The sequence below is a fragment of the Mustela putorius genome, unplaced genomic scaffold, assembly GCF_011764305.1.
Source record: "Mustela putorius furo isolate JIRA1106 unplaced genomic scaffold, ASM1176430v1.1 tig00003972_pilon_pilon_pilon, whole genome shotgun sequence".
In the NCBI taxonomy this organism is placed as follows: domain Eukaryota; kingdom Metazoa; phylum Chordata; class Mammalia; order Carnivora; family Mustelidae; genus Mustela; species Mustela putorius.
In genome coordinates, this window is record NW_025422115.1 from 19,474,776 (window position 1) to 19,596,671 (window position 121,896).

General features: G+C 42.3%; 2 protein-coding genes and 1 pseudogene across 6 annotated transcripts; 2 read left to right on the forward strand and 1 right to left on the reverse strand.

Annotated features, from left to right (window-relative positions):
- Positions 1 to 12,778: 12,778 nt before the first annotated feature.
- On the forward strand, positions 12,779 to 55,697 carry ADPGK (ADP dependent glucokinase). Of its 4 annotated transcripts, none has more exons than XM_045070746.1 (7): positions 12,779 to 13,086; positions 19,635 to 19,860; positions 23,249 to 23,311; positions 46,275 to 46,395; positions 50,715 to 50,911; positions 51,457 to 51,555; positions 54,129 to 55,697. In XM_045070746.1, exons 1-7 carry the CDS (start codon positions 12,860 to 12,862, stop codon positions 54,681 to 54,683), a joined length of 1,488 nt encoding a protein of 495 aa, XP_044926681.1. In that variant the 5' UTR covers positions 12,779 to 12,859; the 3' UTR covers positions 54,684 to 55,697. The 4 variants fall into 4 exon arrangements, with proteins under 4 accessions (XP_044926681.1, XP_044926682.1, XP_044926683.1 ...); XM_045070747.1 differs by having other exon boundaries at positions 54,132 to 55,697; XM_045070748.1 differs by lacking the exons at positions 46,275 to 46,395; positions 50,715 to 50,911.
- A 9,477-nt stretch (positions 55,698 to 65,174) lies between these two features.
- Positions 65,175 to 121,612, reverse strand: BBS4 (Bardet-Biedl syndrome 4). Of its 2 annotated transcripts, none has more exons than XM_045070745.1 (16): positions 121,418 to 121,612; positions 114,300 to 114,351; positions 86,255 to 86,334; positions 83,005 to 83,068; positions 81,002 to 81,113; positions 79,595 to 79,667; positions 76,359 to 76,412; positions 74,898 to 75,025; positions 72,125 to 72,179; positions 71,090 to 71,158; positions 69,966 to 70,118; positions 69,695 to 69,866; positions 67,926 to 67,995; positions 67,188 to 67,329; positions 66,456 to 66,657; positions 65,175 to 65,950 (listed from the first exon to the last, which is right to left on the reverse strand). In XM_045070745.1, the coding sequence occupies exons 1-16, from the start codon at positions 121,439 to 121,441 to the stop codon at positions 65,841 to 65,843; spliced, it is 1,560 nt and encodes a 519-aa protein (XP_044926680.1). In that variant the 5' UTR covers positions 121,442 to 121,612; the 3' UTR covers positions 65,175 to 65,840. The 2 variants fall into 2 exon arrangements, with proteins under 2 accessions (XP_044926680.1, XP_044926679.1); XM_045070744.1 differs by lacking the exon at positions 121,418 to 121,612 and adding an exon at positions 120,995 to 121,386.
- Positions 97,100 to 98,877, forward strand: LOC106006455 (annotated as a pseudogene).
- Positions 121,613 to 121,896: the final 284 nt, after the last annotated feature.

Genomic DNA, 121,896 nt, shown 5'->3' on the forward strand with positions numbered 1-121,896 from the left:
TAGGAAATCAGTCTAGCTCAAGGGTTTTTCAAATTATGTCAAATTACACCAGATGAGTTATTCTGCAGAAATGATGAAGTAATTTCTCACCAAGGGGAAGATTATTTGTAAAGATTTATTTATTTTATTTTCCTTGAGACAGAGAGAGAGAGAGAGAGAGAGAGAGAGAGCACTCAAGCACAAGGGGAAAAAGGGCAGGACTGAAGGAAAGGGAGAATCCTTGACCAGACTCCCTGCCTGCCTGTTGACAGAGCAGGACGTCAGGGCTGGATCTCACGACTCCCACCCCGCCCAAGATCAGGACTTGAGCAGAAATCAAGAGTCAAAAGCCTAACCTACTATGCCAACCAAGCGCCCCTCACCAAAGAGAAGATTTTCAACTGCTAGAGATAATTGTAAAAAAGTACACTACTAATCTAGAAGATGCCATCTCCCTCTATGAGAGTCAAAATTTTTCAAATCTACAAGTTTGATGATACCCACTGTTGGTGGGGATGTGAAGATATGCCATTTGGCAGGTGAAAAAAATAAATGACAAAATAAATGACAACTTCTGGGGAAGGTAACTTGGCAATAGATGTCAAAATGTTCAACTGCACCTGCCATAACCTCAGCAATTCCACTCCTAAAATTTTATTGATAGATAAATACAGATACATCACCACTCAAAAATACTGGTTAAGGGAATTCATTGCAGCTTTTGTTTATAATACCATAAAACTAGAAACTAAAAAATATCCATTAATAGAGAACTAGCCAAGTAAGTTGAGAGGATCCATATCATGGAATACTATTTACCATTTAAAATGATAAGGTAGAACTCTATACTTTTTTTTTTTTTTTAAGATTTTATTTATTTGGGGCACCTGGGTGGCTCAGTGAGTTGAGCTTCTGCCTTCGGCTCAGGTCATGATCTCATCGGGCTCTCTGCTGGGCGGGGAGCCTGCTCCTGCCCTCCCTTTGCCTGCCTCTCTGTCTACTTGTGATCTCTCTCCCTCTGTCAAATAAATAAAATCTTTAAAAAAATTTTTTTTAATTTTTTTTAATCTTTCTTTTTTTAAGATTTTATTTATTTATTTGACAGAGGGAGAGAGATCACAAGTAGGCAGAGCAACAGGCAGAGAGAGGAGGGGAAGCAGGCTCCCTGCCCAGCAGAGAGCCCAATGCGGGGCTCGATCCCAGGACCCTGAGATCATGACCTGGGACAAAGGCAGAGGCTCAACCCACTGAGCCAACCAGGCGCCCCTCTATACTTTTAATTGAAAAAAAAAAAAAAAAGAAGTACAGAAGAACAAATTGTTTTTATCCTGTTTGCATTTTAAAACCTGTATGTTTGTACATGCGTAGAGGGTATCTCCTGGAGTATACAAAAATCTATTACAGTAGGTACCTCTGGAACCAAAAGGGGAGAGGGAGAAGGAAGAAGAGAAGGAAGACTAAATTTTTTTTTTTTTTTTTTTTTTTTTTTTTTTTTTTTAAGAGAGAAGGGGAAGCGTCAGAGGGAGAGGGAGAGAGAGAATCCCAAGCAAGCAGTCTCCACGCACAGCCTGGAGCCAGAGGCAGAGCTCAATCTCACCACCCTGAGATCATGACCCGAGCTAAAATCAAGAATAGCAGCCTCTGGCGCCTGGGTGGCTCAGTGGGTTAAGCTGCTGCCTTCAGCTCAGGTCATGATCTCAGGGTCCTGAGATCGATTCCCGCTTCGGGCTCTCTGCTTAGCAGGGAGCTTGCTTCCTCCTCTCTCTCTCTCTGCCTACCTCTCTGCCTACTTGTGATGTCTCTCTGTCAAATAAGTAAAAAACAAAAAGTCTTTAAAAAAAAAAATTCTTAAAGAATTGTAGCCTCACCTGACAGAGCCAACCAGGTGCCCCTAATTTTTTATTTAGTAACCTGTACTACTTGACATTTGTACAATGAGCATGTATTAATTGTATAATAAATTATTTTAACAGAAATTTAAAATATATGTGTACACATGTATATTTATATATTAGGATTTCCTGCAAGATTTCACTTAGAAAAAGAGTTCCACTACTAAAACCTTTCAAAAAGCTTTATGTAACCCAACCCTATTGTACAAATTGCCAGGAAAAAGTGTGAGAGGCTTTTGAAATAGGGAGAAAAGTGCCGTTGGACATTGGGCTAGTGTATTCTGGGGTATCAATTCATGGTAGTCTCCACCTCTCATTGTCTTTGATTCTGTGAGTTGTAGAAAACTGAAAATAGACAAATGATTTGGGTTCATAGCAATGCAAATAAGTTTTGTCTGGTGGAGGTGCAACTGATGCCCCTCCCCACTATGGAAGAAGCCAATTTTGCATCAATTAACAGATTCATTTCATTATTCCTGATTGATGGGTATGTGTATCTGGCCTTTATATTGTCCTTTGAACTGATTTTTCGCTTATTACTCCTTCATTAAGGAGTTAAAAATCTGACACATATTCATTTTATATTTTTATGAGATATTTTCCCCTTAAACAATTATCTTCTAACAAAGCGGCAGTGGGGACCAGTTGAGGAAGTGATTTGCCCAAGGTTAGGTGGCTGTGGTTGCCCATGTAGTACTAATCCACCGTCCTGAGATTTCTGGGCTATTTTACCTACATCACCAAGCAACAAGGACTAGAATCCTTTCCATTTCGACTTGAACACTTACTCCATATAGATATCTAGTTAATTTAGACAATGCTTTCTCACAAATACATGTACAGCTGCACAGGCACAAACACCCCGCCGACAGGCTGCACAAACTCCCACACAAATGCAGAAACATTCCCCCCACCACACATCCACCCACCCACCCACCCACCCCCCGGCCCCGACACACACACACACACACACACACCGAAAGGGACACAGGCTAAAGGGTTGGGGATGCAGCATGACCCCTTCCTGTGGACCCTTGACTGCGCCCTGCGGGGAGAAGCGGTGCCCCCCCAACTTCTGACCACCCGCGGGAGGGAGGGGTGTTCGGGGGCAGCGATACTGGGCTCGAGTCCCGGTAAGGAGGCCAAGCCCCCACCCTCCGAGACAGCCCAAAGCAGGAAGTGGGCCGCACACTCTCGGAACCAGAAGCCACCCTGAGCCCTGGGGGAGTCCGGTAAGTCTTCCCGGAGGCGGCGGCCTCCCCGCGGAGGTTTGAAAACCCTGGAGCAAACACTTTGGAGCCCAGGAACTGCCCGGCGGCCGCTGGACTGAGCAGGGAGGGAAAGAGCCACGCCTGCTAACGCGGATCTGTAAAGCTGCTAGCGTTTTGACTGCGCGGGAAAACAAACCTAGAAATCTCCCGAGATGAAGACCCTGTCGGGGCCAGCGAGCCCCCGGCAGCGGGGCTCCAGCCCCTCCCCTTTGTCCTCCTCCCGTCTTTGGCTCGGCGGCCCCGCCCCCCGCTGTGCGGCTAGGCCGGTGGGCTCGCGGCGCCCCCTGCGGGCCCGCGAGGGCCAGGCTCTCCGGTCCTCCGTCCCCAGCAGGCACCGCCGTGCTCCCGCAGGCGGGGCTCTGTTTTGTGCACCCCGGAAGGCCCCGCATCCACATATCTCCATCACCAAGGGAATCCATCACCATTCCGCAGATAAGGAATCCAAGGTTCAACGACAGATGCAGTGCCGCGCAGGGAAAGAGGTGGTGACTCTCTCCACGGGCCCACCCTCACCCGTGCTCCTCTCTCTTCGCCAGGGTACCCCTTTCTTTGCCCTAGAGGGCCTAGGTGGGGCCACAGAGTCAATTGCTTGCTGTGCACCCTAGGCGCCCTCTCTCCCGGATTCCTCCGAGCCAGAGCAGTCATCTGGAGCATCCTCCCTAAGCAGGCTGGCTGGGGGGTGCCGACCGGAGTGCGAGTGGCCTGGGGTTACTGGCGGGACACCTGACATCCGGCGTGCCCTTGGCTGTAGCCTCTCCACTTGTGTGACTCTCTCCTAAGGAGACGGTAAAGAAAGGTCAAAGATTTTTCGGTGAGAATGGTGTTCATCCCTAATTGTTTGTAATAGTCAAAATTTGTCTGGGGCGCCTGGGTGGCTCAGTGGTTGGGCCGCTGCCTTCGGCCCAGGTCATGATCTCAGGGACCTGGGATGGAGCCCCACATCAGGCTCTCTGCTCAGCAGGGAGCCTGCTTCCTCCTCTCTCTCTGCCTGCCTCTCTGCCTGCTTGTGATCTCTCTCTGTCAAATAAATAAATAAAATCTTAAAAAAAAAAAATTTGTCAGCAGTTTCTCTACCTGCAGGTTAGCTAAGTAGTAATCTAAGCGGCCATGAAAAATCATGTTGGACAAAAATTTTTGGTGATATATCCAAATGTTCATTATATTGTTTTTTGGAAGTTAGCATACAACATATACAATAATAAAATGACGTTTCTGTGAAGAACTGCCTATGTGTGCACATTTTTTTAAAAAGTCTGCAGGGGCACCTGGGTGGCTCAGTCCGTTAAGCCTCTGCATTCTGCTCAGGTTATGATCTCAGGGTCTTGGGATCGAGCCCCCTCCTTCCCACTCTCAGGCTCCCTGCTCAGTGGGGAGCCTGCCTCTCCCCCTCTCTCTTCTGGGATCAAGGGTGCTTTTTAAAGTACTGGTATCTTTGTGTATTTTCTAAAAGATACATACACACTGAACATGTCTTGTTTTTATGTGTGTTTTTTAAGCAGAAAAGGCCCAGGGTTTACTTATCCACCCCAGGAAGAAGAAAGCAGCCTAAAAAGTTGGATCCAGAAAGTAAGAAAGGGGATTTATTGGGACATTTCTTTTCCCTGACCCCACAGGAAATATGGTCACTAAGAGCTGCTTCTGAAGAATATGACAGTGATGATACATTTTTCAAAGTGTTGATTATAACACAGTTTGCAACATGACCCAACTGATAGATCATACATTTGGCCACAGATCAGAAGTCCTAGAAGAAAAATTGCTACTGGGTACTGACTCAAATTGTAGTGGATAAAGTAACTGAAGGATGTGCCAGATCTTTGTTCCAGAAAGTTCTCAGACTTAAGTAAATGATGTGGTTCCTTTCTTGTACTAGCTCCAAGCATATTGACTGGAGCACATGGAGCAATGTCTGAAATCCACAGCCCCGTCAAAGAGGTGGGGGGTTTATCTACTCCAACCAGGGTCTGAGCTCTGGGCTGTGCATGGCAAGCTTGACTCAGTTGTGACTGGGAGCAGTGATGACAAAGTAGGCTGTCAGAAAGCAACAAGTCCTCCAGATTCTCCCAGGCAAGGAGACAACACTGAAAACTACGTTAGGCTTTTTCCTTTCAAAACTTGGCAAATCAGAATTTGCTGAAAAGTAAGCAGTGCTATCTGGCTTTAATTTCATTTCTCAAGAAAATCCAGCTGACTCTCATCATGATTTTGTAAGCTTGTTATCTTTTTGGAAATTAACTTTTGAATGTAACCTTCACTAAAAATATGTAGATTGGGGGTATAAAAGTAAAATCTATCTCTTCTTATCTTTTTCCAGTGAAGTACTATCCACTTTTTATTTTAAAACTTGCTCTCTATTGTTCTAAACAGTATATAGTGCCAAAAACTTTAAAAAAATGCATTATAGTGTCAACATTGGGACTGACTCGTTTCAAGAAATCTGTTTGCAATAAATGGTAATGAACTGTAATGCCTCTTTTTAAAAAAGATTTGGAAATAAATGCCAGATTAATTCATTTAAAGAAAAAACCCATAAGCATGAATGGGGTTGGAGGAAATTAATTGTCTGCTCTTTCTGGGATGTAGGGGAGCCCACAGTGGGCTTTGCAGTCCCTACCACTGCTGCTGAGGCCAGTGACCCCAAGGGCTGACCACTTGAGATATCGGTTGTTCCTGGCCTGGGCACTATGATCCGAGTCTATGGTATAAAGAAGGGTCTGAGTCTCCTGGTATAAAGAAGGGCTCCTGCCATAGAAGGACATAGATGCAACCAGCTTCATACTGCCTGCTTCCTGTCTCGGAATTTTTTAAAGAGGGAATAGCGTGTTCATAAATCAGAGATTCAAACCTCAGTGCCCAATATCCCCACCACCACTACCACAAACTGTGTGGTTTGGGGCAACTCACTTTATCTTTACCAACCCCATTTCTCATCTGTAAAATAGCGAGAACCATAACCATATTATGCACTAGCTGGAAGATATATTATTTTATTATTCAACAGCTATTTACTGATGCCGGGTACCATTCTAGTCACTAACTAGGACAGACAAGGTCTCTGTTTCCACGTCATTCATATTCTCATAAGATGAGATCACAATAAACAAATAAATTAATACACAAATGAGAAAATCCGCTGTTAATAAATTCTAGACAGAAAAATAAGATGAGATTATATTGTTTGGTCAGGGAAGCTCTCTGAGCAGACTGTATTTGAGCAGAGGTATTAGTGACGGGAAGCAGTCAGGCATGCAAAGATCATGAAGAAGAAACTGGGTAAAGGGTACAGGGAAACTCTGCACTATGTTTGCAACTTCCTGTGAATATATAACTATTTCAATTTTTTTTTAAAAAGTTTAAAGCAAGTATTCTTACACACTACAGCCATGAATATCGAAACAGCTATGCTGAGTGAATGAAACCAGATCAAAAAGAGGACATACTGTATGATTTCATTTATATAAAATTCTGGGAAGTGTAAACTGATCTATAGTGACAGAGATCCGATTACTGACTGCCTGGGTACAGAGTAGGGAAGGGGGATGTTTGGGAAGGAAGGATTACAAAGAGACACGAGGAGTCTTTTGGGGATGATGGGTATGTTTATTATCTTGATTGTAGTGATGGTTTCAAGATGTATACATAGGGTAAACTTATCTAATCACACTCTCTAAATATTGTGCAGTTACTATATGTCAATTTTTACCTCAGTAATGGGATTAAGAAATTTCTGGGGGCACCTGGGTGGCTCAGTGGGTTAAAGCCCCTGCCTTCGGGTCAGGTCATGATCCCAGGGTCCTGGGATCAAGCCCCGCATCAGGCTCTCTGCTCAGCAGGGAGCTTGCTTCCTCCTCTCCCTCTGCCTGCCTCTTTGCCTACTTGTGATCTCTGTCTGTCAAATAAATAAATAAAATCTTTAAAAAAAAAAAAAGAAATTTCTGTGCCTAAAATAAATAATGCTAAAGATATGCAAAGCCTCTACACTGACATTGAATATTTTATTGCAAGACATTTAGGTAGATCTAAATAAATGAAGAGATCTACCGTAGTCTTAGATTGGACAACTCACTATTGTAAAGATGGCAATCCTCTGCCAACTGAAACTGACCGGAATCCTAACTGGTTTGTTTTGGTATGTCAATTTAAAAATGTATATGGGAATGAAAAAGGGCCAAGGATAGCCAAGATGCTCTTGAAAAATAGGGTATAAGAATCTACATCATCAGAAATCAAGATAGTGAGTGTTACTATGAGGATACATAGACCAATGAAATAATAAAGAGCCCTAAAACATAGATCCACACATATATGGACACTAGATATAGGACAGTGGTAGAAATGCAGATCATTGAGATCTAGCCAGTGAAATACACCAGGTTAAGTAGGTACCTATAAGGATTCTTACCATAATACACAAAAATCAGTTCCAAGGTCTATTAAACCCCTAACCATGAAATGCAAAATAATACAGCTCTGAGAAGGGAATATAGAATATCTTCATGACCTTTGAAAAAAAGAAAAACAACAACCAAAAATATGGATGATAAAGGAAAAGGAAACAATAAAAAGGAACATACTATTAATAGCATTAAAATTATGAACATTAGGGGTCCCTGCATGGCCCAGTTGGTTCAGTGTCTGCCTTCAGCTCAGATCATGATCCCAGGGTCCTGAGATCTAGCCTCTCATCAGGCTCCCTGCTCAACAAAGAGCCCGCTTCTCCCTCTGCCCCTCTCTCTGCTCATGCTTGTTCTCTCTCTCTCTCTCTCCCTCTCAAATAGATAAGTAAAATCTTAAAAAAAAATAAAATTATGAACTTTATTCACTAAAGATATTATAGGAGAATTAAAAGACAATTGGAGGGGTAGAAGGTATTTGCAACTAAGAAAAACTTCATCATGATTATAATATAATAAGATATACGACACATCCTACAGAATGGCAAAGCTTTTTTTAAGGGGGGGGAGGGGCAGAGGGAGAGAGAGAATCTTAAGCAGGCTCCAAACCCTGACATCAGGACCTGAGTCAAAATCAAGAGTCAGAGCCACCCAGGTGCCCCAATAATGGCAAAGCTTTAAGAAACTTTTGGTGTGTATGATTTGGAATACCACTCTGGAAAGATGTCTGATATTATCTAGTAAAGTTGAGGACAGGGGTTTCATATGACCCAGGAATTTCACTCTTGGTTTACACCCTGAAAAGGCTTATATACATGTGCATTAGCATTATAAACAGCAATATTATACAGAACAGTAAAAACCTGGGAAAATTCAAATGTTCTACTTACTATACACTGAGCAAATAAATTCTAGTATTTTTTTCCCAATGGAATATTATAGAGATGCGAGCAGCTGAAAATAGAAAAGGTCGCTGCACAGTCATCTATGTAAAGATGCTTGCCCTCTTTATAGTGAGAAAATGCCAGACCAGCAGGGCCGAGATGAAAATTAAAGAGAGTTCTTAGAAATCAACAGTGGCCATGGCAGGGAGTATTTTTGTCATGTATCAACTTGCACTAGACACTGTGCTAGGCTCTTTTAGGACATGTCTACTTCTCACAACCATTTGGTATAGTAGGAATTGTTTTGCGGGTAAGGAAACTGAAGGACAGAAAGGTTAGATGACTTGCCTGAGATACGCAGATACCGGGGTGGCAGAAGTGGAGATTTAAAACCAGCCATCAACCCCCACATTCTTTCCATTGGAGTAGAAGGCATTGATTGCCTTCCAACAACTATCCACCAGCTCTCCTTTCTTCCAGAACCATGATTTTATCATGGCATTCCTGCTTCTCTATGCTGTCACCCTACAGATGAGAGGGCAAAAGATGGAACAAGCCTGGGCCCCTGGCCACTCTACAGCAGACCAGCCATGCCGCACCAGGTGAACATCTATTGCTTCCTTTTATTTTTAACTTTGTCTTTGGAAAACAACTCTGGGGCTAAGTGGTTCTAGAATTGTTAGGATTCTTGTTGCAAGAAGGAAATACACTTAGAAGGTCAACTTTTCATTGCCTTCCAAATGTACACTGGAACTATGACAGAACCCAAATCAGATGGCTGGAACTCGCTGCAAGACCCACAGCAGAGATGGCTGACACAGTGCAGAGGAGCACCAAGCTGGAGGGCCCCTGAGCAGGGAAGGCCTCCAGCAGCCAGTAGGAGAGCTTTGCTCCAAGAGCGGGAGACAACCAAGGCAGCACTGTGGGACAAGCCCATGCCTCACCCTTTCCCATGAAGTTCATAGGCAGGCCCCTGCCACACAGACGCCCAGACAGCTCTGCCCCTCCCACTTTCCCACGCTCAGCACTTCCTCCTCGCCCAAAACAGTTAATCCTAAAGTGGAAATCCACAGCTACCACACCGTCATATCCTCCAAAGTTCTCTGCCCCACTGTGTGCTCAGCAAGCCATCCTCCTAGCTCTTCTAGTGCACTCCCGATGGCAGGTGAGGGAGGAGGATGTCTGATTGCCCAGAGCCATGGCTGCAGACATAAAACTTTCTCTTTTTGGATGCTAGGATCCTTTATTCCTTTTCTTTTATCTCCTGGCGGGGGTGGTGGGGTTTCTGTCCCAGGATCCTCAGATCAAAATCCAGGAGTCAGAGAGTTGGAGCCTTAACTGAATGAGCCACCCAAGCGCCCCTCTTTAGAGTTTCCTATGACCTTCAAAACTGTGCACCGATTCTGGCCTTTGGGTGTGGCCTTGCTGTGCTGTGTCCCAGGCATCAGCAAAGGCCTTGACACAGTGTGGACTTTGGAGAGCAGCTTAGATGAAACCCCAGAAGCCTGAAACTGTGGAAAAAATGGGTTAGCCCAGCTTACCCTAAGGATTATTTGGTACCCCTTTAGTTTCTGTTCCAATGTGGGAACAAACTTGCTCCTTAAAACCCTTCAGATCACAGGAGTGGTGTTGACTTGTGCTTATGTCAAAGCCAAAGCCTCAGGCTAATTTGGGAACTGATAGGTCTCTGCTAATTCCTTACATAAACACAAGATCTGCATCTTGGCCTTCCAGGTCAGGGTCTTAGATAGACATCTGGAGCCTCCATTTGCCTCTGAATTTTCTGGAACCAAATTGCTTTTTTCTCTCATTTTAAGGTCCTAGGAAAGAGAACCAACAGCAAAGGCCACGTCTGGAAGCAATTTGAGTGGGAGAAGGTGTGTCTTAAGGCCTGCCCAGATCTTTTCACTTTGTTCAGCCTAGGGAATGGAGCCATGGCTGCCCACTCATGGCTCTTTATTAAGTGCCCCCAGAAACCTGACTTCTAGAAAAAGTTAGCTTGCAACACATTCCAGACTCCCTGAACAGATAATGATCAGAAATTACTATTTTTCAAAGGAAGTATTTCAAGAGTGTTTGTAGTATGCAAAGAGCTGACTGCTTGCTTGCCCCTGAGCCCCTGATGAGGAGTTAGAAGAAATTAAGACCCCTGGGATTGTGTATGTGACCAGAAGTCACATCAGATTCTGCCACAACTGGCAAGTGTGGCTGATACTCTTCCTACAGCCCCCCTGTTGTTCTTGGTTGGAATTGAGATCCAGACTCTGGGCCCTATGTCCACCCCTGCCACCACCCACAGCACAAAGCTACACTGAGCCACCAACCAGCGTGCCCCCCAGAGCAGCCTCGATAATGAGCAGATGGGTCCCTGCTTGCTGCTGAAGTGCCAGCACCCACTTCAGACTTTCACATGAGAAATAAACTTTCATTTTGTTCCAGCTGCTGTTGTCTTGTCTCTGTGGCTACATCAAAAGTTCTAATATCGTATATTTTAAAGGTGCTAAGAGAGTAGATCTTAAATATTCTCATCACAAGAAAATAATTCGTCATTCTGTGAGGTAGTGATGCTAACTAAACTTACTGTGGTAATCGTGGTTCAATGTATACATGTATCACATCACCATGTTGGACACTTTCAACTTTACAGTGTTATAACTAATGTGCTAATTGATAGTCAATGATGTCTTAATAAAACTGAGGGAGTGGCAGGGGGGAGTTCTGGCCAACTGCGAAAGAAGCAGAAAAATTAGGTTCAAAGAAACTGCTGCCAGTTCAGCAGTTATCTCTGGAGCCAGAAAAGAAGGGTCCAGGCAGCTTTCTCCCCATATCGCTCTGATGTGGAGCATTCCCCTTTTCTCTAGTTTTGTCTGCCCCCATGGACCTCCCAGAGTCCTGCTTCCTGAGCTCCTCCAAAACTTCACCTTGGAAATATATTTAACGAACTCTATCTGACCATCAAGCCTATGTGTCCTTGTGGGTCCAGGAAAAACAAAAAAAACAGCGAACGAACAAACAAAAACACAAAACAAAACAAAAAAACTAGCTACAGACTCCTGACTCATGGTCCAAATTCTCAGTAAAGAAAAGTGGTCTCTTGAGTTTTGTGCATTGGCAGTATGGTAGCCAATGAGGTTTATCCAAGGAACAATTATTGCTTATTAAGAAATGTTCTCTGGCAACAGTGGATTGATTCCCTGCTTTTGGGTTAGGTGCTGGTATAGTCCTCTCTGGGATGGTAAGGAAACATGTCCACTCAGGGCCATGAAAGAGAAATCAGTTTCTCTAGGAACTGATTTGACATGTCTACCTGAGGAGAGAGAAGGGGAAGGCAAGACAGTTTCAAGGCTCCACATAAATCTCATTGGCTCCTTGGCTTCCTTCCTTTACGTGGCAGCCCAGAGCTCTTCCTGCGTGAACATCTTTGAACAGCTATCATCAGGTAGGCGGGGTGGGTGAGCTAGGGGAAGGTAGAGGACCAGGATGGGGAAGTGTGTGACGTGGGGCGGGGTGGGGGTGGAGGGGCGAACCCAATTGCCCAAGATCAAAGCTAGGGAAATAAAGTTTCATTGCCAAGTCCAAAGGTCAGGGGCAGTGGAAAATCGGACACAAAGCCAAGGTCAGGAGCCAGCAGAACCAGGAAAAAAAAAAAAAATGAACAGGGCAGGAAAGAAGCCTAGGTGATACATGGTGGCTGCTGAGAAGGAGCTGACAACAAGCCCAGCTTCACTTCTCATAATGTACACTCATACACAGAAGTGTCACAATGAGGAAGACGGAGCCTGCCTGGGCTGAAGCCCTATCGCCGCGGAAAAGAGGAGAAACCAGTGTTTCTTAACCCAAGTCCATAATCTCCGTAACTAACACAAGATTGTGTGCATTTGTGCGTTTTTCTGATATTGCTAAAGGGAACAGCGCCCCCAAGAGGGTTATTTGAAGGCCTGATTCCGGTCGTCCCGCGAGAGGGATCACTGCGGGATCTCCCGTCTTGGCAGAGGCCTCGAAGGGCTGAAAGCCTCGGATGCCCTCGAAAGGGGCGGAATCCCTCCCTCCTCGCCTGCAGCGCGGGTGCCGTCTGAGCTAATTCCCCCAGGGAGAAAGAGGAAGAATTAAGCCAGCGATAGAGGATGGACACACTCGCGGAGGGACGAATTAAAAGAGGGGGGACACTGGTGCCCCTCCGAACAAACGCACCCTCGCCCCTCTGGTGGGGTCCGGCTGGAGTCCCGATCCGCGTTCCCGCCTCTGGGCGGTGCAACCGCGCCCCCCAGCGCCAGCCCGGGGCACCCGGGGAGCGGCGCGGAGCCCCGCCCCCAAGCCCGCCCCTCGGGGGCCGTGGCGCGCCTGCGTGACGTGGCGCGTGTCTACGGCGGCGCACGCCGAGACGGAAGAGGCGCGGGCCGGGAAAGGAGCGGGCCGGCGGCTGCGGCGCCTCTGTCCCCATGGCGCTGTGGCGCGGCTCTGCGTATGCCGGCTTCCTGGCGCTGGCGGTGGGCTGTGTCCTCCTGCTGGAGCCGCAGCTGCCCGGCTCGGCGCTTCGCTCGCTGTGGAGCTCGCTACAGCTGGCGCCCGCGCCTCCGGGACCCGGCTCCCCTGAGGGCCGCTTGGCGGCCGCCTGGGACGCGCTCATCGTACGGCCGGCCCGGCGCTGGCGCCGCGTGGCCGTGGGGTGAGTGCCTGCGGGGCCTGCGTCTTTGGGTCTTTCCAGGAAGTGCGGGTGCTTCGGGCCTCCGAGGGCCGCCTTGGAGGAGTTCGGGCGGCTGGGGAACTGGGAGGTAGAACCGCGCGGAAATAGGGTTTCCCAGACGTTGCCGGGAAGGCTTCTCGGCGCTGGTGTCCACGCTGCCTCCTTGGTGAAGCGTCGGATGTCTGGGACCAGCCCTGTTCGTCACTGCTGCAGGGACTCATCAGACTGCTTTTTTCCTCTTGCCTGGTCTCTGCGCCCCTCTGTCATCTCGGTAGGATCTAATAGCCTCTGCAAATCCCGCGCAGCCTGACACCCTCCTGTGCTAGTCTCCTTCAATCCTGTTACAGATCTTTTGGCGACTGCCTTTTTGCGGTCACACTTCGAAGACGCTCGCCCTCTTCTGAACGTCTTGAGTGGTGTGGTTCACTACCTTTAGCTATCGACTTTATCTCCCTTGTTTCTCCTTCTTAATACCGTAGTCTGGGAGACCGTCGCTATTGAAACTGCTCTCTCAAAGCTCACTGGTGATTTGTTGATTTTCCAATTCAGCTGCCCTTTTTTAGTCTTCGTTGTCAGCCCCGTGCAGTCTTCCACGCGCTGAACATGCCTTTCTCCTTGAAACTCCTTTTCTTCCCTTGACTTCAGTGACATTGCATATTTAATGTTCTCCCAACTCACAGGGCCTCCTTTCTTTGTATTCCTCATTGTTCCCTTCACACTAACTTTAAACCTTGTCTTAATTCGATTTAAATATCTTGCCATCACCTCAGAAGCATGATACAAAAGCAGACCTTCTATGAAGTACTCTGCTAGTTTTTGTGAGTGCTTGAGGCAAGGGTAGAGCAAAGTTATCCTGAAGATTAAACAAAATAATTGTGTAATCTTGCATGGTGTCTTCTGTAAAGAGCACACAAATGTTAGTATTTTTTTAATATTTATTTTGAGTCATCTCTGCACTCATTGTGGGGCTCATACTTAACCCTGCGATCAGGAGTTGCATGCTTCATGTACTGAGCTAACCCGGTACCCCATAGGACTCTTTTTTTTTTTTTTTTTTTTTTTAAACCAGCATATAGTTTCTTCAGGTAGTATTTCCTTTTATCTCTTCTCTCAAGTTCAGGCCCTTTCACCTACTTCCTTATGAGTTTCTTTTAGGTTTTGTTTGCTTGGTTTTTTGTTTTTAAAGATTTTATTTATTTTGTGAGAAAGTGCACAGGTGCAAGTCGGGGGGTGGGGTCAGGTAGAGGTAGAGAGAGAATCTCAAGCAGACTCCATGCTGAGTGCAGAGCCCAGCATGGGGCTCCATCTCATGACCCTGAGGTCATGACCTGAGCTGAAATCAAGAGTCAGATGCTTAATGAACTGAGCCATCCAGGTGTTCCTTCTTATCAGTTTCTTAAGTGTCCTCCCTGGCTTTATGGACATTCAGCAAGTATCAGCAATTATATGGTATGTGTCAAGTCTTTGCTAGGCTCTGAGGATGTAAAAATGGGTGAAGACAAAGTATCCACCTCATTTGTTGAAGACAGATATATTCATTATTAGTGTTTAGCCTGACATGACAGAATACCACAGACTGGGTGACTTAAGCAATAGGAATTTTCTTGTGGTTCTAGAGGCTGATAGTCTCAGAATGAGATCCTGACTAGCAGATGGCCTTCTTCCCACCACTTAAACTGTATGGACTTTCCTCTGTGCATGCATACTCCTGGTGTCTCTTCTTGTTATATGGAGATTAGTCTTCTTGGATTATGGCCTCATTGAACCTTAATTATCTCTTTAAATAGTCTTTATCTCCAAAAACATCCACATGTGTGGTTAGGGCTTGAACATATGAATTGATGGGGAACAGGGGTACACAGTGCTGTCGATGACAATTTGAAAAGTGCTTTCAGGATTCATGGTTTAAAAAAAAAAAGTCAGGAGTGCCTGGGTGGCTCAGGGGGTTAAGCCTCTCTGCCTTCGGCTCAGGTCATGATCTCAGAGTCCTGGGATCAAGCCCTGCATCGGGCTCTCTGCTCAGCGGGGAGCCTGCTTCCCCGCTCTCTCTGCCTGGCTCTCTGCCTACTTGTGATCTCTCTCTCTCTCTCTGTCAAATAAATAAATAAAATATTAAAAGTCAGCCTTTGTGTCCCAGAGGATTACTAATTCTCCATCTAGTTAGATCTACTAATGGATCTAATAGATCAACAGAGGAGTGGAGTAAGATGGGTTTCAAAAGTCAGAGTGAAGCCAGGTACGGGGAATGACACTAACTAGATCAACATTCTTACTGACACAGAGTTAATCCCTTCATCTGCATCTTTGCTTGTGTGTGCTTCCTGTGAGGGCTTCAGTATCAGAGAAATCTGGGTTTGAACCTAGGCTCTTCCATTTGTGGCCTTTGGAATGGTAGTCAACCCCCAGCTTCAATTCTTCTCAGCTAAAAGCAGTGTGACTACTTCCCTGTCTTACAGCGTTTTGCAATTGGTGTGGTCTCTTTGAAAATGCCTGTCTTACATTCAGTGCTTCCTAAATACCAGGCTGCTTTCTCTGTCCACAGTGCCATCCAGACTTCACCCCAGGGACCACTGCCCTTCTTTCCCTTTGGATTTTTCTTCTCTGCAGAAATGATTATGATTACCTCTCGCAGTATCTTAGGTATAGTGTTAAAAAGCTAGGAAGAACCTAAAGAAACATTTTGCAGATAATGAAGCAGCAGGGAGGTAATGAAAACAACCATTCTTGCCTCTAAAGAACTTGCAGTCTAGAGGGAGCACTGAGCTCCCCTTCTCCCACCCCCCAAGAGTCTCTGGCAGTAGGCCTAGAAGCCCAGGCTCCCCTAGCCTTCTAGTCCTTCCCCTTGTTTGGGCATTCAGCATCTGTTGTCTTGCTTTGTTTTCCAGTTATTTCATCTGTTTTTGTTTTCTCCAAACTCACACTATAATCTTAGACATTTCTTTCTCAACTCTGAAATTCTGCCTAAAGTCACATGAGCATAATTTTCTCTTCTGGTTCTTTTGTTCCCTTCCTCCTTTTAATATCCCTGAGAATAAAGCACCATAGGTGATGTGGTTGTTACATTCTTGGATGCTTTTGAATTGAGGGAAGAGCAGAGGGAGATTCTTGTTCTGATTAAAGTATAACTAGAAAGCACATTAGTTTGGTATCTGGTATGTAGATGTTCAGTGCTCTTTTTATTATGAAAAGCTACTGAATAAAAATTTTTCCTTTTTAAGTTTTTTTTTTCCCTTAGTATTCATGACATGATGAAGTCGGGGGGGGGCAGAAAATATTCCTATGGTAGGTACATATTTTTAACTCAAAATTGGTTCTGCTGGGTTTTGCCTTGGGTTGCAAAATATGTTGAACATTATTCCTTTCCGTTATGGGAGGGGAGTTGGTTTTGTTTTGTAACTTTTTTTTTTTTTTTAAGATTTTATTTATTTAAGAGAGACATAGCGAGAGAGGGAACACAAGCAGTGGGAGAGGGAGAGGGAGAGGGAGAAGCAGGTTTCCTGATGAGCAGGGAGCCCAATGCAGGGCTCGATCCCAGGACTCTGGGATCATGACCTGAGCTGAAGGCAGACGCTTAACTGACTGAACCACCCAGGCGCCCCTTGTCTTCTAACTTTTGTAAACTTCTCCATTCTCATCTTTAAAGAACCAGACCATGTTCAAGGTCTTAGCGTATCACTGGGGATGAAGGTGATGTGTTTGTGCAAACTGCTATTTTCAGATGTGGGCGTCCCTCAGTGTCTGAACTTTTGCTTTCCAGACTCCGGACCCAAATCCATTGGAAAACATTTTCTTTTGGGCTGTTGGGTGGAAATAGTGTCTCTCACTATCAGAGTTTGTACTATCTGAAACTCGGGAACCTGCTTGCATCTGAGAGCCAGGGAAAGCTCTCCGATTTAAGAGTCCACCCTTGGGGCTCCTGGGTGACTTAGTCTTTTAAGCATCCGCCTTCGGCTCAGGTCATGATCCCAGGAGTCCTGGGATCGAGCCCCACATCAGGCTCCTTACTCAGCAGGGAGCCTGCTTTTCCCTCTGCCTGCTGCCTTCCCTGCTTGTGCTGTGCGTGCTCTCTTTCTCTGCCAAATAAATAAATAAAATATTTTTTAAGTCTATCCTTTAAACATCTAATGTTACATCCAGTAGAAATAAAGAACTGAAGAACATCCTATATGGGTGTTCCTATATGGGGTGGAATTGAGACCAGTTTATAAGGTATGCTTGGTTTATAATCAGTAGGGCTGTGAAAGGAACGTTATTTTAAACTTATCATTAAGCACCTGCCATATGAATGTCAGTGTGTTTTATGCACAGAAAAGCATAGTAACTCTTTCCAATTGACCAGAGTATGTGCCTTTGTTTTAAAAGAATAAGAAAATTTGAGTATTTAAATTATGTTTGGTGGGGAGAAATCTTTTAAAGCGTGGGATCCATAGGGGAAAAATTAAAGAATGCTTATGATGTGGGTGCCGTGAGTTTGTCATTAGGAAAAATGTGTCTCTTTCTTGCCCTTGTAAACCTTGCTTGAGTGATGTCACTGATGTCTACCCTTCATATGAACCTTTTAAAAATTATATATTTTTTAATTAACATGTATTATTTGTTTCAGAGGTACAGGTCTGTGATTTATCAGTCTTAAACAATTCACAGCACTCACCATAGCACATACCCTCCCCAGTGTCCCTCACCCAGCCACCGCATCCCTCCCACCCCCAAACCTCCAGCAACCCTCAGTTTGTTTCCTGAGATTAAGGGTCTCTTATGGTTTGTCTCTCTCTCTCTGTTTTCATCTTGTTTGATTTTTCCCTCCCTTCCCCTATGATCCTCTGTCTTGTTTCTCAAATTTCTCCTATCAGTGAGATCATATGATAATTGTTTTTTTTTAAAGATTTTATTTATTTATTTGACAGAGATCACAAGTAGGCAGAGGCAGACAGAGAGAGAGAGGGGGAAGCAGGCTCCCTGCTGAGCAGAGAGCCCAATGTGGGGCTCGATTCCAGGACCCTGAGGTCATGACCTGAGCCAAAGGGAGAGGCTCAATCCACTGAGCCACCCAGGCGCCCCAATAATTGTTTTTTAATTATAAAAGTAATGCATGCTTCTAAGAATCAGAAATACATCTAGCGAAATATAAAATTCCTCGCCCTTGCCCATCTCATTCCTCTTAGAGTTTACCACCATTAATGAATTCATGTGTTAATTTCCAGATCAAGAGCTTTTTGTTGTTGTTGTTGTTGTTGTTGTTTTTAAGAGACTAGAAGGGAAACAGAGCTATAGTCTACACCAGAATCCAATCGTTTGGGCCTTTCTTATGAATGAATATACTTTCTGCTTTCGAAGAAGCTGCTCAGAATTACCCCTGGAAGCCCATCCATCCTTATCACCAGAAGCTTGTTGTTGGCCTACTGTGAGCTTTGGCCTTCTCAGAAGCTTCCAGCTGCCTGTGTGGTCATCTAGCCCCCCTGGCAAAAATGACATCCCCAGTAGGCAGAGGCAGGAATCAAGGTGATTGTGGGGTGGGGGACAGGAAGTCCTTCTCTAGGTACCCAAATTATTTGACCCTTCTCTAAGGGATGGCTTTTAGGAAAGTAACACTAAAAACATAAATCAGAACTTTTCTGGTTTATATTTTTATAGACAGGCCAAGCCAGACAACCATAGTGCCTTATAATTTGTTTCCATAGAGACAACTAGGTAGTGCAGCACTGGCTTCTCACAGGCCCTTTAAAGGTCTTGGTTTGGTCCACTGAACACCTGCCAAGTGATGAATTGTTACCAGGCTACAGATGTGCCTCAGTCTTTAAGGCGCCACTTAACTGTTGAAAAGTTTCAGCTAGGAGTATTTAGACATTAGGTATTTAGTGAGTGTTACCACCATCCTAATGTGTCTTTGAGGGGAAGGTATCTGATATTTGGCCTTTGATCAAAACTTATATTTTGCTTACTTTGCACCAAGCAGTGTTTCTAAGCATATATTAATCTTCAATACGGTTCTATGAGTCTAACACCCACATTACACCGTAAATGAGGAAGTTGAGAAATTAAAGTGACTTGCCCAAGTCAGAAAGCCAGTAGGAATCCAGACAGTATGTCTCTGCCAACATTTTTTCAGAAATGCTGTATTTATATTATGATAATTTTGTTCTCAAATGCTGAGCACCTGTTTTCTCTTTGTAGCTAGCGTAAAAGTTTGCCACACTGAGGATGCCTGGGTGTCTCAGTTAAGCATCTGCCTTTAGCTCAGGTAATCATCCCAGAGTCCTGTTATCGAGTCCCACGTCAGCCTCCTTGCTTAATGTCTCTCTCTTTCTCACAAATAAATAAAATCTTTAAGGAAAAAAAAAAAAGTTTACCATCCTGTAAGAAAGATTCCTGTGTTTCGATCCTAAGATGTTTGTCCAGATTTCGATCCACTTCCTTGGTTTTTCTGTTTGGATACAGTTCCTGGAAACATTTCTCTGTTATTAAATGCAGAGTAGCTTCCATGGTGCTGCTTCTCTTTTCTTTCACACTGCCTCTTTCCTCCTTCCTTCCAGAGTCAATGCCTGTGTGGATGTAGTGCTCTCAGGGGTGAAGCTCTTGCAGGCGCTTGGCCGGAGTCCTGGGAATGGAAAAGATCACACCATTCTGCATTCAAGGAATGATCTGGAAGAAGCTTTTGTTCACTTCATGGGGAAGGGAGCCGCAGCTGAGCGCTTCTTCAGCGATAAGGAAGCTTTCCATGACATTGCCCAGACTGCATCAGAGCTCCCAGGAGCCCAGGTCTGTTTGGTTCACCAGCAGTAAATTAAGATAAGGTGGGGAAAGATAGCTTTTTGTATAAGGTTCCTAGAAGCAACCAAGTAACTTTTCCTCAGTCTCTCTGGAGGGTGATTGTTAGGAATTCAGTTCTGTAGTATTTTCCCTTTCTGTCAAACTGTGTATCTGAACTTTTCATTAACTCCACTGTTTCTAGTCAGTTCAATTCAGCCAACATTTAGGAAGCCTAGTTACCAAAATTTTGGTCCTAGTTCATCTATCAAATTGCTCTTTTTTCATATTACCCAATTTGAAGGTAGTAAAGATGCCCACTCTTGTTTGTGGCTGATAAAGTGGAATAATAATATGGCTGAGTCCTTCCTGAGCAGGAGAATAAGGCTAAACACACAGAGCGCTATTTGTAGCTTGTGCATGGGCAAGGGAGTCCTGGATCCTCACCTCTGCTCTGGTGGCCCAGAGCCAGGTTCCTTACCTCAGCAATACTGATGCTTTGGGTTGGATAATTCTTTGTGGTAGGGGCTGTCCTGCACAGGTGAGATGTCAGCAGCATCTCTCGCATCTACCCACTGGATGACAGACAATAACACTCTCTTCCTTCCCTAGCTGTGACAGTTAAAAAGGTCATACTCAGTTGTTCCCAGGCTGGGGAGAAAAAAAATCACATTGGTTGAGAAGCACTGGTCTAGATCAGTCGTTCTCAGACCTAAAACACAGAATCACTGTGGGGGGAGGTTAATGAAACAGATTTCTGGGCCTTACTCCCAGAGTTTCTGATTCAGTAGATGTAGGGTGGGACTCAAGAACTTACTTCCCTACTGGGAAGTTTCCTGGTTGCATTAATGCTCTTGTTTTGAGGACCTTGTTTTGAGAACCCCTGGTCTACAGGATAGGACCTGTCAGACCTAGGGGTCCCCAAGCCCACACGGTGATCATAAATAAAGCCTTAGGGGGGCGCCTGGGTGGCTCAGTGGGTTAAGCCGCTGCCTTCGGCTCAGGTCATGATCTCAGGGTCCTGGGATCGAGTCCCGCATCGGGCTCTCTGCTCAGCAGGGAGCCTGCTTCCTTCTCTCTCTCTCTCTGCCTGCCTCTCAGTGTACTTGTGATTTCTCTCTGTCAAATAAATAAATAAATAAATAAAATCTTTAAAAAAAAAAAAAAAAGCCTTAGGGCCCACATGGTTCTGATACTTTTTTAAGGTACACATGGAGTAAGAGGCAGTGCTGGGCCTGGACATCCCAGGCCCTTAACCCCAGCATACCTTCAGCGACACGTGCCCTCACACCTCTTGAGACTGAATTTTGATTGTTTATTTCAGCGTCTGTCTACCCCCCACCTCCCACCCCCCACCCCCAGTTTTTCCTACTCACCTAAAATCTTGCCTTGGCTAGTCACATCAGTCTAGATGTGGTTCTTGCTAGGGGAGCTCCTTAATGCCATTTTTAATTGGTACTTTTCATGGGCCATTCTTTATGGCCACTTTTATTTTGAGAACTTTCAAGGTTTTAAAGTTCTTTTTGCTTTTGAATCTTCCCATTTGAACATTAAAGTGGGCATAGGCGTTACCCAGCCGAGTTTGTAAAGCAAACAGCAAGCTGTTAAAATGACGGCTGCAGTCCTTTTTATAGCTGAGTTCACTAGTGAGATTCTGATCTTTTATGAAAGTATCTCAGTAGTTCTAACATGGTGACAAGTCTGCTGCTAAAAGTCTTTATTATCATTGTATTTGAACCACTAATTCAATTTCTATTCTCTTCTGCTTTGATCCTGCCTTTTGTTTCATGATGCAAAAAAAGATTTTTTTTCTATAAAGATAGCTTTTTGATTGTCCAAGTTATTTCTTAAAAGTATGAGGTCTAAAATGCTCTCCTTACCTTCCGTGAAGGCAACACTTCATTTGATGTCTTTTCAAACTCCCTTAAACTATAAGCAGATTGATAAAACAGTAGTTAATAACTATTACATGAAAAATCTAAAATCCACTTCATAAAATCTTAATATTTTCCCTCAAGATTTTTAGTAAATTCATCTGGCCATAATAGTCAAATAAAAATTCATGCTAAAATGAAAAAGACCAAATTTTAGCCTGTATCTCACAGAAAGCTTTAAATTTACCTACAGGAAGCAGTTATTGTTTACCTGAATCTGGAGTTGGTCAACAGGAAGCTTAGGATGGAAGTGGTGTCTAGAATCTAGAATTGAATTGTTTAGTCTGTGCCTCTGCATGTGGTCGAGGGCTAGAAGGTAAGATAGTGGCGTTCCATCTGAGCAAGAGTATTGATTAGGCTTCTCAGTTTTCATAATGGAGCATCAGCCTTATCCTATTTGATAGGTGTCCAAAAGCATGTGGATCCATCCTTAGTCAGCAACATGGAATACCGGCCTTGAGTCATCTGCCTCTCCAGCACCAGGTCTGCAGCTGAAAGGAGTGGTGTTTAGGAGACATAGTTCTATGTTAGGACCCATTACCCTTAGACTTGCTCCTAGGAAAGCCTTTATATTTTCTAACACATCTTTTTTGAAACTTAGCAACAATCATTTACCGAGCGCTTACTGTAGTAAGAAGAGAGCCAGTCCTGCCTTGAGGGAGCTAGTCATGTACCCAGATGATAGTAGCCCAAATGGACAAGGGCTTTAGTGGAGTTCGAGTATAGGGATGGCAAGGGATCTCTAATCCTGTCTGGGAGGGCGGCTGTGGAGGCTGAGGTGGCAGTGGGGAAAGAGAGACAGCAGATATGACAGAAGAGGTGCGTGCAGGTGATTCTTGAGAAGGAAGTGGGTATTTCCCAGTGCATGAGAAGGGCTGGGCATCCAGGAGAGAGGAATAGCGTGTGCTAAAAGAACAAAGACCGAGGAAGACAGGCTCAGAGAGCTATAGGCATGGTGTGGGAGGGAAGCACAGGAGAGGAGGTAGAAAAGAGAGCACAGGGTTGGGGGGCAGATAAAGAAAGGCCGTGTGCCTCACTTACAAGTTGAGTTTAGTTCATTGAAGTATCTATTGAATGATTTTTAGGAGGAGAGTAACACAGTCCTATATTCATTTCAGTAGGACTGTGGCACAGAAGATAAGATCTGTCCACATTTTTCATGTTTCCTTTATCTCTTCTAGCTTCCTGAAAGCTCAAGGCCAGATCTGATCTACAATTAAGGCAGTTACACTAATTTTCATGGTTAACATATTTGGGTTTTTTTAGCCTTTGTTTATAATTCATTGTCTGTGAACCTAGGAGGTTAATAATTTTATTAAAACTTCATCTGTGTGTTACTGTTGTAAAGTAGCCTCAAAATTTTGGGGTGGGAAATGGACTATAAATTAACAAATTAAAAAAATTACTAAGCTTGGGTAACATGGGTTGTTAAAATACTGTCTAATAACTTTGAAACTGTCTTACAGCACTATGTAGGAGGAAATGCAGCTTTAATTGGACAGAAATTTGCAGCCAACTCAGATTTAAAGGTAAGTCAAATTCCCAGATTAAAATCTGTATCTTTCACTAGTATTTGAATAATTTTGGAAGCAAGAATAAATATTCATTTTATGGACCACCTAGGATGTGCCAGGCCCTAGGTCTCTTGTTAGGAGGCAGTACGGTACTAGTGGGACAGTAGTAATAGCTAGTGCTTCCTCAGTGCTTACTGTGTGAGGAGAGTGCTTTGCATAGACAAGCTCTGTTAGTCTGACCCACATCTGAGGCCAGTTGGTGCTGTGGTTGGTATTGTAATTGTCTTGCTTTCCACATGAAGCTTAAGGCATAAAGAAGGTCATAGCTAATCAGAAATGGAGCTTTTCTAACCTAGAACCCTAGCCCTTATATTCTTAAATATTATATCACATGACAGTTGAGAGGATTTGGGCTGTGGAATCAGTACCTAGGACTAGGGAACACACTGATGAGAGAAAAATATAGTTGTCTGTATTGATGATCCTGGATCCAGAGTGTTGGGAAATGAAGGCCTTTAGATGGAGGTCGATAGAGGAGAGTGTCTTCAGGTCTTAAAAACCATTTGGTTTAAACGGAATTAAACATTACTGCTATATTCAAAATAACATGTGGGTGGGAAAGTTCTCTGCTATGAGTTGAATAGGGGGAGGCCAGCTAGGAGGTTTTTGCTCTTGCAGTATTGTAAAATGATTAAGATTTTGAATTTGAGCAACCAGAAGGGGAGAAACAGATGTGTCTGAAGCCTACTAAAAATGGACTCACTTGAGGAGTGCCTGGGTGGCTCAGTCGTCTGAGTGTCTGACTCTAGACTTCTGCTCAGGTCATGATATCAGGGTCATGGGATGGAGCCCCATGTTGGGCTCCATGCTGGGTGTGGAGCCTGCTTGAGATACTTTCCCTCTCCCTCTGCCCTGCTCCCACCATGTACTTGTGTTTGTGTGCGTGCTCTCAAAAAAAAGAAAAAAATGAATTGAGATAGAATCACTTGATGCTAAAGCATACATGAGGACAAAGAAGATAGACTTGACAAAGATGAATCCAGAGTAAACAAACTTGAGAAATGCAGAATAGATGTGGCTACTGATGACAGTGGGGAATCATGAGTAGTCCTCAAGTTTGTGGGACCTGGCCTGAAAATAGAAATATAGGTCAGGGGCACAGAATCAAAACCCCAGAGATACCCAGAAATACAGATAATCAGCTATTTGAGGAGGAAAAATGCATATGGAGCCACATTGTACACCAAGAGATAGATGTGGAGAGCATGTTAAAGTGTGAGCAGTGGCATTTTAATAAGAATTAAAGTTCTTATAAAACATTGGGATTGGAAATACAAAATTTTTGTAGCCACTGTCTTTAAGGTACTAATTAACTCCCAAATAGAGATTGGAAGTTCTAGGACTGACTTGCAGAAATACTACCAGTTGATAGAAGACCAGTTATAAGCTCGTTAGAGCCAGGCTCTTCCCATCAGAATCCTGGTCCCCAAAAGGCATTCTCATGACCCTGAGAAGTAATTCTGGCCTCTGAGAGGACAACACCCCAAAAGTTCTGGGCAAATACAGGATTGACCTTTTAATATCGACCTCTTCAGAGGCCAGCATTTCCTCTTGGTTTCTGGAAAAGCCAGGCCTAGGACCAGTCCAATTGGAAGACATCCTGGTAAAGTAAGTCTGGCTTTGGTGGGAGATTGAGAAAAGAAAAGGGATTTTCGACACGGCCCTCATAACAGTCTGAAGAAGTAAGATACTAAGACCCTTTTGAGCATGAGAAAAGAGGTTAAGCAATGAGCTTCAGGACACCTAGCCTGGAATTAACTGAGCCAGGATTCAAGCTCTGGCTCTCCATGACCTTAACGACTCTGTACTAATCTCTCGGATTTAGTTTAACCTGCTGAAATGCTTCTCAACAAAGTGATCGTCTGAGATCAACCAGAGGTTAAGGGCTAGGTATTTTCCAAAGGTAATAATAAAAATAATAGTTAATGCTTACATAGTTCTTATTATATGTCAGGCACTGTTTTTAGTGCTTTGTATATATATGAATTCATTTAACTTTATGATGCCCTATAAGAGAAGTCTTATTATTATCCTCACTTTGTAGATAGGAAAAATGAGGCATGAAGAAGTTGTAACTGTTCAGGGTTGCACACCCAGTAAGGGGTGGAGCTGGGATTTGAACCCAGGTATTACAGCTCCAGAGTTCACACTCTTTTTTTTTTTTTTTAAGATTTTATTTATTTGCCAGAGAGAGAGAGAGAGTACACACAAGCAGGCAGAGAGACAGGCAGAGGCAGCAAAAGAAGCAGGCTCCCTGCTGAGCAAGGAGCCCGATGCAGGACTCTATTTCAGGACCCTGGGATCATGCCTATAGCCGAAGGCAGTGTTCAACCAACTGAGCCACCCAGGCATCCCCAGAGTTCACACTCTTAATGGCCATGCTGTATTGTGTCTCAGAAGCAGTAGAGCAAAGGCAAATTTAGTCGAATGATAGAATGGAAACTGTGCAGGGGTAGAGAGGGCCTTTAGAAAATGTATTTATGGGGGCACCTGGGTGGCTCAGTGGGTTAAAGCCTCTGTCTTCAGCGCAGGTCATGATCCCTGGGTCCTGGGATCAAGCCCCACATCAGGTGCTCTGCTCAGCAGGGAGCCTGCTTCCACCTCTCTCTCTCTCTGCCTGCCTCTCTGCCTCCTTTGATCTCTGTCTGTCATATAAATAAATAAAAATCTTAAAAAAAAAAAAAGAAAATGTATTTATGTTGTTTAGCCAAGAATTAGGAATAGATACTGTATTTCGTCAAATACTGTTTTTGCATCTTTTGAAATGATTGAATGGTTTTTGCTTTTCAGTTTGATATGTGGTAATTACATTGGTTTCCAGGTATTAAACCAACCTGCATCCTTAAGATAAACCTCACCTGGTTCGATGTATTTTCATTTTTCATATTGATGGATTCCGTTTACAAAATTTTGCTTTAAAAATTTATATCAGGCACCTGGGTAGCTCAGTTGGTTAGGCGACTGCCTTTGGCTCAGGTCATGATCCTGGAGTCCCGGGATCAAGGCCCACATTGGGCTCACAGCTCTACTTGTGGAGCTCTCCTTCTCTCAAAGAAATAAATAAAATCTAAAAAAAATTAAAATTGGCATCAATTTCTATGAGGTCTGTACTTTCCTTGTATGTCTGCCTGGTTTTGGTATCAGGGTAATACTGACCTTATAGAATGAGTTGGGAACTGAGCCTGGGTGGCTCAGTTGTTAAATGTCTGCCTTCAGCTCAGGTCACGATTCCAGCATCCTGGGATCGAGCCCAATATCAGGCTCCCTACTCAGTGGGGAGCCTGCTTCTTCCTCTCTAGCTCCCTCGTGCTTGTGTTCCCTCTCTAGCTTTCTCTCTCAGTCATAGATAAACAAAAATCTTTAACCAAAAAATAAAAAAGAAATATTTTCTTAATTGTTTGTAGAATTCACCAGTGAAACCCTTTAGGCCTGGAGTTTTTGATGTGGAAAGGTTTTTAACAACAAGTGTGATTTCTTTAATAGATATGGAGAAATTCAGATTTTGTTTCAAGGAATTTGTCCATATCCTCTAATTTGGTGAATTTATTGGCATAAAATTGTTGTATTCTCTTATCCTTTTAAGATCTATAGAATCTATAGTGATATCTCTTATTCTTGATATTGGTAACTTATATTGTCTTTTTTTTCTGGGAAATTCATCCTTTTCTTGAAGTACAGTTGACACAGAATATTACTTTTAGGGGTATAACATAGTAATTTGATATTTACATACGTTACAAAATAACATGATAAGTATAATTATCATCTGTCACCATACAAAGATATTATATTTTCTACTATATTTCCTATGCTCCCCATCCCTATGACTTATTTTTTTTAAAGATTTTATTTATTTATTTGACAGACAGAAATCACAAGTGGGCAGAGAGGCAGGCAGAGAGAGAAAGGAGAAAGCAGGCTCTCCGCTGAGCAGAAAGCCCGAGGCAGGGCTCGATCCCAGGACCCTGGGATCATGACCTGAGCTGAAGGCAGATGCTTAACCGACTGAGCCACCCAGGCGCCTCTCTATGACTTACTTTTAAGTGGAAGTTTGTACCCTATTCCCTTTACCTTTGTTTGCCATCCCTCTACCACCTTTCCCTCTGGCAGCCCTGAGTTCATTCTGTGTATTTAGGAATTTCGTTTTGTTTGTTCTTTTTTTTTTTTTTTTTTTATAAACCTATAATGTATTTTTATCCCCAGGGGTACAGGTCTGTGAATCGCCAGGTTTACACACTTCACAGCACTCACCATAGCACATACCCTCCCCAATGTCCATAACCCCACCCCCCTTCTCCCAACCCCCCTCCCCCCAGCAACCCTCAGTTTCTTTTGTGAGATTAAGAGTGGTTTATGGTTTGTCCCCCTCCCAGTCCCATCTTGTTTCATTCATTCTTCTCTTACCCCCTTAACCCCCCATGTTGCATTTCCACCTCCTCATATCAGGGAGATCATATGATAGTTGTCTTTCTCCGATTGACTTATTTCACTAAGCATGATACCCTCTAGTTCCATCCATGTTGTCGCAAATGGCAAGATTTCATTTCTTTTGATGGCTGCATAGTATTATGTTTTGTTTTTCAGATTCCACATTGAAGTAAAATCAAATTCACTTAGCAGATTATCCTGTAGGCCCATCCATGTTGTTTTAGATGGCAAGGTTTCATTCTTTTTTATGGTTGAGTAATAACGCATTGTATATATATAACATCTTCTTTAACCATTCATCTGTCAGGGATATTTAGACTGCTTCCATATCTTGACTAAAGTAAATAATGCTGCAGTGAACATAGGGGTAGGTTTGTTTGTTTGTTTCTTTAAGTAGGCTCCATTCCTAGCACAGAGCCCAACAGGGCTTTAACTCATGACCCTGAGATCAAGACATGAACTGAAATCAAGAGTTGGATACTTAACAAACCGAGCCACCCAGGCATCCCATTATTCTTTTAGAATTAGTGTTTTCATTTTCTTTTTTTTTTTTTTTTTAAGATTTTATTTATTTATTTGACAGACAGAAATCACAAGTAGGCAGAGAAGCAGGCAGAGAGAGAGAGGAGCAAGCAGGTTCCCCACTGAGCAGAGAGCCCATTGTGGGGCTTGATCCCAGGACTCTGGGATCATGACCTGAGCCGAAGGCAGAGGCTTTAACCCACTGAGCCACCCAGGCGCCCCAGTGTTTTCATTTTCTTTGGGTATATACCTAGGAGTAGATGTGCTAGATCATACAGTATTTCTATTTTTAATTTTTTGACGAATCTCTGTACTGTTTGCCAGAGTGGTTTCACCAGACTGTTACATTCCTGCCAGAGTGGTTTCACCAGACTGTTACATTCCTGTCAGTGGTGCATAGCGGTTCCTTTATCCTCAACATCTGTTGTTTCTTATCTTTTTGATACTGGCCATTCTGAAAGGCATGAGGTTATCTCTCACTGTGGTTTTGATTTGTGTTGCATTTCCCTGATGATGACTGATGCTGAGCATCTTTCAGTGTGTCTGTTGGGCATCTCTATGTCTTCTTTGGAAAAATGTCTCTTCCAGTCCTCTACCCATTTTTTTTAAAGTCAGATTTTTTTTTTTTTGGTGTAAGATAGATGAGTTTCTCACATATTTCATTATTAACCCTTGATTCAGATACTTCATTTGCAGGTACCTCCCATTCATTGGGTTGTCTTTTCATTCTGTTGATAATTTCTTTTGCTATGCAAAACTTTTTAAAGGTTTTTAAAAATTTATTTATTTGACAGAGATCACAAGTTGGGGGGGGGGGCAAGCTTCCCGCTGAGCAGAGAGCTCTATGCGAGGCTCCATTCCAGGACCCTGAGATCATGACCTGAGCCAAAGGCAGAGGTTTTAACCTAGTGAGCCACCCAGGTGCCCTGATGCAAAACTTTTTAGATTCATCTAGTCCCACTTGTTTATTTTTGCTTTTGTTGCCCTTGACTGAGGAGATAAATCAAAAAAATACTGCTTAGAATGATGCCCAAGAACTTATTGTCTGTTTTAGGAGTTTTATGGTTTCAGAACTTAGAAGAACTAAATGTAGTTCCTTTTGGATATGATGGAAGAAAGTGGCTGAGTTCCATTCTTTTGCAGGTAGATGTCCAGTTCCCTCAACTAATTTATTGAAGGAACTGTCTTTTCTCCATTGTATATTCTTGCCTCCTTTGTCATTGAATGGCCATATAAGCATGGGTTCATTTCTGGGCTTTCTATTTTGTTCCATTGATCTTTTATGCCAGTACCATACTGTTTCAATTACTATAGTATTGTGTAATGTAGCCTGAAAGCTGGGAGTGTGAGCCTCCAGCTTTGTTATTCTTTCTTGAAATTGCTTTAGCTATTCATGGTCTTTTCTGATACCATATAAATTTTAGTATTATTTGTTCTTAGTTCTGTGAAAACATGTTCTTGGTACTTCAGTAGGGATCGCACTGAATCTGTAGATTGCTTTGGGTAGTATGGACATTTTAACAATATTAATTTTTCCAGTCCAAGAGCATGGTATGTCTTTGCATTTATTTGTGTCATCTTTGATTTCTTTCTTCACTGTCTTACGGTTTTCAGAGTACAGGTTCTTCACCTCCTTGGTTAAATTGATTCCTAGACATTTTATTCTTTATAATGATTCACTTTCTTCTTTTTTAACTTTTTTTTTTAACATTTTTTAACATTTTATTTATCTACTTATTGTGAGAGAGAGGAAGAGCACAAGCAGAGGGAGAGGTAGGCTCCACCCTGAGCAGGAAGACTGATGTAGGACTCAGCTCAATCCTAGGACCTGAGCCAAAGCCAGAGGCTTAACCGGCTGAGCCACCCAGGTATCCTAACATTTTATTCTTTCTTTTTTTAATTTTTTAATTTTTTTTAATAAACATATAATGTATTTTTATCCCCAGGGGTACAGGTCTGTGAATCGCCAGGTTTACACGTTTCACAGCACTCACCATAGCACATACCCTACCCAATGTCCATAACCCCACCACCCTCTCCCTCCCCCCTCCCCCAGCAACCCTCAGTTTGTTTTGTGAGATTAACAGTCTCTTATGGTTTATCTCTTTCCTGATCCCATCTTGTTTTATTTATTCTTTTGCTACCCCCCAGACCCCCCACATTGCATCTCCACTTCCTCATATCAGGGAGATCATATGATAGTTGTCTTTTTCCGATTGACTTATTTCGCTAAGCACAATACCCTCTAGTTCCATCCACTTTGTGGCAAATGGCAAGATTTCATTTCCTTTGATGGCTGCATAGTATTCCATTGCATATATGTACCACATCTTCTTTATCCATTCATCTGTTGATGGACATCTAGGTTCTTTCCATGGTTTGGCTATTGTGGACATTGCTGCTATAAATATTCGGGTGCACATACCCCTTCGGATCACTACGTTTGTATCTTTAGGGTATATACCCAGTAGTGCAATTGCTGGGTCATAGGGTAGCTCTATTTTCAGCTTTTTGAGGAACTTCCACACTGTTTTCCAGAGTGGTTGCACCAGCTTGCATTCCCACCAACAGTGTAGGAGGGTTCCCCTTTCTCCACATCCTCGCCAGCATCTGTCATTTCCCCACTTGTTAATTTTAGCCATTCTTACTGATGTGAGGTGGTATCTCATTGTGGTTTTGATTTGTATTTCCCTGATGCCGAGTGATGTGGAGATTTTTTCATGTGTCTGTTGGCCATCTGGATGTCTTCTTTGCAGAAATGTCTGTTCATGTCCTCTGCCCATTTCTCAATTGGATTATTTGTTCTTTGGATGTTGAGTTTGCTGAGCCCTTTATAGATTTTGGATACTAGCCCTTTGTCCGATATGTCGTTTGCAAATATTTTCTCCCATTCTGTCAGTTGTCTTTTGGTTTTGTTGACTGTTTCCTTTGCTGTGCAGAAACTTTTGATCTTGATGAAATCCCAATAGTTCATTTTTGCCCTTGCTTCCATTGCCTTTGGCAATGTTCCTAGGAAGAAGTTGCTGTGGCTGAGGTCGAAGAGGTTGCTGCATGTGTTCTCCTCAAGGATTTTGATGGATTCCTTTCTCACATTGAGGTCGTTCATCCATTTTGAGTCTATTTTCGTGTGTGGTGTAAGGAAATGGCCCAATTTCATTTTTCTGCATGTGGCTGTCCAATTTTCCCAACACCATTTCTTGAAGAGGCTGTCTTTTTTCCTTTGGACATTCCTTCCTGCTTTGTCGAAGATGACCATAGAGTTGAGGGTCTTTTTCTGGGCTCTCTACTCTGTTCCATTGATCTGTGTGCCTGTTTTTGTGCCAGTACCATACTGTCTTGATGATGACAGCTTTGTAATAGATCTTGAAGTCTGGAATTATGATGCCACCAACTTTGGCTTTCTTTTTCAATATTCCTTTAGCTATTCGAGGTCTTTCCTGGTTCCATATTAATTTTAGGATTATTTGTTCCATTTCTTTGAAAAAAATGGGTAGGATTTTGATAGGGATTGCATTAAATGTGTAGATTGCTTTAGGTAGCATAGACATTTTCACAATATTTGTTCTTCCAGTCCATGAGCATGGAACATGTTTCCATTCTTTGTGTCTTCCTCAATTTCTTTCAAGAGTTCTTTGTAGTTTTCTGAGTATAGATTGTTTGCCTCTTTGGTTAGGTTTATTCCTAGGTATCTTATAGTTTTGGGTGTAATTGTAAATGGGATTGACTCCTTAATTTCTCTTTCTTCTGTACAGAAATGCAACTGATTTCTGTACATTGATTTTTTTATCCTGACACTTTACTGAATTCCTGTACAAGTTCTAGCAGATTTGGAGTGGAGCCTTTTGAGTTTCCACATGTAGTATCATATCATCTGCAAAGAGTTATAGTTTGACTTCTTCTCTGCTGATTTGGATGCCTTTAATTTCTTTTTGTTGTCTGATTGCTGAGGCAAAGACTTCTATTACTATGTTGAATAGCAGTAGTGATAACGGACATCCCTACCATGTTCCTGACCTTAGCAGAAAAGCTTTCAGTTTTTCTCCATTGAGAATGATATTTGCAGTGGGTTTTTCATAGATGGCTTTGATAATATTGAGGTGTGTGCCCTCTATCCCTACACTTTGAAGAGTTTTAATCAGGAAGGGATGTTGTACTTTGTCAGATGCTTTTTCAGCATCTATTGAGAGTATCATATGGTTTTTGTTCTTTCTTTTATTAATGTATCACATTGATTGATTTGCAGATGTTGAGCCAACCTTGCAGCCCTGGAATAAATCCCACTTGGTCGTGGTGAATAATCCTTTTAATGTACTGTTGGATCTTATTGGCTAGTGTTTTGGTGAGAATTTTTGCATCTGTGTTCATCAAGGATATTGGTCTGTAATTCTCTTTTTTGATGGGATCCTTGTCTGGTTTGGGGACCAAGGTGATGCTGGCCTCATAAAATGAGTTTGGAAGTTTTCCTTCCATTTCTATTTTTTGGAACAGTTTCAGGAGAATAGGAATTAATTCTTCTTTAAATGTTTGGTAGAATTCCCCTGGAAAGCCGTCTGGCCCTGGGCTTTTGTTTGTTTGGAGATTTTTGATGATTATTTCAATCTCCTTACTGGTTATGGGTCTGTTCAGGTTATCTATTTCTTCCTGGTTCAGTTGTGGTAGTTTATATATCTCTAGGAATGTATCCATTTCTTCCAGGTTGTCGAATTTATTGGTGTAGAGTTGTTCATAGTATGTTCTTACAATTGTTTGTATTTCTCTGGTGTTAGTTGTGATCTCTCCTCTTTCATTCATGATTTTATTTATTTGGGTCCTTTCTCTTTTCTTTTTGATAAATCTGGCCAGGGCTTTATCAATTTTATTAATTCTTTCAAAGAACCAGCTCCTAGTTTCGTTGATTTGTTCTGTTGTTTTTTTAGTTTCTATTTCATTGATTTCTGCTCTGATCTTTATTTTTTCTCTTCTCCTGCTGGGTTTAGGCGTTCTTTGTTGTTCTTTCTCCAGCTCCTTTAGCTATAGGGTTAGGTTGTGTATTTGAGACCTTTTTTGTTTATTGAGAAAGGCTTGTATCGCTATATATTTTCCTCTCAGGACTGCCTTTGCTGTGTCCCACAGATTTTGAACCATTGTGTTTTTATTATCATTTGTTTCCATGAATTTTTTCAATTCTTCTTTAATTTCCTGGTTGACCCATTCATTCTTTAGAAGGTTGCTGTTTAGTCTCCATGTATTTGGGTTCTTTCCAAATTTCCTCTTGTGATTGAGTTCTAGATTCAGAGCATTGTGGTCTGAAAATATGCAGGGAATGATCCCAGTCTTTTGATGCCGGTTGAGACCTAATTTATGACGCAGGATGTGATCTATTCTGGAGAATGTTCTGTGTGCACTAGAGAAGAGTATGTGTTCTGTTGCTTTGGGATGGAATATTCTGAATGTATCTGTGATGTCCGTCTGGTCCAGTGTGTCATTTAAGGCCTTTATTTCCTTGTTGATCTTTTGCTTGGATGATCTGTCCATTTCAGTGATGGGAGTGTTAAAGTCCCCAGCTATTACTGTATTATTGTTGATGTGTTTCTTTAATTTTGTTATTAATTGGTTTATATAGTTGGCTGCTCCCATGTTGGGGCATAGATATTTAAAATTGTTAGATCTTCTTGTTGGACAGACCCTTTGAGTATGATATAGTGTCCTTCCTCATCTCTTATTATACTCTTTGGTTTAAAATCTAATTTGTATGATATAAGGATTGCCACCCCAGCTTTCTTCTGATGTCCATTAGCATGGTAAATTGTTTTCCACCCCCTCACTTTAAATCTGGAGGTGTCTTTGGGTCTAAATGAGTTTCTTTTAGGCAGCATATTGATGGTTTTTTTTTTTTTTATCGATTCTGATACCCTGTGTCTTTTGATTGGGGCATTTAGTCCATTTACATTCAGGGTAACTATTGAGAGATATGAATTTAGTGCCATTGTATGGCATGTAAGGTGACTGTTATTGTATATTGTCTCTGTTCCTTTCTGATCTACTAGTTTTAGGGTCTCTCTTTGCCTAGAGGCCACCTTTCAATCTTTCTTGTAGAGCTAGTTTGGTGTTTGCAAATTCTTTCAGGTTTTGTTTGTCCTGGAAGCTTTTTCTCTCTTCTTCTATTTTCAGTGATAGCCTTGCTGGATATAGTATTCTTGGCTGCATGTTTTTCTCGTTTAGTGCTCTGAATATATCATACCAGTTCTTTCTGGCCTGCCAGGTCTCTGTGGATAAGTCTGCTGCCAATCTAATGTTTTTACCATTGTATGTTACAGACTTCTTTTCCCGGGCTGCTTTTAGGATTTTCTCTTTGTTGCTAAGACTTGTAAATGTTACTATTAGGTGATGGGGTGTGGACCTATTTTGAGGGGGGTTCTCTGCATTTCCTGGATTTTGATGTTTGTTCCCTTTGCCATATTAGGGAAATTCTCTACAATAATTCTCTCCAAAATATCTTCTGCTCCCCTCTGTCTTTCTTCTTCTGGAATCCTAATTATTCTAATGTTTCGTCTTATGGTGTCACTTATCTCTGGAATTCTCCCATCGTGGTCCAGTATTTGTTTGTCTCTTTTGCTCAGCTTCTTTATTCTCTGTCATTTGGTCTTCTATATCACTAATTCTTTCTTCTGTCTCATTTATCCTAGCAGTAAGAGCCTCCATTTTTTATTGCATCTCATTAATAGCTTTTTTTATTTCAACTTGGTTAGATTTTAGTTCTTTTATTTCTCCAGAAAGGGCTTTTATCTCTCTGGAGAGGGTTTCTCTGATATCTTCCATGCCTTTTTCGAGCCCAGCTCGAACCTTGAGAATCGTCATTCTGAACTCTAGATCTGACATATTACCAGTGTCCATATTGATTAGGTCCCTAGCCTTCAGTACTGCCTCTTGTTCTTTTTTTAATGTGGTGAGTTTTAAAGCCTCGTCATTTTGTCCAGATAAGATTATATGAAGGAGCAAATAAAATACTAAAAGGGTGACAAAGACCTCAGGAAAATGTGCTTTAACCAAATCAGTAGAGATCCCAAATCGTGGGAGGGAGAAAGGGGATAAAAAGTAGTTCAGGAAAAAAAAGTTGAAAATGAATACAGAAAAAATATTTAAAAAGAAAAAAAATTTATATATATATTAGACTGGTGACTAGAACAGGGTCGCACACTTAATTTGGGGAGTATTTTGGTCTCTTAGAAGAAACTACCTCCCAAAATTTTAAAGTATGGAAAACATATATAAGGGTAGACACAATGAAGGGATGGAATATGCCTATAAAGATAAAAAAAAATTTTAATTTCTAAAAAAGGAGTTGATAAAGTAAGTTGGTTGGGAGAATAAAGAAAAAGAAAGTGGAGAGAATTTATTCGGGCTGGAGACTAGAACAAGCCCGGAGCTAGATTTAGGATATATTTTGTTCTGTTAGGAGAAGTTGTACCCCAAAGTTTTTAGAAGATAAAACCCTATGTGTATACAAAAAATATAGTTAGATACCATGAAGGATAAAATATGACTATAATAATGAAGGTTCAAAAAAGATTATTATTTTTTTGAAAGATTATTTTTATTATTTTTAAGATAAACTAGTTAAAAAAACATTGAAAGAGGAAAGGGTAAAAGTTAAAAAAATTTAGCAGAAGAAAAAAAAATTAACTGCAAGACTAAAGAATCATGGGGGAAAAGCCATGAATTCCTTGCTTTGCTTTCTCCTCTGGAATTCCACTGTTCTCCTTGGTAAGTGAGCTTGGTCTTGGCTAGATTTCTTGTTGATCTTCTGAGGGAGGGGCCTGTTGTAGTGATTCTAAAGTGTCTTTGCCTGAGACGGAATTGCCCCGCCCTTACCCAGGGGCTGGGCTGAGTAGTTCGGCTTGGGTTCCGTTTGCTTTTGGGAGCTTTTGTTTCCTGAATGCTGTCCACAGAGTTCCAGAGGATGGGAATGATAATGGTGGCCTCCCAGTCTCCGGTTGGGAGGAGCCGAGAGCTCGGGACCCCACTCCTCAGTGCGCCCTCAGAGAAAAGCGCTCAATCACTCCCCTTCAGATAAAAGTGCTCAGTCACTCTCTTCTCCCTGGTCTCTGGCCGGGCCGGGAGCTCATCCAGCCTGTGACCTGTTCAAGGTAACCCTGAGTTGCAAGCTTACTTCTCGGCTTTGTCTCTGTACCCAGTTTCCCCGCTCTAATACCTGCAAGCTCTGCGACACTTAGATACCCCCGATCCTTCTGTCACTCCATGGGACCTGGGGCCACGCTGACCCCACGTGGGCTTCACCCCAGTTTAGCCTCTGGAGCAATGTCCCTCAGTGGAGCAGACTTTTGAAAGTCCTGATTTTGTGTTCCATTGCACTGCTGCTTGCCGGGAGGCGGCCCCTCCCCCCTGCAGTCTCTCTTCGCGTCGCTTTGGATTCACTTCACCGCGGGCTCTACCTTTCAGAAAGTGGTCCATTTTCTGTTTCTAGAATTGTTGCTCTTCTTCTCTTCAATCTCCTGTTGGATTTGTAGGTGTTTGCAATGGTTTGATAAGCTATCTAGCTGATCTCCTGCTACTTGATGTAGTCTCAGCCTGCTACTTCTCTTGCCATCTTGACTCCCCATTTTATTCCTTTTAATGCAATTGTAAATGGTATATTTTTTCTTAATTTTTTTCTGCTAGTTTGTTTCCATATAGAATGCAACAGATTTCTGTATATTTTGTGTACTGTGACTTTAGATCCCACAGTTTTTTTGGAGTCTTTTGTGTTTTCTAAATATAGCATTATGTCTAGATGCCTTCTATTTCTTTTTCTTCTCTGATTGCTGTAGCTAGAACTTCCAGTACTGTCTTGAATAAAAGTTGCGAGAGATGTATCCTTGTCTTGTTCCTGATCTTGTCTTATTCCGGATCTGTTGAGTATGATGTTAACTGTGGGTTTGTCATATATGATGGCCTTAATTATGATGAGTTGTTTCCTCTATACCCATTTTGTTAAAAGTTATTATATTTTGTTAAATGCTTTTTTTTTTTTTTTTGCATCTGTTGATAATCATATGATTTTTAGCCTTCATTTAGTTAATGTGGTATATTACATTGATTGGTTTGCGGAAATTAAACCGTTCTTGCATTCCTGGAATAAATCCCACTTGGTTGTGGTGGAAGGTTTTTTTTCCCCCCCTAATATCTAGATTCTTGCTTTATTTTCTTGAGTCAGGATTTCTAACTGTCTTGCCAGAACATGCACATTTGAACTTTTATTGTTGTTGTTTTCTTTTTTTCATTTTGTTTTATCCATCATTCTTCGTTGTTTTTCTTTTTAAGTTTTTATTTAAATTCCAGTTAGTTAACGTATAGGGTAATACTAGTTTCACTAGTAGAATTCTGTGAGTCATCACTTCCATACAACACCCAGTGCTCCTCACAAATGCCCTCCCAATACTTGTCATGCATTTAGCCAATCCCCCCGCCACCTTCCCCAAGCAAACCACAGTTTGACTTCTTCCTTTCCCATTTGGTTGCCTTTTGCTAAGGCTAGGTCTGAACGATCTTTTTAATGTACTTGAAATGCAGTTTGTTAATATTTTGTTGAGGACTTTTACATCTATGTTCATCAGTGATATGGCCTGTAATTTTCTGTTTTGTTTTCAGGGTAGTGTTGGCCTGATAGAATTAATTTGGACATGTTCCTTTCTCTCTGTCATTTTTTAATAGTTTGAGAAAGAGGTTGTAACTATTTTTTAAATGTTTGGTAGAATTCACCTGTGATTTCATCTGATCCTGGACTTTTGTTTGTTGAAAGTTTTTTGATTACTGATTTAATTTCATTACTAATAATTGGTCTGTTCAGGTTCTTTCTTCCTGTTGCACTCTTAGAAGATGGTTTCTAGGGCGCCTGGGTGGCTCAGTGGGTGAAGCCGCTGCCTTCGGCTCAGGTCATGATCTCAGGTCCTGGGATCGAGTCCCACATCAGGCTCTCTGCTCGGCAGGGAGCCTGCTTCCTCCTCTCTCTCTGCCTGCTTCTCTGCCTACTTGTGATCTCTCTCTGTCAAATAAATAAATAAAATCTTTAAAAAAAAAAAAAAGAAGAAGATGGTTTCTAGGAATTTGTCCATTTCTTCTAGTTTGTCAGCAGTCCCCTCTTTTTTTTTCTTGATGACTCTGGCTAAAAGTTTATCACTTTTGTATTTTCAGAGAACTAACCCTTAGTTTCATCAATCTTTTCTGTTCTTTCAGTCTCTATTTCATTTATTTCTACTCTACTCTTTGGTATCATTTCCTTCCTTCTGCTTTGGGTTTTTACTGTTACCCTTTTTCTAGTTTCTTTTGGTCAAGGTTAAATTGTTTATTTGAGGGTCGAGTGGGTGGCTCAGTCATTAAGCATCTGCCTTCACCTCAGGTCATGATCTCAGGGTACTTGGATCGAGCCCTGCATCAGACTCACAGCTCACTGGGGAGTCTGCTTCTCCCTCTGCCACTCCCCCTGCTTGTGTTCCCTCTCTCTCTGTCAAATAAATAAATAAAATAAAATCTTTAAGAAAAAATTGTTTGAGTTTTTCTTATTTTTTGATGTAGGCTGTATTGCTATAAACTTCCTTCCTAGAACTGCTTTTGCTGTGCCCCAAAGATTTTTAAAATACTGTGTTTCCATTTTCATTCATCTCAAGGTATTTTTTTTTTTAATTTCCACTGATTTCTTTGTTGACCCATTGGTTGTTTAGTAGTATGTTGTTTGGCTTCTACATAGTTTTTTTCCACTTTTTTTCTTGGAATGGATTTCCAGTTACCATACCATTATAGTCTAAAAAGATGCTTGATAGGATTTTGATCTTAAATATATTGAGACTTGCTTTGTGTCCTAACATTAATTAGCCTGAAGAATGTTCCATATGCACTTGAAAAGAATGTGTATTCTGCTATTTTTAGGTGGAATGTTCTGTGTATATCTGTTAAGTCCCCCTGGTCTAATTTGTCATTCAAACCCACTTTCCTTATTGACTTTTGGTCTAGATGGTCTATCTGTTGATGTAAATGGGGTGTTAAAATCCCCTACTGTTATTGTATTACTATCAATTTCTCCCTTTATGTCTGTTAATATTTGCTTTATATATCTACATATATAGGTTTCCTATGTTGGATGCATAGATACTTACAACTGTTCCATCCTCTTGTGAGATTGGCCCCTTTATCCATCATGTAATGCCCTTTGTCTTATAATAGTCTTTGTTTAAAAATCTGTTTTGTCTCATTTAGTATTGCTACTCCAGCTTTTTTGTTTCCCTTGCATGGAAATCTTTCTTCTTCCCTTCACTTTCAGTTTGTATTTATCTTTAGGTCTGAAGTGGGTCTCTTGTAGGCAGTGTGTTGATGGTTCTGGTGTTTTCATCCAGGCACCCTGTGTCTTTTGATTGGAGCATTTAGTGCATTTACATTTGAAGTAATTATTGATAGGTATGTACTTATTTCCATTTTGTTCTTGTTTTATGGTTCTTTTTGTAGTTACTCTCTATTCTTTTGCTCTCTTCCCTTGTGACTTGATGGCTCTCTTTAGTGTTGCACTTGGATTATTTTTGTGTGTGTGTATCTCTTGTAGGTTTTTGTTTTGTGGTTACCGTGAAGTTCGTATATAACATCCCATATATATAGCATTCTATTTTAAGTTGATGGTTGGGCACATTTTAAAAGCACTACATTTTACTCCCCCCCACCCCATGTTTTATGTATTTGGAATCATATTTTACATTTTTAAAAAATTCTGTGTGTCTCTTAACTACTTAATATAGATTTAGTTGATTTTACTCTCTCTATTTTTTTAAGATTTTATTTCTTTGACAGAGAGATCACAAGTAGGCAGAGAGACAGGTGGGGGTGGGGTGGGGAAGCAGGCTTCCTGCTGAGCAGAGAACCCAATGTGGGGCTCAATCCCAGGACCAAGGGATCATTACCTGAGCTGAAGGCAGAGGCTTTAACCCACTGAGCCACCCAGGAGCCCCTGATTTTACTCTTATTGTCTTCTAACCTTCACACTAACTTTGTAAGTGACTAATCTGCTACCCTCACTATATGTTTGCTTTTTTTAACTTTTTAAAAATATTTTCTTATTAACATATAATGTATTATTTGCCCCAGGGGTACAGGTCTGTGAACCATCAGGCTTACACAGTTCACAGCACTCACCATAGCACATACCCTCCCCAATGTCCATAACCCAACCACCTTCTCCCTACCCCTCTCAACCCCTGAGATTAAGAGTCTCTTATGGTTTGTCTCCCTCCTTTACCGGTGAGATTTTTTCCTTTCATAATTTTCTTCTAGTTTTGGCCTCTTCATTTCTGCTTTAAAAAATCAACATTTCTTATAAGATTAGTGGTAGTGAACACCTTTTAACTTACGTTTGTCTGGGAAATATCGCTCCTTCAATTCTGAATGACAGTTCTGCAGGGTATCCTAGTAATAGTTCTCCAGGGTACCATATCCTTAGTATCTTTGGTCGTAGGTGGTTTCCTTTCAGCTCTTTGAATATGTCATAGGACTCCTTTCTGGCCTGCATAGTTTCTGCTCAAAAATCAGCCAGTAGTCTTATAGGTCTTGCTGTAACCAACCAGTTACCTTTCTCCTGTTGCTTTTAAGGTTTTCTCTTTAATTTTTGACATTTTAATTATTATGTGTCTTGGAGGACTCCTTGGCTTCATCTTGCTTGGGGCTGTCTATGCTTTCTGGACCTGGCTGGCTGTTTCCTCCCCCAGGTTGGAGAAGAGAAGTTTTCAGCTTCTTCTGAGACCCCTATAATGCTGATGTTATGTCCCTTGATATTGTCCCAGAGGTCCCTTAATCTGTCCTCATTTTTTTTTCTTTATTTTTGCTGTTCAGTTTGGGTGGTTTCTACTATCTGCCTTCCAGAGCACTGATCCATTCTCTGCAGTCTCCAATCTGCTGTTGATTTCCTCTGGTGTATTTTTCATTGCAGTTACTGCTCAGCTCTGATTAGTTCTTTTTATATTTTCTGTCTCTTTGTTAAAGTTACACTGAGTTCATCCACTCCCAAGTTCAGCGAATGTCTCTATAACCATTAATTACATTGAACTCTATCAGTTCGATTCCTTTTTTGTTTAATTTAGTTCTTTTTTCTGAGGTCTTTCTTCTGAACATATTTCTCTGTCTCATTTTGTCTGTCTCTCTGTTTGTTCCTATGTATTTTGTAGTTCATTCACATCTTCTGGTCTTGAAGGTGGTAGCCTTGTGTAGAAGGTATCCTTTGGGGCCCAGAAGTGCAGTCACTGCTAGTCCAACAGAGTCACTCTAGAGTGTTGCCTGTGTGGGCTGCACATACCATCTCTTGTGCTGGGCTGCAAGTGCTGTAGGCACGCTGGTGGTTGGGGTTTGCCTGGCTAGCTCAGAGGCTGTGGCTGGTGCAGGGGCACTGGTGGTTGGGGCTGGCCTCCCCTTCCCGGGGCAGGAGTGGCTTTAGAGAGGTGTAGATCCCAGAAGAGGTTGCCCATCAGGTGTGGTGGGGCAAGAGCCACTTTGGAGGGGGTACCTGCCGGGGAGGGCAGGTCTGCAGGGGGATGGCAGGAACAGGGTGAGCAGTGGTAGTGAAGTAGATAGAAAGTGCTAGAACTTTTGTTCCTAATGTCAGGCCAGCTAGGCTGAAGGAGGACAAAAAATGGTACGTGCTAATGCTTCTATTCACAGAGAAATTTCCTCTAGATCCCTTCCCCTCCAGCACACATCCTAAAATTAGTCAGATCTCTTCCATGGCCCAGGTGCTTTTCAAACTGCTGCCCTGCCCTGGGTCTTGGCATGAGTGAGATTCTGTGTACACCCTTCAGTAGCAAAGTATCAGTCTACTGTAACCCTGTTGTTCCTGTAGAGTTAAGCCCCTCTGATTTTCAGAGCCCAGCATTATAAAGGCTCCTCCTTCTAGTGCAGATCCTAGAGCAGGGGGTGTCCAGTGTAGGGTTTGAACCCCTCACTCCTCAGGGAGAACCTCCACACCTGTGCTCTGCCTCCCACTTGTGGGTCAGGACACCAGGGGTTGGGATCCCAGCCAAAATGTGTCTGTGTCCCTTCTGCCCTTCTCAGTATGTCTTTTTCTTTATGTCTTTAATGTGGAAGAGTTGTTTTGCTAATCTTCAGTTGTTCTCAGAGAGAGTTGCTCTGTGTATTGTTGCAGGCTCATTGTGTCTGTGGGAGGAGACAAGTTCAGGATCTTTCTGCAGTTTCCCCTTGTGATCTTTTTTTTTTTCACTATCAGTTTGCTTAGAGTTTTATCAATTTTACTGATCTTTGCAATAAATAATTAATATTAGGTTTCATTGATTTTTCTCTATTGTTTCTCTCTTTTGTGTTTCATTAGTCTTGTTCATGTTTAACTTGCTCTTTTTCTAGTTTAAGGTAGAAGCTGAGGTCTGATTTGAGACTGTTTTCTGATATAGATGATTAGTGCTATAAATTTCCCCTTAACTACTTCTTTAGCTGCATCCCACAGATTTTGATAATTGTAGTTTTCATTGAATTCAAAGTAGTTTCTAATAACCCTCTGATTTCTTGAACTATTTATAAGTGTGTGATCTCCTTTCTAAGTACTTGGGGATAGCTAAATACTTCCAGATACCTTTCTACTAATGATTTCTTTCTTTTTATTTTAAAAAAGATTTGTATTTATTTATTTGAAAGAGATTGAGAGAATGAGTGGGAGGAGGGGCAGAGGAAAGCAGACTGCCTGCAGAGCAGAGAGCCGGATGAGGGACTCAATCCCAGAACCCCATGATCATTACCTGAGCCAAAGGCAGATGCTTAATTGTCTGAGCCTCCCAGAAATAGAAATCTAATGATTTCTATTTTAATTACATTGTGATCGGAGAGTATACTTCTCTTGATCTGTTAAATTTACTGAGACTTTTTCTATGACCTAGAATGTGGTATATCTTAGTAAAGTTCCTTTTTTTTTTTTTTAAAGATTTTGTTTATTTGATAGAGAACATGTGTGCCAGGGAGAATGGGGGTGGGGGATAGAGGAGGAAGAGAAGTATATAATATTGTTGAATGGATAGAAATGTCAGGCCAGGTTGGTTGGTAGTATTGTTAGGTCTATATTCTTACTGATTTTGTGTCTATTGAGAAGCAAGTATTAACATTCTCATCTATAGTTAACATTCTCATCTATTTCCCTTACAGTTCTATAACTCTGTGCTTCATGTATTTTTAAGCCCTGTCATTAAGTGTATATCTAACTATTTCTGATTGCTGTATCTTCTTTATGAATTGACCTCTCTGTCGTTGCCAGGGATAAGGAAAATCATTTCAAAGTATTTGCTCTGAAATCTGTTTTGATTAAAATTGCCTTTGTAGCTTTCTTTTGATTAGCGTTAGTGTGACTCAACTTTTTCCATTTTTGTGTTTTAACCTCTTGGTGTCTGTACATTTAAGTGTATTTCTTGGGCAGTGGGAGGATGAGCAAAATGGATGAAGGGTAGTGGGAGGTATAGGCCTCCAGTTATGGAATGAAAAAGCTATGGAGATGAAAGGTACAGCATAGGGAATTCTAGTCAATGGTATTGTTATAGTGTTGGTATTGTTATATAACAATTGATTGGTGTTGTTATGTAACAGTGGTATTGTTATAGTGTTGGTGACAGGTGGTAGCTACACCTGTGGTGAGCATAGCATAACATATAGATTGGTTGCATCACTATATTATACACTTGAAACTAATGTAACATTTTGTGTCAACTATACATCAATTAAAAACAAAATGAGAGGGCAGTAGTAATGTGTCCAAATAAAAACAACATACTAGTCTGTTGCAAAGTAAATAAAAAGGTGACTTAGATTTCATAATTAATAAATAAATATTTCTTGTAGGCATCATATATTTGGGGCTTGCTTTTTAATCCACTTTGACAATCTCCTTTAATTGGGCTGTTTAAGCCATTTACACTTAATGTGTTTGTTAATAAATTAGGTTGGGTTTAAGTCTGACATCTTGCTCCTTGTTTTCTGTTTGTCCCACCTCTTTATCTTCCCTTTTCCTTCTTTTTCTGCACTCTTTTGAATTATTTTCTACACTTTCATATTATCTTCTGGCTTATTAGCTATAATTCTTCGTTATTTTAATGGTTGCTTTAAGACTTATAGTGTACGTTTTTAGCCATCACAGTCTATGGTCAGTGATGTCATACTTCATGTATAATCTGAGGACTTTATAATAAACAGGTGCTTCCATTTCTTTTCTCTGGTCTTTATAGTGTTGTTGTCATATGGTTTACCTCTGTGTATGTTATAAACCTCATCTGGTGTTGTTAATACTGCTCTTTGAACAGTTGATTATCTTTTAAAGAGATTTCAGTAGTAAGAAAAAGATCTTAGGTACTTATCCAGAGTTACCATTTCTGGTGCTCCTCATTCCATTGTTTAGATGTTTATTTCTTCTTTTATCTGGTATCATTTGACTTCTGCCTGAAGGATTTCCTTTAACATTTCTTATAGTGCAAGTCCACTGATGATGAACTCTTTTTGTCTATCTGGAAACTCCTTTAAGGTAATTTCATGCGGCATTTGTAGGTCTTACTCAGTTCGTTTTTTTCCTGTTAGGAATCACTGTCCTTTGTTGTTGTATCCAAATGTTGTAAAAACCTGTGTTTCATATATTTTGTCTGTTTTTGTTTTGGGAAAGGAGGGAAAATTTGGCCTGTGTTCTCTCATCTTGAAGGCTAAAGTTCTGACCAGGAATTAGACAAAAGAAGTAAAGTGGCAACTGTACAAGCAAGCAGTTAATTGTCAAGTAAAATGCCTTTTGAAGCCTCTCTCTGGGTGGGGCACATTAAATCTGAAATCGTGTTGATCATCTCTGGGAACTTTCCTTTACATCCCTGTCCAAGCCTCATTGTTTGGTGGTTATGAGCAGGTTGGCCCGGCTGTGAGTGGGGTCCAGAGGTGTGGCGGGAATAGCAGCTTGTGAAGAACATCAGTAGATGTGAAATGACTTCTAGAAGGAATAGCCAGGGAGAGGCCCAGGTTGGAGTTGAAAAGGTTTAGGAAAAGTTTCAGAGCACCTCCCCCTCCCCCAACTTGCTGAATTGAGGTGCTCTTTAATTCCCATCTCTGGAAGGCTATCCTGTTCACATAACAGCCAAGTATACTAGGGGCCTGATCCCACAAATTAGGTCCTGTGATTGGGGGCCATATTGTCATCCCGAGGCTCTTTTCTAAACTCTGTAAGATTCAAACAGAATTGTCCTCATCAGGCAGCTCTGAGCAACTTGCCATCTCTGTTTGCTTACGTAGGATGAGTGAGTAAAGAAAAGAAAGGGGGAGTGGAGTGTGTCTTAGCCGTAATAACAAAATGCCATCGGCTTGGTGGCTTCAACAACAGAAATTTATTTTGTCACAATTCTGAGGCTGGAAAGTCCAAGATCAAGATTCCAGCAGGGTCCAGTTTCTGGTGAGGGCTTCTTTCCTGGCTTGCAGCCACCTTCTGGTGTGTCCTCACATGGCCTTTCTTCAGTGGGTAAGATGGAAAGAGAGAGACCTAGCTCTCTCTTTTCCTTTTCTTATGAGGCCACCAATCCTCTTGGATTAGGATCCCCTCTGTATGACCTCATTGGACCTTAGTTGCCTCCTGAAAGCCCTGTCTCCAAATACTGTCACATCTGCAGTTAGGCTTCAATATAGGACTTTGGGGAGGACAAAAATATTCAGTCCCTTGCAGAGTATATTAGATTCCACAGCTACGGAGGTATCTGTCTAACAGGTATGAGTCAGGTCTCTTCTCAGCCCCTCATTTCTGGTGGCCATTCCCTCCATAGGGATATATGTGATAGTAATAGGACTTACTACATACCTCCAAACCAAAGCATTTAAAATAACATTTGGATTCCAGTTTTTGGTTGAAATGAATAGGAGCGTCCTGAATGTACCTTTTTGGTCACTGTATAGATTCAGTGGGAACAGGGACAGATCTCCTGATAGATTTCCTGTGTCTTGTCTCCAGGTTCTTCTTTGCGGTCCAGTTGGTCCAAAGCTGCATGAACTTCTTGATGATAATGTATTTGTTCCACCAGAGTCATTGCAGGAAGTGGATGAGTTCCACCTTATTTTAGAATATCAAGCAGGTAAGAGAAATGAGTACGTAATGGTGTGAGACTGGACAGAGGATTGTGTGTTGTCAGATTGGGGTGTAACTGTGCTAGAAATTGATCTTTGTAAGTTGACAGGACCCTTTCTTGCCTTACAAGTTCCCTGACCTCTTGGTTCTCCTGAGCTGAAACTGGCCATTGTCTCAATAGAGAGTAGTGTAACATTGAAGAAAATTCCCAGATCTACAGACAAAACTGATCTGAACCCAAGAGAAGTTCGGCTCTAGGAAAACCAGCATCTTGAATAAAAGTGAGAATGTGTTAAACACACATATAGGAAGTTTTTCTTTATTACTAAGGAAAGAGAAGGGCAAGTAACATCTGTTCAGCGCTATGCTGGATTCTGCCCTAGGCTTTTCTGGCCAACTGTTCCAAGCCGTTTGGGATTGATTCCAGGCCTCTGGCAAACTTCCTTTGAAGGATTTTATTTTCCCTGGGGTGTGGTAGTGAAGTGTTTGTATTTAGCAACACTTACATTATTTTCCATTATATAATGTTTCGGTGCTCCTGAGTCCAGATCCAGCCCACCCAGCGTCAATCCCAGAAATTTTTTGTCACAGAGACCACAGTTCTGATTCTTAGAGAATCCTAAATACCTGAACACATTTTAACTCTTTAATTCTGTGTATTTGCTGTTGTCTCTTTCCTCTGCTTAGAACTCAGACTCTTGAATGTCTGACTCAACACATGATTAACTCAAAGACTCAAGCATCTAAATAGACTAATTGGTCCCTTAAAGCACTGCTTTAATAGGCTTCAGTGATTTGCTTCCAAGCTGATTTAAGAGAAGCTCACCTGTTAGAGTAATTCATGTGAGACAGGAAATAGAGTGCTCCTGGAAAATTATGTTTTCCATGTGCATAAAAAGAATTGTTTGTCACTGGTTCTCTTTGGGTTGTTTATTGGATCAGGGAGTTGGGAAGGGCTAGGTCTGAACATTATGGACAGACCGTTGCAGTAGGCAGTACACATTTCCTTGTGTGCAAGTTTGGAGTTTCTCAGAAACTCAGAATGATAGCTCTTACTGCTAAGACTGTGGCAAGGGTTCACTCCTTCAGTGAAAGGCATGAACCCGACTGTTGACAGGAAGGGTCTGGAAGAGCTAAAGATGTGCCTTGGAAGTGCTGCTGCTGCCAGTTCCAGATTCCTCTCCCTTGTTACCCGGCTGGTGCTCCCCTCCTGACCCGGGGACCTTCCTGGTTCCTGGTTTCTGTCATCTTCCCTGGTGACTGCAGGGTGGAGAGACTGCTCTCCTCAGCCAGATTTTGCTTTGGATTTGACAGCTGTGCCTCGTGTGGAGGTAAGCAGACAGCACAGCTAATCTTGAAAGGAGACCATCTCCATCCTTGGATTTATAAACCCCACACTTTAGTTTTTCTTTTCTGTGCCTTATTTTGTTAGTACAAAGCAGGGCCTCCCATTAAACTTTATTTGAAATTACATTTTCACTGACCCCTGGAGGGAACCTAGTCTGGTGGCAGAAGCCCTCAGATCATTTGTCTTCACAGAAATCCATCCCCAGCTTCTCTCAAATTTAGATGAATAAAAAGAGGATTTGTCACCAATCATTTCCTCCTTTTCCCCTGCCAGATTTGCCCAGAGAAGCTTGTTTTCAGGCTTTGGGCTGGGGATGTACTGAGTCACACGTAGTGGCCAAAGGGCAGGACGGTAAATTGAGAGAAGGGATCACTCAGAGAAACACATTTCAAGCTCTGTGAGAACAAGGGGGCTTTGAGGTTCCAGACTCGTCCTGTCTGCATTCTAGTTGGTTCGCCTCTCAGGCCACTCTGTCAGTCCTGTGTCCTGTGGGAACAGTCAAGGAGCAGCTCTCCACTTCCCTTCTCGTCTTTGCCTGCAGAGGCCTATTTATTTTGCTTCTCTCACTTTTTCCTGCCCTCGGGAGGACTCTGATGTGGATTTCTCCCCTTGTGCAGAATCTCGTCTTTGGGGGAGATGTTGAATTTGGAGTCATACCCATATTCTTTGTTGTCACAGGCCATCGAAGTCCTCAGTCTTTCCTCTCGTTGACTTGTTCCTTTGCCCATTCATTCGTTCACACGCTGCATGCAGGGACAGTGTGAGGCAGGATGAGCTGGTGACGGAAGGCGTGGGTCCAGTGCTCAGCTCACTGCGGGTCATGAGCTCTTGAGCAGAGGATGACAAAAGCATGTGTCCCGTCCTTAAGAGGCACCAGCAGTGGCCCAGGGGAGGAAGCAGCTGCGTCTGGTGGGGTTGGCAGAGTTAGGAAATGTGAAATTTCTAATTTCACGTTTAGGAATGTGAAATTAGGTCCTGTGACCTAATTTCATAGGGGTGAGGCCATGAAATTAGGAGAGGCTTAGCAGGGGAGGCCGCCCTTGCTTTGGGTGTTTGGAGATAAAATGGGTTCAGAGTGTTGCACTCAGCTGTGTGGACCATTATTGGATGATTTCTGTGGACAAATGATAAGGCGTGGACCAAGGAGTTAAAGGACTGTGGCATTTTAACCCGCATAACCATTGTGTTGGGGGTTGTAAGGAGGAAATGTCCTTTTCTGTTTTCAAAGATTTTTATATGAATGACCCACATATAAAATGTTTTTCAGAGGAATGAAATCAGTAAAGCTGAACTCACAGTAAAGGGAAGCTGGGCCCTGCCAGCCTTGACCCTTGCTCCAGAGTAAGGCCCGCACACTCATGCACACTCCCCTTGGAGAGGCAAGGCTTCTGTGCAGAGAGGCCCGTTGTAGGAAGGAGGAAGCGGTTTGCTGATAACAGCACATCAGCCTGCAGTGTGAGGAAACCCTTTGCTGCAGTTTGTCTGCCTTAAGGAAAAACCTTCTGAAGGAGTGTCCAGTAAATGTGATAGAAACCAGTGAAAAACGAGCTTTCAGTGTATGAACTCTAATTTTGTAAATGAGATGAATTCTTTACTTGGAGGGAAAGCTCTAGAAACCCAGCTCCTAAGTCTTGCCCCTCAGTCTCAGGAAAAGCCCCCATGCTGGCTGGGGGTCAGGGGGGTCATTTGGGAATTGCCTGAAGTAGGTGCAGAGTCTAGGTAGCCCTTGCACTGACTGAGTTTCAAGATTTGCTACCGAGTCTTGGCAGAAGAATGGGTGGTGAGGCTTCTCCAAGTGAACCCGGGGAAGGCCTCTGTCACTTGCCCTGCTTTAGGATACCCGCCATAGCGCACACCTCTCAAATGCTTGGCCACTGTGGGGTCTTCAGGGTAGTTCTCCACGTACGTGCACATCAGGATCTCTGGCGGTGGGCCTCGCCACCTGCACATTTAAAACTCAGCTCCCCAGGAGATTCTGACTCTGATGCGGGGCCTGTGGGGAGAGCCATTCCTGTGGTGGGCACAGATCCCAAACTGCTCCCCCCACCAGAAGACCCATCCACAAGTGGCTCTAGCTTCCCTTGGTTTGGATCCATTGAGCAGATGCTGAGTGGGCCTGGGACAAGGGCTTGGAGAACCCGAGACATACAGTGTTCCTTTCAAGGAGCTGGCATTCTGTGTGGGGAGATATGGGGCACAGATGTGAGGGAAGTTAAGTAATGGTCTAAGTTTGAGTACTCATTCAGAACTGTAAAAGAGGTACTTCAAAGAAAAATGATATTCCCCAAACCATATGAAGGGAAGCCTCTATGGATGTTCAAAGCAGTGAAAGTGCACCTCGGGTTGGAGCAGTAAGCAGTCACTTAGGGAGGAGGTAGCACTTGAACTTGGTCTTGAGCAGGCATTATTCCAAAGCAGCTTGATCAGAGGAGGCTAGCGCAGCCAGACGCTACCATCTGGATCAAGTGCCGGGAAACCATCAGCAGGCAGCGGGGAGGAGGGGCCGCGGTCAGCTTGACTTGTGGAATTCCAGGCTCCGTGGGGCCCAGCTGTGAGGTGGGAAGTGCTTTGAGAAAGGTCGTGTGTCCCATGTGCACCGTGTGCACTGGGTGCTGGTATCTGGAGGTTGTGCTGCCGCTCTATAGTGGGGAAGGGACCCAGGCATCCTGTGTGAGAGCTCAGTGGGCAATAGAACTTCCCTGGGACTAACTGGCAGCCCCCTAAAAAAGGCGTAGCGCACCCACGCTGTGTTTGTTGTTCTGTTGGGTTGGGGTCCAGTCCTGTTCATTGGTTTCTTAACTGAGCAGGTCCTCTTGGCTGCAGCGCCATCATGGCTAGGCCATCATAGCCAGGCTCCAGTCGGCTGGAAGCCAGCCTGCCTAGGCCCAGGGCTCCAGGGAGGCCCCCTCCAGCCCCCTCAGCTAGGAGACTTAAAGCCTCTTCCTTTTCTTCCCATTGTGTTGACTGGGCTTCTCTAGGGGAGGAGTGGGGCCGGTTAAAAGCTCCCCATGCCAACCGATTCATCTTCTCCCACGACCTCTCCAACGGGGCCATGAATATGCTGGAGGTGTTTGTGTCTAGCCTGGAGGAGTTTCAGCCAGACCTGGTGGTCCTCTCTGGATTGCACATGATGGAGGGACAAAGCAAGGAGCTCCAGAGGAAGAGGCTCTTGGAGGTAATAGCACTGTCACAGAATTTCCCAGATCTCGGCTAGCGTTTTTCCTCAGGTTCCCGCTGCTCTAGACCTCTGCAGCTCGAGCTGCCTGGGCGTCGGTCCTGGCCCCCAAGGATGATTCACGGCCGCCGCCACGGGGAGGTGCCTCCCAGTGCTCCTTTGGCCGCGGCGGCAGCTCGAGTAGGACAGGGCAGAACCTCCTCTTGCCTGAGCCTCTGTGCCCTGCACTACACTGAGTGTGGCTCCAGCCACGGTGTGTGTGGTCTGCGTCCTCTGTGTCCTGTGTGTCATCTCACATCAGCTGTGTTGCGGTTCCTCAGGGTAGGCCCCGGGAATAGGCTGCTCCCTTAGTGCACAGGGGCGGTTCTTGGTGCCCAGAGTTTGTCACCCTGACTCCTCCCTGTCAGCAAGAGCATCCCTCGTCTGGAGGCTGTGTGACCCCCGGGGGCTTAGGCTTTCATCGTGATGCAAAAAAGGCCGTGACCCCTTCTTCCCTCTTGATGAGTTCTGCTTCTGATGGCACCACTGTGCTCTTCTCTTGGCAGGTCGTTAGCTCCATTTCTGACATCCCTACTGGTATTCCCATCCACCTCGAGCTGGCCAGTATGACCAACAAGGAGCTCATGAGGAGCATCGTGCATCAGGTAAGCACAGGGGCAGCGTGTGCGGCCTTCTGTGGCCCTCACTCTCGAGGGGCCTCGCAGAGAAGTGCCCTTTTCCAGTGGGGCCAGCTCTTGGGGCTCAGAACATCCTGAGGTAGGGATGTTCTGTCACTCAGACCTGGCTCCACAGAGATCCAGAGGAGGAGCCAGAGCCGTTGTGGACCAGGATCCCCTACTAGGTTAGAAATGTGGCAGCAGGGCGCCTGGGTGGCTCAGTGGGTTAAGCCACTGCCTTCGGCTGGGGTCATGATCTCAGGTCCTGGGATCAAGTCCCGCATCGGGCTCTCTGCTCAGCAGGGGCCTGCTTCCCTTCCTCTCTCTCTTCCTGCCTCTCTGCCTACTTGTGATCTCTCTCTGTCAAATAAATAAATAAAATTCTTAAAAAAAAAAAAAAAAAGAAATGTGGCAGCACCACCAGTGGATCTGTGGGTCCTGTTTCTCCTGGAATGGAGAAGTTGGAGTGAACGGTTTTTGTAGTAGAACCCAAAGGAGAAAACAGAAAGACCAGCGCAGCTGCTTTCAGTTGAAGTTCCAGAAGCTCAGAGGAGAGCAACTTCAGGGGAGCTTCATTTCCTCACCACCAGGCACTAAGGCGTTCGCCTCCTGCCTCTGGAAGGTAGGCGCGATCAGACCCAGGAGTATGGTGCATCTGGACACAGGCTTCAGAAGCTGGGGTTAGAGCTCCAGCTTTGCCATTCTCTAGCTTTCTGAACTTCAACCAGTTATGTAACCGTTTATTTTTTTATTATTTAACCTTTATAAGGGGTTAAAAGGTTATTCATATGGTTCAAACCCCAATAATACTAAGATACACAATGAAGTCTCCCACCACCTGTACGCACTGTTAGGAATCTTCTTGGTTTCATCCTTATGCCTCCAGTGTCTCTGTATAGATAGAAGCAAACATGGGAATGTAGCCTTAATGTTTGGTTCCTTTTTACCCCAAAAGGTAGCACAGTGTTCAGAATATAGACTGTTCTGCACTTGGCTTTTTTTCACTGATTGGATTTGGAGGGCTTTTCTTCGTCATCACCGGGGAACATCCTGCCATTTCACAACCAGGTGATGAAAGGGAGTATGGGGTTCCCTGGGTTATTCACCCTGCACCGACTTGGTGGGCATCTTGGTTTCTCACCTTAGCTATCCCAGGCGGTGGTGCAGCAGAGAACTTCGTACGTGACTTTCATTTCCCCTGAGCAGGTACATGTGTCCGATGAATTCGCAGGAGTACAACTGCCAGGGGCAGCCGAGAAGGCCTTTGTAAGTTTAATGCTGCCAGAATGCCCTCCGCAAGAGCTGTCCCCATTCACCTCCACTGGAACCCTTTACAAGTGCTCATTTCCTCGTATCTTTGGCACCAGGATGTGATTAGAAACACGCATTCTTTGACCAGTCTGACAGGTGAAAAATATTTGAGAATAATCTTTGGTTGTTTTAATAGACTTTACCTTTTAGGGTAGTTTCAAGTTTGTAGCATGTGGTGAGTTCCCAAATAGCCACCACGCACAGCCACCACCTCCCCCGCCGCAGGCATTGTCACCCCCAGTGTCACTGCCGTGAGTGTCTGCCCCTCACTCACACACATGGTTATCGCCCACACTCCGCCATTTATGTCAGGGTTTGCACTTGGTCTCTCTCAGTAGAGGTTTTAATTTGCATTTCCTCTTTAAGGTTACCTTTCCACTTTTTAAAAAAGCCGTGTTTATTTCATTTTCTGTGTATCTATTTAACCTTTCTGAGCCTTGGTCCCCATAGCTGGTAAATGGAGGCAATTCCTCCTGCTCTGGGAGGGTTATGGTAAGAATTGAATGAGCAAAAGCCACCCGCTCAGGGCCTCGCACAGCACATGCCCTAAGTGGAAGAGCTCTTACGTTAGCAAAGCCACATGCACCCACACATACCCCTTCCCTTCCCCGTGTGTGCAGTGCTCTGGCTTCGAGGAGAGGAGCACCAGGTCAGAGAGCAGGAGGTCGTAGCAGCTCCCCTTAAGACTAAAACCGGCTCAGCGGCTCCTTTGCAGTACCCCATGCGCACCATCAGCACTAAATACAGCCTTACCTAACCCATCCCTGCTTAAAATCTTAGCTCTAACAGGAGACCTTTCTCCCTGCTTCTTGGCGTGTACACGGAACCACCTGAGCCTGTGTGCTGCCAGAGCCTTCTCTGCTCCACTGGCCCGGTGCCTGCTGGCGTTTGGGAATATGTCCCACCGGTAGGCAAGGGTCTGCTGTGCGTGCAAAGTCTCAAGCGAGGCACCATGGACAGAAATAGGAAGTAGGTGCCTCTCTGCCCTTTGAGTGAATGTAACAAAAGACCGAGTCCACAGCAGTATCACTGCCACTTTCTGGATTTATCCCAAGGGATAATGAAGGTACGGTTAGAGGTGTCATGGCCAAAGCAGTACCTGTGACCATCACTTTTGGGGCAGGGAGTCTCATGGGAAGGAAGAACATCGTTCTGCCTGCCTTCCCTGACTTATAGTCACTCACTGTGTCCTCGGGTCTCTTGGGAGTGAGGTGTCCATCAGAAAGAGACCTCCGTTATGTTTCTGTTAGCAGGTCTTTCCTGCGGTGACTTCTCTGGGCCTGAACGAACAGGAGCTGCTGTTCCTCAGCCAGGCGGCATCTGGCCCTCACTCCTCTCTCTCTTCATGGAATGGCATCCCCGACGTGGGCATGGTCAGTGACATCCTCTTTTGGATCTTGAAGGAACACGGGAGGAGTAAAAGCAGAGCCTCGGACCTCACCAGGATCCATTTCCACACACTAGTCTACCACATCCTGGCGACTGTTGATGGACACTGGGCCAATCAGCTGGCGGCTGTGGCCGCGGGCGCTCGCGTGGCTGGGACACAGGCCTGTGCGACAGACACCATCGATGCCAGTCGAGTGTCCCTGCGGGCACCCCGTGAGTTCATGACCTCCCATTCGGAGGCGGGCTCGAGGATCGTAATAAACCCCAACGAGCCAGTAGCCAAGTGGCACAGGGAGGGCGTATCCTTCCACTTCACACCGGTGCTGGTGTGTAAAGATCCCATTCGAACAGTGGGCCTTGGAGATGCCATTTCCGCCGAAGGCCTCTTCTACTCAGAAGTCCGCCCGCACTCCTAGGAAGGTGGCTGTGGGTAATTTTTCCGAAGGAGAGCTACCCAGTTTAAATTACAGGAAACATAGGATGGAGGGGTGTCCAAACAGTTTCTAGATCTAATTGAAGGATAGATAGCCAAAGAAACAACAGATTCAACTGTATCAGATACATTCCAGCCTGTTGACGATTACACAGAAACATTTCAGGTTTTAATCAGAATTTAGCTATCTACTAACAAGACTGGATTTGGGGAGTTTTTTTATGTTGTGTGTTACAGGGGTAAAACTTGATTGCCATGTCCCCATTTTGTGCAGCGTTGTCAATTATTTCAGGCCAGACTCCATTCTGGAGAGCGTGTCCGCTGAAGAAAGCACTTCTCCAGGGGCCCAGGCTCTCCTGGGCTCCCGGCCCCTGTGGAGCCCAGAACGAGGGTCTCGTGTTCTCTCCCCACTCTGTGCTCATGGGCAGGATCACGATTTCCATTCAGTGTTACAACGAAAATGTTTAATGAGCACACCTTCGTAGTCTTCTGCTCTCAAAAAGTGCAGACAGAGCCCCAAGTCAGGACAGAACAGTCGTCCCTGTGGCTTCATAGTTGCAGCTGAGGCTCTGTGCCGCCTTTGAGGAAGGCCTTCATTTTCTGCCTTTGCTCAGAAGCCTGGCTCGCCTGTGTGGTGGCCTTGGGGACTGCCAGCCTCTGCCTTCTGCCCTCCCCCGGGGTTGTAGGCTGGTCTAGAGCCCACTGTGCCTGGGCCCAGTCTCAGCCCCCAGCTCTGGATACACTTTCTACAGTGGAAGACTGATCTTTGTTCGTTCTGATCGTTGAAGGAATTTGCTTTTACAACTGGAATATGCTTCTGCGTGTGTAACAGATCATGTCTGTGTTACATTGACACACCACATCCATTAAAAAGTTTTACCTCATCCGAGCCCCAGAATCATGAATAAATCTGTCATGTTATGTATTTATTTTTTTATAAGTCAAGGAGACTTCCGTGTGCTTTTAAATATATTAAAAACAATTTACATTTCAGGAATCCTAAGTCTGCTTGTGATTGAGTCTCTCTCTCCCAGCCCCACTCTGGTGCCGGAAAAGTCTAATCATTTCTGATCTTGACTAGGACGTGAGCTGTATGTTACTCTGCTCCTGAGGTGTTTATTTTTTCCCCACCGCTGAGCCTGAGCTATAGATCTGTCGTCTGTTGGTTTAAGGTGACAGAAGACAGTAGTACCAAGACAGAGTAGCCAAGCCACTGTGGAACAGCCGTTTGGAAGAGTGCGGTGAGCCTTCTCAGTTCAAAGAGCGGTGTGAACGCGGCAGCTGCTGGCTGGCTGACTTGGGTCAGGGGTAATCAGTTCATACCTGGCTCTTAGCAGCTTCTGGAACCTCAAAACTACCTCGGGTTCTTTGTGTATGGCCTCCCCCGCCTGCTGTGGGTAAGAAGGAAAGGCTTGCTCACTCCTTCAAAGAGAATTTAAACCTAGAGCTTGAAATTCAAAGCAAGCAATTAAGGGAATTTCTGGCTGCTACCCCATCAGTCTCTGCCTCCAGGCTCCATTAAAAATAATTAAACACCAAGCTCCTAGCCTATTTGTATTAGAAAGGCTGAAGTGGGAAGAGCTTTCTGTTTTTCCAAGAAGAGCTGGAATAACTCCTCACTTCTGTTACGTAAACCGAAGACAGCTGTGAGAGTACTGAGGTGTTTCCCACGGGCCTTTTTCTTAGTCCGGCTCCGAGCTGTCTGCTCCCCTCTGCCTTCGTATATATGGTCCCCCAGTTTGCATGGGGACGTCAGGAACATGTAATCAGCACGTACCTTAGAGCAGTGTTTTTTTTGTTTTTGTTTTTGTTTTTGTTTTTTTTTAAAGATTTTATTTATTTATTTGACAGACAGAGATCACAAGCAGGAGAGATGCAGGCAGAGAGAGAGAGAGGAGGAAGCAGGCTCCCCGCTGAAGCAGAGAGCCCGATGTGGGGCTCGATCCCAGGACCGCGGGACCATGACCTGAGCCGAAAGCAGAGGCTTAACCCACTGAGCCACCCAGGCGCCCCTAGAGCAGTGTTTTTATAGTCATTTTGGTGGTTAACACAAAGTATCCCAATGCATTGTGCGTATAGGGCAAGTATTCCTTTCTGTCTTGAGAAGCTTTACTTGTGCCTGAATGAGCTGCACGGAGTCAGGAATGCGCACAGGGCCCCTCCAGACGTCCCACCTTTTCTAGAAGGCAGCTAAGCCTCAGCAGGAAGCTCGGACTCCAGCACTTGGGAGAGGCTTTGCGGAAGTGAGCTGCCAGGATAAGCGGCATGTGCGGCCTCGGGCCTCCACCCTGCGCCCGAAGCTGTATGGTACAGAGCTTTCCGTGTGGGACTTGGTCAGAGGTTGGAAAATCGACTGGACTAGAAAAGGGGGCCTGGTGAGAAATGAGCCTCCCTAAGATGCTATTAACACTCATACTTGCTTGAGAAGGTTTAATGCTCTAGGGAAAGCACCAGCCACACCAAACTGTTGAGAGGACAGTTTGGCCCCAGATCAGTCGTCACCATCATGCAGACTGAGTTTGCATTTTTATTCTGGCTAGTGGGAAGGAGAGCTCATCGGAGGAAACTCACATTCTGTGCAGGGTGTCGAGACGGCAGTATCGTATGACGGCGTATGATCCTCCTGAGCCTCACTTTGCTCATCAATGAAGTGGGTGCATGGTCGCCCCTCGGGGTTCTTAGTGTACATGTAAAGGAGAGTGCTGTGCAAGATAGTACAGTACACAGCACGTATTTCAAAGCTTAATAATTACCAGTTAAAATTCCCAAACTGAACTGGCAATTTTCTGGGTCTCTTTACTACTATTTTAAAACCTTGAAAAGCTAGCACAATGACTCTGGAGTCTTGTCGTAGGTAAAAATTTTCATACAGTGGAGCTACACAGATGTCAAGTGTATCATTTGGTGGTTTTGACAAACGTGTACACCTGTCTAACCCAAAAGCCTATCCAGGTACAGAATGTTCCCATCCCTCCAAAGTGACTGAACCGTTTTACTCCCACCAATGATGTGTGACAGTTCCGGAGGCTTCTCGTTGGCACCAGGATTCGGATGTGCCCAAGTTTGATTGTAAGCCATCTTGAAAGTAAATAATGGTATTTCACTGTAATCTAATTTTGCATCTTCCTGATGGCGAATAGTGTTTTTTACATGATTATTGGCCATTCATGTATCTTTGTGAAGTGTCCAAATCTGCCTACTCCTCCCCCCCCCCCCAGCTGGGTGGTTTTTTTGTTTTGGGTTTTTTTTTTTTTTTTTTTTAGATTTATTTATTTATTTGACAGACAGAGATCACAAGTAGGCAGAGAGGCAGGCAGAGAGAGAGGAGGAAGCAGGCTCCCTGCTGAGCAGAGAGCCCAAAGCGGGGCTTGATCCCAGGACCCTGGGATCATGACCCGAGCTGAAGGCAGAGGTTTTAACCCACTGAGCCACCCAGGTGCCCCTGGGTGGTTTTGTATACATTGTTGTTTGGATGGTTAGTTTTATTACTGAGTTGTAGGAGTTCTTTATATGTTCCCAGTCTGTAGACAAATACTCATTTTCTTTCTGGCTCACTGGTCTGAAGCATTGAACTCTTCCTGTCATGCTTATAGTCGCGTTCTTTTCTTCCTGGAGCTTTGCAGTTTTAGGTTTTACACCTCAGTCTATAATCCATTTTGAGTGACTTTTTGTGGATGGTGTTAGATTGGGATCAGATTCACTGTTTTCTACACAGCTATCTGGTTGGTCTGGCTCTGACTTTCCTTCCCCCACTGCATTGCTTTCAGGCCTTTATCAACAATGACTGGATAAGTGTGGGTCTATTTACGGATCTATTTGTCTGTCCTGATGCCAGTATCACATAATTGCTATTCTGGTCAAGCCCTGAAGTGAGGTAATGAGTGTTAAGTCCTTCAGCCTTGTTCAAGATCACCTTGGATGCACCAAGTCCTTTGTATCTTCCTGACACTTTTAAGATTTTTTTAAAAAATATTTTTATTTATTTGACAGAGATCACAACTAGGCAGAGAGGCAGGCAGAGAGAGAGGAGGAAGCAGGCTCCCCAATGAGCAGAGAGCCCGATGTGGGGCTCGATCCCAGGACCCCTGGATTATGACCCGAGCCGAAGGCAGAGGCCTAACCCACTGAGCCACCCAGGTGCTCCTTCTTTTAAGATTTTATTTATTTATTTGACAGAGACACAGCAAGAGAGGGAACACAAGCAGGGGAATGGGAGAGGGAGAAGCAGGCTCTCTGCTCAGCAGGGAGCCCAATGCGGGGCTAGATCCCAGGATCCCAGAACCATCATCTGAGCCAAAGGCAGACACTTAACGACTGAGCCACCCAGGCACCCCCCTTCCTCACATTTTAGAACCACCTTGGCACTTTCTACCCCAAATGTTGTTGAGCTTGTGATAGGAATCCGATCTATTTGGAAAGAATTTTTACCTCAACAAGAGTTAGTTTTCTAGCATGTCAACATGGCCTAGCTTTCCCTTTTGGTCTTTTTCACAGCAACCCTTTGTAGTTTTCAGGGTACAAGGGCTGCGTGTTTAAGTTCATTCCTAAGTATTTCATATCAGTAGTTCTTGAGTTTTATAAATGGATTTTTTTGAATTTCATTTTCAAACTCTCCCTTGGTGGTATGTAACAGTATCATGGATTTTTGTCAGATCTAGTTATCCCTTGTTATTTACTTATTTTTAGGATTCCTTGGGTTTTCCTACATAAGCGACCATGTCCTATGTGAAGTTTTCTGTCTATACCTTTTTATTTCTTGCCTTTGTAGCACTGACTAGAACTTCTAGTATAACGTTGAACAAAACTTACAAGTAGACAACCTTGCCTTGGTCCTGATCTTAGCGGCAGGGTGGTGAGTGTTTTACTACTAAATGTGATACTCACTGCACTCTTTTCCATAGACGCCTTTTGTTAAGTTGATGTTCCTTCCTATGCCTGATTAACCGTGTTCTTATGACGGCTTTTTAAAAATTGATCTTTCTGGGGCACCTGGGTGGCTCAGTGGGTTAAGCCTCTGCTTTTGGCTCAGGTCATGATCTCAGGGTCCTGGGATCGAGCCCCGCATCGGGCTCTCTGCTCAGCAAGGAGCCTGCTTCCTCCTCTCTCTCTGCCTGCCTCTCTGCCTACTTGTGATCTCTGTCTGTCAAATAAATAAAATCTTTAAAAAAAAAAAATGCTCTTTCTGTATCCCACCGAAATCATAGGACTTTCTCATTTATTTTGTTAACATATGAAAGTACTTTGATTTTCAAACAGTAAACCAAGAGTTAATTAAATTTAAAATTATTCTGGGATAACCCCAACTCAGTCATGATGTATGTAGTTAACCTTTTTGTATTCTGCTAGATTCTATGTGCTAATATTAATTTGCTAATATATTAAGAATTTTTGTATCCATGGTCATGCAGAATAATGGGTATTGTTTCCTTATTCGGTAATGTCTTTATCCGGTTTTGGTATCAGGATTATGCTGGCCTCATACAAACAAGTTGGGAAGCTTTTGTTCCTATTTTCTAAAAATTTTTGTGAAGTTGAATTTAATAAAATTTGCCAGCTTAAATCATCTGGGCCAAGAATTTGCTTCAGATTATAAATGGTTCATAATGTTCCTTGATCTTTCTTATTTCTGTAGGATCTATAATGCTGTTACCTTCATTCCTGTTATCTTTATATCCTGATTTGTCATCTCCTTTTTCCTTCATCAGTTTAGCTGGGGATTTTTTTTTCCATAGAACTTCTAGCTTTTTAGATCTTTAATAATTTTTGTCTGCTCTGTAGTTATTTAGGGTTTATTTTGCTCTTTTTCTAGTTTAAGGTAGGAATCTCTATCACTGGTTTTCTGCCTTTCTTATTTTCTAATAGAAGCATTTATAGCCGTAAGTTTCCTATAAGCACTGCTTTTAGCTAAGTCCTACAAATTGTGATTTGTTTTCATTATTCGAAATATTTTCTCTTTTGGTTTCTTTCTTAACTTATGAGTTACTGCAAGTATGTTTAGTGTCTAAATACTTAGGGGTTTTCTTCGTGTCTTGTTAATAATTTCTTTTTCTTACTATATTCGGTTAGCCAGCATACAGTACATCATTAGCTTTTGACGTTAAGTGTTCAACGATTCATTAGTTGTGTGTTAACACCCAGTGCTCGTCACCACACATGCCCACCGTAATACCCATCACCCGGTTACCCCCTCCCCCCCAACCCCTCCCTTCAGTAATCTTCAGTTTGGTTCCCAGAGTCGAGAGTCTCTCATGGTTTGTCTCCCCCTCTGATTTCTTTGCAATTTTCCCTCCCTTCCCTGTGGTCCTCCATGCTATTCCTTATGTTCTACATATGAGTGAAACCATATGGTAATTGTCTTTCTTGGCTTGACTTATTTCACTCAGCATAGTCACCTCCAGTTCCATCCATGTCGATACAAAAATTGGGTATTCATCCTCGAGTAATACTGCATTGTATATATGGACCATATCTTCTTTATCCATTCATCTGTTGAAGGGCATCTCGGCTCTTTCCACAGTTTGACTATTGTGGCTATTGCTGCTGTGAACATTGGGGTGCAGGTGCCTTTCTTTTCACTACGTCTGTATCTTTGCAGTGAATACCTACTAGTGCAATTGCTGGGTCATAGAGTAGCTCTAATTTCAACATCTTGAGGAATCTGCACACCGTTTTCCAGAGTACTAGCTTGCGTTCCCACTGACAGTGTAAGGGGGATCCCCTCTCTCCACATCCTCACTGAGATCTGTTGTTTCCTGTCTTGTTAATTTTGGCCACTCTCACTGGTGTGAGGTGGTATCTCATTGTGGTTTTGATTTGAATCTCCCTGATGCCGAGTGATGTAGAACATTTTTTCATGTGTCTGGCAGCCATTTGTATGTCTTCTCTGGAGAAGTGAGTGCTCATGTCTTTTGTCCATTTACTGACTGGATTATTTATTTAGGGAGAAGATACATGCAAATGACATAGATAAAGGGCTGATATCTAAGAACTTCTCAAACTCAATACCCAAAAAAGCAAATAAGCCAGTTAACAAATGGGCAGAAGACAATGGACACTTCTCCAAAGAAGACATACAATTGTTATCAATTTCTAATAGAATTTAATTGTGGTTAGGGAACAGATTGTGTAAATTTCAGTCTTTTCACTTTAAGACCTATGACGTGGCCCAGTCCGTAGTCTGTCCTGCTGCATGTACTAGGAGCACTTGGGAAGAATGTACAGTCTGCAGATGTTGGCTGTAGCGTTCTGTAAATGTCAATTCAGTCAAGGTGGCTTGTATGTCCTTTTTATACTTATTGTCTAATTCTAACAACTGCTGAAAGAGGGAGTGCTGACATAGCCAACCAAGATTGTAGATTTAACTATCAATTTTTTTTCTTACTCTTTTTTTGTTTTATTTGACAGAGAGATCACAAGTAGGCAGAGAGAGAGAGAGAGACGGAAGCAGGCTCCCTGCTGAGCAGAGAGCCTGATGCGGGACTCGATCCCAGGACCCTGAGATCACGACCTGAGCTGAAGGCAGCGGCTTAACCCACTGAGCCACCCAGGTGCCCTTAACTATTAATTTTTGCTTCATGTATTTTGAAGTAATGCTGTTAGGTGCATACATATTTGTTATGTTTCTTTTACTGAATTGAACTTTTTATTATTATAAAATGTCCCTCTTTATTTCTGGTAATGCTCCTTGTTTTGAAGTCTTCTTTAGTGGAATTAATACAGCTCTCCAGACTTAGACCTGTAGCTTGAATGGTATCGCTTTTTCCATCCTTCTGCTTTCAGTGACAGATTTGTTTATCCTTCCTCTTTTTAATTAGAATGTACAGTCCAGTTTTTTTTTTAAGATTTTATTTATTTGACAGAGATCATAAGCAGGCAGAGAGAGAGGGAGAAGCAGGCTCCCCGCTGAGCCGAGAGCCCAATGCGGGACTCGATCCCAGGACGCTGAGATCATGACCTGAGCCAAAGGCAGAGGCTTAACCCACTGAGCCACCCAGGCGCCCAATTACTATTTAGTCTAATAACATTTTAATGTAATTATGGACTTGATTGGATTCACATTAACATTTTATTTCTTATTTTGTCTTTCTCTCATCTTTTTTTGTTGTTGTTCCATGGTTCTTCCCTTCCTGCCCTTTAGGGGAGGTGGGTACTAATTGAATATTTTTTAGAATTTTAATTTTCAGAAGCACCTGACTGGCTCAATCAGAAGAGTGTGCAACTCTTCATCTCAGGGTCATGAGTTTGAGCCCCATGTTGGGTATAGAGATTGCTTTAAAAAATAAAATCTTAGTGATACCTGGGTGGCTCAGGCAGGTTAAGCATCCAATCTTGATTTTGACTCCGGCCATGATCTCAGCGTTGAGATCAAGCCTTGAGATCTAGCCTCATCTGGCTCCGTGCTAGGTGTGCTGCTGCTTAAGATTCTGTCTCTCCCTCTGCCCCTCCCCCGCTCTTGAAAACAAAATGATTATAATCACACATCCCGAAGCTTTACTGTCTTTGGGATGCAGTTTTGTACTAACATTACTCCATTAAAAGGGCACTCTTCCCATACGCTAGTTCATACTTGCACTTTCCTGCCTCAGTTCAAGCCATCTAAAACCACGTGTGCTGTGATGATGTAGTTTGCCTCATTTTCCTAATTCTGTGAAAAACTGTGATGACATGAGCAACGCCCATATTAGAAATTAGAATAGCTCCTTTCTCACCAGAGTTAAGTTGCGAATCCACATGCCCAAAAGACCAGGCAGTGCGACCTAGTATGGCTGAGCCCCAGACAATGTGGGCTTGAGCTGTGCAGGCCTGCTCATACGTGGACTTTCTTTAGTAAATGCATTGGGAGATTTTTTTGGAGATCTGTGACAATTTGAAAAAACTCAGCTGAACCATGTAGCTTAGAAATAATAAAAATTTTAAGAAAAAGGTTTATCATGAATGCATGGATAACAGGTAAGAGCAGGAGCTCTGCATCCAGACCTGGGTTCAAATCCTGATCCACCATTTTCCTTGGAAAACTCATTTTACCTCTCAACCTCCACCACCTCCTTTATGGATAGAGGATAATAGTGTCACTCTTTTGGGAGCCGTCAGGGAGACCAATCCCTTCCTGAGCCCATCCTTCCCTAGCCTCCCCGGACACCACTGTCCTGGGTTTCTCTTCAGTCACTGTCACTTGCTTCTGTCTCCTTTGTCAGCTCTTCTGTTTCTCCCTTTAAATACTGGTTTCCCATTTTTGGTCCCCACCCCCCCGCCCCACCCCATCTTCTTGTTCCTAGCTTTCTTCTGGGGACTCCTTTCAAATATATGGTTTCAGCGATCACCCAAATCAAGTTACTCCTGCATCTTTTCCTTCAAGCCAGATTTCACACCTGAAATCTAGCTGTCCCAGTATCTGATATCACCTTCTGGATGTCTTGAAGGCAAACATGTCTACAACTAGACTCCACAACCCTGCACATGCGTACCCACGATGCTCCTCTTCTCTGGTTTGTGTAACTCTTCCCCAGCAGCACGTGCCCCCGCGATGGTCTGTTCTCACCTGCTACATCCAGCCCCCCCAACTCTTGTTGACTTGACCTCCTGAATCTCTCCCAGAGTCCCCTCTCCTCTTAGTTTATACCCTTTTACTTCTCACCAAGACCTTCCGGTCACAGGGACACCAGACTCCGCATCGAGCCAGAGGTGAGCTTTCTCAGTGGCACAGACATAGACCACGGGTCTGCCACACACTTGCCGAGGGACCCTTGCCGCCGCTTTGCTGCCCTGGATCTCTGAGACCCAAGAACCACAGGGGTTTCTGCTCTTGTAGCTGCTGCCTCAATGTCGAAACAGACCCAGTCATGATACAAAAAACTCCTTAGTTCAGTTCGGCAGTAGGTCTATCCTCACCTTCAAATTTTGGTGATTTTAGGCCATCTTAAGTGCAAAATAGGGACTGGGCCTCATGCAAACTGCTGGCCCACCATCCCTCAGGGCAGCAGCAAAAGCTATGCTGGCCCTAAGCACGAACTTGGCCGCGAGGTACCTTCTCCAGTTTCAAACTACTTTTGGAAATAGGGAAGAGGAGACTAATCACAGGTTCTTTTAAAAAGGTTTTATTGTGATTTCTTCTTTTTACACCTAAGTAACAACTTTCCCCTAAAGGAATGATAATACATAATCTTTATTCTAAAAAGGATGTATAGATGATGTATTGATAGCATCTGGACAGGGGTAACATTGATTGTTTTTTTTTTTTTTTTTTAAAGATTTTATTTATTTATTTATTTTACAGAGAGAAATCACAAGTAGACAGAGAGGCAGGCAGAGAGAGAGAGGGAAGCAGGCTCCCAGCTGAGCAGAGAGCCCGACGTGGGCCTCGATCCCAGGACCCTGAGATCATGACCTGAGCTGAAGGCAGCGGCCCAACCCACTGAGCCACCCAGGCGCCCAACATTGATTGTTTTAAATCAAAATTAAGAAGCTCTTTTTTCCCTTTTCATCCTTGGTGCTGATACCAGCCCAGCCCTTCACTCCTGCTGCTTGTACCGACATGATCTGGCTCTCTGCACACTCTGACTTCTTTCAAGAACAAGACATGGCGACTTGTTCGGGATTCCCTTGGACAGGTGCAGCTCAGAGAGCCAACAGGCTGGGGCCTCAACTTACAGAGGTTTGTTCATCATTTTTTCCCCTCAGACTGTCAGAGCTGGATTACTAATCCAGGATTTGTGTTTGCCTTCAGGGCTGCCAAGCCCCACAGCCTGAGGATCATCTTGGCTAAGCCGAGGCTTCGCCATAACGGGGTTCCTGGGCATGGGTCTGCCTCAGACTTTCCCTCCACAGAGGATGGGGTCAGTCATCCAGGAGGCCCAAGTCATTTCAAAAGATAAAGCATCATGTGCCCTGTTGGCATTTGGAGCTACACACACACAGCCATGAGCCTTGCACTTAATTCCTAAAGGACCTGTCCGGGCTCCATTCTCTTTCCAGGCTGACAGGGCGAACAGGAGGCTGTACTGGCTAAAGGCCCCTTGCGATCATCGTCACACACACCTGGTGCCCAGGAACACGCTGGCCTCCTTGCTGCCTGCGTCAGGGGAGCTTTCCTAATCTGCTACATCCTCACCAAAGAAACCCCTACTCTGGGGTCATCCTGCTCCTATTTTTCTCTTATTTGTGCTGACGCTTCCGTTGGATGTGCTTCCGTAGTGGGCTCTGGTTCCAGAGGTAGAGATGGTGGCTTTGAGAGCTGGGAGACTCCTCCTGCACCTGGTAACAGAACAGGCAGCTTGAGTTCCCACTTCCACAATTTGGGAGGAAATAATGATTTTTATTGTCAAATTTCAAGAAGAAACCCCGTATCTTCTAGGACCAGTGGGACTGTGGCATATCTTTGCAGCTGGGAAGTTAGGCCATAGCCAAGAATTACAGCAACGGTCCAGTTTGCCTTCAGTGACTCAGTGAGATACACCTTCAGTTACCTGACCCATGCCGACTGATACTGCCATGCATTGCTAACCCTGAAGAGTGTAAAGCCCCAGCGTTTGAACCACTCACCTGAGCCTGCCAGTCACTGTTCCCCACTGCACAACTTGCCTTAAGAAAGCAAGTGCCAGTTTGGCCAGTATATATGGCTTTTTTCCCCTTCCAGGAAATGCAACTTAGATGTGTTCTCAGTCTGAAAAGTGTAAGCCTCCCTTAAAGCTGTCCTCTCTCTGCCGGCCCATGCAGCTTGTACCCCGAAGGACTCCATGAGCTGTGTGGCGCCTCCTACCTGAGGGGAGCTTCCTGTGTGCAGCTGCTGAAGACATCGCCTGGCCCAGAGCTTGATTAGAGCCCAGAGGCTGCTGGAAACCACCAGCTTTGCTGGCTGAAGTGGTTCGGTGCTTTGACTTGGTATCTTTAACTGGTTTCGTCCAGACTAGTGCCTCCCCGACTTGGAGAGCAGCTCCCAGTTTCTGGGCCATTTCTACCATCTTGTGCCCATGTGGGAAGAAAAAAGAGTCACAGATATCACTGGCAGAGTCAAGCCTACCTACTGCTTCCCTGAGGCCCTCCACCTGGGAGTATTCAGCTGAAATCGTGTCTGCCAATACTAGGGTTTGAGAGAGGCAGTATTTATTGCATGGAAATCATTCTCCAACAGCGGAGAATCCAGATCCCCTTTAGTGGGCGGCACGGGAAGGCATACAGGATCTCAGAACCCAACGATTCAAGGTCAGCACGTTATAGGGCCTAATTCATGCCTTTCCCAATGAGGGGAAGCTGCAAAGAGACACAGACCTCAAATCAGTTGTATTCTATCAATAACAGAACTCAGCCTGAATTTCCCCTTACTATTTTCTTCTAGGAAGGGTTCTCCTCAGGCTGTGACTAATTGAAGATTTCATGCTGCCAGGAACATCAAAGCCAAAACAGGTATGAACCTTTAGAATACCTTGTATCTGGATTATTTGGGCTTGACTCAAAAGTCCCCAGACAGCCTCAGAGCTAATAAAAGACACACCTCAGAGTCAAACTCCAGAGAGCTGCTGTCCTTGAGCAGGTTGACTTTCTTCTCCATCTCCTGGTACTGGGCCAGGGCCCCCTTCTTCTCGCCCTGGTTGTACAGCAGCACGGCATAGTTCAGGTTTACTAAGGGGTTACACCTGTGCCAAACAGGGATTCTGTGAGGCTTGGGATCTGCAACCTGTGCTCATTCAGAGATTCTCCTCATTGTACAAAAAAAAAAACCGACAAAAAGTGGTTAAGTAGAGACTTCCCTCTTCTACTGCAAGGTGAGAACACGTGTGTGTGGGCCTCTGGAGAAGCATCAAGGAAGTAAATGCCCAGCCAGCAAGCAGGAGGTAGTGGGAGCAGCAAGTCTGACGTCCCAGCCCTCAACAGGGCCACCAGGGCAGGCTTGAAAAGGGGATTCCTGAGCCCACTGCCAGTGGAATAAATCCCGGGAGTTGTTTATCTCAGACTAAGCTCAGAGCCTCATCTGCTATTCCAGCCAGCCCGTGGCTGTCAGCAGCCCAAGCCCACTGCCAGCGCCTTCTCTGGCTCCTGACTGGAGGCCGTGTCCGTTCCAGCAGAGCCGCCACAGCGTGCTGAGGGCCCACATCCTTCTGCAGCCAGGCAGCAAGAGCAACACCGGGGCTGTGGCGCCACCTGGTGGTTTCGGAGAGTCCAGCCCGCCCCCACCTGGTGGTTTCGGAGAGTCCAGCCCACCCCCACGACCACTCCCAACAGAGCAGCTTACTTGTCCAGGCGGACGGCTTCTGCGTAGGCTCTCTTGGCATTCTCCGGATCTTCCAGGTTCGTCAGAGCCACTGCAACAGAGAAAGTGGGCACCGTGACTGAAAAGCCCAGCAGAGAAAACACAAGGAATGTTTCAAGATCACTGTTCATTTATCACCCCCCTTTGCCCTATCAGCTCCTAGGGCCACCACTAGCAGTCACTTGTCACTTAGCCTGGATGCCCCTGTGTCATTGGCTTCAACGACCCCTCCCCACAGTCAGCAGTGGCTGAGGCCTCCAAATCCTGTTTGTTGCACTTTCTTTTCTGACACCGCCCTTGTTAAGGTGCAAGTTGTTTCAGGCTTGCCATTTTATCCCCACAGCAGTGTCTCCACCAGCCCCAAAGCTGCCCATGTCACCATCTGACAAGAATCCTCACTGGTTTGCCATCACCCATAACCATGATCTTTAACTTTCATTTGGCAACAGAACACAATCTCCTTTTTAATCAGTATTATCTGGAAGCCTGTTCAATAAAACAAAGGAAACAGCTGTCTGGAAGACAGGCCCACTCCACTCCCCCACCAGCCCTGCATTCACTTCCACTGAACACAAAAGAGGCCTGGGAATACAGCTGGAAAACCTCAGCCTCTAGAATAAAGGCCAAAGTCCTTTACCCAAAGGCATTCCACTCATGCCATCTGTGATGCGGCCCCAGACCATCTCTCCTGACCACCCCCTCACTGCGCTCCACACACACCTGCTGCGCCCACGCTGCCATTCCAGGCTGCAACGACTTGCTCCCGGCTCCTTGGCCACACTGTGCCAGTGAATTCTACTTTGTGAAGTCAGAAATGCTGCTCATGCCTTACAGTAGGGCTGTCTGTTCCCATTCCTGCATCCCCATCAGAATGGAGCTCGCTTAGTATTCAGGCAACCCACAGTGAACCATTCAATTTGCTTTGGCAACCTTCCTCTTATAAAAAAGAGGAAACCCCACAATAATGATTTTTAAAAACCCACCAGGGGGCACTTGGGTGGCTCAGAGGGTTAAAGCCTCTGCCCTCCGCTCAGGTCATTATCCCAGGTCCTGGGATCAAGCCCCTATGGGGCTCTGTGCTAGCAGGGAGCCTGCTCCCCCCACCCCCTGCCGGCCTCTCTGCCTACTTGTGATCTCTGTCAAATAAATAAATAAAAGTCTTTAAAAAAAAAAATCACCAGAAGACCACACTGTCAGTGAGAATATGGAAAATGCTTTTGGGCTTACATTTAGTAAGTCTTGTATGTGGAGAAATACCCCCAGAAAGAATATTAGTAATTAAATAACAACAGACCAATTATGTAATGATAATAAAACCAATACTTAATATTCATTGGTTATTTAATTACGTGATCCTCCCTCTCTACTGTGAGTTCTAACCAGTACGTAGTGGAAGGAGGACCCTTCCTAAAGCCCAAACTGTTAACACTCAGTGGTATCTGGAACTTAGTTGGACTCTGTTTCTCCCTCTCTCTATTTGTAAATAAACTGTCAAGTCAGGGAAAACAACTGGTAAAAGATGAACTAGGAATGATCTTGATTTAACCTGTTGGTCTCTGAGTGAAACATCTCCAAGCTAGAAGAAACCAGATATTCTGTCTTTTCAAGCTCCAGGGCACTCAACTAGGCTCCAATGGGATCTGTGAGGCAATAGCTTCTACGGGACATATAACCACTGGCCTCGTATAATTCTAGATCATTTTCCGTCATCACAGACTACAGGGGGGGCTCTCCCCACAAATGTCTCTTACCAGCCAAGAGCATGTAGAGCTCCCCCATCTTTGGCTGGAGATTGATGGCTGCGCTGAGGAAATGGAAAGCCGACGCATACTGCTGCATAGTCAGGTGGACAAGGCCCAAATTATACAGAATCTTCCAATCGAAGGGAGCCAAGTAGTTGGCTCGCTTCAGGCAGCTGATAGCCTGCAGGGAGAGGGGTACTCGATGAGCAGCGGGGACAAGCCTGGCAGCCCCAGGAACTGCCTCTATGAACACAAACAAGGAAGATGGGGAGACACTCACTGCCACATATTTCTTCTTGCCAAAGAAACACATTCCAATGTTATTCCAGAGTGGAGGACTTTCTGGAACAGCGCAAGCTACAACTCTGTATTTCGTGAGGGCAACATCAAAGTCCCCATGGGTCTGCATCATGCTGCCTGCCGCCAAGATGGCCTGAAAACAACATGAAAAGCTGGTAATTGAGCCATTCCCCAAAGCCTTTCGCAGTGAAGTGGTGGTTCTGGGTGTACTCAGCAGGCCCATCAGCAAGGACAGGACTCCACACTTCTTCCAGGACATAGAAAATATATTCAGGCTCTCGGGACAGATGCTTGGGAGGAATGTCCCTGTGCCCCTGGCTTTCTTTGGCACAGTAAAGAAAAAGAAAAGACAAAAAAATGTCAGTGACTTGCCCTGGCTCATTTGTTCCTATTTCTAGTCCAGGAAGTCAGTATTTCAGAGTCAAGGCACTTTCAGCGAAACAGCCTTTCATCTGCTCCGCAGGCCCCTACTTGGTACACCAAATGCTCCAGACAACCCAGAAACTGCTGTCTGGCCACTTAAGGTCCAGCTCCTCTGGCACCACCCAGGGGGGTCAGCCGGAGGCCTTCGCAGCCCCGCCCTCTCATTTCTCGGAGGAAAGGTCCGGCAGGCGCTGGCAGATGCAGCCTACCATGCGTCCCATGATGGAAAAGATAGGCCAGGTCAGCACCCTTCTTCAAAGCCTGTTTTGCTGCATCTCCCTCCGCAACGTTCATCCACTGCACAATCTCAGCCCCAAAGTCCTATCTGGGCAAGAGTTGTCCTCACAAATTCATTAAGAACCCAGAAGTCACTTCCCCAGAGTCTCCTCGGACAGCAGTGTGGAGACTCTGCTCATTTCCTGAGTAACACAAGGACTTCACCAGCGTGACAGTTTCACTGTCTGCACGACAGGCCTGCAACAGCAAATGTGCGCTCGTAGAAAATAAGCAGAGCACGAACTTTACCGTATGTTCCCATATGTTCATCAAGAAGGGCCATATCTGTTTGTAATTTGAAACAGGTATTTCTCAGGTATCCAAAATGCTTTCTAGGGCCAGATCACCTCTGGCAGCAGTGGGAGCAGCTGTGTGAAGGCTCGGGGGTTGGACAGCCTACAATACCTTGTAGTTGGTAGGGTCGTAAGTCAGTGCATTTCCAAGGTGTTCAAATGCCTTCTGGTAAATGCCGAGCTTGGAGAAAAAGTAAACCAGAGAATTACATTGGGGGGAGATAGCAGTCTGGCCAACCACACCCCAAACAGCGACACCCATGCTTTTTGGTTGTCATGGCAAAAAAAAAGAGCTACAGATACCAGCTTAAAAAAAAAACTAAAAACCCCCATATTTGTTGATTTGTCCCTGAAGGTCAAAGTATCTATGCGCCAGAGCCGCCTCTGGTGCACTCCAGTGTTCCACAACAACGCTTCCCTGGCAGGAAATGGGCCGGTGAGCCTCAATCCCTGGTGGGGTGGGGGGGCAGCCTCCAAGCCAAAGCTAGGAATGTCCAGGGTTAAGCTCCTGATTCCTTTTCAAGAAAAACAAAAGATGGAAAGGCCACCCCAGAGGCAGAGCGGTGGGGGGGGGGGGACAGCTGAGCAGAGAACTGGAGGAGCATGGAGTGGGTAAGACAGGGCAAGAGCCTCAGGGGTCCCCACCAGGCTGCAGGCTGATACAGAGAAGTGGAGGCACTATAAAAAAAATAATAAAAAAAAATAAAAAAGCCATTCACGTGGGGAAATGCGGAGGGTAGAGGAGATTTCTTATTCTAGACAATGCTTTGCTGCCTCTTTCCCAGAGGACCTGGTGGGCAGAGGCAGCAAGGTAAGTGGCCTCTAGCCCCAACCCTGCAGGTGTTCACCTGCCTCCCAGCTTCTCCTGCCGGAACACATGCCAGCTCCCCACCCTCCACCAGTTCTCTGCTCTACCCTTTCCTTACATGTGTAAGAATTACAATGGCAGTAGCCTCGAACAAACTTATTTGCCTGATTCGAATGCAGAAAAGTGATTCCTTTAGCAAACAGTATCAAATGCGGAGACGGAGGTTCATGCGCTTCCTACGACCTTCAGCAGAATGTGTTAAAGTAAAAACAAAGCACAGGGATGCCACAATCCATACAAATCCAAAAGCATTTCTAACATAAATAGAGTTCTCATTACCTGTAAATAGAGTAGTCCTAAAGTTGTGAGAAGTTCCGTATTTTCTGGCGAGAACCTGCAACACATGGACCCACACGGAGTGCTCAGAGGGAAACAAGATGCATATGACAGGGGCGCCTGGGTGGCTCAGTGTGTTAAAGCCTCTGCCTTTGGCTCAGGTCATGATCCCAGGGTCCTGGGATCGAGCCCCGCTTGGGGCTCTCTGCTCTGCGGGGAGCCTGCTAACTCCTCTCTCTCTCTCTGCCTGCCTCTCTGCCTACTTGTGTCTGTCAAATAAATAAATAAAATCTTGGAAAAAAAAAAGATGCGTATGACACACCAAGACCCCTGCCCGCTGACACCACACCTGGAGTCACCCTGGCACCTTCTGCTCCCCACGAAAATTCCTGAAGCTGATTTGGAAATTTCCTTCAAAAGTCGGTCCTCTCAACCCCAGCTACAAGACCGACTGCTCAGCAAGAAAGAAACAGGACTTAGAATCCAGACTCCTTTGTCAGGGCCAAAGTCCTAAGAACCACCTATGGAATATTCGCTGTGACTATCCTGATTATACTGACACAATTCAAGACTGACGCTCCAAGAATCAAGTCCGTCTGAAACACACAGTTGTAGCCAATTCCCTCTCATAGGTTTGGGGGTGGCGGTTGCGGTTTTGTTTTTCTGGCCTCACTGTACTGACAATGCCAGCAGTTTTCTGTGTGTTTAACATCCCAGTGGCCCTAATGCTCTGCTCTCCACATTAAACAAAAAGCCATACTAAACAACCAAACTAAAAAAAGAAGGAAGATACAAACCAGCTCAAGGAAAACATTAGCCTTTGGCTTTGGAGAGTAAACACTGACTTAAGTAAAAGATGATTTGCTTCCCCAGTCCCTCACTGATCCTTGCCTTTGTCATAAAACCTAAGCCACACTGAGCTGAGCTATTCTGTCTGTAGGACCATCAGCAGTTTCAACAGTGAAAATGCCAAAAGGCAAGGAGCAGCACCTCCTGCTTATAAGGAATGAGTGGGGCACTGGTTACCTAGGGGGATATCAGACCAGAGGGGCCAAAGCCCCAGCCAGCAGGCGCCTGAGCTGGCCAGGGCTTACTCAGTTCAATCGAGTATCTGCCCTTCACTTTCTGCCACAGCAAATATCCACTTTGATCACCTCCCTCCCACAAACCAATTATGTAACTTCTTTGATTTTGGTGGCAGCCCCCTTGGTCCCCACCAAAATGTGACTACCGTCTCTATAGCAATGGGTCATAAGCAATGGTCTCCATTCTCAGCGATGTTCCAGATGTTCAGCTGTCCCCCTTTTCCCTTGGGAATTTTATTGACTTAAGTCCTTGATGAGCCCCTGGAAGAATGACACCCTCCAGATTTCTGTGAGCTAATCTCGAAGAGACAACCTTAAAAGGCAGAAGTTGGGGATCAAGACTTCCATCCAGCACCATAGAAGCTTAAAATATGCTACAGGAGCTCCTTCCTACTTGTCCCTGTAAACTTAGCCTCTTGCTGACAAATCTTTTGTAGCATAACAAATCATTTGTTAAAGAAAAGGAGAGAGAGAGAGAGCACAGAGTGGAGAGGGACAGAGGAAGAGAGAGACTCTCAAGCAGGCTGCCTGCTGAGTAGGGAGCCCAACGAGAGGCTTCATCTCACAACCGTGAGATCATGACCTGAGCCGAAATTATGAGTTAACCAACTGATCCACACACATGCCCCAAACCAAGGGATTTTTATCTTTTTAGACACAAAATGTGGTTGAAAAAAATTCAGAAGAGTGTTGCAACTGGTATGATCAGAAAAGTGACTGCTATGGTAGAAAACAAAGGTAACTAACAGAATCCTAAGTTTAGTTCAGAGACTTATTATCAGGAATTACACACTGTGGCCACACATCCTGTTAAGTGACAAAACAAACGACCCTATACAAAAAAGAAAAGACAAAAAAAAAAGATTAAAAACAAAAAAAGAAAAAGACAAGACAAACAGTATGTGTCCCTAGAGAAGAAACATTGAACACCATCCTGGAAGGAAAAGGAGTCCATTCCATTATCAACAGGGATTTGGCCTACCCTCATGATGTTTACAAAAAAAACAAAAACAAAAACAAGATATTGGTCTCATGCTAATAAAGGCCACATGTTTATTAGTCAATCAAGAGATTTCTGACCCCAGTGATGTTTATTAGTGAATCAAGAGATTTCTGACCCCAGTGTCTCTGGAAACAAGATCTGCTATAAAGTTTAAAACCACAATGGCAGACTACCAGCTGACTGCAAAATCTATCCGCTCCTTCCTCCTACGCACATGTGTACCCACCTCCCTTGAAGCTAGCGGCCGCCTTACCTCATGAACCATGGGATATGAGCAGGAATGAGGTGTGCAATTTCTGAACCATTAAGATACTCTGAGCTGCTAACTCAGTGGTTTCCTCTACCACCGCCCCTCACCACAGCCTGGACCATGGATCTACCTTAAGTAGCTTCAACCATACAGGTGAAGGCAACAATTGGAGGAATGTTGGATCCCGGATTGATCTTGTGGAGCAAAGCTGTCCAGCTAGGCAGACTAGCCAGACTGACAGGTGAGAAACACACGCCTTCTTTATTACATAAAGGCTTACGCAAGCCTCTGGGAGCTTCGAACCTTAGCTCGAGTTTTACTCTAACTTACATAATTAGGAATCCATCACAGTAACCCGTACTCAGTCTTAAGCTTGGGGGTTCCTAGGTCTGCTCCCATTGATTTTCTCATCACCTTAAAGAAAACAGACACACTTACTCTACTGCCTTCTTGTAGATTTCGATGGCCTTGTCCAAGTCCCCCTCTAGCAAGTGGATCTTCCCCAGCATTATGTAAGTCAGATCGTGCCTGTTAAGATGGAGGGCATTGTGCAGCTGCTCTTGTGCCTGACAAGATTGATGGGAGTAAAGAGAACCAAATCACTACCACAAAAGGACAATGGCTTGGTGTGGCTATCAGAAAGAGCTCCCCCTGTACTCAGGCAGGAACATGACATCTCAGCAAACAGCTCCCACTACCCAAAACCCCTAACACATACCAAAACCGCTTGCTGACAGGACAGCTGGCAACATGAGGTGTCTGCCTTTGGAGCCATGAGGAAGAGTTTTTTATACAAGATGACTAACCTTTCTGAGTGTCTTCTGCTTCTTGATACCCACACCCGTGACTCATACTTTCTAATTCAAAGGAGTGTCAGAGTACAGAATAGAACACTGCCCCGAACTCCATCCCAGCTGCACCGCTGGCCAACTCCACAACCTTCCCCTGGGTGGACCTCATTTTCCTTACCAGTATTTTGATAAATGAATGAAAGGACTGTTCTCATTTATTCATTCAACATGTATCCATTCAGTACCTATTCTAGGTAGGGATACCAGAGCTAACAAAACAAACCCCTTGCTCTGGAAGAGTATCCTAATCTATGACTAAAAGAATTTAAGTCATTATTTGATTCAACAAGTATTTACATCAATGTCAAGTATTATATTTGCTCTGTCAGCCTTACAGTAAAAATCTAAATATAATTCTCCTAATCAGTACAGGTCTGACCAAAGACTAATCCCACCTCTCCCCTGGCTCAGAATAATCCTATGAATAGAAATGTACTTGCTTGGAATATTCTCTGAGGAGAAAACGCTCCTAAGCAAGCATGTAACACTGTGGATCTGCTCAGGAAACAAGGAGACCCACTAAAAATATAAGTTCTTAGATGGAAAGTAACATTAAAAATGGTAACTGTCAGAAATCAAATCCACTTAAAACTTAAATTCATTTCCAGTAATCTTAAAAACTGAAATCATTTGCTGTCAGACAGTAAGATAGCTCACACAATCATGATTACATTTTTAAGACCAAAGGGTTCACTTTTGATATCTAAGTTTTACTGAACATTTGTTTCTATACTGGAAAATCACACTAGGGATGGAAGAGAAGAGGGGAGAGAAGTGATTCGATTGCCATTCCCTCATAATATTTCTAGAGTTTGTCATTTTCTTGCTAAAATCAGAAATGAAAAAAAAAACCTGGAAAAACAGATGGATGAAAAATGAGAATAAGTATGGGGATAAACGTATGGCACTTTCAATTTTGGCTGCCAAAATCTCTACAAGCACTTCTCAGGAGTACTACACCGCGAGCGACGGCGCCCCTGCAACAGGCGACCCCTTGGTGGGCGCCCCAGCTCGGCGCTCAACCGCCACCACCATTCCCACACATTACCTTACTGAACTGTTTCAGATAAATGTAGCAGACTCCCAGATTGTGACAGATCTCCTACACACAAAAGAAAGTAAAACAGCATAGGTGTGAAACTCCACAGTTACTAACAGAGTGATACAATAGGCATCTAGGGACTATTACTGTCCAGCAAAGCTGACATTTTAAATGGCACTATAGTTAGTTCTTTTACTAGATTTCATACTTAAATACATTTAATTCTACAAAATGGGTTAATATTAAAAACTCAGTTTATGAGAGATAAAAGCAGAATAAACAGGTGATCTTCCTGGATCCTAGCGATACATACGCAGCCCTAAGCCTTTCTTCTCTAAGAGACTCTTCTCGGAAGAGACTGCCCACAGCTCCTGCTCCCACCCATAAAAGGTGTGTGTGTGTGTGTGTGTGTGTGTGTGTGTGAGCGCATGCGCACATGCACACATTGGTGTGCCGACCAGATTCCTTCTCCTAGGAATCTGGGACTTGACGAGGTGATGTGGGCTCGGGAACTGACACCACCTCTGGAGGCTGCTGAGGCAGAATACATGTCATTGGAGCCAGTCTGCTGAAGTCTGCAAACGCTGGCCCATGGGCCAAATCCATCCTCTGCTTTTCTTGTAAATGAAGATTTACTGGAGCACAGCCACAACCACTTGTTACACATTGCCTACAGAACTTTCACGCTAAGGCTTTAAAGTAGCTGCAACAGAGACTGTATGAAGCCACAACACTTAAAATATTCATTAGACCCTTTACAGAAAGTTTGCCAGATGCTGACCTACAGAAAGAAAAACAAGCAGAAATGCAGAGTAGCTGGTGAGTGACAGCTGTCCAGGTCCAGTTCCCTGAAAGATAAGCCTGCATGTCCTGACCTTGAGTTATACAGAGTCTCTTAAGTTCCCTTGTACTGAATCTCCCTTTATCTGCAGTAGCTTCAGAGAAAGGGGGAAGCAAGGTGAGGAAAGTAGGAAGCAGTGAAGACTTCTTAGTAGTAGTGGAGAGGTGTGGAAGTACATTTAGACCCAGAAGTGTCCCTGTCGGAAGAAACACAGACCCCAGGGCTCAGAGACAAATGGTTTACAATGTGTTCTAAGTCCCCTAAAATAACAACAAAATAGGGATCATTGATGGAGTACCTACTTCACATCAGGCTCTGTGCCAGATGGTTTTCACATATTATTACTTTAATTTCCCCAGCAAACCTGAAACACAGGTATAACGACTCTGATATGAGAGGTAAGAAAACTGAAGGTCAGAGAGGTTAAGTAGTTTGCCTAACTTAAGACAAAGTGTTAGTACTAGGATACTTTGTCCTTTTTTAGGTCTAAATCTTCAGGAGAATTTTAACTATACATAAAGGTAGACAGAATCACCATGGATTCATCACTCTGTTCCTTTAAAAAAAAAAAAGACCTTATCCCTTAGAAATACATACTGAAACGTTTGTGGATGTTCTGCTGGTATTTTGTGAAGTGGGGAAGATGGGAGTATGGATTGGATCATTGTATGGACAGAGCCCGATTCAGGGCTCAGTCCCATGACCCAGGGGTCATGACCTGAGCCAAAGGCAGAAGCGTAACAACTGAGCCTCCCAGGTGCCCCAGTCATCACCTTTATATTGTTGACTCCAAAATGTATATCTCTAGCCCGGAACACTTGAGTTTCAGATCCTGTATCCAGGCATACACTGGACACATCTCAATTTAGATATCCTACCAGACGCTAAACTCATGTCCATAATCTTACAGACAGGATTTAGCTCTGACTGGCTATCATCCTCCTCTCCCAAAACTGCCTTCTCTTCTTTCCTGTATTTCCTGTTCTAGGTGATTATCCCATAATCCACCAATCCATCTTTGCATCTCTAAGGCATAGCCCAGTGCCTATCATGTAGCAGACTCTCATTTGTTGGAAGAATGACTAAATGAATGAAAGAGTAAATGAATTTTCCCTTAACTGTGGCTTCACTTTGGCCTTTAGCCATAAAGTACTTGGTGGCTTCCCTGTCTTCAGACCTACAGAAGTGACCAACAAATTGAAACTTATCAAAAGTAATAGTGCCATAAGAACTGCAGGGAACTCCATGCTCACTCTTCGTACTAACCAATCAAATCCTTCACACACAGATCGGTCTTTCCAAGAGTCCTCAGCTACTTGGGGGGGGCGGGGGTTGAAACCAACAGCCTGAGAAAGAAGAACCGAAACAAAGAGAGGAAGGAAAAGATAACGCTGGAAGACAGAACAAAACTTCAAGAGTCAGAGACATGGAGAGACTATGTCCCTGAATGTACAGCAAAAAGACAATGAGGGAGAACACGTGCAATCCAAGAGCCACAGGGAACAAGTACAGAACACACTGAATACAGGGGGAAACAGTGTGGCACCTGCTGCTTAATATGCACTCTCCTTACTGTCCTTCCTATAAGACCTGAACTTTGTTTACAGTGTCAGTGTGTCCAATGTAAAAACTACACTTCCCAGCCCTCCTTAAAGGGGTCACTTGTGCCATCACACAAGTGGCAGTCTGTTGGGGAATTCTGGGAAAGCTATACTTTCCTAATACAGGACATGTCTTTGTCTCCTTGTTGCTTCCTTTTTCTCCCTGCCTGGAATGATGATGTGATCTTAGCACTGCAGCAGACACCTTGTGACCATGAAGAAAAAGCTGCAGCCCTGACATCCTTGGACCACCAAGCAACTACTCACTTGGATCTGTTTCATGAGAAAAAATAAACCCCTAATTGGTAAAGCCAATGATTAGTCAAAATTTTTATTGCTGATACAGACAGATAATGGAGGAGAAGGGAAAAAAAAAATCAAAGAACTACTCAAAATTTCCCTGACCCCAAAGGGGGCAAAGATCCTTAGAGAAAAGCCAACTGGGTCCAGAGATAAGGGGGAAAAAAAAGAAAAGAAACACTTCTAGACCACTCTGACTGGTATTTCAGAACTCCAATGATAAAGAGAAAATCCTTGAAGCTTCTAGAGAGGAAAGTGGAGTTATCAACAAGAATCAGACTGGTAAGAGACTGCCATAAAATCAAGTAGCAATGTCTGCTAAGTTATGAGGCAACATGATTTTTGATCTTACGTTTAGTTAAACCATCAGTCAAGTGTGAGGATAAAATAAAGGTATTTCAGGCATGTAGGTATTTAGTAACAGTAACAAAAGACAGCCTATGACAAATGGAACCATTAGCACACCACTGATGACAAAGACATTCAAGTTCTCCACTTACCCAATCTTTCTGGTTAAGTTTAGCTGCTTCATTATAGACTTCAGTAGCAGCTTTATGTTTTCCCAAAAGAAATCTGTGGAAGAGATACATTTTTTGGAATTAACTTGAAGCTTTTACAGGACTAACTCCACTAGTCTCTCATTTGGTTTATATTCCAGCCTTGCGGAGAATTCTGCAAGCCTCTTCCCTATTACCTAGGACTAATAATACAGGACTAACTCCACTAGTCCCTCATTATGTTCCAACCAGGAGAGAATTCTGCAAGCCTCTTTCCTTTTAGCTGGCTGTGCTATTCTGGCCAATGAGGCTGGCATATGTCAATAACAGAAGCTCTTTTGGTAGAAGCTGCACTGACTGCTGTCCCAGGCTCTTGGTCTCTACACCAATTTTAGTGAAAGTCTTATGTAATTTATTTTCTGTAATGTACCACCAACATAGAATAAAAAAGAAAGAAGCTAAAGTATATATACCAGTTAAGCAAGGACTGCCAGCATTCATCACCACCATCTACTTAAGGGACATTCCCTTCCCTTCCAAGACTAAATCTTTTGCCTTGATATTGATCACAATTCTAAAGAGAGGAAAGGCAATCTGGGCCTCTACACAAAGACAGTGCAAGGATGAATGACAGTAGGTAAGAAAGTCGGGGTGGGAACCCCATGGGACACCTTATGGCTCCAGAATTGAAAAACTACCAGTAGGGGCACCTGGGTGGCTCAGTGGGTTAAGCCTCTGTGGATCGGGCCATGATCGCAGGGTCTTGGGATCGAGCCCCACATCGGGCTCTCTGCCCAGCGGGGAGCCTGCTTCCCCCTCTCTCTCTGCCTGCCTCTCCACCTACTTGTGATCTCTGTGTGTTAAATAAATTTAAAAATATTTAAAAAAAAAAAAAAGAAAGAAAGAAAGAAAGAAAAACTACCAGTATACCTAACAGCTTATGAAGACTGGAGTTTGCTTGCATCCAGGAGCTGTCAGGGCATCCACTCACAAAACACTATGTCAAGTATTATACTACTGTATAATAATATACATAATAAATACTGTATATAATAATGCTGTATACTATATACAACACTACTGTGTTGGAACAGCAGATGCAAAAAATGCTACGGATGCCAGCAGCATAAGGGGACTGAAGGAACAAGATGTCACCACTTGTACGATAAACAGTATCAGTCTTCCCCCATCATCACACTACACCATACAATGTTTGAAATACTCATTGTTAACTCATCTTCTCAAATTTCAAAATCAATCCGCTCTTAAAGTGGATCCTAGTCTCCCTATTGAACAATTCTCCCTCTCTGCATCAAGCTGCTCAGGTGGCCAGAAGCAGCCCCTGCCTGGGAACGCACTCTACAGTGTTCTCTGTGACTGTGCCGGGGCTTGCTGGCAGCAAATACTCACAAAGATCTGGCCACCTGCTTGAGGTTATCGGCACACTGAGGGCTGAGAACAGCACACGTCTGAAAGAGTTCTAGAGATTCTTGGATGTTTCCTTCCAAGCGAAATATTAATGCTGCCAAGAGACAGAAAACACACACACAAAAACCATCATATTCTGGGGAGAAAAGAGTCTGGTATCAGAAAAATTGGAGAAGAGGGAATTAAAAAAAACATACCAAAGAAATCCTTTGTTTAACACAATCAGATAGGCCTAAACCCTATACCCTCAGGTAGGCTGAAACAAACAGCAAAGTGGTTGACAATCTAAAACTTTTTTTTTAAATAAGATATCTCAAACCTACCTGCTCCTCCATTCTCATTATCCACCATGCAGATAATGAGGTGCCTTGCAAATTATCCTACAAATTCTTCATACTAAGGACATTCCTTGGCTTCCCCATCAAACACTCTATCATGATAATTCAGACTTCCGTCTATCGATTTCCAGAGTATACCCAAACAGGGCAAGTGCAATCAGGGAGATTCTGGCTGTGAATGCACTAGTATGTTAGACTTGGTTTCAGTATAGCAACCACTCTGAATCAGTAATTTTTCCCAGGCTTAAATTTTTGAAAGAATTTATATGTTTAAGTATTATGAGGTGCTGAGAGTCTGAAACTTGTACTACTGGAAATAAAAGAGATTTTTTTTTTTGCCATGATGTCCTAGATGTGTCAATATCTTACCAATTACGTCAGAAAACCGTATGTTAATCTTAAGGCTGCCAATCCAGTGAGTGGTAAACAAAATCATTCATCACACCAAAGAATCAAAAGGGGAGTTCCTAGGAAAACTGAAGATGCTATAGAGTAAAATTTCAGTCAGTGGTTACTATATTCGGTTTCTGATAAATTTCATCTGTTCTCTGCCTTACCCTCTATACCTCTAGGCCTTTTCCCTTCATCCTAAAACCCTTATAAAAAATCCTCAAGCCAAACTATGGAAAGAACCAAGATGCCCTTCAACGGACGAATGGATAAGGAAGATGTGTTCCATATACACTATGGAGTATTATGCCTCCATCAGAAAGGATGAATACCCAACTTTTGTAGCAACATGGACGGGACTCGAAGAGATTATGCTGAGTGAAATAAGTCAAGGAGAGAGAGTCAATTATCATATGGTTTCACTTATTTGTGGAGCATAACAAATAGCATGGAGGACAAGGGGAGATGGAGAGGAGAAGGGAGTTGAGGGAAATTGGAAGGGGAGGTGAACCATGAGAGACTATGGACTCTGAAAAACAATCTGAGGGGTTTGAAGTGGCAGGGGGGGGTGGGAGGTTGGGGTACCAGGTGGTGGGTATTATAGAGGGCACGGATTGCATGGAGCACTGGGTGTGGTGAAAAAACAATGAATACTGCTATGCTGAAAATTAATTAATTTAATTTAAAAAAAAAGCTGTGCAACCTTTAGCTAAGTGACTTAACTCCCCTTAATCTCTACGTCTCAGCTATAACATGCTAATGTAACCATCCATTCTGAGGGTTTACTGAGAAAACTGCACAAGGCCATTCATAAGAGCCTCAGTAGAATACCTAGAACACAAGTTTTAATAAATATTTGCTATTCTTCAAAAAAAAAAAAAAATCCTCAGGCCTTTCCTCATCATTTTTTCCTCAGCATTTTTACCTCATTTTTAGCCTGACCATAAGGAGAACTTCCAGAAGCCCCTTCTGGACTTGAAGCTGCTGCCTGAGGCAGGGACCCTAACACCTACTCTGAAAACACTAGCTGGACACTAGAGAATAGGGGGAAGGACAGCAGCAAAAAACAAAAAAAACAGTCATTTCTGAGGTCAAATCCCATATAAGAATTATGTTCTGATTTCAAACAACATAATACTGAATAAGACCTTTGTAGAACATTTGACTTTGAAGTGTTCATAGGTAGTTTGCTCTTCTTTCAGAACCTAGGCAAAGTATGCATTTCTCTATCAAGAAGAGAAGAAATATATGTCTTACCTTGGACATAGATAGCATATTCACATAAGCCCTGAGTCTCCTGAAGCTGCTCTTTGATAACAGCCTGAAAGAGGAAGAAAAATACTTCTGAGTAGTAGTTCAGTGTCTTGAGGTGTTTTTAAGAAAAGGTAGGTATAGGCTGTGAGACAGGAATCTATCAAAATCCTAGAGGAGAGGGGCGCCTGGGTGGCTCAGTGGGTTAAAGCCTCTGCCTTCGGCTCAGGTCATGATCCCAGGGTCCTGGGATGGAGCCCCACATCGGGCTCTCTGCTCGGCGAGGAGTCTGCTTCCTCCTCTCTCCTCTCTCTGCCTGCCTCTCTGCCTACTTGTGATCTGTCTGTCAAATAAATAAATAAAAATCTAAAAAAAAAAAAAAATCCTAAAGGAGAACAGAGGCAGCAACCTCTTTGACATCAGCCACAGCAACTTCCCTCGTCTCCAAAGGCAAGGGAAACAAAATAAAAAATGAACTACTGGGGCTTCATTAGGATAAAAAAGCTTTTGCACAGCAAATGAAACGGTCAACAAAACTAAAAGGCAACCCATAGTATGGGAGAAGATATTTGCAAATATCAGATAAAGGGCTGGTATCCAACATCTATTAAGAACTTACCAAACTCAACACCCAAAACACAAAAGTCCATCCAGTCAAGAAATGGGCAGAAGACATGAACAGACATTTCTCCAAAGAAGACATCTAAATGGTCAACGGACACATGAAAAGATGCTCTACCTCACTGGGCATCAGAGAAATACAAATCAAAACCACAATGAGATACCAGCTCACACCAGACAGAATGGCTAAAATTAACAAGTTAGTAAACAATAGGGGTTGGTGAGCATGTGGAGAAAGGGGAGCCCTCTTACATTGTTGGGAATGCAAACTGATGTAGCCACTGTGGAAGACAATATGGAGGTTCCTCAAAGAGTTAAAAATAGAGTTACCCTACCACCCAGCAATTGCACTTCTAGGTATTTATCCAAAGGATACAGAACATGATTCCAAGGGGCACCTGCACCCCACTGTTTATAGCAGCAATGTCCATAACAGCCAAACTATGGAAAGAGCTCCGATGTCCCCTGACAGATGAATGATTACAAAAGACGTGGGGTATATACACAATAGAATATTACTCCGTCGGGCGCCTGGGTGGCTCAGTGGGTTAAGCCGCTGCCTTCAGCTCAGGTCATGATCTCAGAGTCCTGGGATCGAGTCCCGCATCGGGCTCTCTGCTCGGCAGGGAGCCTGCTTCCTCCTCTCTCTCTCTCTCTGCCTGCCTCTCTGCCTACTTGTGATCTCTCTCTGTCAAATAAATAAATAAAATCTTTAAAAAAAAAAAAAAAGAGAATATTACTCCGTCATCAAAAAGAATGAAATCTGGCCATTTGCAACGTTGTGGATGGAACTACAGGGTATTATGCTGCACAAAAAAAGTCAAAGAAAGACAAATACCATATGATTTCACTTATATGTAGAATTTAAGAAACAAAACAGATGAGGCACCTGGGTGGCTCAGTCAGTTGGATGTTTGCCTTCAGCTCAGATCATCATCCAGGGTCCTGGGATCAAGCCCCGCATTGGGCTTCCTGCTCAGTGGGGAGTCTGCTTTTTCCTCTCCCTCTGCCCCTCCCCACCTCTTGTGCTCTCTCTCTCAAATAAATAAATAAAATCTTTAAAAAAAAAAAAAAGGAAAAGAAAAGAAAACAGATGAACACAGGGAAAAGGGAAAAAAAAGTAAGATGAAAACAGAGAGGGAGGCAAACCGTAAGATTCTTAACTGTAGGAAAGCTGAGGAGAGCTGGGTGGGGGGATGGGATAACTGGGTGATGGGAATTAAGGAGGGCACTTGATATAATGAGCACTGAGTGTTATATGCAACTCATGAATCACTAAATTCTACCCCTGAAACTAATAATACAGTATATGTTAACTAAACTGAATTTAAATTAAAAATTAAAAAAAAAAGAAAAGAAAAGGTAGACATGGCAAAGAGATACGTAAGAAATCTATAGAATACAAATAACTACTAATAATGTTTGTCTGGAATTTTTTTGAAATCTCAACTCTCTTGTGTTTACTTATTATAGAACAGGGGTCAGCAAACTATGGCCCAGAGGCCAAATCTAGGACACACAGTCTGTTTTTGTAAAGCTCTCAAACTAAGAGTAGTTTGCATATTTTTAAAGGGTTATAAAAAAAAAAAAGAAGAGAAGATGAAGAATATGAAACAGAGACTGTGGCCTACAAGCCCAAAATATTTACCATCTGGCTCCTTACAGAAAAGCTTGCCAACCCTCATCTAGAATCTAGGCAAGCTAAAGAAAATATGAAAAGAGTTCCAGGCATCACTGTAGATGCCAGGGGCTGTCTGATATCAAAATATAGGCTCTCTCTTCCTCCTGTGACAGGCTAAGCCCAGGATGAGCTAGGAGTTCAAAGAACTCTTGAGTCTAACTTAAGAGAATCAAGGAAAGCCTTCTGGAGTCAACAGTTTTAAAATCCTGTGTTGGCAGGGATTGGAGGAGAAGCTCAGTGGCTAAGAGTGTCAGGGAGAAAAAGGCTTCAAATGCCATGCTAAAAAAGTTGAGAGCAATGGGAGAATCTTGGTAAGTTTTAAGCAGGAAGTAACCTGATTCTACTTGCTTTATAGAAAAGTCATTTTTGGAGCACTGTTGAAAACAGATGGAAAGGAGGCAAGATTAGTATAAGGATTCTTACAGTGATTTAAACAGAAAATGATGGAAATTAACTAAGGCCTAGAGAGAGAAGAAAGTGGACCATTTCAAGAGATAATAGACAAGGATCTCCAGAATGTAATGATTATTTATAATACATTAGGGAAAATGGGTCAGGGGATTCTGACAGACAGATGGATGAATGAAGGTACCTATCCCTGCAACAGCGTACAAGAGAAGGAATAGGTCTGGAGGAAAGTAGATTAATTCAACTACAGAAAAGCTAAACCTGATACGCCTGTGAAGCGCCAGTAGGCATCAGCTTGGTCTGAAGACCAGAGCAAATGTACGAAATGCGCAGAAAAAGTGGTTAAGGATGGGACCTAGGACCATCCCCAGCTCTTAAGAAATAAAGGGGAAGAGAAGCCAAAATTAGGAAATGGAAAAAGGAGAAGGGAAACAATAAAGGGACAATATCATAGAACGAAAGAAAGAAACCTTTTAAGATTCATGCTGGTACTAAACATTGGTAGTTCGGCCTGCCTCTCACGGCTCTATCGTTATATTCACTCACCTTGCATGCTTCGTAATCCTTCCGGATATAGTGGAGATGTATTAACCAGTTCTGCTTCTCCAAAATTGGAAACTCTTGACCTGGGCAGCATATTTTAACAAAACAAACACCACAGTCGTTATTAGATTTTCCCCTTAAGCATTGTGCTCACATGTAACTAGAGACATACTGCAGGATCACATTAAATCCTTCATGCTGCTGCCACAAGAATATCATCGAAATACACATCTAAATGTGTAGATTTTTAAACTACAAGATACTTGTCCTACTATTACACATTGAATATATGCTTCTCCTCAGTTTTTGTATGCTTCTCGTCAGTTTTTGTGGCTTGACATCAGTTTCTCAGATCACAACTTGGCCTGAGAAAAATAAAATCATCTTTTGTCTCTTCTTGCTTTCTCTCTCCCTGGTTATTGAAGGTGAATAAGATGACTCTCTAAAGCGTATTTCAGGAATATTACCAACATCTAATGTCCTATCTGATAGATCAGAGGACCAAAAATAGTTAAACACAGTCCTAGCAATAGAAGGTAAAATATTATACACTGCTGCCCAGGAATGAGAAGGCAACAATGACAAAAAATCTATTGGAGTCACTGAAAACGATTTATGATAAACCCTAAAATAAGTTACTATCCCTTTGAATTCAAAAGTTTAAAAATATGGGTAAAAATTCATTAAGAGAGGCGCCTGGGTGGCTCAGTCAGTTAAGAGGCTGTTTTTCGGCTTGGGTCATGATCTCAGTGTCCTGGGATCGAGACCCTCATCAGGCTCCCTACTCAGCGGGGAGCCTGCTTCTCCCTCCCCCTCTGCCTGCCACTCTACTTGTGCTCTCTCTATATATATAAATAAAGAAATAAAATCTTTTTTTTTAAGATTTTTATTTATTTATTTGACAGACAGAAATCACAAGTGGGCAGAGAGGCAGGCAGAGAGAGAAAGGAGAAAGCAGGCTCTCCGCTGAGCAGAAAGCCCGAGGCAGGGCTCGATCCCAGGACCCTGGGATCATGACCTGAGCTGAAGGCAGAGGTCTTAACCCACTGAGCCACCCAGGCGCCCAGAAATAAAATCTTTTAAAAAAATTTATTAAGAAATTACTTTTCTGTGGAGAAAAAAAGAGAGAGAGAGAGAAGGATTCACACCAAACTCAGAACAGTGGTGAGGAAGGGGGAGGGAGGAAAGTTTTAAAAAGGAGACTTCAGGGGCACCTGCATGGCTCAGCTGGTTAAGCACCTGACTCTTGATTTTGGCTCAGGTCATGATCTCAGGGTCATGGGATCCAGCCCCACATCCGGCTCCACACTAGGAGTGGAACCTGCTTAAGAGTCTCTCTCAGGGCACCTGGGTGGCTCAGTCATTTAGCGTCTGCCTTCAGCTCAGGTCATGGTCCCAGGGTCCTGGGATCAAGCTCCGCATTGGGCTCCATGCTCCTCAGGGAGTCTACTTCTCCCTCTTCCAATCTCCCAGCTTGTGTTCCCTCCCTCACTCTCTCTCTCTGTCAAGTAAATAAATAAAATCTTCAAAAAAAAAGTCTCTCTCTCCCTCTGCCCCTACACAACCGACTCTTAAAAAAGGGGTGGGGGGAGACCTTAGTTCTTTAATGCTTTAATTTCTCAAAAAAATAAAAATCACTAAAGGATACGTGACTAAATGTTTTTATTTATTAAATCTGGCCAGTCAGTACATGGAGGTTCGTGTTTTTCTATGCACTTTAATACATATTTGAAATACTCTCTCTCAAAAATGTAAAAGAAAGAATATAGCGGGAAACATGATGGAAATGATTTCTAATTATTTGCAATCATTTGTTTCATAACCTTAGAAGATACATTAATGGAAAACCTAAGACTTATAGGTCCATAAAATGACAGGAAGGAAAAAAAGCCTTATTGTGACCCAGAGTCAGTGGAGCCAGAACACAGTAGGGAATATCAATGGAATTTATAAGATAAAATTATGACAAGAAAGTACGGCTATGGTTTTCTATGCCAGAAGGAAGGGAAAAAAGGCAAAATGTTAAGTAGCGGACTCATCTTCCAGTAACCCATACTCAGGGTGGGACCTTGCTAGTCAGCAAGGACCTATCTGAGGATCTTCGATGACTTTTGTTTCCTTCCTTCTCTTTCCTCAAGCCCCATCAGTCAACAGATCTTAAGCCATTTACATTCCACCTGACCACTTCTGGAATTAAATTTCCTATTAAAGGCCATACAAATCACTAAGCTTAGAGGTGGGTGTGGGTGAAGGGGTGTGTGTGCGCACACAGGCATGTAAAGTGGGTAGAGAGCTACACTGTAAGTGTAGTTCCGGGATTAGTGGCTCAGTGAGTCATCTAGGGCTAAGTCTCATTTGTACAGCCTACCACTCTGTCACCTACCCTCTGAAGGGCAAGAGTAGGAGACACTGATATCTCTGAGTTCAAAATATCATGAAGTATCACTACTTCTATAGGTTTCAGCTGTAGAAAAAATTCATAAAAAGCAAATCTGAGTTTTGCTACTATTAAAATCTCACAATGACAGATGAGTAATTTTCTCCGTTTCCTGGATGAAAAATGGAGAAAAAAATATTCAATTTGCAGGGCAGCTTGAGCCCAAAGGCTCAAGGAAGACCTAGAGATTAGAAGAAGGGAAGGCATCATCAAATCCAAAGGCTTAACGGTCATTTCACACTACTGGAGACAGAGTTTGTCTAAATGCTAAGAGAATTTTACCTTCATCAGAGATTTTAGAAATCATTTTAGTGCCCCATAACTGTCCTATTATTGTATGATCTTGGGAAATATACAGTTAACCCATCTATAAAACAGAGAGTCATTCATTCATTCAACAAATATTCACTGAGTATCTACCATGTGCCAGGTACTGTTCTAGGCACTGGGGATACAAAAGTGAACAAAGCTGACCTCCTGCCTTAAATCGGTGGGGACAGATTTGGGGGGAAATCAGAGTGTGCTAGCAGAAGGGATAGATAATATATATGAGTGATATTTTTCTATGGAAAAAAAGCAAGAGAAGTGGGACAAGGAGTACAGAGTAAGAGGTTACATCTTTAAGTAGGAGGGTCAAGGAATATAATACTCTCACAGAGTTGGGAAGATTGAAAGACAATATACAGAGGTTCAATTTCTGGCACACAATTAAGTCCTACAAGTTTGAACTGTTGTTCTATTTTTATTATCTGTATTATTAGTTATTTTTCAAAGATGAGGGAATTCTGGATGCCTCAGAATCTTGAGTCTATAGATAGAATTTACCTGTAAATGTGTGAATTGAATTTCTTGTATTCCAAATCATTGCCCACTCCAATTCCCTACAAACAGGAGTACTAGTTTCTACATGTTTTCACAAGTATTATGAGAATTACCTACACAAAAGATCCTCTAAAAAAAAGGCACAATAAAGGCAAAGTCGAGCCTCCTCTATTTTACAGTGAAGAATTGTGGTCATCTCTGATGCTACACTTCAGGAGCCTCTATTACCACAGAGATCAGAGGGCCAGCTGATGAGACGAAGACAAGGTGATGTCTTTCAGCTACTGTACAAAAACTTCATCCGTATCTCCAGTTCCCACACTGCCCTTTCGTCATCACCAAGGCAGTGTGGGTGGAAGGCTGGCAACCTGGCAACCATACTGCCTTGGCCCTTCTCTTCTCCTGACCCCATTCTACTCTTTTGTGACATCCCTCCTCTTCCCTTCCCCCTCTAAGGGTACACTAGACTTCTATGTGAAACAACTACATAACCAAATAAACGTGACAACTGTAAGAATCCTTCTCCCTTGTAATTTGCCCTAGATGCCAAATTCTCTCAGTAATGGCCCTAACTCAAATGTTATATTACACTTTGATTAATGCTAGGAAATAACATCCTGGATATATGAGGGCTGAGCAGAAAGTTATTGTGCTTTGAACTTTCAGTTGAAAAATTTTCTAAAACAATTAACACTTTTGTAAGTACATCATAAATGAAGCCTTCTTTGATAAAGGATCTCTTCCAGGATGAGCAGACATAGCACATGGTTTTTTATGTAGAATTCCCATCCTGATTCAGTACCAACCTTCTGGGGACCTATAGCAAATTATTTAACTTCTCTGGGACCCCATTTTTCCCTCAGTAACTTTCAGTGGAGGGCGCCTGGCTTGCTCAGTTAAGCGTCTGCCTTCGGCTTAGGTCATGATCCCAGGGTTCTGGGATCAAGTCCTATATCAGGCTCCCTGCTCAGTGAGGAGTCTGCTTCTCCCTCTACCATCCCCACTGACTGTCATCTCTTGTCTCAAATAAATAAGTAAAATCTTTAAAAAATAATTTTCAGGGGTGCCTTGGTGGCTCAGTGGGCTAAAGCCTCTGCCATCAGCTCAGGTCATGATCCCCAGGGTCCTGGGATTGAGCCCCACATCGGGCTCTCTGCTCTGGAGCCTGCTTCCCCTACTCCCCTGCCTGCCTCTCTGCCTACTTGTGATCTCTGTCAAATAAATAAATAAAATCTTTGGGACGCCTGGGTGGCTCAGTTGGTTAAGCAGCTGCCTTCGGCTCAGGTCATGATCCCAGCGTCCTGGGATCGAGTCCCACATCGGGCTCCTTGCTCGGCAGGGAGTCTGCTCCTCCCTCTGCCTCTGCCTGCCATTCTGTCTGCCTGTGTTCACGCGTGCTCTCTCTCTCTGACAAAAAAAAAAAAAAATCTTTAAAAATAATAATAATTTTCAGTGGAAAATTATGAAAAATCTGAAAGTGGCCATTCAATAAATGCTAATTTCCTCATATTATAACAGAACTAATAATACTTTTCTACTTCCATATATTATTTGGGACATTGGAAGATACAACAAATCTTCTCCTGAGGCAAGGGAAATAAAAGTAAAAATAAACTATTGGGACTACATCAAAATAAAAAGCTTCTGGACAGTAAAGGAAACCAACAAAACTGGAAGACAAGACAACCTACTGAATGGAAGAAGATATTTGTAAATGACATATCTGGTAAGGGATTGGTATCCAAATACATAAAGACCTTACACAACTTAACACCCCAAAAGTAATCCAATTAAAAATGGGCAGAAGACATGAACATTTTTCCAAAGACATATAGATGGCTAACAGATACATGAAAAGATGCTTAACCCCACTCATCATCAGGTAAATGCAAATCAAAACCACAATGAGCTCTCACTTGACAACTGTCAGAATCAACAACACAAGAAGCAACAATTGTTGGTGAGGATGTGGAGAAAAAGGAACCCTTTTGAGCTGTTGGTGGGAATGCAAACTGGTGCAGCCACTGTGGAAGACAGTATGGAGATTCATCAAAAAGTTAAAAACAGAATTACCATATGATCTAATAATTCCACTACTAGGTATTGACCCCCCAAAACACGGAAACACTAATTCAAAAAAATACATGCACTCCTATGTTTATTGCAGTATTTAAAATAGCCAGATTATGGAAGCAGTCCAAGTGTCCATCGACAGATGGATTGATAAAGAAGATGTGGGGGGTGTGTGTGTGTGTGTGTGTCTATACATGTGTGCATAGAATATTACTCAGCCATAAAAAAGAATGAAATCTTGCCATTTGCGGCAACATGGATGGATCTAAAAAGTATAATGTTAAGTGAAATAAGTCAGTCAGAAAAAGACAAATACCATATGATTTCACTCATATGAGGAATTTAAGAATCAAAACGAACAAAGCGGGGAAAAACAGACAAACCAAAAACAGACTCAGACAGAGAGCAAACCGACCATGCTGGGGCGGGAAAAAGTAAAGGGATTAAGAGTAAACTTACCTTGATTAGCACTGAGTAATATATGGAACTGCTGAATCACTATACTATACACTCGAAACTAATATAACACTGTATGTTAACTATACCAGAATTTTTAGAAAGAGGACAAATCTTGAAACAAACGTAAATTTAAGACATCTTTATTACTATCAATCTGAGCTTTCTATCAGTCAGGGTCTAACAAGGGAACATGAGAACCACTTGAGAATTTAAAACAGAGCGACTTCAAAGCAGTAAACGGGTGATGAAAGAAATGAGAGGCCCACCAGGGAATGGTGGGGCAAATCAGAGGTTAGCATGGGAGCAAAAAAATCTACCACTGGAAGAGAAAAGGGGAGGAAATATGTTGCTACCAGTATCCAAGGCCGAAGGTACCAGGAAGAAACTAAAAACAAGATGGCCTGACTGGCAGAAGCAACAGAAGAGATGCTTCCAGAGACCACCCACTCCTCCAACTTCCCCAAGCAAAAATAAAGGGAGGAAAACCCTACGTTGTTCTTCCTCCTGCCCTCTAATCTCCTTCCAGTTCCTCTCACCTGCTAACCCAGACAGAAACTGCTGACACAGAGGCCTGTTAAGGAAAGAAGTCTGCAAGTGTCAGCTCTTCACAAGACACAGCAAAGAAGGGAAGGGTGAGGAATGGATCTGAGGGCAAATAGGTCCAGGATCAGCAGAAACATCGACTCTGTTCATAAATGATGATGGAGAAGGAAGAGGACACAGGACCAAGTCAGTACTCCCCCTATATAAATGCCAGAAACTGGCTTTTAAAAGGTTATTATTCTTAAATTATTTCCTATCCAATTGGTTTGCTTCTTGTGAGCTTAAAATAGATGAGGAAGAAAGAAAAAGTCATATAAAAAGATCAATTATGACCAAAAAAAATCAATTATGGTTTTACTACATATCCTATTTTACTTACTCAAATCAAAATTTAACAATTACATTTATCCTTTTTAGGGATGCATGGGTATGTATGTATCCCCCCATTTATATTAATAAATTTTTATTATTATATATTGATTCATATGAATTACTTATATTCTCTAAGTACACAGAATATATTAGAATATATAATTTATTTATATATATATTTCGTATATATCCACATCAAAGTGTTTTCCTCCCCTACTAGTCCACTGAATGGTCCTTTGAGGCTAGCAAGTTCTATACCTCATGGACTATTCCAACACAGCAGATGAGGAAATTAAGACTCCAGAGGCTAAGTGATTTGCTCACTTTCACCAGCTAATTAATGAATGAGGCAGGGCTATAACCCAAATCTTCATGGTTACTCATTAAACTACACCAAGTGTCTGCCCAACCATTAAAGATTTTCCAATTTTAAAATGTGTTTGTGCTGTCAACTAGATGTAACTTAGCAACACAAAATTAAATTCGATTTAAAGGTTTTTCTATGATAGGAAAAGCAGAAGAGAACTTTTTATTTTTAAGGAATTTCTATGCCTATAGAAATGCATGGAGACAAATGCACATGTATACACGCATACAAAAGAGATTAAACATATCTGGAAACTGCCTACTTATATCTACTGAACCTAAATCTATCCTTCCACTGACCAAGCAATCCTACTCCTAAGTACATGTGTATACCCAAATAACTTCATTGTGGCCTTATGCATAACACCTTAAAATCAAAGTATCCCAAATGTTCATCAAGAGTAAACTGAACAGGGGCACCTGGGTAGCTCAGTCGGTTAAGCATCTGCCTTCAGCTCAGGTCATGAACCCAGGGTCCTGGGATCAAGCCCCGAATTAGGCTCCCTGCTCAGCAAGGAGGCTGCTTCTCCCTTCTCCCACTGCCCCTCCTCTGGTGCTCACTTGCTCTCTCTCAGAAATAAATAAAAACTTAAAAATAAATAAACAAACAAATAAAGAGTAAACTGAATAAACTAGGGTATAGCCTTATAGTGGAATACTATATAACAAATGAAAAAGGTACAAAAAGATATTTTTTAAGTACATACTAAATGATTCTGTTTATATTAAGTTCAAAAGCACAGCAAAACTGATCCACATACTTTAAGTCAGATATAAGTAACCACATTTGGGAGTAGTAGGGAGCAGGAGGGAGGGCCTCTGGGATGCTGTGAAAATTTATTGAGGCTATACAATTATGATCTATGCACTTTTTTATGCATGCTACGTACTGATTTTTAAAAAGTGTCATCAATCAAAGTAAATACCTCCTTCACAAAAAGAATTAATTTCTACAATACCAGTACAGAAGAGGAGGGGGCACAAAACTCTGTGACTAAGGGTAAATTTCTCAAGACACAAAAAGCATTAATCATAAAAGAAAAAAACATAAATCAGCCTCATCAAAATGAAAACTTCTAAAAATTAAAATCATCAAAATATGCATTAAGAAAGTGAACAGGAAAGAATCAGTCGGGAATGAATCATAATATGTAGAACAGACAAAAGAACTTGTATCCCCAGTACAGAATTCTTACAAATCAATAAGAAGAAAACAAATAACCCAATTTCAAAACAGGCAAAAGCCTTGAATATTTCTTTCACAAAGTAAGTGATCAGTAAGTATTGTTGAAAAAGTATTCAACATCACCAGTGATAAATTTAAAGCAAATTAAAGTCACAATAAGATACTACAACATATTTACCAGCATGTCTAATATGAAAAAGACTGAGAGTACCAAAGAATTTATAGCAACCAGTCTGGCAGGCTCATTTAAAGTTAATACATACAGTTTATATATGACCCAGCAATTTCATTCCCCAGGTACTTACTGTTGAGAGATTAAAACACATGTCACTCACACACAAAAAAATACATAAATGAATGTTCACAGAAGCTTTTACATAACAGTCAAAAACTGGAAACAACACAAATGTTCATCAGTAAGAGAATGGATAACTGGTATATTAAGACATACAATGGAATATTAGCACGTTTAAAAAAATTAAAAACTGGGACACCTGGGTGGCTCAGTTGGTTAAGCGGCTGCCTTCGGCTCAGGTCATGATCCCAGCATCCTGGGATCGAGTCCCACATCGGGCTCCTTGCTCGGCAGGGAGCCTGCTTCTCCCTGTGCCTCTAGCCTGCCACTCTGTCTGCCTGTGCTTGTGCTCTGTCTCTCTCTCTAACAAACAAATAAAATCTTAAAAAAATTAAAAACTAAAAAACTACTGATACATTACAGCAACATGGATGAATCTCAAAAACAGAGGAAAAGATAACTAAAGCTAAACAGTATGTATTATTCATTCCCTCTGTAAGAACTTCAAGCACAGACAAAATTAATTTATAGGGACAGAAATCAGAGTGGGTCCTCCTAGAGAATCAAAGGGAGGACTGCTTGGAAAGGGGCATGAGGAAACTTTCTGGATGAGAAAGACGTTTAATTTGTTCTGAGTAATGATTACATGAGTACATATGTTAGTCAAAATTCAAGAGTTGGGCACTTAAGGGACACCAGGGTGGCTCAGTCAGTTAGGCATCCAACTCCTGATTTTGGCTCAGGTTATGATCTCAGGGTTGTGAGATCAACCCCACCTCAGGCTCTACACTCAGCGGGGAGTTTGCTTGAGATTCTTCTCTCCTCCTCTCCCTCTGCCCCACCCTCATGCATGCATTCTTTCTCTCGTTCTCTATCAAAAAAAAAAAAAGGGGGGGGACACCTGGGTGACTGAGTGGGTTATATGTCCGCCTTTCACTCAGGTCATGATCCCAGGGTCCTAGGATTAAGTGTCACATCAGGCTCCCTGCTTAGCAGGGAGACTGCTTCTCCCTCTACCTGCTGCTCTCCCTGGTTTGTGTTCTCTCTCTCCACCCCCCGCCCCGTCTCTCTACCTCTCTGACAAATAATAAAATCTTCAAAAAAAAAAAGACTTGGATGCTTAGGATCTATAGATCTTATTAGCACTTCCATTTAAATGAAATAAATGTTTCTTTAAAAAGAAACAGCATTGTTCCTTAAAAACAACAACAACAAAATTACCACATGATCCAGCAATTCCACTATTAAGTATACACCTAAAAGAAATGAAAGCAGGGAGCCATTTCTGCATTTGCTGCTAAAGTAGTCCTTCCAAAGAAGCTAAGGCCATGTTGGGGCAAAGCCTCCACTTCATCCTGTGAATAGCCTGGCAGCTGCCAGTCCAACACTTTCACTGGCATCTCCTGGGCCCTCCTGCACAATGAGGAGGTGACGGTTATGGAGGTTACAATCAATGCTCTCATCAACACAGCCAAAGTAAATGATGAACCTCTCTGACCAGGCTTGTGGGCAAAGACTCTGTCCATTGTCTACACGGGAGTCTCATCTGCAAAGGGTGGCGGACCTGCCCCCTTCACCACTGTGGCCTCAGCTGAGGAAAGAAAGTGAATCATAGAAAGAAGAACCTGAGGAGGCTGACAGTATGCACTTTGGTCTATTTGACTAAATCTCTTTTATAACATGTTCAATAAAAAGCTGAACTCTTAAAAAAAAACAATGAATGAAAGAAAGAGAGAGAGAAAAGAAAAACAGGGACTCAGACACTTGTACACCAATGTTCATAGCAGTGTTACTGACAATAGAAGGTGAATCAACTCAAATGACAATCCATGACTGAATGGATAAATAAAATGTGGTATATTATGGAATACGGAATGGAATATTACTCAACCTTAAAGAGGAATTAAATTCCAACACATGTACCACATGGATGAACCCTGAAGATATTACTGCTAACTACAATAAGCCAGAAACAAAGGACAAATACCATATGATTCCACTTATGTGACATAAACCTGGACTGATCAAGAGACAGAAAGTAGAATATTATTGATAAAGAAAATGTGATACACGCATACACACACACAGGAATACTATTCAGCCACAAAAAAAAGAAAGATTCTTTTTTTTCCATTCATGACATGGATGGGCCTAGAGGACATTATGATAAGTCAAGTAAAGTCAAAGGGAAAGATTAAACTGTATGATTTCACTGATATGCCGAATCTAAAAGGAAAAAAATCGAACTCATAGAGAACAGATTGGTGATTGCCAGTGGCGGGGGTGGAGGGTGGGCAAAAGCATGAGGGGAGTCAAAAGGTATAAACTTCCAGTTATAAGATAAATAAGTTCTGGGATGTAAAGTACAGCACAGTGACTAATGTAAACAATACAGTAACCATATATCTGAAAGTACTAAGAGATCTTAAAAGTTCTCATCTCACACACAAATTTTGAAATTATATGAGGATGTTAACTAAACTTACTGCAGTAATCATTCTGCAATATACACACTATCAAATCATCATTATATAATATAATATCATGTCAGTTATATCTCAATAAAACTGGGGGAAAAAAAGAAAAAGGAAAAGGAAAGTAGAATGGTGAGTCCCAGGTGCTGGGGGAAGGGAGGAATGCGGAGTTATTGTTTAATGGGTACAAAGATTCAGTCTGAGCCCTTTCTGCCTCTCCTGCCACCATGGCACCCGTGAAAGAGTTTGTGGCGAAGGGGGGCAAATAAAGAAAGCAAGTTCTGAAGTTTACCCTTGATTGCACCCACCCTGTAGAAGATGGTATCAATTTTGAACAGTTTTCTTCAAGAGAGTATCAAAGTGAATGGAAAAGCTGGAAATCTCTGTGGAGGGGTGGTAACAACTGAAAGGAGCAAAAGCAAGATTACTCCGTAACTTCTGAGGTGCCTTTTTCCAAAAGGTATTTGAAATATCTCACCAAAACACACCTGAAGAAGAACAATCTCCGTGACTGGCTGCACACAGTCGCTAACAGCAAAGAGAGTTATGAATTACATTACTTCCGGATTAACCAAGATGAGGAAGAGAAGGAAGATGAGGATTAGAACTAGTTGGTCTGGAATATTTTGTATAATTTAAAATAAAATTTAGGAAACAAAAAAGATTCAGCTGGAGAAAATGGAAATGTTTGGACATGGACAGTAGTGACAGCAGCTAAACAATGTGAATGTACTTAATGCCACAAAAATATACACTTGAAAATGTCTAAGATGATAAATTTCATGTTCTGTATATTTTACCACAATAAAAAAAAAAATGCCAATGCTCAGTTCAATTTAATCAGTGAAGTGGTAGGGCAAAAGCCAGATTACAATAGACTAAGAAAACAGAGCTGAAGATATGGAGACAATTAAGATTAAGTATCTCTTCAAAAAGCAAATCAATAAAAGTCATTCACTGTTACAGGGGAAACACTGAAGTGAGATAACTGTTTATCAAAGATGCTGTAAGAGCAATCTCTTGTGAATTGTAAACTGAATTAGATAACAACTAAATTACCTTCCGACTCTACAATTCTATGTACGCAAGAATGGAAACATAGAAAAAGGGAACAGTATTAATGAAGTTAAAGTACGGATCTATAAAATCAGTACTGGAAACCAAAAAACAGATAGTAATTACTTTGTAGAAGAAATTGTTATACACAGCATAGAAAATGACATATTTCCAGAGTATCTGTAACATTCCCAACCTCCACAACCTTTACATTCTTTAATACTGACACATTATGGGGCGCCCGGGTGGCACAGTGGGTTGGGCATTGGTTTTGACTGGGGTCTGACCTCTGGGTCATGGGTTCGAGCTCCACATCAGGCTCTGGTCTCAGTGGGGAGTCTGCCTGGGATTCTCTCTTCCTCTGCCCCTCTCCCCACTCTAAAATAAATAAATAAACCTTAAAACAAACCTGACACATTAAAAATAATCTATGGAGGGGCAGCTGGCTAGACAGTCAGTAAAGCCTATCACTCTTAAGCTCAGGGCCGTGATTTTAAACCCCACATTGGGTAGGGAGCCTACCTAAAATTTTTAAAAAAATTTTTTTTAATTCAAAAGAAAAAATCTCTATGGAAGCAACCCAAATGTCCATCAACAAACAAACTGATAAACAAAATGTGGTATATACATATAATGGAATATTATTCAGCCTTAAAAGGGAATGGAATTCCGTACAACATGCTACAACACAGATGAACCTTGCAAACATTATGCTAAGTGGAATAAAAGCAAGATACAAAAAGGCAAATATTATATGATTTTGCTTATATGAAACAACTAGAAGAGGCAAATTCAGAGAAACAAAGTAGAACAGAGGTTATCAGGGCTTAGAGGTGAGGAAGAAATGGAGAGTTATTATTTAATGGGTACATAGTGTTTGTATATGGTGATGAAACAGGTTTTGAAATACATAGTGGTTATGGTTGTACAACACAGTGAATGTAATTAATGCCACTAAATTGTACATCTAAAAATGTTTAAAGAGGTAAATTTTATGTTACATATATTTTGCCTCAATAAAAAATGTCTTCTATTAAAAAAATACCCTGAAAGCAAACCTCAAGCTGAGACCAAGTTTCTCACAAGTAATTATATTGTCTCAGGTTATAGACAAAACTCATGCTGGGCTATAGCCACCCCCAAATGGAAAAGGCGTCCAGTGGAAACTCCTTAAACAACGGAAATATACCCACGAAGTAAATCAATTCACTCACCTCAATGATGGTTAGGGTCCTCAACTGAAAGCCAGAAGAAAGTCACCTGAGGTCATACCATAGGGAAAAATAAGAGGACTTAAGTAGCCCCATGTAGGATATTATTTTCTCAGAACCATCAAGTAATTCTGGTAAACAATTCCAAACAAGAAGTTCCTTGTTCGTGAAAAAGTTCAGATATATTTGGACAAAAATCCCAAACGGAAAGTCATTTACCCCTTCCACAGCTGGCAGTCACCATCCTCAAGAGTCAAATGAGGATTACAGGCCTCTCAGACTGAGGGTGGGATGTCTTTGGGAGACAACAAGCAAGTCCAGACTCAGAGATGCTCAGTCAAAATGCCCTCAACTATTCCTTGTTCAGATGAAGTCTTTCTGCTTGCTAATTCAACTTCTGTGTGAACTTTTCATGTTAAATTTATCAGCTTCCTGCCTTCCACCTTCAAGTGTCATACTGTTTAAACAAAGCAGTGGTTCTCAACTAGGAATAATTTTGGACCCAAGAGACATACGGCAATATCTGGGACGTTTGGTTGTCACAACTGGGCACTACTAACTTGTACTAGGTAGAGGCTAGTGATGCTGTTAACATCCTACAACATAGAGGTTAATCTCCCACCATAAAGAATTATTGTGCCCAAAATGTCAATACTGTCAAGGCTGAGAAAATCTGAACTACAGGTTAATAAGACACCCAAGGATTTCACAGTGAAATGTGAAAGCTTTTTGTGCAAAATACTACTTTAATGTTTAATTTTTCAACTAAAGTTCATTAGTTCTTAAGGCTGATATTTATCCTGTTTTCTTTATATTCCTTATATTTTCCAAATTTCTATGATGAACTTGTGTTGATTTTTCTGATTTTAAAATAAAATAAATAAAATAAGAACCATTATCCTTTCCTTTTTCTGTAATAGTCTATTTGCCTAAAGACAATTCCTGCAGGTTGGCACTGTATTTTTTTTCTACTCACATTTTATTCTTTATTGCTCTGTATCTGGAGCAGGAGTGACCAAAACTTGAGTTTACTGTATCATCTTAACTGGAAGCCCAATTTCATATCAGAATTCAAGAGAAATTACTGAGTAATATTAAAGCAAGTTTTATACAAAACAAACTATTTTCTGATATTCTATTTTTCAGAATCAATCATTTTACAAACCCGTACAATATTAAAATGTGTGATTCAGATATCTACACTATTTAAAATGTTTTTGTCAGGGCACCTGAGTGGCTCAGTGGGTTAAGCCTCTGCCTTCAGCTCAGGTCATGATCTCAGGGTCCTGGGATCGAGCCCTGCATCGGGCTCTCTGCTCAGTGGGGAGCCTGCTTTCCGCTCTCTCTCTGCCTGCTTCTCTGCCTACTTGTGATCTTTGTCTGTCAAATGAATAAATAAAATCTTTTTTAAAAAATTAAAAATAAATTAATTAATTAAATAAAATGTTTTTGTCATAAAAGGCAAAAGAAAGGAAAAGAGAAGTAATCAGTAGCAGCAGCACTACAAGCAAAGAGACAGAATAAACAGAAAGAGAAAAACAGAGATGACGCAGATAACGGAAAGAGAAGCAAGCTCAGCACTAATGATTCCTAAAACACTGTGCCAGAGGGAGGACAGTCTGACAGCCTCCCCTGTAGCCTCATTTATATATCCATATACCACTTACCTATCGTCTGTACCTATCGTCTGTGCTCTGCAGCCAGCAGTGATTACCCTGACTCCTCAAAATTCACTCCTTATCAATTGATTAAATTAAACTAATCATGGCAATCCTATCTCCCTTGCCCACGACTGGCAGGCCTATCAATTTGACCCAATGAAAAGAGTATTCCTAAGAGGTTCTGGGGGAAAAAAGGCCTTTCTTATTTTTAAAAGAGAACCATAGGAAGCCAGACCATATCTCTGGCATTGGACCAACAGATGCCTAATGCTAATGGCAGCTTTAATTCAGGAAAAAACAGGCATCGCAGAGCAGAGTGGAAAAGCAGAAAGAACTCAGGGCTTTATATATCAATGAATTGTGTGACCAATGCTAGAGTCCATTTTAATTCTGGACTTCCTCTTATATTAGCCGAAAAAATTTCTTTATTATTTAAGCCACTTTGATTTGGATTTTCTGTTATTTACTACTGAAAATACAGAAAGGAACAACAAAAAAAATTAAAACTTCACATGTTCACACTACTCACAGATAATCATGATAATCATAATCATGGTTGTCAATTTATCATTTTCTTCTTAATCCTTTGCTTTTTAAGAAAAATATTTGTCTGTAGACAATTCTAAATCCTTTTAAAAAATAAACATTATTTTAAATAGCTACATAGTATTTATTTGCATGAATGAATGATCACTTAGCTTGTTTTATTGGTGAATATGTAGATTGTTTCCAATAAATCACTATTATCAATAATTCTGTAATGAATATTTTGCTTAAGAAAAAAATTACATATGTGTTGAGGATACTTTGTTAGGATAGATTCTTAAAACAGGAAGTACTAAATTAAATAATATGAACTTTTACAGTTCCTGATACTTACTGACAAACTTTTACTCAGAAGTATTATGTCAATTCACACATATTTCTCTGCACACAAGAGGTGCCTTGATAATTTTTAAATATAAAAAACTTGCTCATCACTCCAGTTCTACATGATACTAAAGAGGAAAAAGAGGACAATGCTTAGCTAAAACTTTACCTCCAAAATTAAATCAAGACTAGACTTTCAATTCCTTTAAATCTGTCTTTCTTTTCAGACTGAAGAGAGAGAAAAAAATGTTGGCTTTTTTAAACTAAATGGTACTGTATAAATGACTAACGGACACATGAAAAAAATGTTCATCATCATTAGCCATCAGGGAAATTCAAATCAAAACCATGCCTGGGTGGCTCAGTTGGTTAAGGGACTGCCTTCAGCTCAGGTCATGATCCTGGAGTCCCAGAATCCAGTCCCACATCCAGCTTCCTGCTTGGCAGGGAGTCTGCTTCACCCTCTGACCCTCCCTCTTCTCATGCTCTCTCTTTCTCTCTCTCAAATAAATAAATAAAATTAAAAAAAAAAAAAAACCCACACTGAGACACCACCTCACACCAGTTAGAATGGCAAAAATTGACAAACCAAGAAAAAACAAATGTTGAAGAGGCTGTAAAGAAAGGGGATCCCTCTTACATTGTTGGTGGAAATGCAAGGTGGTGCAGCCACTCTGGAAAACAGTGTGGCAGTTCCCCCAAAAAAATTAAAAATAGAGCTACCCTATGACCCAGCAATCGCACTACTGGGTATCTACCCCAAAGATACAGATGCAGTGAAAAGAAGGGCCATGTGCACCCCAATGTTCATAGCAGCAATGGCCACAACAGCCAAACTGTGGAAAGAGCAGAGATGTCCTTCAACAGACAAATGGATAAATATGTGGTCCATATATACAATGGAATACTACTCAGCCATCAGGAAGGATGAATACCCAACTTTTGCATCAACATGGATGGGACTGGAGATTATGCTAAGTGAAATAAGTCAAGCAGAGAAAGCCAATCATCATATGGTTTCAGTTATTTGAGGAACATAAGGAATAGCATGGAGGACATTAGGAGAAGGAAGGGAAAAATGAAGTGAGGGGGATTCAGAGGGGAAGATGAAACATGAGAGACTACGGACTCTGAGAAACAAACTGAGGGTTTTAAAGGGGAGGAGGATGAGGGAATTGGTTAGTCCAGTGATGGGTATTAAGGAGGGCATGTACTGCATGGAGCACTGGGTGTTAATATGCAAACAGTGAATCACAGAACACTACATAAAAAACTAATGATGTACTGTATGGAGACTAACATCACATAATAAAAAAACGGTACTGTATAAGGTTCTCAGAATCAAATTTTTAAATAAAACCCTGAGATAACTGAAGCAAATAACTTAAAATAAAAAAAGACATGAATCAATCACTAATAAAATAAGTCAATAACCTCAAAAATTACCTCAACAACAAAAAGACAACTCACTATAGAAATGGGTAAAGCATTTGATGGATAGCTCTACAAAGAACAAATCCAAATGGCCAATAAGAATATGAGAAGAGATGCCCAATATCTTTCATCATTATGTAAATGGTAACCACAATGAGATACTACATCACACCTACTAGGATAGCTATGTTTAAAAAAAAAAAAAAGGCAGCAGAAAAAACAATGTTGGCAAGGATGTGGAGAAATTAGAGCCTTTGCACATGCAGCTGCTGTATTAGACAATCTGGCATTTCCTCAAAAAACTAAACATAGAATTACTATAGGATCCAGCAATTCCATTCCTAGATACACACCCAAAAGTAATGAAAGCAGCATCTCAAACAGAAATTTGTGCACCAATGTTCACTGCAGCATTATTCACAACAACCTAAAGTTGAAAACCACCCATGTCCATTAAAAAAATGAATGGATAAAAAAAAGTGAGATACACACACAATGGATTATCATTCAGCCTTAAAAAAGAATGAATTCTGGGGCGCCTGGGTGGCTCAGTGGGTTAAGCCGCTGCCTTCGGCTCGGGTCGTGATCTCGGGGTCCTGGGATCGAGTCCCGCGTCGGGCTCTCTGCTCAGCAGGGAGCCTGCTTCCGTCTCTCTCTCTCTGCCTGCCTCTGCCTACTTGTGATCTCTCTCTGTCAAATAAATAAATAAAATCTTTAAAAAAAAATGAATTCTGTATAACCTGTTGCAGCATAGATGAACCTTTAAAACATTATGCTAAATGTAATAAGCTAGACACAAAAGGACAAATATTGTACAATTCTGAGTATACCAAGTACCTAGAAGAGGTAAATTTCAGAGAAAGAAAGTAGAGGTTACTAGGAACTAGGGGGTAAGGTACAACAGAAAATTACTGCTAAATGGGCACAAAGTTTCTGTTTGGGATGAAAGTTTTGGAAATAGTGGTGATGGTTGCACAACACCGTAAATGTAACTAATGCCACTGGACTGTATGCTTTAAAAAGGTCAGGGGCACCTGGGTAGTTTAGTGGGTTAAAGCCTCTGTCTTTGGCTCGGGTCATGATGCCGGGGTCCTGGGATAGAGACCCACATAGGGCTCTCTGCTCGCCAGGGAGTCTGCTTCCTCCTCTCTCTCTGCCTGCCTCTCTGCCTACGTGTGATCTCGGTCTGTCAAATAAATAAACAAACTCTTTTTGAAAAAAAATTTTTTTTTCTGGGGGCACCTGGCTGGCTCAGTTGGAAGAGCATGCGACTCCTGATCTCAGAGTTGTTTAAGTTCAAGGCCCATACTGGGCGTAGAGATTACTAAAACTAAATAAACTTTAAAAAAAAAGATGTTTTTCAGGGCGTCTAGGTGGCTCTGTGGGTTAAAGCTTCTGCCCTCAGCTCAGGTCATGATCTCAGGGTCCTAGGATCGAGCCCTGCATCGGGCTCTCTGCTCAGCTGGGAGCCTGCTTCCCCCTCTCTCTCTGCCTGCCTCTCTGACTACCTGTGATCTCTGTCAAATAAACAAATAAAATCTTTAAAAAAAAAAAAAAGCTGTTTCTCTGCTCTAGAATCATCTAACACCATAGGTTAGGAGTTAGCTGTCATGTCTCTTTAGTCTTCTTTAATTTTTGTCTTCCATTACCTTGACATTTTTCTTTTTAATGCAGGCTAGTTATTTTGTAGACTATGTCTCAATTTGGGTTCATCTAATATTTCTTCAAGATTTTTGGCAAGAATACCACAGAAGTGATTTAGAAAGCATAGGATACTGATGTGCTCCATCACTGTGATGTTTTAACTTACATCATTTGGTCAAGGTAGTGTCTGGCAAATTTTTCCACTATGAAGTTATTACTACTTTATAATTAAAATATATCTTATGGAGAGATATTTAAAGACTTAAGTAAATATCCTGTTCCCCATCAAACTTTTACCCACTAGTTTAGATCCACTGAGTTACTGCAATGATGGCTGCCAAACGTTAATTTTCTTTCATTCTACACTTACTAGTTATCATTCTATTTTAAATGAGTGTTTCCTTTTCCGCATTAGTATACTTCTATCAGTATGCACTGATGCATTCTTATTTTATTCCATGTGTTATAAACCATTGCTATATTGCTGAAGGCTTAAATCACTCCAGAACTGGCCAGTGGACAGAGAAAGCCCTTCAAACCCACTTCTGTGTTCTGACAAACTTTCTAACACAAGATATCCTAGGTTCATCTTGTACTCTCCTAGCCTTACTTATGGAATTAGGCAGAATTTCTCTAAGGAACCCTGGTTCCTTTTACTGAAAAACACTACATAGAAACTAAGATCTGGGTGCTAAACATGCTCATGGCTACTAGGATGTCATTGCTGCTAACCCTTCTAAGTGGACAGAAGTAGGAAAAAATATATTCTACTAATTATGTATCTATATTAAAAGCCATGTTGCAATACTGATATCTTCGATTCCAATCTAATCCATTAGGCTTTAATCTCACCTCTCCCTTTTCTGTATTATAACTCCCTACTCCAACAATAAGAAAACTTGACTCCAATAAACCACAGCATATTTGCTTTAGCTCACATTTTATTTTTAAGATTTTTGTTTTTTGGGCGCCTGGGTGGCTCAGTGGGTTAAGCCTCTGTCTTTGGCTCGGGTCACGATCTTAGGGTCCTGGGATCGAGTCCCACATGGGCCTCTCTGCTCAGCGGGGAGCCTGCTTCCCCCATCTCTGCCTGCCTCTCTGCCTACTTGTCATCTGTCACTGTATGTCAAATAAATAAATAAAATCTTTAAAAAAAAGAAAAGATTTTTGTTTTTCCAATTTTTACTGAAACAATACATGATACCAAAAATTGGAAATACACAGAAAGACATACCTAAAGAAGTGTCATATCCCCCATCCTTTCCATGGCATTTCCACACAAGGCCCTGTAGATAGCCAATCTCATCTGTTTCTGATATAGCCTTCTGGTGATTTTTGTGTGTGTGTGTGTGAAAATAAGCACATACATATTTTTTATTTCTCCTCCTTTAAGATTTTATTTATTTATTTGACAGACAGAAATAACAAATAGGCAAAGAGGCAGGCAGAGAGAGAGAGAGAGGGGAAAACAGGCTCCCCGCTGAGCAGAGATTCCCGATGTGGGGCTTACCCTGAGATCATGACCTGAGCCAAAGGCAGAGGCTTAACTGACTGAGCCACCCCTCCCCCTCTTTCTTATAAAAATGTAGTATACAGCAACTTCTCCTTTACACTGTTTTTTTTTTTTTTTTTTTTTAAAGACAATTTATCTTGGGGCGCCTGGGTGGCTCAGTGGGTTAAAGCCTCTGCCTTCAGCTCAGGTCATGATCTCAGGGTCCTGGGATCGAGCCCCACATTGGGCTCTCTGCTCCACAGGGAGCCTGCTTCCCCCTCTCTCTGCCTGCCTCTCTGCCTATTTGTGATCTCTGTCTGTCAAATAAATAAAAATAAAATCTTTAAAAAAATAAAAAATAAAAAAAAATAAAGACAATTTATCTTGGAAATCACTTTATATCAAATCATATTAATCTTTTTTAAAAGATTTTATTTATTTATTTGACAGACAGAGATCACAAGTAAGTAGAGAGGCAGGCAGAGAGAGAGAGGAGGAAGCAGGCTCCCTGCTGAGCAGAGAGCCCAATGTGGGGCTCGATCCCAGGACCCTGGGATCATGACCTGAGCCGAAGGCAGAGGCTTTAACCCACTGAGCCATCCAGGTGCCCCAAATCATATTAATCTTACTCTTTTAAAGTGGCATAGTACTCTATTATGTGGCTATATACACTACAGTTTATTCAAACACTCTTTATGTTCAGCCATTTAAGTTTCCAATATTTAACAATCACAGCAGTGCAATAAATAATAGCTAAAAACCCTTTGTTTATTGTAGAGATACTATCTTCAGAGTAAAGTCCTAGAAATGTGATCACAGAGTTTTATTAGATTTTGCCAAATTCTCTTCCATAATAGCCATAATAATTGAGATTCTCACTAGCAGTGTAAGACAATGCCTATTTCCCACAGCCTCACAAATTGAGTAAGTACTCACATTTCTTAATTTTAGTTACCCTGATAGGTGAGAAATGTTAACTTAGTATGGATTTAATTTTAATTTCTCTTACTCTGAATCAGCTTGAACATATTTTTCATGCACCCAAAGGTCATTCTTATAGTGGTGTGTGTGTGTGTGTGTGTGTGCGCACATACACACGCATAAATCGTGACTGTTTTATCCATTTTTCTTTTTTTTTTCTTTTTTTTTTAAAGATTTTATTTATTTATTTGACAGAGAGATCACAAGTAGGCAGAGAGGCAAGCAGAGAAGTTTCGGGGAGGAAGCAGGCTCCCCACTGAGCAGAAAGCCCGATTTGGGGCTTGATCCCAGGACCCTGGGATCATGACCTGAGCCAAAGGCAGAGGCTTCAACCCACTGAGCCACCCAGGCACCCCAATCCATTTTTCTATTGAGTATTTGTCTTTCTTCCCCCACCCAAGTTTTTAAGAGTTCTTTAGATATTAGGGATATCAGGTATTATATGTGATATATGTTGCCAATGTATTAATTCACTATATTATTTTGCTTTGTCTTTCCTTATTGTGCCTTTTGCCATGATATATATATATATATATATATATATATATATATATGGTAATATTTTTATGAGATAACATTTATCAATCTTGTATTACCTCTGGCAATACCTCTTTTAGTATTTGCATGGTTATGTACATTTAGTTTAGATCTCTGACTCATCTGGAGTTTATTCTTGTGTACGATATCAAGTATAAATCTAATTTTTTCTTTATCAAAATGGCTATCCAGTTGTCCCAGCACAATTTTTTAAAAAATACATCTTTACTCCAGTAATTTGAGACACCATATACTTTATCATATACTAAATTGCCAAATGTAGGGGCGCCTGGGTGGCTGTCATTAAACACCTGCCTTCGGCTCAGGTCATGATCTCAGCATCCTGAGATCAAGCCCCACGTCAGGCTCCCTGCTTAGCTAGGAGCCTGTTTCTCCCTCTGCCTCTCCCCTTCTCATTCTGTGTCTCCCACCCTTGCTTGTGCTCTCTCCCTCTCAAATAAATAAAAATTTTTTAAAAATAATAAACAAATAAATTGCCAAGTGTATTTGAGTCTATTTCTGAACTTTTTTCCCCACTGGCTTCTTTTCTTTCTCTCTCTTTTTTTAAGATTTATATTTCAAAAAGAGAGATTTATTTATTCATTTGAGAAAGAGAGTGTATACATGAGCAGGGTGGAAGAGCAGAGGGAAGACAAGCACAGTCTTGCACAACCATGAAGCCCACTTGGTACTGGATCTCATGACCCTAAGATCAGGACCTAAGCTGAAACCAAGAGTCAGTCACTCAACCAACTATGCTACCCAGGTGCCCCCTGCAACCCACACTGGTTTATCCTCTAATTGTATACCAGTACTATACTGTTTTAATTATAGAGGCTTCACAGTATTTTTAATATCTGTTAGGGAAAATTGTGAACTCATGGCAATAAATTAGACAATTTGGATAAAGTGAAAAAAATTCCCTGAAAGACAAAAACTATGAAGGCTCAATTAAGAAGAATTAAGTAATCTGTTTAGCCTTATCTCTATTAAGTAAGTTGAATTTGTTGTTGAAAACATTTCTACGAAGAAAATATCAGGCCCAAATGGCTTCAAAGAAACATTACAACAAATACTTAAGGATGAAATTAGTCCATTCTCCACAAACTTCCAGAAAATTAAATAGGAAAGACTACTTCCCAAATAATTTATGAGGTATAAGGAACACTCACACTTTGCAGAAGGAAATACAAACAGTTTAACTACTTTGGAAAACAGTTTGGCAATAAAACTAAACAGATACTCAAAATACCATCCAGCAATCCTGTTCCAAGACACTTCACAAATGAAATAAAAATATGTTCACACAAAACCCTCTAGGCAAATATTTCTATAGCAGCTGTATTTGTAATAGCCAAAAACCCAAATGTCCTTTGGTGAATGGGTAGATGAATGAGCTGCAGTATACACACACAACTGAATACTACTCATCAATAAAAAGAAACTCAAATATACAACATGGATAAATCTCAAAAATATTACACTAGGTGAAAAAAGCCACTCAAAAGGTTACATAATGTATGCTTCATTTAAATGATATTCTCGGGGCATTTGAGTGGCTCAGTTGGTTAAGCATCTGCCTTAGACTCAGGTCAAGATCTCAGGGTTCTGGGATCGAACCCTGTATCCAGTTCCTGGCTCCTCAGGGAGCCTGGTTCTCCCTCTCCCTCTGCCTGCCACTTCCCCTGCTTGCGAGCTTGCTCCTACTCTTTCTCAAATAAATAAAACCTTAAAAATATATAAATAAATGATATTCTCAAAGAGACAAAACTATAGGTAGAAAAAAATCAGTGATTGCCAACAACTGGAAGTGGAAGAAGTGGTTTACTACAAAGTCAAGGTCAATTTTTGAGACTGATCAAGCTGTTCCATACCTTGATTGAGGTGGTGGTGGTAGTCACATGACTATTTTCACTTGCCAAAACTCCCAGAACTTTATGTTTAAAAAAAAAAAAAAGGTGAATTTGACTGTATGTAAACTACGCATTACCTATACAAACACTAATCAAAGCAAAACTGGAACAGCTCTATTATCATCAGACAAAGCTGACTTCAAATAAGGAATATTATCAGGAATAGAAGAGAGACATTCCATAATGATAAAAGAGCCAATTCACCAAGAACTCAAACAACCCTAAATGTTTTTGCATCCAACAACAGATCTTCAAAATACAAAAGTAAAAATTGATAGTTTTCTTTTTTTAAGAGTTTATTTATTTGTCAGAGAGAGTGAGCACAAGCAGACAGAGTGGCAGGCAGAGGCAGAGGGAGAAGCAGGCTCCCTGCTGAGCAAGGAACCTGATGTGGGACTCGATCCCAGGACGCTGGGATCATGATCTGAGTCAAAGGCAGCCACTTAACCAACTGAGCCACCCCGGCATCCCAGAAATTGATAGATCTTTAAGTAGAAACAGACAAACCCATAATTACATGTGCCTACTTCAACACTTTTCTCTCATTAAGGGTTATCAGTATCTTCTCGTTAAGGATATTAATATCTGTGCCATTAAGTACAAAGATGAACAACATTATCAAACAACTTGACCTGACATTTATAGATTACTCCATCCAACAGAACAATACACCTTTTTTTCAAAGCACATGGAATATTCACCAACATAGACCACATTCTGGGCCATAAAACAAATCACATAAAGTATGTTTTTTAACTATAACTAGAATTAAACTAGAAACCAGTAACAACAACAACAAAGAAATATCTGGAAAAATCCCATATTTAGGGAAATTAATCAATACTTTTCTTAATTGTACATGGGTTAAAGGGGAACACAAAGGAAATTTTAAAATATTCAGAAGTTTATAAAAGTCAAAACATTTGAAACAGTTAAACAGTGTTTAGAAGGAAATGTAAAGCACTAAATGCTTAAAACAGAAAAGACCTCAAACCAATAATCTGTTTCTACCTTTAGAAACTGCAGAAAGAAAAAAGAAACTGCAAATTAAACACAGTATTAGATAAGCGCAGACATCAATGAAATTGAAACAGAAAAGAGAGAAGAAAAAATAAAATCAAAAGTTGGTTGTTTGAAAAGATCAGGAAAGTGGATAAACCTCTAGCCAAGCTGACCAAGAAAAAAAAGACAGCAGACATAAACATCAAAATCAGGAACAGAGAGACTACCACAACACATCCTAAAAGGAAGGTCTAAAAAGACATTAAAAGAAAACTACAGGAGTATCATGACCTTTATGCCAATAAATTTGATAACTGAGATGAAATGGACAAAATTTCTTTGAAAGAAAAACATTACTAAATCTCTCCCTGAAAGAAATACATATAATCTGGGGCACCTGGGTGGTTCAGTGGGTTAAGCCTCTGCCTTCTTCTTAGGTCATGGTCTTGGCGTCCTGGGATCCAGCCCTGCATTGGGCTTTCTGCTCAGCAGGGAGCCTGCTTCCCTTCCTCTCTCTCTGCCTGCCTCTCTACCTATTTGTGATCTGTCAAATAAATAAATAAAATCTTTTTAAAAATACATACAATCTGAATAGCCCCATATCTATTAAAGAAACTGAGTTTGTACTTAAATGTCTTCCAACAAAGAGGAAATCCAGACATAGACTGCTTCGTCGTCACACTCTAGCAAACATTTAAGACACAACACCAATTCTATACAAAGTCTTCCAGGAAAGAGAAGAGGGAATAGCTCCCAACTTGTTTTGAGGCCAGCATAACCCTGATACCAAAAAAAAGACAAAATCATTGCAAAAAAAAAAAAGAACAATAATAACAAAGACCAACAGCCTTCGTGAACAGAGCAAAAGTCCTTAACAAAAATTAGCAAATTGAATCTAGTAACATGTAAAAAGGTTAATATATCATGACCATGTGGGGTTACCCCAGGAATTCAAAAGCCAGCACAACATTCCGAAGAGTAAATGTAATTCACCATTCTGACAGATAAAATCTTGGGCTGTGGAACCCAGAAATTAAGGAAGGTTAAAAGGTATACCCTTGATATTTTAGGTGCCTGTGACACTTCTCTGCACAACTCCAAAGGTATCATTTAACTGTAGTCATTGTATTCTACATGAATGATATCCTTCGAACTGTAAAATGTAGTGGTATTGCAAATGTGTAAAATGGGTGACCAAAAGGCAATTAGACTCTGTGCTGGACTAAAAGAAATAAAAGATCCAGATGAAGAGATTTTTACCTTCCAGATATTCCACTTGGTCTTGTTCACACCTGAAATATTCTGTTTAGTCCTGACCTTTATACTTCCAGGGGGAACAATGAATTTCACCAGAGAACCAAAGCAATAATGGCAAAGAGTTCTAGACATTTCATACAAAAAGAGTTGAAAAAACTGGAAGGCATACACTACACTTCAATAATTTGCTTATATCTTCTATGTCCTGAAGACTGCCAATCCCTGAGGGCAGAATCCATGCCCTATTTATCTTTGTATTCCCCACACCTATCACTGGTCCTGGAACTGGTAAGTACTCATGTATGAAGGATTCAAGAACAGGAAAAAACAAATTTTAATCACAGAAATCCGAAAGTGGGAAGAAAGGATTAGATGGGGCACTACAGCACTGTTACTTCCTTTTTTTTTTTTAATAATTTTTTAAATTAACATATAATGTACTATTAGCCCCAGGGATACAGGTCTGTGAATTGCCAGGGTTACACACCTCACAGCACTCACCATAGCACATACCTTCCCCAATGTCCATAACCCCACCACCCTCTCTCCCTCCCCTCCCCCGCCAGCAACCCTCAGTTTGTTTTGTGAGATTAAGAGTCTCTTATGGTTTGTCTCCCTCCCAATCCCATCTTGTTTCATTTATTCTTTTCCTACCCTCCCAAGCCCCCCACATTGCCTCTCAACTAGCACTGTTACTTCTTATAGCATAACGTGTCAAATGTGACCCTTTACCCCATAGCTATCAGCTTTGTATCTCATTAGCCTGAATTGGGGACAGGCCAATTTTTTACTAGTATATACTAATTAGAGCTCTCCTGGACTGGGAGTCAGTCAAACCATGGAGTCTGACTCTGGAGGAAGATGGAAAGAACACTGGAGAAACAATCATAAAACCCACTAGCCCCTAGCTACCTAACTAGCCAAATACATCAGCATTTAAACGGAATGAGAAACATCACAGCAAGATGGGTCTCATGTCCAGAAATGATGTAAAAAATATTAGCAACTATGTTAGATATTATAAGAAACACCTAAGCTTCACAAATAATCTAAATTATAAATGTAATGCTCTTTCAATGAAAGAAGTATTCCTGAAAAACTCTGAAAACAAGTTCTGAAGGCAATCATATGTTCCAACAACTTGTATTATAATTTCAGAGGAACAGAAATTCCCCAAGTAAGCTAAACAATTTACTGGCAAATGAAATTTAAAAATCTTAGCAGACAACAGGAAAACACATGCTGCAAAAGGATGTATTGCCTGTTAAACATAACTCATAATGCAGACAAGAACTACACCCATGACCCTGGATAAGTCATGCCCCTTCCCTCAGCCTTGGATTTCCTCATCTAGAAAATTAAATAGATACATGGGTAAATAATAAAATAGATGGTCTTTTCTGCTAAATAAAAAGTTTGGGTATTTTCTAAGTTTGTTAGACATTAGACATGCTTATTAGACATCGACGGAATATCCAATATAGTACGCTGCAATTTGATACAAGCCTTACTAAGACTTTACTATAAGTTAACAAATTAAGGAATCCTATTCCTCTAAATAAAATAGAACATATCTCTATCAGATTTTTAAATGCAGTTCTTCATAGTATATGCCCTTACCTAGTCTTCACAGACTCAATTTTCATAAAACCTCATACTTACTTAACACAGACATGAGATTATATGAGGTCTGATACGTACCATGGGAACTTCAGTGTTTTTTTCCACAAGAAGAAAATACATATTGACATAATAATAAAGGCCCATTTAAACATATTTACAGGCAAAATCAATCCCAAAATATTTAACAACTCCATAAAATAAGAGCATGGTGTGGAGGAATATTTAGACAATTACTGCTTTTCTCCAAAAGTCACATTTTTAAAAGCTCTAATGCATACACAACAAAGAATCAATAGAAATTCTGTGCAAATAGACACATACAATGAAACTGCAAACCAACCTTTTTTTAGCCGGGGTTTCCGAGATTCAGCAGATGCAGGAAAGGGAGTTCTCTGAAAACAGAGGAGTCTATGTTAAACCATCACCATAAATTTTGCTAACTTAAAAAAGCATTCAAATAATCATAATCGGTAGCTCTCCAATCATGCAATTAATCCATTAACTACACACAGGCACAAAGAAAAATTAAAAATCATTTTTAATGTGGTTTAAAAAGCAAATATCAAGTCATACATTTGCTATCCAAACTATTACTAATGTATAATGCATACTTATAATATATACTTATGTGTAATATATAGTTATACATATTTTTAAGGTTTTATTTATTTATTTGAAAGAGAGCATGAGCGGGAGGAGGGAGAAGGTGAGGGAATCTCAAGCAAACTCTAGACAGAGTGAGGAGACTGATGTGGGGCTTGATCCCATGACCCCAAGCTCATGACCCAAGCAGAAACCAAGAGTCAGACATTTAACCAACTGAGCCACGTAGACATTTAACCAACTGAGCCAGCTAGACACCCTGTGTAATATATAATTATAATGCATAAAATGTGCACAAATAAATGTACTAAGTTCTTAGGCACTGCATATTACCATTATACTTAATGCTATACATCTTAACAACCAAACCAAAAAAGTAGTAATTTTGATAAAAAGAAGTTTATGAGTCATCTATACAGAAATTACCTAGCACTCAACTCAAGGAGTTGGGTTGCTGTTTGTTTTTTAAGATTTACTTAATTCAGAGAGGAAGCGAGCAAGTATGAGCAAGGGGGAGGGGCAAAGGGAGAGGGAGAGAGAATCCTCAAGCAGACTCCCTGCTGAGCATGTAGCCCCATGCAGGGATTGATCCCAGGACCCTGAGATCATGACCTGAGCTGAAATCAGAGTTGGCTGCTTAACCAAATGAGTCACTCAGCGCCCCTATGAGGGAGTTTTTTTTAAAGGGACATTACTGAATATAGTAAATACTATCTTATGCTCTAACTTTGCAGGAAATCTTCAAATGGATTTTTCTTATAACTACTTCCTATGTTACATATGATATGGTAAGATATAGGCAAAAATAATGGTTGAAAATTTCCAGAAGTAATGAGAGACACTAATCTTTAGATTCAGAATGCTCAACCAATCCTGACCAGGTTAAATGAAAATAAACCCACACTTGCATATATCACAAGGACCTGCAACCAGAGACAAAAAGTTCTTAAAAGCATCCAAAAAAAAAAAAAAAAGTATCACCAGATGAGCTATACAGAAAAGACAATTAGACTGACAGCTGGGATCTCAACAACTGAAAATGGTAAATAAGACATGATAAGAAAAATCAGTCCCATGTCTCAGGTGCTAAGTAAAATGAACGTTAATCTAAACACAAGGTCAGCGAACTATGGCCTGCAGGTCAAACAAATTCAGCCTGTTTTTATATGACCAACAAACTAAGAATGTCTTTTACATTTTTTTAAAAAGATTTTATTTATTTACTTATTTATTTAGAGAGAGCGAGCGAGTGAGCACACATACTTGTGTGAGCAGGCAAGGGCACGGGGGAAAGAATCTGAAGTAGACCAGGGAGCCTGATGCAGGGCTCAACTCCATGAGCATGAGATCATGACCTGAGTCAAAACCAAGAGGGGTGCCTGGGTGGCTCAGTGGGTTAAGCCGCTGCCTTCGGCTCAGGTCATGACCTCAGGGTCCTGGGATCGAGCCCTGCATGGGGTTCTCTGCTCAGCGGGGAGCCTGCTTCCTCCTCTCTCTCTGCTTGCTTATGATCTCTCTCTGTCAAATAAATAAATAAAATCTTAAACAAAACAAAACAAAAAAGCCAAGAGTCAGACACTCAAACAATAGGGCTACAGAGGCATCCGTGTTGTTACATTTTTAATGGTATTTACATTTTTTAATATTTTTTAACTCCTGGGGCGCCTGGGTGGCTCAGTGGGTTAGGCCGCTGCCTTCGGCTCGGGTCATGATCCCGAGGTTCTGGGATCGAGCCCCGCATCGGGCTCTCTGCTCAGCAGGGAGCCTGCTTCCTCCTCTCTCTCTGCCTGCCTCTCTGCCTGCTTGTGATCTCTCTCTGTCAAATAAATAAATAAAATCTTTAAAAAAAAAAAAAAAAATATTTTTTAACTCCTGAAAATCATATAAAATTCAAATTTAAGTGTCTAAAATAAAATTTTATCAGAACACCGTCACACACACGTTTATTTATTGTCTATGGTTGTTTCCACACTACAACTGCATACCTGAGTTACTTGCAACAGAGACTGGCTCACAAAGCCCAAAATATTTATTACTGGCCCTTTTAAAAAATGGTTTGCCAACCTCAGATCTAAACTCTTACATCTATCAAAACTAACTTTCCCGGCACCTGGCTGGCTCAGTTGGAAGAGAATGTGACTCTTGATCTCAGTGTTTTAAGTCTGAGCCCCATGCTGCGTGTAGAGATTACTTAAAGAAAAAAAAAAAAAAACTTAAAAAAAATGTTGTTTAAATAAACTTTTTAAAGGATACACATTAGGAAAAAGGAAAAGAATCCCAGGGGCGCCTGGTTGGCTCAGTCATTAGGTGTCTGCCTTCGCTTCAGGTCATGATCCCAGGGTCCTGGGATCAATCCCTGCATCAGGCTCCCTGCTCCACAGGAAGCCTGTTCTCCATCTCCCACTCCCCCTTTTTGTGTTCCCTCTTTCACTGTGTCTGTCAGAAAAATAAATAAAATCTTAAAAAGAGGGGCGCCTGGGTGGCTCAGTGGGTTAAGCCACTGCCTTCGGCTCAGGTCATGATCTCAGGGTCCTGGGATCGAGTCCCGCATCGGGCTCTCTGCTCAGCGGGGAGCCTGCTTCCCTGTCTCTCTCTCTCTGCCTGCCTCTCCATCTACTTGTGATTTCTCTCTGTCAAATAAATAAATAAATCTTTAAAAAAAAAAAAAAATCTTAAAAAGAAGAAGAAGAAGAAGAACCCCAGAATGAAGGAGTGGAATGAGCAAAGGAACTGGTAAAATATGGAAGTATTCTAAACATTCACTGACTTAATAACACAAAAGTGTAATTTGTGGTGTTGAGAAACACAAAAACTACAAAACTGAACAAAAGCTGCATGAACTGGCAGAAAGCAAAGGGTAATAAAGCATTTGATAATCCCTACATTACTGAATTTTAAATTTGAACTTTCAGTTGAATATGTAATATTAAAAATTATATATGTTACAAGTAATTAAATGAGAAGAGGAGAGAGAAAAAAGAAACTCAGCAAAAAAGAAAAAAAGAAGGCAAGAAAAGAAGGAGAAAAAAATCAAATTCTCCAGTTAAATTATCAGGATAGATGTTTTTAAAAATCTAGACGTATGCTATTTATATAAAGACACATCTAGGGCGCCTGGGTGGCTCAGTGGTTGGGCCGCTGCCTTCGGCTCAGGTCATGATCTCAGGGTCCTGGGATCGAGTCCCGCATCGGGCTCTCTGCTCAGCAGGGAGCCTGCTTCCTCCTCTCTCTCTCTGCCTGCCTCTCTGCCTACTTGTGTTCTCTCTGTGTCAAATGAATAAATAAAATCTTTAAAAAAAAAAAAAGACACATCTAAAACAGAAAAGCAAAGTAAATGATAGAAAAATTTACACCAGGAAAACAGAAACAAAAAGAAAACTAAAGTAGCAATATTAACATTAAACAAAACAGACTTCAAGAGACAAAGCTTTATAAGGGAAATTAAAATGAATTAAGATAGATAGAAGACTAAAATGAACAAGGCAAATTTTAAAAACCTCTAGAGAAAATATAGGCTAGGGAAAGATTACTTCAGGAAGATATAAAAGCACAAACCAATTGAGAAAAGATCTAAATACTCAACTACATTAAAATTAAGAACTTCTGTTCCAAAAAGGAAGGGAAGACAGAAAACTAAGAGCAGATATTTGCAATACAAAACCAAAAAGAAAGAAAGAAAAAAAAAGATAAGGATTAACAGCCAGAAACTGTAACTACAAAACAAACAATAAAAAGAAAATAAGAAAAATATCAAAGTAGAAAAATAAGCAAAACATGGGGTTCCTGGGTGGCTCAGTCAGTAAGGTGTCTGCCTTAGGCTCAGATCATGATCCCAGGGTCCTGGGATGGAGCCCCACATCAGGCTTCCTGCTCAACTGGGAGTCTGCTCCTCCCTCTCCCTCTACCCCACCCTCTTCTTCTGTCCCTCCCCTACACCCCTCCTGTTCTCCCCTCACTAGCTCTGCTCTCTCAAATAAATAAGTAAAAATTCTTAAAAAAAGAAAAAGAAGAAAGAAAAAGCAGCAAAATACATGAATCAGGCATTGAACAAAAAAGGAAAAGGGGCAACCACTACTGCCTCCACCCCATTAATAATCAGGTAAATGTCAGTTAAAATAACATTAAGACTTGGGATGCCTGGGTGGTTCAGTCGGTTAAGTGACTGCCTTCAGCTCAGGTCAGGATCCATGTCCTGGGATCAAGCTGTGCTCAGCTGGGAACCTGCTTCTCCCTCTCCCTCTGCTTGCCACTCCCCCCCTCTGCTTGCACTATCCCTGTCAAATAAAGAAATAAAAACTTAAAAAAAAAATCTCAATTAAAAAAAATCAGGGGCACCTGGGTGGCTCAGTCATTGGGCGTCTGCCTTTGGCTTGGGTCATGATCCTAGAGCCCTAGGACTGAGCCCCGCATAGGGCTCCCAGCTCAGCGGGAGGCCTGCTTCTCCCTCTCCCTCTGTCGCTGCTTCCGTTCCCTCTTTCACTGTGTCTCTGTCAAATAAATAAATAAAATCTTTAATTAAAAAAAATCACCCATTAAGTATTAGCGAGGTAACATGCCTGACAGACCCCTGCGATCATCTAAAGGAAAGTGATCTTGCAATAACCAAACTTTTTGTCTAGTATAACTTCCCTGTTCAACTCCTTTCTGCCTATGAAAGCCTTCCATTTTGTACAGAATGAATGCTGTAATCATTAATTCATTAAGTCACTAATTGATTAATTCATTAATTACTGAATAAAGCCAGTAAGATCTTTAAAGTCTATTCAGTTAAATTTTGTTTTTTAACACTCCACTCCATATCTAGCTTTTTTAAAATGTATACCATCCCCATCAACATATACAGTGCTAACACTTTTTTTTAAAAGATTTTTAAAATTTATTTATTTAGCAGAAAGAGAGAGTGAGAGAGGGAACACAAGTAGAGGGAGTGAAGGAGGGAGAAGCAGGCTCCCCACTGAGCAGGGAGCCCAAAGTGGGGCTCCATCCCAAGACCTGAGCTGAAGGCAGACAACGACTAAGCCACGCAGGCATCCCCAGTTCTAATAACACTTTTTTATAGCTGCATAATAATTTTCAGAATGGAAGTATCAGAAGTCATCTATTACCCTATTAATGGGTATCACCTTGTCTCTGGCATTTTGTCATTATAAACAATATTGCAATGAATACCCTTGCACTATATGCCTATATTCTGCTTTTATTTCAGTGGGATACTGGTCTGTTGATTGACTGAATGAGACTGTTAGGCCCTTTTAATTTTATTACAAGATACCAGATCGCTTCCAAAAAGGGCAGAAATTCAAATCTCCCTGCAGCAGTAATGTGAAAAGCTGAAATTACTACAAATAAAACACTGCCAGCAATAAACTTGACAATAATTAAAACGAACAGCTTAACTTCAGGTTCAAGTGCTACAGTCATACTGAACAGCCATTCTCTTTAGAATGGAATTAGAATTTAGAATTAGATTCAAAAGTAATGGACAATTCTGCCATCAGAGAAATCAGGTTCATATTCTATTTATGATCATATCTGCAATGAGCACTAGAGAATAGGCTCTATTTACAACACAGTGTTAGCAGTATAACTTACATTTCTGTAGATGAACTATTTTCTTTCACGTTTCTAATATCTAAAACCCAGTAACACTAATCATGCTATTTATTTATTTATTTAGTTTACAGCTTAAAAGTCTTTGCTTTGGGCCTCCTTCCCTGTATTCAGAATTGTATGATTACACCAAAAATAATCTGACTTCTCTGGACATGAAAAATGAATAGAAAACAAAACCCACTGATAGACAGTATTGGCCTTGCTCCTTAACGGCCAAAACTAAGTTGTAAAACCGTCAGCCCAAAACTGCTATTTTGTCTCCTGTATTTGCAAGGTTGTTTTTCAAAGCAATACGTTCCAAATAGATAACTAATAAAGTCATTCCTTTTTTTTTTTTTTTTTAAACAGAGATCACAAGTAGGCAGAGAGGCAAGCGGGGCGGGGCGGGGGGGTTGGCAGGGGGAAGCGGAGACGCTGAGCAGAGAGCTAGATGCGGGGGCTCAATCCCAAGAGCCTGAGATCAAGACTGGAGTCGAAGGTAGAGATGGCTTTATTAGGGGCACCTGGGTGGCCCAACCCACTGAGCCACCCAGGTGCCCCTAATAAAGCCATTCTAACAAGTGAGTAGAACATGCTTTGAAACCGAACATTAAAGCAAAGCAGACACGTTTTCACACTTACAACTTTACAGAAATTAGATCCAATTATAAATATACACTTCATAAATAACTACCACTGGGTTATCCCGAACTTATCTGGACTACTTTGTATTAGCAGTTCTGTGGAGTCTAATTAATGGCTAACTCAAGCTTCAGCTGAATCCCCAAACAGCCCTTTCCCAAACTAAATTACAACAGAGAAAACATGGTCCCGACCCACCGGCAGAAGGCAGTGACGCTCAAAGTTGCCAGGCTCTGTCATAATCGACTCCTAATCCAGGGGATTAACACAAACTGTCTCTGCACAAACGGTAGTGCTTCCTTTCCAAAACTCGTGAGAAGGAAAAGAAAGGACTAGGAAAAGAGCCATTTCTGATGAAAATCTCCCTTTTTCGTCCAGCGCACCCCAAAAGGGACCACAAGCCCAGCACAGGCCCAGCGCTGCAAAGAAGTCCGCCTTACGCAGGCGGACCAGCTCCCAGGAGCGGGGCCATGTCGCCCAGCGCACCCCGAGCGGCTCCAGATCCCGCTCCGCATTCCTCACGGGGCAACCGACCGCCAGCCTGCCTCGCCTCTCCGCTCCGCCCCGGGCGGCGCTACCCGGCCTGGCGGCCGGGACACTAAGGAGAACCTCTGCGCTCACCATCGCACGCCTCTCCTCAGCCATCTTGGCTCCGCCCCCCGGCTTCGCGGCCGGAAGTTGGTCGTTTCCCAGACGACCAGGCAAACGGAAGTCATGGAGCTGGGGAAGCTGGGAGGGGCCTGAGCGGCGAACCAAAGCGGTGGTTGGGCAGGACGCTTCACCTGGGAGGGTTTTCGGGAAACCTGGACAGGGTGTTTTGGGGCTTTACCCACCGCTTGACGCTATTGGGCCGGGTGAGGGAATACAGAGGTTCTTTTCCTCTAGGGCAACCCCTGACCGCCCTGGGCACTGCTAGAGAAGCTCGGGACAGCGCTGGCTGGAATGGCCAGACAGTTGAGAAGGCCTCGCAATCCTCCCGCCACTTTGCGTTTATTTCAGTCCTTCCGGGAGTCCTGGTCCCCAGCCCCTAGGGTAGAAAACCCCATTCTCGACTTAAACAAAAACCTCGTTTCTTAGCTTTCCCTGAGGTCTTCGCCTCA

What these genes read in the sequence shown, in the direction of transcription:
- ADPGK (XM_045070746.1), top strand. Translation starts at nt 12,860, where the DNA reads ATGGCGCTGTGGCGCGGCTCTGCGTATGCCGGCTTCCTGGCGCTGGCG. An exon ending in CAGAGCTCCCAGGAGCCCAG is followed by an intron (nt 19,861 to 23,248) that starts GTCTGTTTGGTT and finishes ACTGTCTTACAG; the next exon opens with CACTATGTAGGAGGAAATGC. An exon ending in CAGCCAACTCAGATTTAAAG is followed by an intron (nt 23,312 to 46,274) that starts GTAAGTCAAATT and finishes TCTTGTCTCCAG; the next exon opens with GTTCTTCTTTGCGGTCCAGT.
- BBS4 (XM_045070744.1), bottom strand. Translation starts at nt 121,036, where the DNA reads ATGACAGAGCCTGGCAACTTTGAGCGTCACTGCCTTCTGCCG. An exon ending in GAAGCCGTCCGCCTGGACAA is followed by an intron (nt 67,330 to 67,925) that starts GTAAGCTGCTCT and finishes TGTTTGGCACAG; the next exon opens with GTGTAACCCCTTAGTAAACC. An exon ending in ACACAGGAAGCTCCCCTCAG is followed by an intron (nt 65,951 to 66,455) that starts GTAGGAGGCGCC and finishes TTCTGTTACCAG; the next exon opens with GTGCAGGAGGAGTCTCCCAG.